This window comes from Lytechinus variegatus, chromosome 1 (genome assembly GCF_018143015.1).
Source record: "Lytechinus variegatus isolate NC3 chromosome 1, Lvar_3.0, whole genome shotgun sequence".
Taxonomy (NCBI): Eukaryota; Metazoa; Echinodermata; class Echinoidea; order Temnopleuroida; family Toxopneustidae; genus Lytechinus; species Lytechinus variegatus.
Window position 1 is genome coordinate 76,119,014 of NC_054740.1, and position 116,023 is coordinate 76,235,036.

At 35.3% G+C, this 116,023-nt stretch overlaps 4 protein-coding genes and 1 long non-coding RNA gene across 7 annotated transcripts; 3 read left to right on the forward strand and 2 right to left on the reverse strand.

The window, feature by feature from the left end:
• Positions 1-24,542: 24,542 nt before the first annotated feature.
• Positions 24,543-44,784, reverse strand: LOC121423356. Its single transcript, XR_005971277.1, has 3 exons — positions 44,629-44,784; positions 26,732-26,821; positions 24,543-25,205 (listed from the first exon to the last, which is right to left on the reverse strand). It is a non-coding gene; the product is annotated as an uncharacterized LOC121423356 (long non-coding RNA).
• Positions 44,785-50,850: 6,066 nt separating this feature from the next.
• Positions 50,851-62,252, forward strand: LOC121423362. Its single transcript, XM_041618723.1, has 5 exons — positions 50,851-50,968; positions 54,369-54,632; positions 55,285-55,560; positions 57,933-58,080; positions 58,584-62,252. Exons 1-5 carry the CDS (start codon positions 50,943-50,945, stop codon positions 58,692-58,694), a joined length of 825 nt encoding a protein of 274 aa, XP_041474657.1. The 5' UTR covers positions 50,851-50,942; the 3' UTR covers positions 58,695-62,252.
• A 2,575-nt stretch (positions 62,253-64,827) lies between these two features.
• Positions 64,828-80,804, reverse strand: LOC121423370 (mannose-1-phosphate guanyltransferase alpha-A-like). 3 transcript variants are annotated; one of them, XM_041618737.1, is made up of 12 exons: positions 80,556-80,803; positions 77,465-77,562; positions 76,782-76,885; positions 76,264-76,456; positions 75,813-75,872; positions 75,152-75,282; positions 74,228-74,356; positions 72,132-72,279; positions 70,872-70,964; positions 69,932-70,103; positions 67,492-67,605; positions 65,018-65,109 (listed from the first exon to the last, which is right to left on the reverse strand). In XM_041618737.1, the coding sequence occupies exons 1-11, from the start codon at positions 80,593-80,595 to the stop codon at positions 67,505-67,507; spliced, it is 1,269 nt and encodes a 422-aa protein (XP_041474671.1). In that variant the 5' UTR covers positions 80,596-80,803; the 3' UTR covers positions 65,018-65,109; positions 67,492-67,504. The 3 variants fall into 3 exon arrangements, with proteins under 3 accessions (XP_041474668.1, XP_041474671.1, XP_041474672.1); XM_041618738.1 differs by having other exon boundaries at positions 65,034-65,109; positions 67,488-67,605; positions 80,556-80,804; XM_041618734.1 differs by lacking the exon at positions 67,492-67,605 and having other exon boundaries at positions 64,828-65,109; positions 80,556-80,796.
• Positions 80,805-83,628: 2,824 nt separating this feature from the next.
• Positions 83,629-87,867, forward strand: LOC121423404. The gene is made up of 3 exons (XM_041618739.1): positions 83,629-84,097; positions 85,361-85,570; positions 86,434-87,867. The coding sequence occupies exons 1-3, from the start codon at positions 84,020-84,022 to the stop codon at positions 86,458-86,460; spliced, it is 315 nt and encodes a 104-aa protein (XP_041474673.1). The 5' UTR covers positions 83,629-84,019; the 3' UTR covers positions 86,461-87,867.
• Positions 87,868-93,944: 6,077 nt separating this feature from the next.
• LOC121431898 (mucin-17-like) lies at positions 93,945-103,715 on the forward strand. The gene is made up of 9 exons (XM_041629681.1): positions 93,945-94,059; positions 95,291-95,447; positions 95,857-96,050; positions 96,603-97,766; positions 98,169-98,325; positions 98,652-98,905; positions 99,493-99,649; positions 100,329-102,028; positions 103,172-103,715. The coding sequence occupies exons 1-9, from the start codon at positions 93,987-93,989 to the stop codon at positions 103,453-103,455; spliced, it is 4,140 nt and encodes a 1,379-aa protein (XP_041485615.1). The 5' UTR covers positions 93,945-93,986; the 3' UTR covers positions 103,456-103,715.
• The last annotated feature ends 12,308 nt before the right edge of the window (positions 103,716-116,023 follow it).

Below are 116,023 nucleotides of genomic sequence, written 5' to 3' on the forward strand. Positions count from 1 at the left end.
CTGACCTATATGCCACAACAGATATAGCCTGAATCTCCATCTATGCATTCAACTCTCGGGGGAGGCATGTACATGTACAACCTCATTTCATAAGTCTTGTCAATCCTCAAAGATTGTTGATGCAAGAGGAACTGAGGAATATTCCAGCACAAAAGCAAAACGGAATCAGCCTTTGAAATGTATCTGTATTCCCTGTGGAATGAATGCAAAATACTCACTAATTGTCAAGTGCAGCAATACTGGTATTAACTTAATCAGCATAGTTGAATTATCTTAAATTACAGGAACAGATATGAAACATATACTGAGGCAGTAGAACGTACAAATGGACTACGGTTAATTAGGAGAGCATCTTCTGTGGTGCAGAACATCTTGAATTAAAATTGAAAAGATGAGAATACCTTAATAAAACAAGCTGGAATTAAGAACGGAGACAAATTATACTAAACCAGGTTAGAATTAAAATGAAAATCTGCAATATGAAGGAAATATTCAGGAATTAATTAATAAAGTGATGTGTTGGAAATGTAGAAAATAACATTAGATGGTTCATTCAAATTGCTACCCTTAAAATGTGAGAAAAAAATGGTTGACATTGTTTTATAATTAAAATTTCATTTAAAACAGTTAATGTAAAAAATATATGTCCAAAAATTATTGCCAATCATAATGATAATAGTGTTAGATTTATTAAGTGCATAACAATACTTTATTCTCTATGTGCTTTAATGAATTCAATAAATATTGTATTTCATCAACAGCTATTAAGTTGCCTTTAAGTAATTTTTGTCAGATATAAAGATAAACATATTTCAAAAAAGTAAACATGAAATGCTAAACAAAGGACGGTGCTGAATGGCAATTAAGTAGAACAATTGGAATGGAACTAAGGTACTTGGAACAGACATTTCTATGTGATCCTATGGCATCACTGTGATCTGCTTCCCAAAAGGACGTCCATTGCATTCATAAAATTGACCTATAATTCCTCGGTCACACTGAGCTAGGCTAGAACAAGGAGAAATAACCCCCCCCCAAAAAAAAAAAAATGTTTCAATGTGTACCCTGTGCAAAGAAATATGTTTTGTATCTGCCATTTGATTTGTTATAAGTGTTTTATTTCTAGATCCTAATAGGTTTCATGGAAATTTGTCATTTTCTTAAAGATATCATGTTCACAGGCCCGTACACATGGGGAAAAGAACAACATACGAAAATGCGTATACAGCTTCCAGCAACCTTTGAAGGAGATACAGAAAAATGCATTGGATTTCAAAAAGTTGAAGAGATCAGATATGTGTCAGCTAATGGACGGAAACACTCAACACTCTAATGCCAAACATGATACCAAAATAATGAGGGTGGTGGGGGCATTATAGCCATGCACTTAATAGCGAGATCCTATTAACATTTAGTTAATGTTGTGTCGTGTTGGTGAAAATGGGGTTTATCTTTAGAAATGCATGGAGATTAGCAACTCCATTCCACTGGATAGGCACATTATCACTGGAGATTCTTGAAATGAAAATAATATTACAAGGGAATCATAAATGCCCATTGACTCAATTCAACTATTCAAACAGCTAGAAGGTATTGCTCATTCCATACAGACAATAATTGTCTGACTGAAAATTGTTATTATGCTGGGAATGAACACGAAAATAGTTCTCTTTTTAAAAGAGACTCCAAAAGAAAAAGAAAACTTTTTTTTTCTTTCCAAGCATGATCAAGCCTTTTTAGACCCTGTTTTTAGGAAGAAGTATTAAATTTTTTATGTTTATATAAGGGTAAAAATGAGGAGGGGATCATACCAAGTATTCAAATAATTTTCTTTTCAAAAGCCATACAATGTAGTCATATTGTTGCTGTAAATAGAAAATAATTGCAAACAATTTGTTTATAAAGACCACACAAAACATGTGATATTATTCCAAAGGTAAACTGGCGATTCCTGTACTGCAAACTTGTCCACTCATCACATGGTCTTCATTTTGTCTAACAGCCATTTGTTCCACTAACCGTTTGGTCACTCATCAGTCCGTCTATGACCATTTTGTCTCATAAACAGTCGGTCTAATACCTATTTTCTTCTTTTTCATTCATTTTGCACAATAAACAGTTAGTCCAATTAGACCAAATGGTATATGGACTAAATGGCTATTGGACCAACTGGTTATCAGACAAAATGGTGAGTGGATGAAATGGCAAGTAGAGAATGTGAATAGTGAACGAACTGAAAGTAGACCAAATGATAGTAGATGAGTTGGACGAATTGCCATAAGACCAATTGCAAATAAACCATTCCAAAGGATTGGTATCTAATTTTCCATGCCATTATGTGAATAAAATGTCAGAATTACTATCAAGTTAGCCTTTTCAGACATCAGCAACCATGATATATGACGGCTACACTTCGTAATTCCGAAACACGCAAATTGCCTATACCTCGATGTTCGTTAATCCGAAAACGTAAAAGGGTTTGTTAATCCGAACATCTGTGGCGTTATTCCGAAGGTTCGATAATCCGAAAACGAAATAAGGTTTGAAGTTCCGAAGATTCGTTATTCCGAAAACGAAATAAGGTTTGATGTTCCGAAGGTTCGTTAATCCGAAAATGAAATAAGGTTCGTTGTTCCGAAGTTTCGTTAGTCCGAAAACGATATAAGGATAGTTAATCATTTAGTTTTCGGACTAACGAACCTTCGGAATTACGAACCTCATTTCTTTTTCGGATTAAGGAACCTTTGGAATTACGAGCCTTCGGAATTACGAACCTTCGGAATAATGAAACCTTTGGAATATCCAAACCTTCGGAATAACGAAGCTTTGGAATTACGAATGTATGGGAAATATGACACGAATGTAATAAGCAGTCAAACCCTCTTGTCTCAATCTCTCTAGGATGAGGTGAAGAATAATTTCAATTCTTCTCACGTTTTATCGCAAAGTGTGAGGTAAGTAACCACTGGATGGCAGGGCTAGGTCTATATGGATAACGGTGAAACCAAGGTACTAGAAATGATAAATATCAGAAAGCCAGCCAGATCATGCTGAATCTAACCGTTTCCTGGTAGGACATGATATGCTATCATCTCCATATGGATTGTTACATGTGTTAGGCCTGAGAGATACCAAAGGCTTCTCCTCATCAAAATATGTGAAAAACAGTTGTGGCAAAGCCTGTCAAATTTTTTTTTTTTTCATAATAACAATAATAATACCAACATGCTTATATAGCGCATATCACTGCCAAATGCGTCCCTATGCGCTTCATTGGATATTATTACCCTAGCTTTAGCCCCGCAGCCTTTTACAGCGCAGTGGCATTTCAAGGAATAAATTCCTGCCAGGTACCCACTTACCTCACCTGGGTCGAGTGCAGCACAACGTGGACGAATTTCTTGCTGAAGGAAATTAAGCCATGGCTGGGATTCGAACCCACGACCTACTGTTTCAAAGTCCGAAGACTAATCCACTGGGCCACAACGCTCCATAAACATGGATTTTATTTACAAAAGTGAAGTATTTCATTTTACATTGATTGATCATTGATACTTTGTGACTTGACTGTTAATTGTATCCAGTACCTTTCTCTGAATTTCCAACCTCTGAACCTCTCAACCCCCCCCCCCCTCTGCTCATACAGATTTAGGTTTATAATCAGAAAGCTTTACCAACCAGTTTCACCCCATTCCAAACTTAAGAAGTCATACCATACCAAATAGGAAGAATGAACAAAAATGCATGGACATAAATTTCATAGATTTAATTCAAGAATTAACCTGTAGCCTTGGAGAATTGTATGTATAGAAGATGCCATATATATGTTTGTGCCTTCATTCAAATCAATTCAAGTACTTCTGTGAACTCGTTTAAGCCTTTGGGCTCATATTCTAAATCCACAGCAACAAATGAGAATTTAGCACCCTTTGACAAAAGTACTTGTTCTCTTTACGACCTTCCTCTATCTTCAGTTTAAGCACTCAATTATCTATACCTAAGCATACCAAGGGTTTGGAAATCGGTGATTTCAAAATGATAAGCCAATTCGTAGTTCCTTTCTGCGCATGATCAAAAGATTCTATCATGATCAGAGAAAGGTCATTTGTACTAAAGTGACATGGTGGTTTAAAATCTAATGAGATAAGCACCAACTTTGATGTCTTGATTATTCATATATTCTTTTGAATTGTGGTTTTCATTTACATCCACAAAAAACAACAATGCGTCCACAAACAACTGGTATTTCACAGTTTGCCAAGTACATTTTGCAACATGCTATGTATGATATGCATTCAAAGTAGGAATGCAACAAATACCTTCATAAAGTGTTCATTGGTGTGCTATTCTAGTCACCTGGTCTATTCAATTTCTTCATCCTGCTATGTAAGGCAAGCAATATCTTGCTTTGAAATCTGCCTATCATAATGAAATAAATGAAAGGTCATTTGACCAAAATTGTCCATGAAGTACCTACGAACTGGTCTATTGCACATGTACCTGATGTTTATTTCATAGAAGTACACCATGCTCGGGGGGGGTATTCCATTGAAAAGTCTCTAAGCAACTGTGTATGTGTTGTTAAGAGCCTGTTTAATTATTAAATCATCCTTTTGAGATACAATCCTAATAATGGATACAATACTGGTGTATGCACACCAGCTCATTCAAAAGAAAATGCCTACGAATTTATATACCAATTATTTTTAGCATCATAATATACCCCATGATTATTTGGAAATTTATTTCTCCTAAATAAACAAAGTTTATGCAATTCATGAGAAAGCATCATTCCTTCCACAAAATTCTAGCCTCACTTTTATCAGGATATGCTTCCACACTACAAATATTCCTGCACATTATAGAAATTTGTGCAATATTTATTGTCATTGTAATAAGTACCAGTTTATTTTGCAGCATTTCTTTCAGGTTTGTGGGAGTGCTTTGTTTTCGCACAGGCAAAATCCCTGGTATTTTTTTTATTTGGGAGGTGTGATAATGCCTCGTCTGAGCAAATGATGCTCAAGGGTGGCCCACAGTCTTGTCTCATAAGAGATTGATGGGAAGTATCAGACAAGTCTCCAAGTTCCTGTAGCATGAAGGTACTTTCATTGCTGTCAACACTTCTAATTAGGTTGGAAAGATGTGAGAGTGTACTTCCAAAGCTAGATTTATCTGATCACACAATGCACAAGACATTCTTCCTTCACAATTTCTTCACAAGTTGTAACTTAATGTCCTCTCATAATGTCAACAACAAAATATCACCAATAAATCAATTTATTATCATTTGTATTACATGAAGATTCAATAATCTGATTGGTAGGCAAACTGTGTTCACACTGAATTTTGAGCAAAGAGAACTCCCTAAGGCAGTGCCTCTGAGAGTTCTCCTCATATCTTCCAATCTAATATGCTTTTCACACTGCACTTTTCTTCCTTAACCCCAGGAAATTGGTGGGGCTTAGGGGGAGGGGTCTTAGCCCCACCAATTTCCCGGGGTTAAGCTTAGTCCACTTTGTTTTCACACTACCTTTTAGCAAAGTGGGCTAGCGCGGTAAATAGTACAGTACTATCTGGCCCTGCAAAAAAGCAGGGTTAGCCGGCTTATATGCTTTCCACATTGCATTTCCTTAACCCCATACTATCATTAACCCGGACTATCCTTTTTTGGATTCACACTGTCTTTCTTACCCCCATACTATTTGCTTAGCAGGGGTTAACGCCTTAACCCTGACTATCCTACAGCTCATGAATGTTGATGATGCAAGAGTAACGTGCAATTTCAACTTCTGTGATTGGCTATTGCTTAGCCCCACTTTTCCTTAGCCCAGGTTTGTTTCACACTGCATCTCTTAGCACCGCAATTGTGGTGCTAGCACCATAATAAGCCGGCTAACCCTGCTTTTTTGCAGGGCCAAATTGTACCGTACTATTTACCGTGCTCGCCTACTTTGCTAAAACGTAGTGTGAAAACGAAGTGGGGTAAGCTTAACCCAACCCCGGGAAATTGGTGGGGGTAAGGCCCCCCTTAGCCCCAACAATTTCCCGGGGTTAAGGAAAAAAGTGCAAAAAAAAAGTACAGTGTGAAGAGCATATCATTGTGGTGCTAGAATCACAATTCAGGAGCTAAGAGATGCAGTGTGAAACGAAACTGGGCTAAGCATTTAATAGCCAATCACAGAATTAAAAATTGCACGTTAGTCGCGCTCTGTATGGCAAAATCATGAATATTCAAGAGCTGTGTGATAGTCCAGGGTTAAGGCGTTAACCCTGGCTAAGCAAATAGTATGGGGTTAAGGAAATACAGTGTGAAAAGCATATACATGGTCGTGGAATAAGCCGCCCCCTAAAAAAATTTGGAGGGAACAGCGACCTTGGATATGAAGTTAATGGGCCACACCTATTTCACAAAATCATGCCAATGCATGAACTTGGTACAGGGAAGGCCTGCCATTCACTGCTGAAAAAGTGCGACTCACTTATTCAATTTCAATATTTTACCAATACTGTATCCAAGGTCTGGAGACAAGTGTGAATAGTCCGCATTGAAAATAAGCGATAAAATCTGGAGACTGTCTCTGCCCCTTAAATCCTATCCAGGGAAAATTAACAGTTGTATCTGAATATATCAATTATTAATTTTCTATAAACAGTACAGAATCATCTTGATAAAGATCTGACTGAAATGTAATCCCAATCTTATTGGACAAGGTGAATAAACTATCAATATTCAAGTTTAATAATATTCAGCAAAGATATGTTTTGGTTAACAGCAAATTAGTATTACTGCCTAAATCTGTAACAATGAATAAGCTTCAATATTGCAGTGAATTTTTTGGGGCTCTTTTTATTATTTCAGGAGCAAACTCCTGATCAGCATCATAACATTGAATTAAACTTAGGGTACATTTCAGAAAATAGTAGTCATATTATCAACATTCGGGTTGAAATCCTATTGTTCAAGACGATGAGGTTTTTTAACTGAATCAAGAACAATGCTGATTAGATCGAAACACCCGAAGTGCAAAGACCTTACTAACTCTTAAAAAGCAAAGTATCATCTCTCATGGTGGGAAAGCAGTAGAAACACGAGACTACGTCAACACAAAAAGACCACAGGCATGTCTACATCAGCCCAAGATTTCAAATCATCTTGCTTTTCCAAACCAGCCACTTGACCCATTAGAGCAAGCTCCAGACTGGATGGACAAAAATATGCAATTAGGAAGCTGTTTGTGGGTTTCAACCAGGGCCCTGGGAACGATTAATTTAGTGGGGGAGCTGCATTGAATTTGACAAGCAAAAAATAAAAACTAAATAAAGGTTTTCACTACAAAATGGAGGTGCTTTCGGTATCAAATAACACACGCAGCACCCCCGCTTCCCAGGGCCATGGATTCAACTTGAGATTACGACCTTGAATCAACTTATGTGTGAAATATCATGACGTTAGACTAATTATTATGCTAATTCATGAGGACCCACATCACCAATCCCCCCCCCCTCATACAATCCCCAATCATTACAGATAGCGCTATCAAAAGTATCATTCACTAATTAAAATTTACATGTATCACAACTAGCTTCCAGGACTTAGCTATGGAGAACATGGTTATACTGATCATGTTGTAACTGTATGTACAGTATATTTTAATTGGTTACACTTCGTAATTCCGAAGGTTCGTAATTCTGAAACATGTAAATTGCCTATACCTCGATGTTCGTTAATCCGAAAACGTAAAAGGGTTCGTTAATCCAAAAACAAAATAAGGTTCGATGTTCCGAAGGTTCGTTATTCTGAAAACGAAATAAGGTTCGTTGTTCCGAAGGTTCGTTAATCCGAAAACGAAATAAGGTTCGTTGTTCAGAAGGTTTGCTAGTCCGAAAACGAAATAAGGTTCGTTAATCATTTTGTTTTCGGACTAACAAACCTTCGGAATTACGAACCTCATTTCGTTTTCGGATTAACAAACCTTCGGAATTACGAACCTCATTTAGTTTTCGGACTAACGAACCTTCAGAATTACGAACCTTCGGAAATACGAACCTTCAGAATAACGAACCTTTGGAATAACCGAACCTTCGGAATAACGAAGCTTCAGATTACGAATGTATGCGATTTTAATCATGCCTCATAATGCAAAGTGTGAAATTATTTGCATCTTGATGTATTATATTATACATCATCATGGACCATGGTCAAATGATAATTCCCACTGGAGGTGGATGGGGTATTCTAATCTCTAGATTAATCACGACAATGGCTAATTGAGAATAGAATCTTTAGATTTTTCCCACTTTTGGATTAATGGAGACCACCCTGATGCGACTATGCATATATTGCCCAAAGGACCTGATTATAAGCAGTCCACCATGACCACATACACAGTGACAGCGACTTGTCTACACTCATTATTCAATGCCTGGCATTCAAGCGCACAAACAAGTTGACATTTTTTGTCTGTGTTTAGAGCAGGAATCATTGTATTCTATATTTTTAATCAACAAGCAAACTACATTTTGAAGGAAATTATAAATAAAAAATAAATATCAATTAATATTAAATTATATGAAGGATCCATGATGTACTAGCTCAGATCTCAGTGAACCTCTCCATTTCAATTTCCAGCTAAACATTGGTAATTAACTTCAGATTTTAATTTTTTTTTCATCCGTCGAAAAGTCAGCCAGAAACATTTCAACATCAGAAACAAAATACATTTTCTGAAATTCATAATCAAGATGCCAAACATGAAATATCCACATCTAGCTGCTGCACTGGCGACACTGTCATTCCTAATAAAGTTTATTGTTCAATAACAATACATCAATTTCCCATGACGGAGCAGACTGAAGTCAGCTCATCATCATCAGTGCTCCCAGACTAATTAATTTCTCGTTACAAATATCCATAAGACCAATTCCATGGTACACTAATGAAAAGTACAACTGGCCCTGTAACAATGAAAAGACATGCTAGGTACGATATTTGTGTCTGCTTAGAGCAAGAGGGATATATCTCCTACACATATAATAAAGTTAATTCCTTCTGATTTTGAGCTGAGTGATGTTATTTGCCCTGCAGATTTTAAATTCATGAATGTGCTCGACACAATACACATTGCTAGAATCACAAACACATGAATCACATATCAAATCACCTACCACAGGACGTATTCAAGCAATTTTTAATCATCACTGATTCTTCTTTAAGAGATGCACTGCAAGTCAACATAGGCAGTTTGAGTAAAAGTAAAAATCAAAGCTGGTCAATTTATCATGTAACAAAGAACAAATGAACAAGGGGGTATCATGATTTTGTCAATTAATCATGACTACGACCTCAATAATGTTCAATCAATTTCAAGTTACCATTGTTCTGCAGATAAACACAACTTTTTCAGTATCTAATGTTTGAACTTGAAAGACATCAATTTTCGCAACTAATGAGAAATGACTTGAACAAGTCTGTGCTTCTAAACTACATCTTTTGAAAATGTGATTCAGGCGTTAAAATGGCCGCTTGAAATTGAATGCAACCGTTTAGCTCAAGAAATGGTTCAAATTTCAATTGAAACCTTGAAGGGGATCCTTTCCTCTTCAGAGCACTAAAGGGATCCAGCTGCAAAAATCAACATGTTCCAATTTCCCATTTCCATGAACATTTAATTCCCTCTCTATCCTGCGGGGGCAGCAAGGGTGTCTGGAGAAGAAACTGAAAGTGAAAGTTAAAAAAATCCACACAGCAAAAACTGTGGTGTTAACCGGTGTACATAGAGGACCACACCAGTTATTTTACACCGGTGTTAAATTGGTGGTGTTAGTTTTATACCCATAGGTTTTATTACAATACCTTTGGTTGTTACATTTACACTCTTTGGTGTTATGTTCAATCTCTAGGGTGTAATTTTAACACCTCAGGGTGTGGTCCTCTATTAACACCAATTGGTGTCAGTTTTAACACCACAGTTTTTACAGTGCATGTTGCATTATAAAATGCATAAAATGAAACCCTACGGACTCTCAATATGAATACCGAATAGAGTACAATAATTGAAACCTAAAAGCTGAGAATAAAAAAAAATTGCCCGAATGCAAATCTAAATTACGATATATGCAGGGGTGCAAATTTGATTAGAGTTGATTTTGAAAAACAACCCACTATTGTTGGTAGTAACGATTTATAATATGTAGTACATACAGACTTTCGATTGACATAAATCATCAACACACATTTCTTTAACCTTGAGCCTTTCTTACAAATCAGTTGCATTAGAGGTAAAAGGGGTAACCCCATTTTAATTTAGAGTAGATGGGATGTCGCATACAAATTGGATTCTTGTAGGTATATGCAACATAAGCTCCCATAATAACGACACCCAAGGCTCTGTAACACCAATGTTTGCGATTTCTTCTCATTTATTTGCACATTCAATTAAAAACATAAATATATATATGTATCACATACAGGAAAAAAACATATACAAAATAGAAAGCAAGTGACAGAAGGCTATATTACATAGATGTAAAAGTTTTGGGGTAATTGTTATTATCAAGAATGGGGCCTACTATTAACTACTAACGACACGAAAATGTTTCTTCTTTCCTGCGCTAAATTATAAAACTTCTATCACCCCAAAACAATTTGAAATGAACAAATATAACCCCAATATATACTAATAACGCAGATTAGACTGAAGCTGATATAGGTCAATGAGGAAAATGGCAATGTATTTTTATGTACAACATCAAATATTTCAATACAATATCTAGAACCCTTAAATGAATAGGACACACGATCCCATATAATCTCATGTATTGTATCAACATCACATTGTCTGACATTCAGCGTTCCTTGTCTTGCGGGAGGAACATTCATGTTAATCAACCCTGATTAAGATCACCGTAGGGTAAGGACTGCTTTGATTGGGTGCTGTATGGACCCCATTATCTTGGAAAGCTTGAGGGATGATAACGAGGGGGAGAGAGGGGATGGGTAGCTAGGCCTAGGAGAAAGAGATGTTATCAATGGTACAGCCTCGTCCACATTCAGGGCACGTTAAGGACTCTGTTTGATTAAAACCCTTCAACCAAACAGACCTTTTAGTCTTGAGAGAGAGAGAGAAAGTAAATTTGGCGGGATACCTTCTCTGAGTTACATGAAAAATATTTTATCAGGTCTGTGAATGTATCATAAAAATTTTTACAAAATGTAATTTTTTATTTCATTTCAATTGATTGCAACTTTTGGTACATGGTTAGTTATGAGAGATTCAGTTACAGTTAAAGGAGAGGTTCATACTTACAATATTGAAGTTAAGTTTAGTAAAAGCAGAAATTAGAGAAAAATGTTGGTAAAGTTTTTATGAAATTTTAAAAATTTATAATTTGTGTGACATCATATGTGGACAGCTTCCCTTTAAAACATATAATATAAATTCCATATATTCTATTTTAATGGAATACATTTATGATGAATACAAATTTTTTTCTACTATAAGGGTGTATAAAATGACATGTCTAATGATATTTATAAAACACTGTAATATATCTACCATGCAAATAAATTCACCCTCTCTTTTATGAGCTACTCGTCTGTGACATCACAAAACAAAAACTATAAAATTTCATTATGCTCTTATTTTGGGGGGATTTTCATCAAACCTTCCATATTGTTTCACTCGTTTTTTCCGCTTTTGATAAAAACTAAATTTTCATCAGGTTGAACTTCTCCTTTAATCACTAAAATTCTCTTGGGTATAGGTTTAAAATGAATGTGGATAGATCACATTAACGAGTTCATCCACATTTACGCATGTATTATGATGATCTCATTTGAAGTTCATTTTATATCATCCCCTAACTTTTAATCATAAAGGGTGACATTCTTCATTCTTTGCATTATGACATGTTATGAATCTTGTTGGTTCATCTTTCACTCAATTTTCAGATCTGGTTTCTCATATTCACTACAGGGTACAAAAACCTATCAGTAGAGATTCAGTTATGAACTGAATTAATGTTCATCCAGGATTCACAGTATAAAGAAAATATATGTACAGGTGTGGGTGTACAAGGAAAAGTGTGAATGTAGTATGACAATGAATCTATATTATCATAGGGTAGTAATAAAAAAAATAACTTCTGAAATGTTAGGACATTCAATCGATGCACTTGTTGTACACTCCTGAGCAAACAGCAATTATCTTATTGTGTTTATAGTGAAATTACAGCAAAAATGTTCCAGGCACATACACGTATCTTGTGCACAATGCAATCAAATTATATTCCCTAGGAAACAATTATAAAAAAATATATGTAGGGTAGGAACAATTTTTAATGGAAGGGGGGTGTTGATAGCATGATAGAATTAACTTAATTAGTGAGAACAAATTGAAGAGTTTTGAAAAAGAAATTTGAATTTAATTGTCTTTGGGGAGCAAGAAATGAAATATCTCTCTATGCTAACGATGGAAAACCACCCTCAAGGCTCTATGTAGCTGGTAAAATAACAAACAAAAAAATGAGTGAGAAAGGGTTGGGAATGTGTACAAAATCAGGCATTTAGAAAAGGAAATGTCAGATATAAATTTATAATGATAAAAATATTATTGATGAAATGCATCAATAAAAGAGAGTGGAGGTGAGTGTTTAGAACAGGAGATGGACAGTGTGTTTTTGCCAGTTATCTTAATGAAAGAGAGACAATATCAATCATTTGTCATGCCAAGAAATTATGAGTAAGTCAAAAATTCAAATTGGAAATATTGGATTACAGTTGGCTAACATTTAGAAATCAATTTAATGGAAAGAGGAACGAAGAGGAGGCAGTGATGGTAACAGAAGCAGGGAATGGTTTGAGATTCTGGCAATGTTTATCAACATTAATCAATATTCTCCCTGAGGGTACTTGGATATATTGGACACATAATACTCTACAGGTGCTTTCACACTCACCCATCACAAAATTTCTTGTATTTTTCAATCAGTAATTCTAATCAGATGAAATATTACCACAAGTTTGCCTAATTTGAATGGAAGTGGACATGATATACTTCAAAGCAGATATCAACAACTAATTTGAAGTATACAAGTATAATTGTCTCTGGCTCGTACATCATTATCTAGCTTGGGCAGGTGTGAAAGCAGAAAAAAAAACATCATCATGGATATTGTGGGAGGGTATGAACATGCCTGATCTCACTCCTTTCAAGAACAGCCCAAGCATTGTTGATAAAGGAAAAACGTTACTCGTTTCTTATCTATGTTAGATGTGGACATGTTAGTGTTTTTACACGACAAAACAACCTTTACTACAATGATGAATTAAATGATAATGGGAAGGATACTGAAATTACATGTAATCAATTTAGTGCCCTTTAACCTTGAATAAATCTTACAATTGATGTCAATAGATAATAAATTGGAAAACCCATTATGGAGAATAATGATTGATCATGAAATTTCTTTCTTTCTTTATGCCATAGAATGTGCATCATCACATCAAATATATATCTAGTTCACAGAGTAAGGTGAGCCAATTAAAGGTGACAGAAGCTCACCCCCACTCCATCATTTTGGAAGGGTGTTCTCTATCAGTCCAAATAAGCTCAATCTCAAGTTTCTATCCCTTTTCAAGATTAATATTAAGATTTTTAAATAAATCCTGAATGTTAGGATTTTCACTAGAGCAAAATGTGACTATGAGCTGAAGAACATGTTTGTTGAAGACTTGAACTCAATGTTCAAATAATCATTATCCTGATTAAAAAAATACACAAGTGCTATAATAAATTGCACAAATCATTGAAATAATAATATAGGGTATTTATACTGCGCACATATCCACCTTGTTAGGTGCTCAAGGCGCTTCTATATTACCCGGCTAAGCTATAGGCATTCATAGTGCACGCAGCTTTTTAAGGAATTACTTCCTACCGGTCCCCATTTACCTCACCTGGGTTGAGTGCAGCACATTGTGGATCAGATTCTTGCTGAAGGAAATTACGCCATGGCTGGGATTCGAACCCATGACCCTCTGTTTCAAAGTCCGAAGACTAATCCACTGGGCCACAACGCTCCAAGTTGTGAAATCGTGATCATGAAATAATTATCCTGATTAAAAAAAAATACAAATTGTTGTCTGGAGATTAATCCCATGCATGATAAAGCCTGCTATTGACAGCTGCAGTGTGCAATGGATAATATTCTTTAGCTTGTTGATGGTTGCAATTTGCATGCACAAAGGTCAATTAACCACTGACCTTAATCATGGTCATTAAAATGATGAATGCTATTTAATTATTCTAGTGAGAAAACCTGCAGTGTCTACAAGCATTTTTAATGATCAAGTTCAATTGTTCTTTTCTGACCCCCCCCCCCATCCCCTTTGACATACCAAGTTCTGACACCTCCAAATGTCTGGCAAATATGCCACTGCAATACCAAAAGTGGTTTAGTTGTTTGGTGGTATACTAATAATAAAATTAATTTCATGCTTATCAGGTGATCAATTACATTATGGAGTATCACAATAATACCAGTAGCCTTCAAAAGATGAATGATTCTCTGGTGGGCATTTTATAAAGCTGTTCATAAGATAAGAGCGACTTTAAGTACGACTGGTGATCCTTTCTTTAGGTATCACCATTGGTGATTATTCAGGGTGTAAGAAAGGTTCACCAGCCATTCTTATAGTCGCTCTTAACTTACGAATAGCTTCATGAAACGGTCCCCAGATGTCATACACACTGCATATAGTGCAAATTACCTGCAAAATCATTTTCTATCTGCTTCACTGTATATAGCAGTAGGCAAGTACATGCAGTGCATTTATAACTAAGAATTTAATATTTCAGGTTTATTAATTAATTACCCATATATAAATGGCTTGGTTCTTCCCATTATCTCTCTCTATTATCAATTCTTCATAACGAACGATGGAGAGCAGCTGCCTATTTTTTTCTATCTCTCCCAAGCATGTATTCTGTCATCAGTGACCTGGTATTAGGTTGATAATTTCCTTTGATATCAATAACTTAAAGGATCATTTGTTTGAGGGATTAATAATGCATGTATTCCCTTTGGATTGAAAAAAAATGGATCGATCATTTATGGATATTGCATACATGTATCTGACATCTATTTCGTGCAAATAAGTAAAGAACAAAAATGGATTCAGCTCCTTTATTTAAAAAAAATCTTCATAATCAGAAATATTAAAGCTACTAGAGGGTTGTAGTGTTTTCAGGGCTAAAACATATTTTGGGTGATAAAAACAGTACTTTGGCATATCATGAATTCAGAATAAATGGGGGAAATCCGATGAAAACCTGATGTATTTTTTTATTTACAAATAATATTTTTATGATATTTAGATGATCAGGTGAGGTTGGTGTCTCTAAAATAACATCTCATCATGCATCAAGAGGAAAATAACAGCAACAAAAGTTTATGACTTAGGAATAATGATCTACATCAAAATGGATTGCTTCCATCTTTAAGAGAATGCCATGTCTAAGATTTGAGACTGAATACTTTCCTTCTATCTGAATGGGGCTCTGTTTCTTGTGGCATCTGTCAAAGATGATATGTTAGTTTCCATTAAGAAGAAGTACTTTAACTCACCATAAGCTGGAGGGTAAAGAAGAAACTAACGCACCATTTACTCATTTCACCCAAGTCTTGGCTTTCTATTTCTTTGGTTGGATGAAAGCCGGTAAGTAACTGGGAATCTTAATTGAAGCTGAGCCATTAGACATGACGCCTAACAAAAAATTTCAACCAAGTGTGGTGCAGGTAATTGGAACAGGAGCGAATTACATCCACAGTTTAAAAGGAGAAAAATTATCTTCTTTTATTAACAGAAAAAATACCATTGCAGCATGATAACATAATCTCATGCATCCATCACAAATGGTATGTACATTGTTGTTCAGCAACTGACAAGGCAATATGACATTATTGATTGCAAAAAGCAATACCGGATATTCTTATTACTGTATAAAGTAAATGAAAAAAGGAAATAAAAAGCAATATTTTTCGATAATATTGACCATATCGAATTACTTGAGGAACAATAACATACTTAAAGTTTTTTTTTCCATCACTTGAACAAAAAATAAATTCTGACTGCCTTTTAATGTGTGGGTATAATGCTTTCAACATGAGTCCCTTCAAGAAAATTAATAATCTGTTGATTGATATTCACCGTGAAGCATGTTTCAACAGAAATGTCATGAATGTCATTTCCAGGGTAGAAAAAACAAAAAAGTTAGAGTACTGAATTTCTTCCTTAATGTACATAAAATAATGGCATCCACAATATTAACAAAATTACAACAAATTAAACCCAACTGAAATGTGAAGAAGCAAATGAATGTAATCTAACAACACTACTTGATCTTTCATGAAATCACCATAAGCATCTGAAGTTATACAGGTACTTCAAAGATTGTCTGCCTTCTACAATATCAACCAAATAATCCCCAGTTAATCTATGCCAAAGTTGGCCAAAATCATTTGAAATGTGTCTAAACCTTTAATGTTAATCCACATTGTATCATTTAGCATTTATGTGTGGACAGCCAAAAGTGTTTCTCTCCATCCTTTCACATTAAATCAACAATTGTTTTACTATTTTCTTTCTGCTTTTGTTACAAATTACACACAAGACCTCCCCAACAGACTTCTTCTATAAATCAATATGTTATCTGTATCTGGGTTAATTTATGAAATGACAAGTTTTCCAGCCCTAATCCAGTGTTGAAGGACCGCAAAAGAGATGAGAACGAGAGGATTCTTTCAACATCATTTTGGTATCTTCAGGGATTCTTATCTCCTAAAATGGACAGAATTCTCAAGCCCTGTTGATTATTCTGTCAGGTTTGACATTTAGGGCACAGGGAACCTATTTTTTTTCTTTTTTTCAGTGGATACCATCTCATCCACCCATCTCCCAAGTCTGAGCTGGAATCAATGCTGATTAAAATAAGCCTCAGACAAAGAAGGGGGAGGGTGTAGCATTCAAAGACAGATAGAGAAACCCCCAGCTATGTGAACATAAAACAAGAGTTATGGATATTGAATGATATAAAAACAAAGGAAAATTGTGAGAAGTTCGGTATTTAGAGAACAGAACATCATGAGTTTGGAAAGAAAACAAAAACTCTCAAAAATAGCTGAAACTATTTCTATCTTTTAATTTACAGATCTACTTGTCAAAATACCTCTGCAGGTTTAGGCTAGGGCTGCAATCTTTTAAAAGAAATATTATATACATCTAAATTTTACAAGAAAAAGTTACATGAATCACCAATTTCCTTTTAAATAAATTTACAACCATTCCCCAACCGTGATGTCACAAAACCCATCAGTACAAGGAGGAATCCATATCTCAACATGAAGCACCGATGTACAACGGAATCTATCTTCATTACATCCCAATATCCTCCCTGTCTTACATGGACATGACAAGATTGATGACAGCCTTACACCCCATAGATAGCAATCTTACGTCTTCTCATTCCTGCAGATGTATACAACCAAGATTCCTCACATTATCTTCAAGGGAAAAAGGAGTAAATTATGTCACCACTGACATTCAAGTCAATGGATTTGAATTGCAGTAGAGGTGAATACATATATTCATAAAAATACTTGCTTGCATAGTAATTCTGGTTCACATTATTTTTCAACTCTTCAAAATTTTGAATCAAAACTGGTACTAAGAGAAGCTGACAGTTTTCACTCCTTAATAATTAATAAGGCAATATGAATATTCGAAGAGTAACAATACTCGTATAAACAGGCATTTATTACTCAATGTATCTAGGAATAATCTATTTGAGGTGCACAATATCATCATTACTGCTCCCCTGAGTATAACTCAAAATATGTTTTCCAGTACACATACCATTCAAGATGCAAATCATGCTAGGATTCGTTCTACCCCCCCCCCCATGCCTATGCCGCACTTATCACCCAATATGCTCATAGATTAGAATTTACACAAGCAACCTGATCAAATTTGGAATGCAAAAGTATAAAAAGAAAATGCAATACACACCTCTTTCTCTCCATTTCTCTATCTCCTTTTCCCAATCTCTTTCAAACTCCCAAAGATGTGTGATTGTCAAGAACTTGATTAAACTTCTCTCAAGGATGACCCAGAAACGATGAAGTGAGACAACATGAGAGTAATAATGAAAAATGTAAGCCAATCACTTTGCCCTTTCCAAAGCAAACTTTCATATTTACTACACATCGCTTTTGATCTTCAAATTCATATTCTCAGAAAAGGAAGCCATGTGAAGAGGCGGTTTAGATCATAGTCATTCCTTGTACATCACTGAGGTGATGACTGACCAAACATCACCATGGAAAGATTGGATAATCACTTTGATCTTCACAAAGTAAGCTTTCATCTTACCATGGATCCTTTATCAAGTGACTGTTCAAAAAAATGACACTCGCCATTCCATATACTTTAAGGTCAAAATGCATCCTAATTTCTCAACATGCTCTGCAAGGAATTCAAACTCCTAAATGAGGATTGTGACAAACATTACCAAGCTTACATACAAGGGAATCACTCTGTCCCTGATACCATATGATTTCTCATCTACCCCTGAAGATTAAAAACTTTTATCTTCATGAAAAAAATCTCTGTGACAATTATGAAACTTTACTGATGCTACAACCTTCTGATGGAGATTGTAACCAACATCAAAGAGCTAAAATACCAGCCAATCACTTTAAACTTCATGATTCCATATCTACCCCTATTAATGTCAGATACCACTCTGTAAAGTTCATGATTTGAATGAAATTGACTGTATGACAAGCTAGAGTTTTCAATAAATCAAAACCTCTAAATGGGAGATTGCAAAACAGATTTCTGAGCTCAAAATACAAGTCAAATAAACAATGAGGACCATTTATGAATGAACAGCAATTACTGTAGCCTGGGCCAAAACAAAATTTTATTTGACCAGATACAGTACATAACATACCCATATTTTTCTAGGGACAGGTAGGAATGAGAGCCAGTTTGGTATAACTGCCCTCTTTAAAATAAAAATTGAAATAAACAAATTAGATGGAGGCAAGTGCAATGCAAAAATATAAAAGATTTATGTACAAAAATTCCATGCATATATGCTTAAACTAAAGTCCTAAACAAAATTCATTTCATAAATCACACTTCTTTTACAATTTTGATTTGGCTATGGTCACAAAATCAACCCTTTCCAATATCTTCATGAAAATTCCTAAATTTTATCTTTAAGTTAGAACATTGCTGCATGCAAAACATAATGGTATTCAGCTAAGGGATAATCTAAAAGCTTTTATGAGAGCCTACTGGATGATGGTAATCTATAGGCCTACCAGTAGATCTCGGTAAATCTGAGGAGATCAAAGTGAATGTGCAGTATAGATGAAATATAGTGGATTCTACCATTTCAATGTAGGAAATGATCACATTTCTTGCTTTATTTCACGTGATTCGAGCATTGAGCGACCCGCTTGAGGCATTTGATCTCTAGCAGTATTTATAGGTTTATCATACAGATCAATGCACAATACATGGTATTGATGCTGAACAGTACTCTAAATTTTATGAGTAAGAAAATCACTGAAATATTCTTACAGAATGAATAATTGGATTTATGTACTACTTTTTGTCAGAGGATAAAAAGGGCATCTATTATTATTACTAAGGTTTAGTTGGGATGAGAAGTACATGATAAAAATTTCAAAACAGACAGGTATCATACTAGTACATTTAGATTGATGGAGATAATTTTGGTGATGATATGCTACCAAAATTCTCTAATTGTAAAATATTCATTTTTCTGATTTAATGCAGTGAAAATTATAAGAAATAATGGAGAGGAAAGAGAATGACAAGAAGGAAGGTATCAATATTGGGACTGTTTTATTAATCACAATTATAAGTAAAAGAAGAAGATTTGGTGGGAGTGAACAAAGACATACAGGAAGCAAGAAGATTTAGAAATTGAGATACAGAGATGAAAAATAGGAAGTGAGAGAATGACAGAGGGGGGGGGGTGGAAGCGTGAGAAAGACAACAAAAAAGAAAGAGATAAGGAGAAAGAGAAATGGGGAAACAGACCAAAAAAGGTAAAAAAGAAAGCTAACAGATAAGAGAAATCCGACAAAGCATGAGCAATGCGATCTGAGTGCCCTTTGCAGTTTAAACATTAGCAGTCAACAATACCCCACCTCCCATCTACTTTAGATGTTAACCTATCTGACGGACCATTGGATTTAGATGAGACGGCCATGCTGCATTAGGTGGTGAATACATGTTTGGGATGCATTGAATAATTGACCGCCATGTGGAGGAAATGTGCTCTTCTCATGCCATACATCATACACTAGCTTGGCTTCTATAATCTATCATTTTTGGGTGATTACGTTGTGCCATCCTCTATGAGTAATCAATTTCCATGGTATATTATATTTGATTGGATGAATGTGCACTATCTGATGTGTTTCAAAGTCACTGATAACTAGATATTTTTATAATAAACCCATTTTCTTTTGGTAATATTCAGTATGTGAATTAGATAACATTAATACATTGTTTTATGTAGAAGTGCTGTATAAAAGTGTAATGACTTTTATAATAATGTCAATGATTTCTGCTCATGACAATCTATGAGATTAATCAATCAATCCTGCATAATCAGTACAACACCTCAAAATACCTCATAAATCTGAAAATGCAAAGCTTTTCTATTCTGTTCAAGGATTACTTCAAGTACATGAAAGTACATTTTCATGTACTAATGATCCATTAATACTTCTAATGCAGTGCATCAATTAATGTTCATTCTCCCCAAATAACTTCATGAATAAAATTAAGCCAAAAAATCCCTTAATAGTTCTAAATCTATAAAGCACTTTGTAGAATTTAATTGCTAATAGTCCACATAACTGACAACATTAAAAGCTTCCCTTAATATATGTACAGTGTATACAAATTTCTATTATTGTACAATGAACATGCCTTTGATGCAGTCAATCAGAGAAGAAAAAACTATCAAAGCCACGCTTAATTGAATAATTACAATAATAAAGAATTGTAATGATAAATAATCAAGGATAATAATAAATGAACTTAAAGAAAAAAAATTATAAAAAAACATGGAAAGAATGACATTGTTGCAAGGACAGAGTGCATATGAACAGAATGAGATGAAAATTGTTGTGCATCCACTATGAATTTCTGTGGTAAGATTGGAAAATAAAATATTCAGTGCATTTTCCAAGCTCAGTTAAAAGAGGAGACCATTTGACATTCAAAATAAGCCCATCTACAGATGAGGAGAAAATGAGAATTTGACTTATTGCAAAGTTAATCTTTGAATTCTCATTATTTACAGGTAAATACAGATCCTATGCACTATTTATTCATTCAGAAATGATTATTTTTGTTAATATTGCAGTTAGTGCCAATAAATATTTATAACATAATACAAAGAATCAGGTAAGCCTCACTTGAGTCACAGGCAATTACTGTCACATCTAATACTAAGCATATAAAAGAAGCCAAACTTTTATCAAATTTGCTTGAAAAATAGTGAAAACAGTGAAAAATCAATATTTTCATTCTTCCCTTCTGATACATCTACTCTCTCTTTATACCATGGCAGCTATCCATAAAGAATATTGGAAATATTGCAGCAATTTTATTAAATGCCTGCATAAACGTCAATGTTTTTTTTCCTCCTTTATACACTCCCTTTGTTATTACCATGATATTATTATCAAATGATAAACAGAGCTCACAAATCTTAAAATGTTGCAACTTCAATGGATTTGTTCAAATACACCTTATCTCATTTTATTGTTATGAAAATATTTATTTTGATGAAGATGAACGATGTTCTGCTTTTGGGAAATGATGCATATTATTCTTGTGAACCACTATTCAAAATACCACAATTCTGTGGTATTCTGAGAGACCTAGGGCCCGAGAAATCTAGGATTTTATGTGCATAAGTAATATATATTACCATAATCTTTTGGTATTAGCATTCATAAATGAACATGCCACAGTGTATCTCTTTATTTCTATACATTTTACATGGTAGACCAAATTGAAGATTACAAGTTGAAGATTAGGCCTATGGAAATTGTAGATTGCAAATTGCTGATTACAAAATGAAGAAAGTGAATATAGAATGAAACAAATAAAACATGAACACATGTATTTGCTGTAGGACTAGAAATTTTTTTGGATTGATGGCCAAGAAACTTAAGATCTGTTTTTATTCCACACGTATAATTGGCCCAGGAGAAAATATTCACTCCAACCCAAGATGCTTATGACTATAATGAGTCATTCATTTTGATTGGTTTCCCTAGGGGTACATTTTTCTGAGCATTTCTCATGTCAATGCTAGCATTCAACAGCTCTATGCCTGCAGGAGTTCAATGAGGAGGTGAAATGCTTAATCATTACCATTATGTGATTGAACTACATTAAGAGAAAGAGAAAGGCCCGAATTCACAAAGGTGGTTTGAAAACCCACGGTGGAGTCCATGGTTTATGCAGATTTCCTGTATAAATTACACTTAATTTAGCGCGTGTATGTAAAAAATGTCCTATTCTGATGCGCGCTTTTGTCACAGTGCGCCGAATTGACGCCTGTTACCATGGTAAGATACGCAATTTTATTCATGAGTCCACTGTTTGAAGAGTGGACTCATGAATAAAAACAGTGGACTAATGAATAAAATAGCGTGGATAACCACGGCAACAGTGGTCAATTTGGCGCACTGAGAAAAAAGCACGCATCAGCATTGGACATTTTTTAATATACACGGTAAAATAAGCGTAATTTATACAGGAAATCTGCATAAACCATGGACTCAACCGTAACTCAAACTGGCACCAATCAGAAGTTCTCTTTCCAAGCTACTTAATAACCAAAAAGTACTACTATATTCATGAAATTGGCCAGAATTCTGTGCAGCTAATCAAAAGCTGGAATACAAAGGTCCACACTAAAACTTACATTATTTCAAGAAATATTTCAACTGGTTAGGTTCACTTTCAAAAACAGTTTGAAATAATCACAAAACCCTTGTCATTGTGCAATGATGTATTTCCCCATAGAATAAATAGGGCATTTTGGCTCAATAATAGGTGGTTTTCAAACAAAATTGGCAAGAATTCTAAGAAACAATCAGCCATAGTTTCATGATGTTCAGCAGACTGAGCAGAGCCTTTGGTTTTTCTACTCTCAGTTTCTTTTTTTATTAATCTGAATTAAACCATTCTAAACTACAAGATAGAGGTTTAGAATTATAGGGTTTTGTGATTAATGTCCATCGTCCTATGGTGGAGGATGGAGCACGCACATGGACAGTTGGTATGAATCGGTCAAGGAATAACAAAGTTATGACATTTTAAAGATTCACATTACTTCGGTTTAAAACAGTTCTAAGCACGTATCTTGATGAATATTCGTAACTGCAAAAATAAATAGAAAATGATTTAATTCATGCCTGATTTTATTCCCAAGATAAAAAAGATGGCTACTACCATCATCCTGGGGTCCATTGCAGAAAGAGTTGCGTTTAAACGCAAGTAAAAAAATCAATCGCAAGTCCCAAATGCGAGCCATTGATTGGTTGAAAATCAAGTTGCGCATGATTTTTAGAGTTGCAATTGATTGCAACTCTTTCTGCAACGGACCCCAGTTCAAACATAATTTGATTCTGTAAGGACCATTCATTTTCGCTTGCCACAGAGGAGCCAACTATACATCAATCTCTAGGACGTATGATTAATGTGATACCAGACTAGATACTGATATCAGCTTACAAATCCATCTATAATTCATAAGCTTTTAAAAGAAAGCCAGGGGATTAATTGTGCCATATCCCCATTACTCCCATGAATATTAATGCTTTGGAAACAACATATACTTGTTACGTATATTCTTAAAACTATTTCGCTCAATATTTTCTTGTGTGGGTGAGAAAGAGTTGAATAAAATTACTTCGTTATTAGAATTTATTTAAAATGATTATCTGTATAGCCCTCCACACACCTTGGGTCTGGTCTACGACCCAATTTTGAAATAAAACGCAGTAGGATTTGCTGAAAAAAATTGACACATTGAATATCTACTGTGTAATGTTCTGAATCATCAAACAAAACTATATTCAAACCTGTGACTATGATATCATCCTTTTTTAAAGGGAATTTGAAATCTAGTCGTAATGAAGTCATAGCAGTCGAATGATTGGCTATGATTTGAAACCAATTTGTGATTTACTCCAAAATAAAGGCCTGTAATAAATTCAAAACTGTTAGATTAGTGTTCTTTTAATTAATTTGGAATCTGTAACAAACGAAATTTCATTCACATTTTCAGAAAATGCGTAAAATCCGATTTGCTCCATATTGGATCGAGGACCGGTCATAATGTGTGCAGTGGCCATATTTTTATGGACTTGAGCACATATAAGCAAAAAAAATTACCCACACTGTGCTGCACTCAACCCAGGTTTATAGGTAGGAAGAAATCCCTTGAATGCTTGAGCACCTACGGCACAGCTCAAGCGAGGGTAATAATAGCAGCACTTTGTATCCTCAGGCAAAAAGTGCCCTATAAATCCAGCTATTATTATCATCATTTTATAATCATAAAAGCAACAATATGAAATGAATTAGAAACTGCTCATCTCTTCAGGCTCTTGTGTACAAGATACATGTATGCACAGATTAGAATTAAAACATATTTTGATAATTCATTTATATTAACTCATGATATGAATTCTGAAAAGTATCTTCCTGTGTCTTTTAAATGTCAAAATCATGTGGAAAGATGTAGACATGATACCACCGAAAGTCAAAGTTGATTAACTCATTATTGGGTGTGAGGGAAGTACCAGCAAGAAACATAAGCCCGCATTGTGCATGGCAAAGGTCAGAACAGCATACGCTCTCTCTCTTTTCTCTTGAAAGATTCCAACCAATTTCTTATCTCCTTCTCAACTTACCTGCACAGTACATCAGGTTAATAGGAAAGAAATCCCTTCAACCCTGAGTAGCAGATATTAGATCACGAGAGAGCCAATCTCAAAATCAAGATCGATAAAGGGAGTCATGCATTGCATTGGCCAACAGCGCTTCCCACCTCCCACCTGCCAGCCACCTTTAATACAAAATAAAAGCTATTTCCCTTCAAATTGTTAATGCTAAATCAGGAATGCCTCAAACTCAAAGATAGGTTTGTCACCTTGCACAACTGAAGGAGTAAGATGTCACACCACTAATAAATAAAAATATCATGCAATAAGACAGGAAGTAGCATGAAACCACAAATAAAATCTAAGGAAAAGTTGAAAGTAAATGATGTTTAATATTACAAACTTTACAGTTGTTTGACTATTTAAACAACCATGGTCAAATTATAAAGATCAATTTAAAAAAAATATATCTTTGTTCAAGATTTTAAACACTTGTTTTAAACGACTAAACAACTACTGTAATAAGGTTCATAAAGTGGACAGTGTTGTATAAAAAAATCTTATACAGCCCTTTAACTGTGTAAAGCAGCGAAGCACATAATAAATTCCAGGCTTATCAATTTACTTCTTTCCTCAGCAATACTTTACACAATATTATTATTATCTATTAATTTGGCAAAATGGAAATTACATAAACAATACATATGATTCAAATATCAAAGAATGAATAATAGAAATAGAGATTAACCAATGGAATGCCAGGGGGAGAAAGAGTTAACTAAATAACTGTGACAATACGCCTTCTGCTCCACTTCCAGTAGTTATAAACATTCCGTGGTATACATACATGAATTCAAAATATCAAAATGATACATACCGTGTTAGGATCTGTTTAACTTTGGAAAAATATAATATTTTGGAATAGTATCTTTGGAAATAATATAACAAAGGATTTGGTAAATTTATTCAGAAGAGAATTAAATTCAAGTCTTTAAAGTTGAACCAACATTATCACAGAGAAAACATGTATGAAGAAACATAGACCACAGTGGATGGTTCCTATTATCTTCAATGAGTTTAATATAGCAGAGATCTAGAGAAGATGTTAAAGTAGACCTTGTCAACAAATAACCACATGACACAGATGAGACAGGCTGAGGGCAATGATATGAGGAAAAAAGGTCAGTGGGTAATTCTTGGTGGTTGACTGGTCGCTGAACGATATAGGAAATTTACATTTTGTAAGAGTCTAATTTCAAGCGCTGGACAGGCTAATGTTGCTATGGTTTCCCAAACCAATGGAACACACAGCATTAGAAGGTCAGCAGGAAAGTGAGAGATATAAAGACAGGTTGATGCCTTGCAAAGAAAGAAAAAAAAATAAGAGAAAGAGAGGGGGGAGGTAGAAAAGCAAAAAGGGAGACAAAGAGGAAATGGAATAAAAATAAATGATGGTAAAAGTGACACAAGAGTTGCAAGCCAAATAGTAAGATTAAAGAAACGTAGAAGAGAACAATTAAAGAGTACAGATCATGGAGAAAATAAAAATTTGAGGGAAATTGAAGAATAATGTGCATTTTTGTATTCAATCAAAAATGCATTTAACAACAAAAATGTTTTCTTCCTAATTCTCTTTGTGTTCTCATCATTGAACTCATAGACTTTGTCTATTGTTATAAAGAAGCTACAATTACAGCTTGTAGAAACTTACATCTCTTGAAGTTCTTGAGAGAGAGCCTCTTGCGGAGCTGCCGCACTCGGTTCACTGATCCATCCATTCCGTTCACGTTTGCTTCTCCATCTAGAAAGAATAAAACAGACAAAGGGGGCTAGGTGATAGAGAAAGTAATGTAAGTACAAACAACCAAATCATTTTAAGTTCTCACACTACATACACAGTCAGATTTTCATCACATGATGTGCATAAGATATGTTAAAGTAGACATTTTGCAACATATTAGTAACACAAGGTAGGATAGTGTGAACGTATGAGGCTGTTCTCAATATGCTCCTAAAACTAGTTTACTGGAAACTAGTTTAGTGAAAACTAGTTTAACGTGTAGTGAGAACGGTCGAAGATGTTTCCATAGCAACAAGAGCGCTTTACGTGAAGTAATTTTGAAAACCACTTTCGTGTGATCAAGTGGGAACGATAGCAAAGCGATCTTCCAAACTGGTTTCCTGAATCGGCTTCCAGTAAACTAGTTTTAGAAAGCGTAATGAGAACGGCCTCTATGATCATCTTTCCACTTAAATTGGTAAAGCAGGAAATGATTTGGGGTGATTTTTTGTTGAAAATATCACACGTTTCCGTGAAAATTGATAAGATTATCTGCGTGCATACAAATATCAAGCCCCTCTATTTTTTTAAAACAATTTTTTATCACATTAGGATGACCTTTTTTTTTCTTTGATAGAACAACCTACCGGTATACTTAAGCTCAGTATACTGCTTAAGCTGTGACAGAAACAACAGGTCACATGACTTTACCATTTACCGCACGATTTCATTTCTTTTTCCGATTAGAGTATCTGGTTTTGTCAAGAGGATGCTTGTTTGTTATGATAAAAATAATAATGATTGTGATATCTTCTTGAGTGCACACACCATCCAGAGAATCTCATGGCTCTAGCCAAGCAACAGTTCGTTTGGATATATTTACAAGTAACAACAAATATGCATGTAAACAAAGTAAAAAAAGAGATCTTCACAAATAAAACCGGGTACACGATTTTAAAAGAACACTTTTGCATCACCCACTTGAATTCCTAGCTACATCCGGGTGGGGGCTGGTGCCCTCCTATTTGCTGCTCTGTTCACTGACAATTGAAGGGGCAAGCTCGGTCAGCTCAGTACTCACAGGAGCTCTAGCATATAAGGGCACCAGCCCCCATAGGAAGCCAGTCAGACCAGTGAGTGATAACAAAACAAGATTAAGAGTGTACTGTGTATTAAGTTATCGATCAAATGCTTTAAAGGTTGAAGAAATAGGTCTTCAGATGCACTTTAAAAGTGTCATGGGGAGTTATCTCCCCAGGGAGGAGAAAGTGTTTTAAAATATCATATGGGGGCATGTAAAAATCTGATGACACTGTTAATAATCTGTAAAGCACTAAGAAACATTGTTATAATTTAAAATATCTATTTACATCCATAAAATAACACATGTTGCTAATATGTAACACTACTGGATTTAACTAGTCCTCTAACAACCAAACTAAGTAGGCCTATTATTCCAACTTCATTCATGATAACTTCAGTGTTAGTTTTACACCTCAAATTTGCAGTCATGAACAAACATGCACTACAACTGAAAGAGAAAATAAACTTGTGAATATTATGGAGATTACATGTAAATACATAAGCCAGTCAAAATTCACGTTGGAACAAAAATGATTACCCACGTCTTCATTCCAATTTTAAATGTTTCTCATGGGTCCTGTATTCTACTATTAGATTCAATTACCTACTTGTATTTGCAACAATGATTTATTGATATTATATTACTCCACTTATGGTGGAAATTGCTCCTTGAACGAATCCAGGGAAGTAGATTTCCCTGTTGAAAATGAAGATGAAATTGTAATTATAATTATGGACCCATGTTGTAATGCCTAGGACACTTACAATGTGCAGGTATCAGGCAGTAATGTACAGTTGATATGTTTTGCTGTTCTCCTCATTTATGAATGCAGACTTAGTTTCTAAAGTTTGGTATAAAAACATGCAAAAATGCCCCCCCCCAAAAAAAAAAGCAAAATGGAATGAAAATTTACCCTCACAAACAGAAAAACAAACAAACATGAAACCAAAGAAAAATTAAGGAGCCAGTGTGACTAGTGACCATACTTTATTTCACTGTGTAATGGATTCTATATCAATTCGTTTTACTATTCACATTTAACAATTTTGTGCAAGGCCAAGCGATAAAGAACAGCAATGCTTTGAACTTTTCAAGCATATGTAATGTACCCTCATATTTAACACAATGACTTTATGCTACAAGTACAAAAAAATGTTCAAGCCCTATCAACTATCATCCATATCAACATTAAAACATGTTGTTTAGAGATACCTGTTAATGTACGCAATAGACCCTTAAGGCGGTGCTGCACCATCTCGAGTTTGCTCAATCTCGAGCGCGATCGGCCATCTTCGCGATTAATCTCGAGATTCAAGAATCCCCGTCTCCACCATCGCAAGAAGAGCGATTCCTGCTTGAGGCATCGATGCATTATGGTCTGACGCCGTGATAAATAATCCCCAGTGCGTCTGCACCTACGAATTAGCACGATAATTCGTAAAATAGTGCGCTATTTTGCAAATAATCCTAAGTTGACTTGGGATTGCAATCTCAAGATTAATCCTACGAACTAGCGCGATAATTGCGTCTCCATTGCAAACAATCTCGAGATTGTTCAGATCGGGATAATTTGCCGAATCAGAAGTAGCGCGATAATTTGAAAACTTGGGATGGTGCAGATGGCCCTATTGTAAGCTACAGTCATATCATTAATGATCAAGTCAAGTTTTGGTATTAGATCCAAATCAATTTGGTGATTAAAATAGTGCTTCTTCTTTACATAGCAGAAAATGACACTGATTATATGACCGTAATTCATTTGCTAATTTAGTATTGTGGCCCGCATATACATGTAAATGCATTCTGTGTATAAAATAATACCTCATTCCTCAGTCACATTTTGCTATACGGCAAGTTGAATACAGCCATTTTATTCATTTTTATTCAAACCATCTATAGGTAGCTGGTACAATAATGTTAATTTTACAGCTGTTTTTGACTCGCCGTATGGCCGTCGTAGAGCAAATGTGACTGAGGTGTAAGTATCTCAAATTGAATATGAGGCCATTACGGAAGGACGTATCATACTTGTTATTCCTTTTTAAGGGTTCTCGTGTTTCAGTTAAAGGGGTACCCAAAGCTTAAAATGATATGATTTGAAGAGATAAAGTAATATCAGACAAAACCAAACACTGAAAATTGTCACCAAATTTGGACAAGGAATAACAAAGACATTTGAAAATTTTTGCATTATTTCATCTCCCTCTCACGTCCCTGATTTCATTGAAACAGTTCTAAAGCATGTCTTGTTTGACATTATTCAAGGATTGAGCAATGTCAGATAGATAACTGAATAAATGCATTTTGCTGCAATGTATTTTGTTACAAGGGAGACATGTAAAAAAATAAAGAAACTATTATTTGTTATAAAATGAGAAAAAATTGTAGAAATTACATAATTAGTCCACCAACTGCATTATACATATCATTCATTATGGCATCCATATAACTATTTTCACAAAATATAGCTTACAGTAACTTTCAAATTCAATATTAACCTTTCTTATTTGTTTTCAGATGTTGATAAAATTTTCAGCTCAGTGATGTTTATTTTATTTCACAAGGAGTACCCTTTTAGCATTAAGTGTCAACTTATTTCAACTATTTCCATTTAACTTTCTCTTGTTGTTGTTGTCGCTGTTTGATATTATGCATTCATTTCTAGTGAGAACTAGAGATGCTCGGCGGTTCGCGCAGCCGAGCACATGTATCCCCTGTTTGGTTGGAAATTAACTTACGGTTGCGGAGTTAAGTGTCATAAGAGAGTCTTGCATGTAAACTTTAATGTTGACCTGAAATTGACCTTTGACCTTACCATGTGATCTCTGCCCCCACCAAAATCAATAGGCTTCTTTATATACTCAACCTTCATGCTAAATTTGAAGACAATCGGAGAAGAAATGCAGCTGATAGAGCGTTCACAGGGAAATCTCTGTGGCTGACGCGGCGGCGCGACAAGGCCAAATCCATAGTAGGGGAGACTGGGGTTAGTTGGAACATGGGGTAAGTTGAAACATTGAAATTTTCTTTAAAGCCTGTAAAATAAATTTATGCAATACTGCCCTCAATTCATTGCAATTAATAATATAACAGTGTTGAATTCTTATTGCAATAAATTGAGGGCAGTATTGCATAAATCTATTTTACAGGAGTTAAAGAAAATTACAATGTTTCAACTTACCCCATGTTCCAACTAACCCCGGTCTCTCCTATCCTCCAAACTCTGTTCGGGGATACAATAATTCAGCCATAGAATTTATGATTACCAGTATTATCATTCTGGCTCTTTATGAACAAAAATTTATGAATAAAATTGCATACAATTCTTGTTTATAATACATGTATATAAAAAAGTATTTTAAAAAATCAACCAATGACATGTGTATAAAGTGTCAGATAATTTGTTAATTTCTTGACTGAAAAAAATATAGACACCTTTGAAAAATGAACAAGGCTGAAATGAAATGTCAATAATCATTTCCCAAAAAAGTATGGACAGCACCAGAAGTATGTTGGAATTAATGTTCATTTATATTAATCTTGTGAGCCATTGATTGTATAGTATACTTTCAGCCTTTTTATGTTGAATGGGGACCCAACAAAAAAACAACAACAAATGTTGCATCAAACTTTGGGCAAGACTTCCAGTCTTCATATATTTGTGGTTCCAGTCTCTAATCCTGTTAATCATTACTTATTACTAAAACAGAACTATAGATTCACATGAAATAGAAAGAGTGTACACTGAACAAACATCAACCATAAAATACTTTCTTTTTAAGTCAAAATCAACTCTTTATAAGCACAACTCATTATAAAAACCAAGGGCATTCCACATTCAATTTCATCTAAACACCAACTCCCTAAATAACTGTTGCTAAACTGTCTGCAGCCATGGCTATTTTGATTTTTATCAAATAACTGCAAGCACTTTCGTTTAAAGGCATTAAAAGGTAATCAATCAGTCATAATTTCCTTTTCAATCCAGCAAAGAGGAAGTTTCTCATGTTAAGAAAGGCGGAAAGGAGGCGAAAGTGATCTAATCCACTTAGAAGCTAATTTGAGACATTTATAAAAAGGAAATAGAAGGATGCTAGATCCATGTTAAACCAAAAGACCATAATAGTGTTGCATTCAGAAAATTTTGCAGGTTACAATAAAATGGCCTAATTGTGGAAAAAAATCAGTGATACTAGAAAACTAGATATTACATGTACAGTGTACTTTCACTGAGGGACCAGCCACAGCTGTTTTTTTTTGGGGGGGGGTGCTACTAGTCCTCTTGTCTCATTTTATTCTATTTTTCCCTATCTGCTCTTTCTTCTACTGAAGCTTTACATGTACATCTGAATATCAAGGGGAATAATGGGGGTGTAGAAAATGAAAAATGCAGGGGAACAAGAACAAAAGGGGGAGAAATTAAAGGAATATTAAACCTAGATAGTTAAATCTAATGAACGACCAAAGGCATAGAAGGTTTCAAGGGGTAATATTTTATAGGTGACACGACATTTGCTCCTGTGATAATTCTCCAGTCTTAATATATCACATGGCATAGGGTTAGAGTTAGGATTGTAAGAAAGTTTATGATTCAGAATAATGTAAAGACAAGGATTAAACTTTATTTTGTTTTGGACGTTAGGTTTCTTGTTTGGCTTAATGTGGAGATTGTCCATTGCAGCTTTTGTTGCAGGAGCAAATGACATGGAACCATTATTTAGTCCTTGCCCTGGAGAAAAATGATCCTAGATACGCCACTGGCTATGAGAATAACGATCAATGTCCATTCCAGGGCCTTAACTTCCTTTGAAATTCAATGACTGATTTGTAATTCTTACTATGCTATCAGGAAGGAAGATAGCAGGAAATTTAAAAGTGAAAAATACAGTTTACAACATTTCTTCTAGCATATCTGTCATTGCTTGGAATTATTTTTGATAAATTGGTTATTTTAATAAATCAGACAAGCATAGCATTGGTGCAGAAACACCCTTACACAATGCCCTCATTTATGCTATTATCAAAGTGTGGTGTTAAGGGCACAGTTGCACTGATGCGACAATATATCTTTCACACAGATTGCTTTCCTGCATTATATTGCATCTCTAAAATCACAATATACAAGTATATCAAGGAGGACCCTCCCACTTTATGGGTGTTTCAGAAACTAAAAGTAAAACTAATGTCAAACCCAATTTCATAGATCAATTAATTAATAATAATAATGTTCTGAAAGCAAGCTTAAATGCAATATATCAATGATAAGTCTTATTAATGATTGAAGCAGGGTTTTTATATTACAGGGAATTACATGTCAGAATAGCCTATACATGTACATAGAGCTATTTCAGCTCCATGGCCTATACACATGATATTTAATCATCATAAAAACAACAATCTGAAATCTACTATATGCATACACCACAACCACCATGTGATTCAATTGCGTATCTGTTCAATGTGTCCTTTGCAGCATATAAACTTTTACTCTTATTCATAATTTTCGGGGATATCTATGCTGAATAATTAAAGCCAATTAAGCAAACTGGAACAAATCAACACTCAATAGTAATATCAAACCATCTCTACTTTCTATACTTGCAAGTTGTAAATGGATAAATGCCAAATGAAAAGGTGATTTAAGGATGTTGCACAGTTAAAGTGAAATCCATGTCATTTTCACCAAACTTTGCACATAAATACTTTAGAACCTTAATATTCGAAATATGCAAAAATTAACATAAGTCCATGTGCTTGATTTTTGCTATAGAGCTTCAAAGTTCACCCAAATTGATGTTCTTAAGAATTGCACATTCAAAAGAATTTGGCATTATTAGACCGCCCAAGATTACTGCAATGAGTTTAAACCTCTATTACTCAGTCAAAATACATGAAAAAGTCATCAAATTTCGCAAGAGAGTTAATAATTGTATCATTAGAATGGAGAATTTATTTATAGTGGTATTTGTTTGCAATTTTATGTTTAACAGCACTGTCAGTTCTCAAAAATGTCGTAAAAGATAACAAAATCCCCATCTAAAAATGTAAAATTTCAGTAACAAACTACAAACTACAACTATAAATAAATGCTGCACTTTATTCAAAATCCATGTCATTTTCAATAAAATTTGCAGAGTTGTAGAGGAAGGTATACCTAAGAGGTACAAACATTAAAAAATAGGGGTTCATGTGCTTGTTTTTTAACTATCAGCATTTTTATTAGAGCAAATGTGCTTTTTAAAACAACAAAAATGCGACGAATGCTTTGTGTCTATGTGAAGAAAAAATCAAAACCACTCTACCATTTATTCTAACATAATTATTTATTTATATAAATAACCATTTAGAATAAATAACCATTTATTCTAAAATAATTATTTAGAAGGGTCCACACAATACAAACACTGCTTTTTGGTGGATCCCTCCATTTTCTCAGAATTTTATTTTGATAATGGTTATGATATTTTGCTTATATAATACTGTTTTTGTTTTACTTCTACTTATAGATAAATATCATATACTGTACATGCCTGAATTTATTTTGTCTGTATTACATGTATTTCATTGTAACTATTTTGACCTCATTACTTTGTTCTTCTGTTGAAAATGAAATAAAATAAATTGAAATTCAAACTCGGGATAATATTCATGATTCTTGGCATCACTGCAGAGTAAAGTATTTTGAAATTGTAGAATTTTTTTTTTTGAATGGTCCATGGAATAATTCCATTTTTTAGCTTCATGATATAATGCATCGGATCTGCAGTCAAAGTGCAGAAGATGAGAAAAATCAGCTCATACCCGCAGCTAATTAATCACCTGTTCGTCCATTCTGACGTCAGCGCGCAGAGTGTAAACTACATGTATGCGCACAAAATTAACTGATTAAAATATGCAGGATCAGTCAAAATCTTGACTTTTTTTTTACATCCCACAAGAGTCAAACACTTGTACATTATGGCAGGTTCATTAAAAATTTATTCACATTTCCCGATATTTTTATCCAAAATTACCTTAACTAGTGACACTAATCACTAACTTTCAAGTATTCAGGTATTGTAGTTAAATCAGATTTTCAATAGTTAAAAAATGTTTAGTTTTTTAAAGAAAGAGAGAAATTTTTAATAATCCTGTTAAATTACGAAATCTTTTCAGGCTAGAAAATATCCGTTAATTAATCCCACATTCACACCGCCCCACAACACACCCTTCAGGAATGCGCAGTGTGGTCTGATAAGCAAGCAAGGCGCAAGATTCAAGATCGCTAGCTCAGCATCCATCCCTGACGGTCGCATGCACCACACTGCATGTAAAAGATGGGCGAAAAGTTCTAGTCATTTGCTTTTACACTGCCAAAATTACCTGGTATTTTCTGATCGGGGTAAATTTACCGATAAGTAAATACCTGGAACTGCCAAACTTTGAGGCAGTCTGAAACCACACGGTTTATTTTTATGTGATTGAATATAGATAGCTCAACCTAATCACTATGATAGCAGACTTTATATTATTTCCTTTTGAGGTAACAATTTCCTGATTGAAATTTGAATGGTTCCGGGCTATCTCCTTCCTTCCCTACATGTAGCTCTACCCTCTAGGCTACATTTGGAATACCTTTTCCCCTTTACGAAAACACTATCCATCATGATTCACCAAGAACGTGTGACAAATCTTATATTCCCTTCAGAATTCCCACATCCTACAAATTCAGCGTTCAAATCATCCTCCAAAGGAGAAGGGTAAGAGATCCACTTTAATAGTCTACTACAGCAATTTAGCAAATGGTCCAATTGAATACTATCATGGCTAAATCCACTTGGTCTATCATCGATATATTCTAAACTTGTAAAATTGGGTACAATCATCACTTGGTCTAACTGTAATTTAATCTAATGCCCAGATAGTCTTAATTCCACTTCACCGCTCTAATGTTTCAAGATCAGTCACTGAAAAAGGAAAGGAATCTTTTTAAATGAGAATGAGTAAACCATGGAATAGTCTCAGTAATGAATTAGTTGCCCCTACTGTCTACAGCTTCGAGATTGGACTGGACAAGTATTGGAGATGTGAACAAGTGAAGTTCAAGTGTGACGCTGACCCACCAGCTACTGTAGGACATGATCCAGCCAACCTAAAGACGAGAAGGAATTCAAAACTGAATTTGTTCAGTTTATTTCCTGAGTATGGCTATCAATATTTTGCACTAAGTCAAATAAAAATTGGTTCGTATGGTATCTTATATCAAAGTGGTGGTACATCAAGTGGATATGAGAAAATTAGAGCTTCAAACAGACAAATTCTGTTTGAATCTCCTTGGTATCAAATTTAATAGGCAAAATGGTGAATGGGCGTAGTGGCACTAGACCAAATGGATAGTAGATTATTTTTTTGCAGTAAAACCAGGATTAGACCATAAAGAAAGTAGATAATATGGGTGTAGACCAAGTGAACGTCCACGGTTGCTACTGATCTCTGGAGTCAATCCTCTGAGATTTTTGTACTAGGTAGTTCATGCTTGCGCATTCGGTGAAAAAGCTGAGTGTCACCAGTTACGAACCCGACATCACTTTCCCTCAAAATGTTGTCTCGCAAAGACTTGCTCGACCAAGGCAGCTTGAGAATAGATGATGCGGATGGGACGGAATATTCTCCTCTCCTTGGAGAAGTAGTCTGAATGGTTCATCTTTAACTATTACTGAAGAGATTTGGGTAACTTGATAATGGCTGAAACCATGACATTTCAGAAACATCTTTTACATTACAATAAAAACACAAATGTAATGTGTTAGCATGATACCAATTACAAAAGTATGCTTTTAAAAAATTACCAGTAGACAAGTGTTTGTACATGTATGCCATTGAATTATAATATTTCACATCAAAAGGCCCCTACACAGGGAGGTAAGATAGACCCTAATGTAAACATATCAAACTACCAGATCATATCGCACACAGGTGCACTCTCAAAATTACCCTAAGGGGAACATGAAAAGCAAGTTTGATGCCTATAGTAAAAGAATTCAGGGAGAACAAAATGTTGCTTAATACAGTACATCTCTACCGTGTGTATGAGTCACAAGTTAACAATTTTACAGAAGTATGTACATTCATCTATAGATGTTTTGCCTGCATCATGATTTTTCCTGTTTAAATCTGATTAAGCATGTGTAAGTACATTCGACAGAAACAATTTTATCAAATGACAAGACAAATTGTATTTTCCAAACCATCCATCTATTAATGATCTCATTGTAAAGCTGATTCTACAAAGATAGCTACATTCTTCCCATTTAAATTATTATTTTTCATTCAAGCATGAAGGTAAAGTAAACTGTTTTCTATAGTAGATTTCAGTCTCACCTTCCTGCCTATTCTGAAACAATGACTTCATGATTTTGAATTATCAGCTGAAATGTCTAATTGCATGTGCACACCTACTCATAATACTGTCTTTTGATCAATCAAGATGATAATAACCATGTCAATTGACAATCTTATTTCCACATCACTAGTGACCTTTAGAAATCTCTATCATAAGAAAGATCAGCTCTGCAAATGGAATTCATTGTCAGGTGATTGACATAGTTGTGATGAAAAAATTACATTTTATGTGCATTAAAGACAGTCAAAACCTTCTGCATAATGTCTATATAAAATCAGACATCCGGCAGCACAATGAATTTTGAAAGTGTCATAAAGAATAATAAGAATTAAAGCTGGTGAAGTGTGAGGCATTTTATCTAATTATAGCAAAAAGTTTTTTATTTGTAATTCTTTAAAGTAAATACAGTAATATACGGGGGGATGACAGATACATCTCCCTGGTACTAAATGGTATTAACATGTAGCTGCAAGGATCTTCTTTAAATTGCGAATGATTTTGACTCCCTTTCAAATTGGTTATGGTGACTTTAAAGCCGGCAAGGGAATTTCCCCTACCCTTAACTATACAATTCTCACTGCAGTTTAACTTTTAACATGCTGCTGCAAATAATTTCACCAAATAATAATAGGGCCTGCACGTAAATATCATGGAGTGGCAGTATACCTGGCATGTAAGGAGTTAATACCTTTGTTATGTGTCAAAATATCTTTCATCCAGATATAAAGTGAATATCTTCTGCCCCAATTCTGCCAGCTGCAGGTGTTCGGGAGTTGTTCATATTTAAAAAGATTATCAAATTGTGCTCAGTGAGAAGTGTACACATCAGATAATTTAATTTGATGAGCCTGATTTTCCTTGTCCTTTCATAAAACTGTCTCTTAAAATAATTTGATTTTAATTGGATTATTTCATGCAAATGGAAAGACTGACTGGTTATTTTACATAACCACTTTAATAGAACCTAATAGAACCAGATTTTTTATATCATAATCTATAATGATTAGGCCTTTACAGGTATATTCAAACACAATGTTGATGAACAATGGCAAAAATGTTTTACTTTCCAAAGTTGACCAATTGTAATAACTACTTGACTATTTATTAAACATGTACAAAAATAATAAAGGAATAAGGAGAAGTGGGAGTTTGAAGTTGACGTTAACTCAAACATGAAATGTGCATGCCCAAAACTTATGGAAGATCTGTGGAAACTCTGAAAAGGATGTTTGACTGAAAATTAAAAAAGAATGTTTTTTGTATCTTGCTTCTGATTGAATATATGACTTTATAACGATAGGAAGTAGAATAAGAAAGCTAACCATTTTCATATTTAAAAAGTCATTCTTCAAAACAAAATATAAAGCTAGTTAAAGTCCAATTGACTGTTTTGAACTGCCACAGACTTCAAGTAATATCTTTTCTTGTGACTTAAAGATAAATATCAGTTGTGATATCGTTCTCAAAATGAGTTCGAACAGAATCCAATGAAATTAAAAGTGTTTGTATTATAAATAAAAAAAAATATGTGCCAAACAGCTCTGGAAGAAGATGCGTAATTGCTGAAAAACTAGCAAAATAAGCACGAAATTCCATCAAATTTCAGGTATTTTCGAAGCAATTTCAATACACTGTTCCACACATGCTTTTATGTGCTAGTGAACATCAGAATGAGCTAAGATTTCATGATTTTACAAAGATAAGGGTACATTAATATACCGGAACTAGATGTATACATGTATAATATTTTGACATAACCTGGCTTGATTTCAAAGACTTACTCATGGAAAAAATTGTTTGCTGGCACTACTGTCTTTTACCTAATGTGGAAGTTGAGCTTGGCAGACACTAAAGGATAGGCCTACACATGTACCAAGCAGCACAAGGCATTGTGGACCTTCATACAACGGTGTCAGACATACTTAAAGATAAATTCCAGTTTTGGTAACGATCTCAAAATGACTTTTTACAGAATCTAATATAATGACCACCCAAGTGTCTGTTTGTATTCATGAATAAAAAATATGTGCCAAAGGATTCTGGAAGAAATTGTGTAATTGCTGAGAAATCAGCAAAATAAGCGCGGATTGGGTCACTTCCGTCTGGTCTTTATTCCAGCAATAATGTCCCACGTGTGCCTATCTGTGTTGGTGATCTTCAGTGTGAACATTTTTCAACGTAGCTTTCAAGATTTCACTAAGTTCAGTTTATGTATGTAACTGTACCAGATCTAGATCCTCGATGATATACTGACAATTAAGCCTGGTTTTACAGACTTTCTCATGAATTCAGTGTTTACTGCAACTACTGGCATTTCTCTTTAAAGAAAAGGAAGGTCTTAATAAAAATAAATCTTGGTCTGTGATACTACATACTGGGCATTGAGATCATGGTTCAATCTCTGTTGATTATCTTTGAGTTTCTGTACCACTGTAGCACAGTCACAGGTCATGGACAGCCTACATGTACATGTATGTGGTTTGCCTGACAGAGGAGGTAATTCATGTTGCATGACACATTCTTCTGGTAGTGCCCTCCTCCAGAGGGTCATTGGAATAGACTCAAAATACAGACCTTAATATAGCCTAAAATTCATGTTGCCAAGTAGCACTTGCCAATGTCCCAATTAGGAGCTACAACTGTTACTCAGGTGAAGGGAAGGCGAGACATATACAAGGTAGCAGGTCAAATTTAATTTGGTCACTATAATATACCTTCCCCATCAAGACAGGCTCACCAAAATCACCAATATCTACATGTATGTACGTGTACAACTCACAAAACCGGGACTGGATTAAGTGCACACCTTTGCTCTGAAAACATTTGACAAGGGGTCAGAAAACAGTTTTTACTTCTGTGAATACAATATTCTCACAAAACTCCATTTAAAGTCTGCAACTCTGTATCATGCAGATCTTTCAATTTAATCTAGATACAACAACAAAATTTCCTTGTGACTAGCTCGATTACTTTGTTCACTCACTTTGATGTTTTTAATGTTCTAAATGTAAATATGCTTGCTTCAAAAAAAATTATGGAAACGAATATGTTCACTACAATTATGCACTTGGTTTAACATGGACAACCAGTGTACCTTAATTTTTGGTGAGAAATGTATTTCACACCTAGTCATTTAAAATCATGAAAAGGTCTGCTATAGAGGCTAATCTACAGGTGTATGAGTCACTTATCACTCACATTGCAAAGTATTGATTCCACAGCACACTCATTCATGCAAAATAGGACAAAAAAGGGTTTTGAGTAAACACCAGTATAATCTCAATTTGCCTTTTCTTTAAATTACAAAAGAAATAATGTACATCGATATGCATTTGCCATTATTTCTCACTTAAATAAGAACGTTGTTGTCTAGTTTGGGGTACATGTACTTTCAGGATATCTCCTTCTTCTTCTTCTTCTTCGTCTTCTCCCCCTCCTTCTTCTTCTTCGTCTTCTCCCCTCCTCCTCCTTCTTCTTCTTCTCCTCCTCCTCCTCCTTTTGTTTCTTCTTCTCCTCCTCCATCTACTTCTCATCCTCCTCCCCCTCCTTCTTCTTCTCCTTTTGTTTCTTCTTCTTCTTCTTCTTCTCCTCCTTCTACTTCTTCTTCTCCTCCATCTACTTCTCATCCTCCTCCCCCTCCTCCTCCTTCTTCTTCTTCTCCTTCTTCTTCTCCTCTCTCTTCTACTTCTTCCTCTCCTCCTCCTCCATCTACTTCTCATCTTCCTCCTCCTTAATGTCTTTCTTTATAAATTTTCCCCACATCTTACTATTTTTTTATATGTTAAATCCCTCCCTCCCTTTCTCTCTCTACAGGCCTATATCTCTATCTCTCCTTTCTTCCGTATTCATTCAGTCACTGGAAAATAGGTTGAATGAAATCCATTCAGCACCCAAACCAAATTCAATTGAACTTTCACAATAGCTGTGCCCTTTTCTTTGAGTGTAAGGTGAGCTGATGCCTAACATTAACAAGAAAAACCTCAGTAACCATGCTTGCATTCACAGCAGGAGGCCATTGACGTACTGCCATCAAAAGCCAGACAATGATCAGCTTCCTAATCAATTTAAGTTAATATGATTGTATGAATAGACATACTGAAGGAATAAACAAAATCTGTCTAACTGAAGTTATCAGCTGTGAAAATAGGAAAAATGTATTATTTTTGTATTAATTATGTGTACATTGTGCAGCAGTACCATTTTTGCATTGTATGAAAAAAACATAAAATTTTTCAAAACATTTACCAAAGGGGAGAGGATAGTAGCGGGGGGGGGGGGGGGCTGAGAGGGGCACTCAAATTCAGATTTATTGACAGATGGTGTTGGTGTGCCTCACAAGACCTCAAATCGGGGGTCGAAGAAACTGTCTTATAGGTTTAAAATACTGGGTCTTGGGAACGACATATCGGCCTATTGATCAGCAGAGAGAAAAACTATGGGGATCTGGTTCTCATCGACTGTCACAAAACACCTTGCAATCAAGTTTTTAGAAAGATAAGATCTAAAACACATCAGAACTAATTAATTACTCTACAGCCACGATGAGGTTCTGTCAAACATCATGTGCTTTAATTTGGTCACCCTCAGACCGGAGAGCTCTATTCCTGTACACATTGCCATTTGCTCTCTGCACTATGGGAAAAGGCAGGCAGCTGTGTATTAAAAAGAGAGTTACACATGGAAGGCCTACATACTGTACCTATCAAGAAGTGAGGGACAATCTTATTTATGCCACTTTGTAAGATATTTAACTGCCCAACTGCTACATAATTTTTTTTTAATATACATTTTCTGACATTTCAGCTTTATGAAGCATCCTCAATAAAAATCTAACACAGCAATTGTAGGATCGAGATCTCCCCCACAGCATTTTAATCACCCCCCCACACACACACACACTATCAAAGTCATACCAGTTACCACTATTAGCATCAACAGGCTTTAATGTTTCCGGACAAACATTCTAGGTTCTACTACCAATGGTTGAGGGATTTCAAATGTGGTAATGTGAGAACTCCTATGACTTTGACACATGTAAAAAGCCCGTATGAGTGTGATGACAAGTTTATGACAGGTGTAAAATGGATTCATCAATGATCACTGAGCCTGAAGGAAACCCCCTTAGCTGATTTGTCTAAAATTAATCTTATACCCCTTTCATAAACCCAATTATGCGGCTAATAGCAGCATAATTTGGTCGTAAAATCGGAGGAGGACCAGAGTTATCCGCATTATTTTGATGCTGCTATTAGCAGCATTTTGAGTTTATGAACGCATTTCCAAATAATGCGGATAATTGCCATGGTGAGGTCACAAGGTTACCCTTTTCCAACACAACCGCATCGGAGGGGGCGTGTCCAGTTGTCATGATGATTATCCGCCTTTTTCAGTACTGGCACTCGTAAATATAATGCGGCTTATTTTCGGAGTTTGTGAACGCAATTTTTATTGAATTATCCACATTACTCTTAAGCGGCTAATTGGAGGATAGGTTTATGAAAAGGGTATTATATGCCAGGTTAAAGTTGGTCCATGAATCCAGGATTGAAGGGGGTTGCACAGTGTTGGTGGTTGGTGAGTTCTGTACCCCCCCAAAAAAAAAATCTAAAAAGCCCCCCCCCAAAAAAAAAGGTCAAATGTTACCATCAGAGGTAGGGCTAATCCAGAGGCAAAAAACTGCCAGGGAAAAAAATGGGAGGGGGCTTAATATGTAATATGTCCCTAGCATATACGTTCAGTGGCTATCAAGCAAAAGTAATAAAATGAGAGGATTATTGTCTGAATTTTTCTTCATCATCCCTTTTTATTCAGTATTCAATATCAAACAAAGGAACATAGGTGTACAAGTATAATAGAAAGGAAATAGTCCACGTCATGAACTAATTAATTACATGTAGGGCAACAAAGGTAAATTAAAGGGAAAACAAATCCCAAAACAATTAAGACAAAATATAAAAAATATCAAGTTTTGAGTATGAAAGACAAGAGTTGGCATAAATTTCAAAGAAGTGCTGGTGGGGGGGGGCCACTTACATTGACGAGTGGATACCAAGCACGATCAAAAAAAGGATGTCTTTTTCAAGATAAGGCACATTACATACATAACGTGATAAGTCAAAAACACTAAAATAATGAAAAAGGGTATCTATTTTCGCTAGGAAAGCTATGTGTCTAGGGTCAAATTTGCGAGGGTGTAAAAAATTAAGACTAAAATGTTTTATAAAGGATTTACTTTTGCCCCAAGAGTCAACACTACATGTATGTGTTTAGAGTACGATTTGGGCGAGATGTGGGAGGTGGGGCTGTACTATTTAAACCCAATGATTTGGGTGAAGTTAGGCCGATGACCGACGTCCGTGACATAACAATAAAAATATTGATGTACTTGTTTAGGGGGTCAATTCAGAAAACTTGCCCAGAGTATCGTTTTGTTTCCAATACTTGTTAAGGGTATGGTTTCACAAGCCAACACTTGTTAAGGAGTGCATTTTCAGAAAATGGAAAATACGTGTCTAGAGTGTTTTTCGAGACCCCATCGTTGCGCATGGTATCCACTCGTCAATGGAAGTGCCCCCCCCCCCCGGAGAAGTGCATTTGACCCAACCAAGAGAACCGAGCAGTGAGCATCCAAACCAATTTGAAACAAGATAATACAAATTATTAATACATGTAGGAAAATTAGTTGCATCTTTAATGGCATACCTTGCACAAAAATTGGCATGTGTATTATTGGACCAAAAGCTTTATTTTCTCCACATTGGTAATTTCGCTGAGCTTCATTGGCTCTGATAGTAAAATGTCAGAAATTGTTAATTAAATCCCCAGAAACGATTATTCCTGTCTAGTTATTCCTTTGACTCCTGTCTAGTCTATATATGGTCACTTTTGTTTGACCTTCACTTCATCATATTCTCCATTCATATCCATGAGGGTTACAATGTCTGAAACTCTGAACCAAATATGAAGGCTCTAAAAAGTTATCTATTATGCTCATTCAAATCAATGCACTCACAATCTTTGGTATTTGAAATCCTGTCTCTTGTTCTATTTTTTTTAAAAACCACTTTATATCTCGATCTAATTGTTCTTAAAAAATGGTATTAGATAGAAAATCAAGTCTAACACTTAATAATATCAATGCCTAAATGAAAAATCGGCCAGTTTGCTTCAATTATGAAACCAATGGCAATGCTGCACTGACCGCTGAATTGCCCGGAGAACAGGGCGTGTTGCGAAAGAAGATACCGGTAATGATTCCAAGCCAAGGTACCGTACGGTATATGGAACAATTTCTCTACAAACCAAGCGCAAAGCTGCTTATAAACATGATAAATAGTATTAAAATAAGAATGAGCTACTTACTTGTCAATCTCTTTGGTTTGGCATCCATTGGTTTTCTTGCTTAAGTTCCAAACTGGTTAACAGCCATGGACGACACCCTAGAACTCTCTTCGGGCTCAGCTCAGCAGACGATGTTGTGAATCTTATGGTTAAGATTCGGTCTGCTCATTTATGGTCTGCTGTATTGTACCAAACGTGTATCACATGCGTTCGTCGACTCGACTTCTCCTTGACTTGACGCACGACGTCGACGCGGTTGAAGTTTCGGGGGAACCCCCGAATGACAGTCATCCAATCGGCCCCGTAGTGTCGGGGTGGGAGGGGGGGGGGGGGAGGAAGGTGCAAGACGGGGTGCAAGTGGGGTGCAAGGTTAACACTGGGCTAATGACCCCCGTAATGGTTCCAATTCGAATTTTAAGTAATGATATAAATCAACATCAATAACAGCAATGGATGAGGAATTCCGGGGAGGAGTAAGCCATAGGCCTCACCTGCCCTTTCCCCTGTAAGAGTTTTAGGAATTTCAAATTGCGAAAATATGATCCCCCAAACCATACTCCTCATTCGCAGTTGCCCCAGTGGCGTACCTAGGATTTTTTCCACAGGTCAGGGGGGGGGGGGGCAGAAAACGTCTGCCAAAAAATTGACAAGCAAGCAAAAAAAAAAAGGTCTTCAAGCTCGTCAGGGGGGCAATAAAGGTCTTCAAGCTCGTCAGGGGGGCAAAAAAGTCTTTCAAGCTTGTCAGGGGGGGGGGGGCAGGGATACGTCATTTGCATGGATTGTGCCTCGTCTGCCCCCCCCCCTGTAGCCGGTACGCTAGTGAGTTGCCTCCTCCCACAATCTCGACGATACTTGTGACTTCCTTCCCAAAGTTACACAGGCCTTACCGTACGCAATCTTAGTTTAATATTGGGCAATCACAATATCCTGCATTAGTTCAGGGTGAACATAATCCAGGAGCTAAATTTGCACACACACGCGCAGAAATAACAATGAACGAATCGAAATATTTTTTAAAAAAATTAAAGAGGACAGAAATGGCGTATGGGATGTCAAAAAAAAAATTGTAAGCGAGCTTGAAAGCGCAATATTTTTACCTTTAAATAAAGTCTAGTTTGTGATTGGCATAGGCCTATTATATACAAATTGTAATCATTTTTCTCTCCCTTTCCTTTCCTTTCTTTTCTACCCTTTTCTTCCTTTTTTTAAATCGTGAAAATTTAAAATTTATGGATGGTCCCTGGCCCCCAAGCCCCACGTCTGTAGCCCGGCCGCGGGGTCTGCTCGCCCCCGGTGTACGCCACAATTTGCATAGAATATTCATGTTGGCCGATAACATTTAGAAAGAGATCACACACGTCGTGAGTAATGAAAATAGTAAAAGTTCTTTAAAATATAGGCTTCCATAGTGATTTAAATTGGTTCACGGATTTCAGCTGTATTCGGGAATGCTGGTAGCGAAAGCAATATTTTATTCAAGCTTTGAAAGTACCTTCGGATATGTACTTTTTTCCGTGGTGCATCTACCTTTTCTGCGATTTTTTAAAAATGATGTTATTTATCATTTCTTAAGACTTTTGTCAAAAGATCTTGCGTATGTATCTTGCGAATCTAATAACCTTATCACCTCTAATACAATTGACTTGCTGTGATTAAAAAAAAACTTTCTTTTAAAAGATGTTATAATATGAGCTCAACACATTAGAAAAGATTGAGGAATTTGAAATAATCCCTCTTCACGCGCGAAGTTCGTAAGCTAAAATGTTTTATAAACAGTTTGAGAAGAGAAAAGGGCATTCATTTAGTGGTATTAAAGGTCACGTCCACCTCAGAAAACTGTTGATTTGAGTCAATAGAGAAAAATCAGACAAGCACAATGCTGAAAATTTCATCAAAATCGGATGTAAAATAAGAAAGTTATGACATTTCAAAGTTTCGATTATTTCTAACAAAAATGTCATAACTTTCTTATTTTACATCCGATTTTGATGAAATTTTCAGTGTTATGCTTGTTGAATTTTTCTCTTTTTATTCAAATCAAGTTTTTGTTGGGGTGGATCTGTCCTTTAAATGCTCACCTTTGTATCAAATGCCTAGTTAGATCAGATTTAGCCACATTTAATTACCCATTACTCACAAAACAGAGAAGAAAGACGGGTAAGCATGCAGGGAGAGGATATTCCTTCCCGCGGATAGAGTTGAAGCTCTGGAATTTCGAAATTTCTCTAAAATCTTAGGCTGCTTTAATTCACTTGATATTTCTTAGATTATTCAATTCAATTTATTAAACCATAAAAATATGTATAAACAAAACATACAGTAATTATGCAATAAATAGTACAAAATATGGCTAGAACCATCATAAATAAAAAAGCAAACTGCTTGGAGAGAATGCCCCCCCAAAAAAGCATTGACCAAATTTACAATTAGAAACAGTAAACTAACAAAACATAAACTTTATCAGCAGACATAAATGCAAACTTATAAACATACATTCACTCACACAAACACACACACACAAACCCTGGTAATTTTTAAGATTTTCCATTAAGTATAGGCCCTAAATATTTTTTAAAACGGGATACAGTTGAGCAATATCTTAAGAAAGTTGGGGTTGATTCCATTTTTTGTATACCGACTAAAGCTAGTGAATTAAAAGAAGAAGAAAGTCTCCCTTTTGAAACATGAAAATGACCTTTTTGTCAAATAGCATATGAATGAACATTTGAGTTGAGTGAAAACATATTACAATATTTCAATGGAAAATCTGATTTGTAACTGAGTACATGAAGAGTATTTCAAGGAATTAATCCATGTACAGGTAAAATATTCTTCTTTTTGAAAAGGGTTTTATAGCACTTTGCATATGGGACTTTGTAGTTAATCGGATGATTTTTTTAGAACATGTATAGGATGTATGGTTTTAGAAGGCGTGATTTGTATGTATTACTCCCAAATAAAGAGTCTAGTTGCAAAGGGGGTTAGGTCCACTTTGGGCCATTCCGAGAAAAAACATGTTTTTTATTCTCACTTATTGCAATATTCTTATGAGAAACTAAATTGCCATGATGTACTACCCTATCATGTGAACATAAAATTGGGTATAAAAGAAATCTACCTGTCTCCAATTTTTTTCTATATACTTTACAAAAATATCATTGTGGACCTAACTCCTTTTGGAATCAAACTGAAATGAATCCAATCTCTTTTGATTAAAAAAGTGATTTTCCTTTGCCACTTTCATTCATTTTTTTTTCATTTGAATTTCAAATTTTCTTTGGTATCATCAGAGTGACTAAAATTTTGAGGTTTAGAGACAGAAATCAATTGAATTTATGAAAAATGGACCTAACCCCTTTGACAAATGAGTTCTTCAGCAGAGTTTAGTTGCAAAAGGCGTTAGGTCTACTCGAAGAAAATCATTTTTTTTATTGTCCCATATTGCAATATTCTTATGCGAAACTGAATTTTCATGATACCCTATCATAGAACATATTATGTAAGAAACCTACCTGTCTTCATATTTTTTAAGATATTCTTTTCCCAAAAAAAATCTGTGTGGACATAACCCCTTTTGCAACTAAAGTAAAATGGACCTAACCCCTTTTGAAAAAAAGGTGATTTTTCTTTGCCATTTTAGTTCACTTTTTGATAAGAATTTCAACTTTTCTTTGGAATCATCTTACAGCTACTAAAAATCTATACATTGAGACATAAAAGTCAAATTTGATGTAAAATTGACCTAACCCCTTTTGCAAGTGAGCTCTTCAAATATATTTTCAATAATTCAGATGTGGCAGGATAAGGCTACTATAAAAGATATTTAAAACTTTAGAAGATAATGTGAATTTCAGTGTAGATACCAACATATTTAGATAAAGATTTATAATTTTTTATATGTGTATGATCCAATCCATGATCCCATTAAAAGTAACTTCAAGAAATTTTATATTCTTCAATTTAGAAATTACAAGATTATCAATTATGATATGTGGTATGTCATTGGGCACTCTCTTGTTCCTTGATATAAATATAATATAGTTTTTTTTGGCTATATTCAGAGATAATTTATTTCCTTTGAACCAGGTAGAGACTTTTGCTGTATAGTTCTCTGTTTACCGACAAGACAAGTGTTTTAATGTTACTGTTATTAGGCATGAGCATTGATAATATCATTGACATATATAAGGAACAAGAGAGGGCCCAAGACAGATCCCTGAGGGACACCCCATGCAGTTAAGATGATGTATTGATGATTTGACACACCATTGACCATCACTATTGACTTATGTTAGATAGATAATCGTCAAATCATTTAAGGGCAAGACGTCTGACACCACAAGAGTCATTTTTTAGCAGTATGTGATGGTCAATGATGTCAAATGCCTTTGACAAGTCCATAAAAAGTCCAATGCAAAAATTATCTTTTTAAAGTTAATTTTGAATATAAGAAACCGCTAAAGAAGTCGATAAATTTTTCCTGAAATAAAATTGAGCATCAGTTTAAAAAATTATTCATCCGTAAAAATGTATATAAACGTTCATGAATTTTTTTAAAAAGAATCTTTGCATATAGAGAAAGGATAGAAAATGGTCTATAATGAGTTAAATCTTTTGCATTTCAAGCATTTTGTGATTATGAATAAAATGCAGGAGTTAAAATACATTTTTTTAACTACTAATGCAAGCGCAAATCGCGTGCCGAAAATTTTGATGAACTGTCATGAAAAGGGAGATGTTAAGTAGTTTGTTCTAGAATAATTTGTATAAAAAAATCATCGAACAAAATGCGAGCGTGCAGCTCTAGCTAATAAGCTTGACAATCAGACCTGAAAAGGGATATTTTCTTACAGCCTATGTAATAAACGAAAACAAATGCTAGTACTTGACAAATCAAATTCTACGAGCGCGCCGCGCGAACAGAAAATGTTTATTTTCAGACCATGAGACGGACATTTTTACAAAGCACTTTTTTTAATATCAATTTATAAATCAACTTATGAAAGTTCGATATCCGAGCTGAAAGATGTTTTGTATATTGACTTTAAAACTTCATATCAGCCTATTGAGCAATATATGTATCTTGCTTTGCCAATAGGGGGGGGGGGGGCATCAGCCCCCTGGATCCGCCTATGTTAAGGCGCTTACTATGGGCGTTACTATATGTATATATAAGCGCCCTGTATTCTGTTTAAGGTTTATACTTTGGGAAAAAAAATCAAGGTGCACCCCCAATATGCAAATTTTTTTCCCCAATATGATTTTTTTTGTAGATATTTGAAATGAAGCGCATGTATGCAGTTAGGCTGATTAATTTTATGAAAAACAGGAAGGGGCCTTTACCGGTCCTGAAGGCAAAATGTGCAAAATGAGCTATGCGAATAAAATGCAGTAGAATAAAAATGAAAATCAATTAAGGGACATCGGGGACGACTATGGTCTACCGCCATCTATGACTAAAGATAATGGATCACTTTGCTTCGGTCGTTAATTTGCCGCTGCAAAAAAAAAGAAAAATAAGAGAAGGGTGCATTCGATTACACATATTTGTGAAGAGAATGGAATAAAGGCATTTGTATTCTTAATATGACTTTGTGTACCATATTCAAATCGAGCATCACGCTCCAAATAGAATAAAATTGTGTTGCCAAATTATAATAATGCAAATATAAATTAAGATTGATAATAAATAATAATAATAATAAGAATATCGTGAGGAGGAGAACGACGAGGTATATACAAAAAAATTAAGAAGAAACTCAAAAAGGAACAGAAGAAAATGCTTGGAACCGGAAGAATGTAAAGGGTGCATGGAGAGGGTACGACTTGAATAAGATAAAAGAAAAAGAAGTTAGGCGATAATGAGAAAAAAAAACACACACAAAAACAAAGAAGGGGAAAGAAGACGATATCTCCGGGCCGGCTCGGGGCACAATCTTGAACAAAAGGAAATGAGGTTTTTGCGATTACACCAAAATCAATAACTTTAGATATCTATGTCCTCGCTTGGTTGATGATAATTCAAAATAATTATGATTCCAAGCTGAGCGCCAAGTAAAGGTTGTTTTTAAAACGAATATGCACGCTCTTGCGCGTTCAATGACTTAATGATCAATACTAATCAATAAGAAGGCTCAATCTGCGCGTGATCTGTGGGAGCTGGAGCGAACAGGGCCTGGGCTGATGGGGTACCGTTATCTTATTTGCATAATTGATTGGGTCACGTGGTTACCATTGACAACAAAGTATGGCGACGAGACTGAGATTAGGGAACGCTTTTCTCATTTACCGGTCCTTTTCTTCGTGCTAAAACATGTGACTTTTAATCTGGAGGTATGCAGCCGAATTTATCAGGAGGAAGGTGAGTTCAGCGTATGATAAAGACTTAGTTAAAGTTAAAGATTTATTTTTGTCAAACGCTTTGATCTTTTCCAACTTTTTTTCCCGTTGTGAATTGTGGTACGGTACCCCCTTCTTCCTCTCCGGTTTCGCGTTGATCAGGCCCCCTGGCGGGGCCGCCTAAGTTCTGTTGGGACTCCGTCTGGACATACCGTGCGGGCGGTGACGTACGTGAGCCCGAACTTCAAGTTTTAAATAAAGTTTACTTTAGTTAGACTCTAGATTATACTTGAACTTCAGTTGTTAATTCTATAGGCGTTACGTTAATTTCACGGGAATGATCTCTCAACAAAGCAAAGTGGTCACTAGGCTTAGCTACTGATTGAAATTTATGATAATTTTTTTTATGACATCGTCATCGGAAAGTTCTTACTCACCCTGACAACTCCAAAATAAAAAGCCTAAATGGCCTAGCTTAGGCTATATGAATTTATAAAGAATACCAGAAAAATAATTAATAGGCCTAAGTTAGTTAGTATTTGTTAGGCCTAGGCCTAGTTAACGTAAGTAGCATTAAAAAATATTGAAGGTTTGAGGAAAATGCAATGAAGATTTAGGCCTATAACTAAGAAAATCATTAGTTTAGAATTTCTACTTCATGATAAAGAATTTTTTCTTTCAGAAGTGGCAGTGAAACTTGTTTGTTGATATACTGAAGCTTGAAGGTACAATGTAAATCATCAAATTTTTTAGACAATGACATTTCATTGATCTTTAAATTCACGATACATCACATGTCACAAATAAAAAAAAATGAAATTCAAATAGATCTAGAGTCAACATGCTTAACTTTTTTTTTTAATCTTTGATGGATTCCCTCAATTTCACCAATAATATTTTAAAATATTTTTAGTGAACTTCTTTTTTTTTGATGACTTTAAAAATTGTTAATGAGTTTAAAATTGATTCAATTCAGTCTCCTTCTCTAGTTTAGATATCAAATAAAAGTAAAAAGATAGAACTTATATTTCCTAACATCTTATTGTGATTGAATATCAACTTTATGGTAATTTATAAGTGTGCACAAATTATGGTCACCCTGTCACTTTTGAATTTATATATCTGCCAAAGGCATGCTGTATCCAGTCCAACTAATTGTCCACTTTTGTCCTGTTTTTCTGATGTGCAATTCTGATACATGTATGATCTGGCAGGTTAGAGATGCAAAACCATATTTATTCAATATGAAAACAAAGGGAAGTAGATCTACATGCAATGGAAATAAGTCCAGGGCTATGTATCACAAAGATCAGCGATTAATTGTATGCTTGATGGGAGAGTAGTTTAGTACTCAATATTGTTTATTGTTTAATAAATTTGCATGCAAAGGATAGAGTTTTGGAGTTTTCTATTTATTTTTTATCCCTCTTTCTTTTTTTTGGGGGGAGGAGGACGTTTCATGAAAGTTGTCACTTTTCAGCACTGCCAAGCTGTCAACCTGTAGGAAATTACAGAAAGCTATAGTATCTCAATATCAATTCCTTCCCATCACAGTTAGATCTACCTTAGAAGTAGATTAAGTATGTATCGTTTTGTAGTAGTTACTGAAGTTTTTGAGGAGAAAATGAACTTTTGTAGATCATTTGCTGTTGCTTGTTTTTACAAGTGAGTGGCAATAATTGATTTAAACAATTTAAACATTTTCTTATGAGCAAGAAGTCCATTTGAATCCCATCCTGTCATAGTCCCTTCATTTTTTCCTAACTGCATATTGTACAATATTTAGTTGGTATCCAGGGAGTTCGGATGGTCCATTTTTGTCTCACCTGCGAAGCAAAGTGAGACTATAGGCGCCGCTTTTCCGACGGCGGCGGTGGCGGCGGCGGCGGCGTCAACATCAAATCTTAACCTGAGGTTAAGTTTTTGAAATGACATCATAACTTAGAAAGTATATGGACCTAGTTAATAAAACTTGGCCATAAGGTTAATCAAGTATTACTGAACATCCTATTAGAGTTTCATGTCACATGACCAAGGTCAAAGGTCATTTAGGGTCAATGAACTTAGACCATGTTGGAGGAATCAACATCGAAATCTTAACCTGAGGTTAAGTTTTTGAAATGTCATCATAACTTAGAAAATATATGGACCTAGTTCATGAAACTTGGACATAAGGTTAATCAAGTATCACTGAACATCCTGCATGAGTTTCACGTCACATGACCAAGGTCAAAGGTCATTTAGGGTCAATGAACTTTGGCCGAATTGGGGATATCTGTTGAATTCCCATCATAACTTTGAAAGTTTATGGATCTGATTCATGAAACTTGGACATGATAGTAATCAAGCATCACTGAACATTTTGTGCAAGTTTCAGGTCACATGATCAAGGTCAAAGGTCATTTAGGGTCAATGAACTTTGGCCGAATCGGGGGTATCTGTTGAATTACCATCATAACTTTGAAAGTTTATGGGTCTAGTTCATTAAACTTGGACATTAGAGTAATCAAGTATCACTGAACATCCTGTGCGTGTTTCAGGTCAAATGTCCAAGGTCAAAGGTCAATGAACTTTAGCCGAATTGGGTGTATCTGTTGAATTACCATCATAACTTTGAAAGTTTATGGATCTGATTCATGAAACTTGTACATAAGAGTAATCAAGTATCACTGAACATCCTGTTCGAGTTTCAGGTCACATGATCAAGGTCAAAGGTCATGTAAGGTCAATGAACTTTGGCCATGTTGGGGTTTTTTGTTGAATAACCATCATATCTCTGTAAGTTTATTGGTCTAGTTCATAAAAAGAGGACATAAGAGTAACCATGTATCACTGAAACATCTTGTGCGAGTTAGAGTAGTATGCAAAGTCAGCACTGCTGCTATATTGAACCGCGTGATGCAGGTGAGACGGCCAGAGGCATTCCACTTGTCTTTTCAAGTTACATCCAATAAATTTAGAATCAGGCCTGATCTGTTGCATGATATTCAGCTGCCCCAGACTTTCCAAACTGCCTACATTGTACAGGTCAATCTTGCTAAAATGCATTGATATTATACAACTTATATTGTTCTTGATACAATGTTTTTAAGCACTGCATACTTTTACCCTGGCTTTTGATAGCACGGCTGCACTACTTGGACCCTTGAGCATTCAATTAATTACTTCGTACCAGGTACACATTTAAAGCACCTGGGTGGAGAGTGACAAATGTAGATAAACCTGTATACCAAATGAAGCAAATGCTGTAGTGAAATTTAAACCCCCACCTTGTGGGTCAGAGTTTGGAGGGATATCCACTGAGCCACAACACCTCTACTAATTGATTTCTGCAATTGTAAAAGTATGATCCTATTCATGGATTCTAGAATTCTATAAATGCGTATTATGAAATTTACTGTTTCTCTATGTATCATCCATAGAAGCGACGATCCACTTGAACGTTCATTCCCACACATCAAGCTTGCCTCTCCTGAAGATGAACTGTTGAACAAATCTCTGTTGGAATCCCTGACCCCAGCTTCTCCTAGCTCTAGTGCTCCATACCGTCTTCCTAAGCTTAGTTCTACAGGGTCGGTATCTTCAACATGTACATCAGGTAGCGATCCGTTAGAGGGTACCCTACGCAATGGACAGTCATCGACTGATGGTCTCAGCCCACGCAGTCAACAGAGCATTAAATCCAAGTAAGTACTCACCAGGATATGCCAAGTTTACCAATGAAAGCTGTATATCAGTCAAGGCATAAAGTACAGTATTATACATATATCCACTCTGTTATAATTCAGTTTTTTAAACACTGTTAATATACAGAAATAAGAATGATTGTAGTGCAAAAAAATTGTATATTTTAAACCATGAAAATATTACATAATACATAGAACAACAAATAAAATGTATTTTTCAGCATTAAAACTGACAATCATTTGTTTGCTTCAATCGCCTGCATATTGTCATGTAGGCCTATGCTTGTTTAAATCATATGTAGAAGAGCATCCTATGGATTAGATTTAATCTTTCACGAAACATTAGACTTCAGATATTGCATTATATTCATTAACTTTGTACATGCTTCAGATAAGAATTTTCATTGGGAATCTATATCAGGCTATCAATACCACCTTCTGTTTGTTGGGCAAATCTATGATTTATCTACAGACTACAGATTTTCTTGTACTTGAAAATCATTTTAAGCATGTGTACTATAATTCTTTGAATTGTGGTACAATGAAGATATGATTGCCTTTTCATTTGCTGGATATTTTTTTTCTATCATACTTCTTTTGCGGAGGATGGATTGTATCCCGACACACCTTTTTGTATTGTTATTATTCACAGCCTGTCCAAGATGTCCAGTAGGAGTACTCGATCTAGCAATCGCCTTCCCATCCCTCCCTACACCATAGCACAACTCCGACGGGCGCAAAACATCCATGTGCCGTCCTTTAAGAAGGCACAGTTTGCCCCTCTTGTCTCTAGTCCTGCTCGGAAAGCAGTCATAGAAGAAGATGGTAAGATCGAGAGGACTGAAGTGGATGATAGGACCAGAGTGGAACAGGAGATACATGTCCGGGCAGAGCCAGAAACAACAAGAGCAACTACTAGATATTCACAGTAAGTCATGCAGAAAGAAAATGATACATGAAATGGGAGTGAAGATAGGAAATCAAAGGAGCATATTTTTGGAAGAAAAATATAAAAGATGAAGATAAAAAGTACAAAACATGGAAATATTTCAGAGTGCAGCAAGTGAATTACAAAGTTGATGGAATTGGAAGGCATGTGATAGATTTAGATATTTCATGTAAATAAATTGGATTAGATGTTGGAATAAAAACAATTCTTCCTTATTTGAGACCACAAATGTCTCTCCAACTCTTCAAAGTTCAATCACAGGGTGCTACATACGCACTTGCCCGATTGCCCGGGGCAAGTAAAAGTTAGAGTCGGGCAAGTGTTTTGAAGTAAAGACCAAAACTACTTGCCCAAATTCGGCAAACAAAATTCTCACAGTAGAATTACCAGAATTAGGGTCGATATGATATTGACCCTAATTTTGGTCATGGCAGGCAAGATAAAATCACTTTGGAAAAAGAAATGCAATAACAAGGTAGATCAGTTCGTGTCAAAAGAGAGAAAAATGTCAATGGTTTTTATTAATACCGCAAAACTTTCTTTTCAAGAGGTAAAACTTTTTTTTCAAGGATTTTTCCGGGCAAGTATATTCCAACTATTTGAAAATTTACTTGCCCAACTGAGCAAGTGCTTCCAAACAGTTATGTAGCACCCTGAATCATGTAGAGTTTCATCAGTGATTTTTCATCAGCCAATCAGATGCAAGCTTTTCCAGCAGCTGTAGTACATCAATATCTCTAATATTCTTTATGAAATTCTCCCCTGATGTGAACATTTTGACAAAGTGATTTTTTTTACTTGTAGCAAGTCATCTAAAATAACAGGTGTGCAAATGTCTGCTGAAAATATGGATTCCATGTTATATTGATGTCCCCCCTCTCTGTGTGCGTGTAATAATGTTTTTGGTTGTGTACAAGAACCTCATGTTAGCAGTTGCCAAGTGTTATTCTAGCAAAGTCCCTGACAGATATACTTATTTGTTTCCTTTATGTCAACTGCCAGAGGCGTGGAGAGATCTAACCGCCTTTCAAATGTTTTATAAGGCATTTCTACCATTGTAAGAGCAAGAGTGAGTTGCATAGTCTTTTTGTAGCACAAAAGCTTTTCTACTTCAGAAAATCAATATGTAATGAAATAGTATTGATTTATACTCCTTGGTCAATGTGTCCTCAGGCTATATGCACAAAAGAAATCTTGTTGTGTAAGAAAGTGATCACAGATGATGTCCTAAATGAAGTCAAGACTTTGACAGAGTGTTGTTTTTTCACTTGTACACACATTCATGTATGGGGATCAATAGCTAGACTTGCGATGGAGTTTTTGAAGTAATTGGTAGTATTTATTAAGAATGTTAACAAAATGTACAGTTGAAATTGATGAACAATTATGAATGAAATAAATACTGAAAATTGAATCTGAAGGATGCATTCATAAGTATGCTTGTTTGATACACTGTCCATCACATACTGTATGGCACAACTCCTGTGTGGTGTTAAATGGACTCACATTCAGTTTGTGCTTGGATTTGTGAAATTGCTGTCTTTAAAAGTTCAGATTGGAAATTACAATCCCTCTCCCCCAGTTCAAAGTTTATTTAATTGATGAAAAGAGGCCCAACTCTAATGTTTGCCAACAAATAAACTAATTGTTGAGTCTTCCTTGAGATGCATAGTGTTGTGTATCTGTAAAAAGCATTTCTTGCTTATGATTTTGATTGTAGTGTTGAGGCACTTCTCTGTATTGATTAGGAAACACCTGCAAGGTCTTCTTTCAAACAGGCTTGCTTAATTTCTGGTTTTTAATGTTGGTCTTTTGGTCTTATTGTTTTGTTGTAATTTTCTGTGTCCTTTTTATTGCTACATGTACATACATGTATGTAAATGTACAGCTTGCTAATGTTCATTTCGTCTCACAAGAATTTACATTTTGTCAATGAATTTGTCCATAATTAACATTGACAATATTCATGAAAATACAACAGTAGCCTAATGATATCAGAAACAATTCTTCTTGTTTTGTTTATGGGAACAATACAATTTCATTTTGAGCCACAGTCATAATCTTTTTCTTTTTGCACAGTTTGTCCCTTTAAGGCTTTTAGCATTCTAGTTTGAGAGTTGAAGTAAAAGAGAAGAAGTAAAATACATGCAAATTGATAGATACTGTATATGAATTATTATAAAGAATTTATTTGTCATACACATGATGTATGCAGTCAAGGTTATGGGGGGGGGGTGGAAAGTGATGAAATTATTTTGACCACCTTGTTTTGACAGAACATTTAATGCAGACTTGATGTGACATGTAAATTATGAATTCTATTTAAAATGACTTTCTCTCTCATTCAACAGTGCAAGTAGAACTACGTATGGACCTCGAAGTGCTGCTGTTTCTATGACCATTCCCATGGCCAGTGGTACTGATTACTCCCATCCACCTCCAGACCAAAAGGCTGAATGGAGACTATCACCTTACAGACATAAAAACTATGACAATCAGGTACGTTTTAAGTTAATCAAAACTGATATTCTTTGAGAGTTATACCCATTAGCCTTTAACATTATAATCTGACAAAGAATATTTTTGTTACTCAGATTTATTGATTTTTTTTTAATTGTGAAATTATTATTATTATTGTATACTTTTGAGAATTTGATTCATTTTAAACAGTGAATATGACAAGCAAAGATTACAAAAGGATGGGAATGCCACAAAGTACCACATTATACATGTACCTTTTTTATTTTCATGTTTATAATCTTAAATTTGAAATTAATAGAAATTGTAATTGCATTTTCTAACTCATAAATCATATAATTTTTTTTAGAATGTATTTATTATCATTATGCATATTTTTACATTTAACTATTTTAGTATTTATATTTTTGCTAATTTATTTTCATTTTTTGTTTTACTTTTTTTTTATTTCTTCTTAGAATTATTTAATTGATAATGCCAATAAGTGATTGTTCTGGTATCTACATATTATATTTATACAACAGGCTGTGACATCCAACTCTGGGCCTTACTCCCGTAAGTTTGTCATACACTGTTCTGCACCCAAGTCCTGGCTCCACATGAAGTTAAGACGCACCAAGACCACTCTGACGTGACAATCAGAAACGCAGAGAGACAGTTGCACCGACACTATGCAATCTTGTTATCCATCAAGCGAATTTCTTTCTTTTCAATGTGATTTAGATGATTGGGGTGAATCTTTATCAGTTAGAGTTGGACAAATGGCCTGACTATGTTAGGGCCCTGTTTCATAAAAGCTATTATGGATGAAAAGTCAATAACAGGTACAATAGAAAGTGTGTTTCTCAGTGAATCAATATCAAGAATTTCTCTCTTGTTGCCATTCACAGCCACTTATCTTTGATAATATCCTTCATGCATTAGGGAATTAGTCTGAATGGTGATAGTGATCTAATTCCTGAAATAGGTGTTGTATTTCGTGAAAACTAAGACACCCCAGACTTATTTGATGAAAAGCTTGCTGATATGCAAAGTCGCAAGGTTGTTTTTACATGTCCTTGATCTGCAGTGACTGGTTTATTGTGTTTCGAGGCAGGCAAATTGTAGTTTAAACTGTATTTACAGAACTCTAGCTGCTGGAAGTAGTATTGCTTCACCAGAGTTTAGGCTGATTGAACGAAGCCATAAGCTTTGTATGCTGGGAAAACCCCTTCAGAAGGTAGAAAATACTCTAATTTGATGCAAAGAAGTGTGTTCACAGAAGTTCTTCAGACAATAATCCTGTCAATAAGGTGCTTTAGACAGTGTTAACACACTGACATACATGTATTATTACAATGATTACCCCTTTATCAGATTCGATTGATCTTGCAAGAGTACAATCTTCACTCCCTAGGGAGTATTCCATACCGGCATTGTGTTAGCAGAAAGGCCCAAATAAACAAAGGTGGTTTTGCAAACCATCGGTTGAACCCATTGTTTTTGCAGATTTCCTGAATAGATTATGCTTATATACTCCGTTTAATAAAAAAATGTCCAATGCAAATGCGCGCTTCTGTCACAGTGTGCCAAATTGATGCTTGTTGCCATGGTGAGTTCACGTTTTTATTCACGAGTCCACTGTTTGAACGGTGGATAAAAATAGCGTGGATAACCACAGCAACAGATTTCAATTTGGCGCGCTGTGAGAAAAGCGTGTATCAGTATTGATCATTTTTTAGATACGCTGCAAATTAAGTGTAATACAGGAAATCTGCATAAACATCAATCATCAATGTCTTGCCAAAAGATGATGCCTTAATGTAATAAGAACACACAAATAGATCAAATATACACATATTCTGTGGAATGTTTTTGTACTTTTAAACATCAAATCTGATTTAAGGTTGGTTGAAAGTATATTATAGTCTTTCATATCTAAATCATTTCAGATCTGTTTCAGAGCTGGTTTTAGCCTTTTTATGTAATAGAAATGTGTCTATTAATTTAATGAGACCTAGATATGTGTACATTGAGTTGTTGCCATAAGAAAATATACCTTTCATGAATGTGCATGAAATACAAAGTAAAAATGCCCACTATTGCCTAGAGTAAGCAGGGTATTTGCTATTTTATATATTTTAAGAAGTATTTTTATAAACAATATTTACCTCATGCCATACATGTATGTGTAGTATGTCTTGCAAAATAAAGGTTGAGATTTAATGATGAATATGTGACCCTATAATTTAGGTTTAAATTATATTGACTTCTTTCTCAGGACACTCATGATATTTATTATCATCATACATTATCTAGAGTCCTTTGAAAATACTTCCAAATAGTAGGCCTTCTTGTTACGTTCTTTTTTTTTTAAAGAGGAGCATGAATGTATTGCATGTTGCAGTCTGTAATGTAAAAATAATCTGTCAAATCTTCTGACATGCAATCGTTTAATACCAGTTATTTGGACTATAAGGTGAAGTTTAATGAACATAAATATTTGTGTACCTCAGCGTTGGTGCCGTAACATTATGATCAAAGTGATGACCCATTGTTAATCGCTTGTCCTTGCAATCTTTGGTGAGATTATTGGAACATTTTGATGCCACTAGTTGTGCACCCCTTGAAAGTGTAAATGAAACTGTAAGTCAAATGTTCTGTGCGACATTAGTATATACCTGTCCTCCATATGAAACTTAAATTTAGTCTCTACAGGTATCCATATTTACCTTAATTATGTTTATTTAGTTTAACATGGTTACATGAAGACTCATTTGTGAGTTTCATATGAAGGATAGGTATTATTCACACAAAGATCTCTCTGATAAATTATATATTGGAACATGTGTAGCTTTTTATTCAAATTTTATTGAGAGACTTAATTTTCTTTGTCCTTTATTATGTCTGGTATACTCCGATTTATTTTCATCCTTAAACATTGCCCTCTGTAAATTGAAATCTGCATGCTCCTTTATTTCTTTTGATTGCCCATGTATTCTGACCCAGAAATTATCAGACCATTAAAAGATGTTTTTAAATATTTTATGTCATGTGACAATTTTGAAATGATAATCAGACAATTGTATAATCATTTGAAGATAAATTATACTTGTTAAAAGTATTCTTGCCAAAACATGCCATAATTGTTTATTCTATTAGTATAATCCTTCTCACTCTTAATTCTTATGCACAATACATTTTTGACACCTGCTAAATTATTCTTTGGTAAATCATTCTTTGCTAAATCAATCTGCACCATCTGGAATATTACTCTGACATTTCATTTCACTTCATTCTTTTGTCAATATTATTAGCGAATTAATCTCATGTATATGTATATAAGTCCTATATCAAGGTCTTTGTATAATTTGTAAGAATTTTTGTTTTTTATTTTTTTAATTGTAACAGTTTAGTAAGCTTTTTATGCATTGCAATTTATTATTTAATGAACAATCTGAATGATATTGACAATCATAACAACCAACCTGCTCATAACATTCTGAGTGGTGATTTTTGCACCCGTGCTTAGATCATCCTCAAGTATTCAGTATAGGCTACAGAAAATATTAAATGTACATGTAGATGAAAAAGTTGTACATCAAATGAAATGATGTATGCAATGGTACTTAAACATTATTGTCATGTTTATGCATTGTTTTCTGAAGATGATCTAGAATTTTATTTAAAACATTTAAAAGTCAAGACCATTTTCTGACCATACATGTGGTTGTATTCCTGTCACTGCACAATATATATTCTGTTGTATAAAAAAAATCATTGATTTTTTTACTGCCTGAACATAAACATCAATTGGTACATGTATATCTTAACTTTTATTGAAATGACGTATATAATCTATAATACATCTTATTTTCCATATTCTATTCATTTTCATGGGTTAATCAGCATTACAAAACACACTTGTAAGCTACATTTGACAATCATGGTTGTATTTATGTTAAAAGGCTTGTTCAGACATGGCTCTACAGACCGCTGTATCAAAGCTCAACAACATTACAAGTCAGTTTATACTCTCAAAGGAAATCAAAATACAAGGAGATAATTATTTGAAAGAATAAAATGAGAGGAGCAATTTATAACTTGTTTCATCAAAATCAGTTATAGAATGAGAGAGTTATAGAAGTTTGAAAGGTCTTTTTTTGTATTTTCTTTTGGGATCCTCAAATTGACAAATATGCTTAAAAATCGCTGATTTTGTGAAAAACTCCATTTTTTGTGGACACAAATTGTCAGATTTCCCTTTTACTTTGCATATATCACATTATCTCCTCCTGACCTTGACATCTGTTTGATATGAATTATATTTTCCCATGACATATGTTATGCTCATCAGGAGGCAAGATGCAATTACTAAGATAATGGGGAAAATTTGAAAATTTGTAGGAGTTATCCACAAAATCAGCAATTTGAAGCAAGTTTGCCAATTTGAGGATCTCAATAGAAAATACAAACTAAGAAAACTTTTCAAACGTCCAATTTTGATGAAACTTGTTTTAAATTGTTGTTCTCATTTTACTCTTTCAATAAGATTGCTTCTCTTCTTGGGTTTTGGTTTTCTTTTGCATGGTATGAAGTTGACCGAGGCAGAAAAAGCCATTGATCAAACCCAGTGTAATAAATATAGCATGGCATCTTCAGACAAATCTCTTGTCTTTCTTCTATAATCTGTGTTCATTATATTGCGGTCAATTTCACTCTGAATACCAATTGTGTTGTTGAGCTTTGTTCCCGAGTTCTAAATACATGTATTTGTATATACATACATGTAAATTAGCTCTGAACATGCCATTATAATATTTTGTGCTGGTTTATTGTTTTGAAATAGGGTTAGAATGAGTGTATGAAGTGATTGCACATTGTACAAAGAAAAGTTCCTATAACATGTGATGTCATGTATATCATATTGTATAATACACTGAATTTTACAAATAAATTTTGTAATGAAATGAATATAAATTTTCAAAAGTTTTTTTTTATATTTTGTTGTGTGATAGAATGGGAGATGAAATTATGCATACAAAATCATGAAAATCGGATTAAAGGGACACTAAATCTTGTTTTTGACTTTCAGTCAGACTGGACTCTTTGTCATACCCAATCCTCAGACCAGTCTTCTCCTGTTCAACTTAAACTTTCTCTCCTCAAATGTAATTTTCAACCTCCCTACATACACAATTAAACTCCCCAAAGTTGTAACTATACACTTTCATTCTCTGATTCCCAAAATTATTCTCTCACTCTTTATTCTCTTCCTCAATGAACATAAAGTCTGTGTTGGTGCAAGAATGCGCTTTTAGCACATTTTGTGTGCGATGCGCAAAAAAGCAGTGTTAAGGGCGTTCTTGCACCGACGCAGTGAAATGTACCTTGCTCCATTCTGGGGCCTGTTGCAGAAGAGTTGAATTCAACTAAACAGTGGAACACAAGTCCTACAGATGTGCTTCTGATTGGTTGAAATCACGATGTGATCGATACTTTGGAATTGTGTTTGATTGCATCTATTTATGCGAAAGGCCCTGACATGAAGTCATTGCTGAAAAAGATGTTGTTCAACATAGAACTTGGAAAAATTATAATTGTATAAAGTAATCATTTTATTATGCACATTATTACCCATGTATGATCTTTTTACATACCCTTCAATAAATACAAAATAGATCAGTCCTATTTCAGACCAATATTCATGCCTTCATTCATAATATACAATAATATACAGATATATTACTCAAGACTTATCCAAACTATTCAAACCTAATATGAAATAAAACAACTATTTCCTGCATGTAACCAATATTGATGATATCATTCTACATCTTATGATCCCTACATGTACTTCAAAGTATGATTGACTTTTATATGATTGAACATATACTCATTCACTTTTGAAAATATCATTAGCTCTACAAATTTATAAATACACGAAATAATTAAAAATGGTGCAATTTACACCATGAAATGTATCTGTGTGCTTTTCTTGACTTCAATATCGAGAATTCTTGAATAATCCGAGATCTAATAAAAAAGTTAACCGGACATGGTGGATACAAAATCCAGGCAATGGTAGAGCACCTGCCGCATGAACACGACGCGGGTTTGATCCACAGCTGAGTGATATCAGACAAAAAGGACCTTCTGCCTTCATATCAGGTGCTCAATATGTATAGAATGGAGAAGTAATATTAACGTTATGTTATGCAGGGCCCGCTGGGAGAACATTAAGAGATTAAATTACAATTACGTCGGTAGTAGGAAATACATTGGACATTTGATCTTTTACATTTCATTTTAACAGATATAATCTCAAACTATGGTCTACATGCAAGTTCTGAATACAATATGATTAGACTGATTATGACTGTTTTGTTTTTAAAGTCCCTAATTTATACAAATAAATGACAAATGCCATACTTAGTTTGCATTCTCTTCTTCAAATCACTTACCGGTATTCATGTCAATCTATTATGCCCAGCTATCAACAAGTTAAAAAAGGAGGATAAACGCGAGTTCTAAAGACAGTTAATGCTTTGAACGTAGAATTGATTTTGAAGGTAAATAAATGTATAGGTTTATTTGATATCTTTTTTTAATTAAATAGGTACATGCACATGTTTATATGGCATTCAATACATTAGAATAATGTCTCTAAACATATTGGATACACCTTATTATCCAAAGAGAGGTGGTTGTAAGTAATCAAATACATATAAACACTGTATCATACCCCCTAAACCTCATACATACCATTCCCAATAAGAAAACATTTTTCAACGGTTGTAAATTCTGAAAACATTTACTTTGTGTATCTTGACAAAATAAATTCATCTATATTATCCTCACTATAATTAATGCACTTATCTATTGAATATTTCACCTTTTTACCTTATTTGATCACTCCATTTACATTATGTATGCAAAATTTCCACTATGGGAGTACTAAATCTGTACTTTAGAGCAATATCTGGTTCTTGAAGCTGGATGAGAGTTGTTTATCTGGTAGCAAAATTGCATTCAGCACCACTACTTCTGGGGGAATACTCACATTGGTACCTAGTCATAGAAAAAAAAAGGTTATAAAGTATATTAGCTCTGGTATACACAGAGAATAAATGATATAATTCTACATTTTCACATGGCAAATCATAAAACAGCAAAGAAGAAGCTTATTCTTTTTTCTTTTCTGGAGAAAACAATGGAATATTGGACAAGATTATTTGTATTTTTTGGATCGACTATGAAAAGAAACAAAAAAAAAATGAAATAAGGTAACTTTTGCTCAGGTGGCAAAAAAGAGAAATTCAGATTGCATGCAAAATTTCATGACATCAAAGAAAACATAACATCATCATCATATATCATCTAATGTTCATACACATTCAAGATCCTTCAAAAAAATTGTTTGAAACTGATGAAGCAATATTAACAGTGTACACCTCCACATTAAAAAGAAAAAAAAATCACCGTACATATCTATGCAAGCTGATAGATATACCTGATATCTTATAAAAAAGAAATTTATCCAACAATAATTTTAATTGGCTTATAAAGCTTTGCAAGTGCCTAGTTAAGAATTTGGAGGTGTTTCAATGTAGTGTATGGGAATGTAGGCCTGGCATTCTTGTGTAACATAGAAAATTTACTTCTAAGGCAGAATGAACTGTACATACATGTATGGAAATTTGCATTGGGTTAAACTGTTTCTTTTTTGAGTACTAGTATACATGTAGAGTATATCAGGTTACAGCTGATTGTAATGAATCATGCAAATAGCGAAAGCTGGTTTATGTGTGCATGTGATAATGGGACATGTCAAACGAGGTTAACATCAAATATTAAAAAAAAATACACTATGTTACAATACATAAACACAGGAAAGAATTACTAGAACATGTCAGTTGTGTAAGTAGAGTGGCTCAGAACAAAAAATAAAATGTACAATAATGTACATAGTGTATTATATTAAAATACAAATGTTAAGGCAAGCAATGATGTATGGGATTTACTACAAAGACAAGAAGGGACCAATGCACCTGTGGGAGATGTAAAGATGCATAACATTGCCAATTATAAAAAGACCTTATGAAAAGGTACATACACAGAAGAAATTAACAATTTTTGCAAAAAATAACTTTAACACAATGAACAATTCATTCAATTGACATCAACACCCCCTCTCCCCCCGCAGGAGGGGGATGGGGTGGGGCGTGTTAGGATTTTGACAAAAGATTTTCTGCGTGTCGTCGTGGTAATTGTGGTTTTTTCAAAACCGTGTACGAAAATTATGATTGTGATTTTTTGTATGGTCATTCCCCCCCCCATTTGAAAACTGTTTTGCGGAACCTGAAAAGACCAGGTGGATGACAATGTTTAACCCTGATGCTGTTCACAGAATAGTAAACTACAGTCATACCAATATATCAATCTGATATTACAAAGGCTGATTTCATAACAATGTTCATAAAGTTACCCTTGACTGAATTATGAAGTTCTGAAATGTAAGCACAATTTTTTCCGACATGTGAACAGAATCAGTAAAGTTAAAGTAGTCTTGATAAAGATTTATAAAAAAACACACACTTTCCTCTTGTAATTTAGTGTTTAGTTTAATAATGTTAAGCACCTTAGTCGGTATCTTATTCCTTTGAGAGTGATTTAAGATAAGGATTTTAAAAATTGGACAATATTAAAGCTCTTCTGCTGTTACACATAACTGAAAACTGAAAAACAAAAACTAAGAACAAAAAAGTAATTCCCTCATTTTATTAATACAAACTCTCAATGATGCATGCTTTGCCACATAATACAAATTTCAAGAAAAGAAAAGCACAACACATTAAAAAAAAACAATAAAAAAATATGCAAAATTAGCATTTTCCAACTAAAGCAAGCAAAGCAAGTCTTCATTTTTACTTGAAGAATTCTGATTACGAATATAGCATTACTATTAAAGTGATTTAATAGTATGATTTTGGTGTATAATTAGATGGAATTTATATGCCATTGAAACTTATTTAAAAATACAAAAGAAAACAAAGAAAGTTATTATGTCATCAGATTTTCTAAAAGGTTTACATTCCATCATGCTGCATCACAATGTGCATTCTCTATCCTAGTCAGATAAGATAACCACACACTGCTCTTCAAAGATGACTTTTTGAGCATTGTGAATAGAGTTTGAAAATTTTAGTAGCATTTCCGGACATGATAATTTTATTCCCGACGCTTTGACTCTTCAGGTAAGCTCTTCAACGCAGCTAAAAATCTAATTGCACATTCAATATCAGATAACAAGTACATTCATGCTGCATCATGAAATAAAACAATAACTAAACAATGAAAACCTGGTGATATACCACCTAAACACCATAATAAACACTATAATAACCGATACATCCAGATTGTTATAGTGTAGAGCTTTGACAGCATACCTACATGTAAACGTATGCTAGAGAAGGATCTGGTTTTTGATGCTGTATCCTAGCTCTTTATGAGGCAAGACTATGGAGTTGAGGATGATAACCTCTGGTGGGATCACAACCTTTCCACCTAGATAATATTGGTAGTAGAGTGAGGTAGGTAAAAATGGCTACAAAGTATTATCATATCTTCTGAATGTATGAAGTCATTCAAGCATTGAGAGGAGTGGTAATAATCACGATTTTTATATCCCTTCTATGAATATCCATGAGTATTTTGAATAACTAAGTGGATAGTTGGTATTTTTGTGATTAAAGATAAGTTTAATATATTCCAGAGCATGCTCAGCTTTGTCCGAGAAAAAATATTGAGAACTATTTGGTGCTCTTGCCGAGCCTGGTGCACATCAAACAGCGGGTTGTTTCATGGACAGCCCTCGCGACGTAACTGCGCAAACACTGATAAGATTTTGCTTAGGACAAAATTACCAAGATTTATCATTTAAACTTAAAGAAGGGATATAAACAAAATTATTACCTGTATCAGACATCTGAGCTGTTCATTTACAAAACCTTATTGCCCTAGATTTTTCTATATTACCAGGGGTATTTGTATTTTGCTCGGTCTCTGTGCGCGTATTGACTTTGCATGCAGAGACGATGAAAAATATACCATTGTATCTTCCCTGGTCTAACATCCGGGTATCTGAGGACATGCAGAACGAGATCTATATGCGTCATATTGATCTGTGCAGCACAATATACGTCATAAGGTCAATCAAGATTAACAAAAACTGGATACTGCCATACAGTTTTATTTCTCAAATACATCACACTGGTAAGGCTTAGAGGGCTAGTCTAGAGGCACAGCCTGCTGAACATGAAAAAATAGAATCACATTCTTCATGGGTAAAATATCTAAATTTTCATGATTCTGCTCTAGATGTCTGATTTGGCTTACAATAAAAATATTGACTGGCTCTTCTTTCAAGGAAACATCAAACATATTGCCCTCAAAAAGAGCCATATTTCCCTCGTCTAAAGACTCAGGCCAAAATGATTCTATTGCGGGCAATATGTTTGGTGTTCTCCAACTTCTCCTCAAGGCCAGTGAATATTATATAATTATACATTTGATAGTATTAGTACTTGCAAATCTAAGCACAGATGAATAATTCCTTACTGTATTTTCTCAAAGCCTAATATATTAACATAGCACTGTTTTTCTAAAAATATATTATTTTGCGGCACACAAGTAAAAAGAAAAAATAAGAGAATGTGGAGTGGTGCACAAGACTGAAATGAATACAAGAATTTAGTTTAGATATTGACATCTCTTATAACGCCATACTAATTCACTGGTAAATTACTTCAAATAAAGGTACTACATCTTAAATACATCTTTGTCATGGAGAGGCAATATGTTCTACCCAAGGACCCAAGTAGCAGCATTTTAAAGGACATTTGACAGTATAATGATTTAGTCCCTTCCTAATCATAAATTCTTAGCTACAGCATTAAGCAGATTGTCAAGAATAAATAAACAATTATGAAACAGGAGTGGCTGTACTGTAGAAAAAAGAATTAATCAAAAGAAAAATTAGATAGAAAATTTTATTATATGAGAAAGAGAAAAGATTTTAGTATGTATTATGTCAGCTTGTTAAAACCTTCAGTGAAAAATATGAGGATTCTAATAGGCATACACAATCAAAATGTACATATTGGTTGAGCTTTGAAACCAATGTGAGTATGAAGTGAATTATTAATCACACACAATGTGATAAAAACATACAGGAAAAATATTCTAATTACCATAAATAATCATAAATAATAGGTATTCATTTTTTAAGGATTAAGATTTCATGAAAAATTGGCATGATTTTTAGAATATGATAAGTCGAAGCTTATAGGACGAATGAGCAGTCATTTACATTGTAGCCCCCCCCCCCAAAAAAAAAAATACATAATGCAATGACTTGTATGACCCTATGAGATTATCAATAATAAGCCCAATAATGTGTGTGCATTCTATTACTTGCTAGGAACAGGATAAGAATGATGATCATAATATATGCAGGGTAAAATGAGCCATTTTCTTCATGAAAGTAAGCTGCATTAGCAAAATGGATTGACCTCTTGAAATGATTATCACCTTTCATGCATTTACAATGGAATGAAGTAGGAAAAACAGGTAATGTTTAATAATCAAATAGAGTTCATTATTTGAACTAATTTGAACTTCCATGCATTTACAGTACAAAGATTTTTTTTTAATCCAATGCTTGCAATTGTGATTTAAACCCACAATTTGATGAAACCTTGATAAATGAAACACAAAAATGCTAATGAAAATAATTTACATGTAGATGATTTCCAATCTTACCATGTGTTTATAGCAATTAAATGTATTATGGATGTTGTAGCATTAAAACATACAGACACTTAAATCTTACCCAAGATAGTAATAGATGGGTTGAGTTTTCCTTCTCCATTGAAGAGTGTACCACTATCAATCTTGGCATGGTCTAAGTTGGGGTTAGGGTCATTGGGCGTACCTTCAACTCTTGACCACGCCCCCACCATGCTGTTCCATCCAATGATACTATGCAGGATGCAGCAGTGATCCTAATATATAACAAATAAAGATACACATGATGATCTCATATATCTTAAATTAAGTCCACTTAATGAATTCAAACTTTCCTTGTATCGCATAGAAATCACGTCTAATGGTTTAGTGGTTTCATAAGTAAGCCTCCAGAATTGGACAGGGCCATTTTTACAACTAAAAAGTGACAAAGGGAGGGGGGTTGAGTGACTCAGTCCAACCTGTGATTCAATTTACCCAGAACTTGGTGATTTAATTCCTGAAATCAATGATGTCGGTACACACACAGCCTATCTACAATGTACAAGAATACCTTGACAGAGCTACATTTTAAAAAATGTTTCATTTATACATTTATGAAAATTTCAAGGAAATTCATTGCTTCTCATTTTCTTTCTTATTCCCTACAATGTTTAATAGATATTTGACACCATGATCGATAGATTGCTTTATCAAATTTGTAATTAAATTGTGGACCCAAGCCAATTTCGGATCATGGGCCTATTTTCTCCTTCATCAATTCCGATGCACTTCTTCATTTTGTAATCTTACATTTGTTTCATTGTTTTCGAATATCAATTTAATCACACTGTTATGATGGATGTTCTTGAATACTAACCGCTCATTAGATTTCGAGCAAAGTTGAAAATCATAAAATTTGTAAAGTGGTGTCTGAGAATATGAAAATAATAAGAAGAATTTAACAATAAACATACTGATTCAGCGTGTGTAGTAGATTCATACCAAATATCGGTTTTGATCTGAATTGTTTTGATTTGACTCACCTGTAGTGTAGCACCTTCTAGAACAATAGATTCTCTGACTCTGACCCCAGCTCCAATTGTTGCATTGGCTCCTATTGTCACATTTGGACCAAGCTAAAAAATACACATGAACAGAAAAATATGAAATAATAATTCATTAATTCCAATCATATTACCATATATCATTGACCATATTAGAGTACATGTAAGTTATGTTCTATTCCCACTTATTTATGAATTTACATACATGTATAAAGAAGAACAAAACAATAACAAAGAGAAGAAAAGAGAAGATAAATCAAAGAGCACCAAGAAGAAACAAGTGGAATGACTCTGGCCGTCTCACCTGCATCACGCGGTTCAATATAGCAGCAGTGCTGACTTTGAATACTACTCTAACTCGCACAAGATGTTCAGTGATACATGGTTACTCTTATGTCCACTTTTTATGAACTAGACCAATAAACTTACAGAGATATGATGGTTATTTAACAGATACACCCAATTCGGCCAAAGTTCATTGACCTTTGACCTTGGTCATGTGACCTGAAACGTGCACAGGATGTTCAGTGATACTTGATTACTCTAATGTCCAAGTTTAACGAACTAGACCAATAAACTTTCAAAGTTATGATGGTAATTCAACAGATACCCCGATTCGGCCAAAGTTCATTGACCCTAAATGACCTTTGACCTTGATCATGTGACCTGAAACTCAAACAGGATATTCAGTGATACTTGATTACTCTTATGTACAAGTTTCATGAATCAGATCCATAAACTTTCAAAGTTATGATGGTAATTCAACAGATACACCCAATTCGGCCAAAGTTCATTGACCCTAAATGACCTTTGACCTTGGTCATGTGACGTGAAACTCATGCAGGATGTTCAGTGATACTTGATTAACCTTATGGCCAAGTTTTATTAACTAGGTCCATATACTTTCTAAGTTATGACGTCATTTCAAAAACTTAACCTCAGGTTAAGATTTGATGTTGACGCCGCCGCCGTCGGAAAAGCGGCGCCTATAGTCTCACTTTGCTTCGCAGGTGAGACAAAAAGGAGGAGGAGAAAGAGGAAAAGGACGGACATGAAGAAAAAAAGAGGAACAACAATAACCCCGACCCTGGTGCCACAGAAATGTTAATATAATCAATAGCATATTCACAATTGTTGATTATAATTTCTATTGAGGAGAACATAGAAGATGATAGTATTAGAATAAAATATACCCCACAATAGAAGAAAATCTAAACAGAAGAAGAGAAATAACCTTACTGTAGCTGTTGGATCAACGGTAGCAGTAGGATGTATGTAGACATCTCCTCTTATCGATGGCCCTGTTTCTGATTTAGGATTGGATAATCTGTCTGGATGTGTTTCATGGTACAGACTAAGATATAACCTGTTAGCATAGATTGCTGACCTATAACATAAAAGATAAATAATACAAGGGTACATAGGTGCGACGAGTTAGACGACCGTCAAAACCAGTGATCTAGCTGTGGCAAGCCGATGTCAAATAATCTGTAACAGCGCATATGGAATTTATCAGCATTTTTAGTACTGTATATGTGTTTAAACATGAGTTCAATAATAATACCTAATTTAATTTTGACTTGCCTATTAAAGTGATACTAGTAAAACTCCTAAACTTTGCATTGTGTGATTTTTCATTTGAAAAATGATTCAAGTGGTATTGGTCAGAATTAGTTAGTCAGAATGGCCTATTTTATACTTCTGAATACACTAAAGTGCGTATCAAAAAAAGTTTACACTTTGAAAAAACCCTGTAAAATTATAAATTTGTAATATCCTGAAGATTTTTCCACATTTAAACATTGGTACAGATGCATTTAAGCAAATGACGATATAACTATCGAAAAATATTTCCGCTTGAGTGAGCACCACTTACTTTTGAAAAGTTAGTGAAAAATGATTTGCGCAGAACTTTAAAATAGCTACGGTATGCGAATAAAAGTAAACCTTTTTCATGAAGAACACGTAGAATTTAGCAAGTAAAATTGATTTTAAGATATCTTTGACCTTTTTTAACTTCGAAGAGTGCATTGCACCCCGCCCCACTCCCCCACACACCAAGGCCATCAAGACGATATTTGATTTACACTGAGCTGTGATTTACATAAAATGAATTAGGCTTGATTTTCATTTTTTTAATCATTGTCAAGCTTGGGAAAAGTGTGGAGAAACAAGTATTAAATGAAAAATTAAATGTCAACCCACTTTAAATAACAGAAACTTAGTGAAAAAGTGCTGGAGATGTCTGATGTAAACTTTTGTTTAGATTCAGTTATGTCCTCAGATCCAGCTGGCACAAAAAGGGTAAAAGTTGTGCTTACTAAGTGTTGAAATTTCAATTTGGGTGGCAAATTTGTTTAAAAATGCTTGAATGTGTCTGTTTTATCTTAATTGACTAAAAGTGCAAGGGAAATGTAGGAAAAATGTGTCGCAGGGTAAGTTTGATTTCTCCCTTTCCCCTTGACACTGCGTGAAAACGAGCATTTCTGCGCAGATTTCTGCGAGCTTTACAAAAATAGACAGTGCTCACTCAAGTGTAACATTCTGTCAAAACTTTTACTTTCATCAGATAGATGAGACCCAAACCAAAGATTATATGTGAAAAAATTACCCACATGTTGTATATTTTTTAATTCCCAGAGCTTTTTCAAAGTGTAAACTTTTTTTGATACGCACTGTATAAAAATAGCTGTACATAAAAATGGATGTACCAACAAAAGAAAATGTTTTGATAGTGTAAATTCATCCTATTTTTTCTTTATTACATTGAAATGTGTTCTTCCTGAAAACCAAAATATTCCCCTTATTTTGAATTCAGATCAATTAAAAACTGGATAAACTCTTGTGTTAATACTTGATATTCTATATTCATGAACAGGATATGCCTACATAGTGTGTTCAACTTTGGAGCTAATTTGATTATCCCTTCTAGGATAGCTTTAAAGAGTTTTAATCCTCTTTTTTTTTCACCTTCAAACAATAGTAGGAGGGTAAATAAAGGTGCTTCAATGGACTGGTAAACTCCAATCTCTCATTTCTAAAAAGCAGGATTTTACGGTGGAAAAGAAATTATTACTACCCATTTAATATGGGTTAGGATTTTCCAATATAAATTTTAAAGCTGAGATCTCCTCTTTCATTAAAAACATTGAAATCAAAATTAATTTCTGGTGACTTTATGTGGATTTGCCATGCCTGGTTACATATTTGACTTCAGGTTCAGTAAACTATGATGCATCACATCATTTTCAAAATATCATTGCAGTAGTCTCCCTGGCCATAACAAAAAAAAATCCATGTATCATATAGAGATCTCAATTAAATTTGTTTCTTACCCTGCAGATTTAATTTGGCTCCAGAAGTTATTTGTCTTGAATGTGAAGAGTTTTCCTGTGCTTGCTAGCGGTGCTAGGATGTCTTGCTCAAGGCGTATTGTGTCCTTTGATGGGAATAAGGGGTCTCCACTGTAAATGAAAGACAAGGAAATTAAAGTTCCATTACCAAAGCAGGTATGACATATTCTCTCAACCATACTTAAATTTGGGTAACACATTTTCTAAGAAATATTCTTTAAGGCATTGGGAGCCATAGTATGACAAATATTGCTGAAAGTGAAATATATTTATGCTTGGTACAAATATACATAATTCTTGTGTGAAAGATATCTTTTTACAAAATTCATTCACAAATCAGAATAAAAATATTTTCATGACATCAAAGAAAAACATAAAAAGAATAACTTGAGAATGGCAGCTGGAGTAAGAACAATCTCAAGATGAATACCACCCAAACATGAGATGAAGTCCACTCAAAAGATCAAACAAGTGACTCATCATATATGTCATCAAAACTTAGAAATCAGGTTTTTACTCATACACTTTATAAATTGATTAATTTGAAATATAGAAATTACCATTCAAATAAGTTTCTAAATTTGTGTATCATGTCATGAATCAAAGAGCCAAGAAATTGATTCTAGACTCTAGGTTGGATGTATATTTTGTATAGAATTTGCACTTAAAATTAAACTTGTGAACGTTCATTCACCTGACATGCAAGCATAACATGATGCCTTACTTTGGAACAAAGAACCTGGATGTCAAAGTTGCATACCAATTATTCTTAAAATTGTCTTTACACTAGTCTAGACAACCATGCCGAGATGTATGTCTGTTTTCTATTTCCCCAAAACTATTTCTCTTTGAATTGGTACACACGGTAGGTATGGCATTTCATTTATGGAACCAAGATGGACCTACTTGAGTACTTCATCCTGGTTTTGCTGGAAAGCTTTTCCAATATGCTGAAAGATCTCTGGAGGAAAGACGTATAGTCCACAATTGATCACAGTGCTAACAAATGTCTGTGGCTTCTCTACATAATGCATGACCTAGAAAAACAAGGAAAGGAATATGTGATCCTTCGAATTAGAATCATTCACCTAAAATGTATTACTTTATAAAACTTAGTACAGATCCACTATAATTGATATTTTATTCATTATTAGACTTGGGCAATAACGCCGTAATGGGATAATCACATACTGGTAAATAAATTTCAAACACACAAGAGATTACTGTTTATTCCACATTCACTGGTGCCTCTCGCATGTCTCTTAGACATAGAGCAGATTAGAAACTTAAGGAATGCAAGTCGAATCATATACCCTTTTCACAGCTTACATTGAAATCAAACTCTATACATGTAGCTCACAAGACCACACAAACCATAAAGGAAAGAAAATAAATAATTTTGAGGGCTGTCTTAATTAAAACAATAAGATTTATAATGTAATCTGACCGAGGGTCTAAGAAACATTATTGAATCTTACAGAATATTATCACTAAAATCTATTATGAATCTAAGATCTAGTCTACAATTGTGAAGTAAATGTTGGATAATGGAAATACTTTCACTAACCTCATGTGTATTCTCATTCTCCACCAAACATCCATAAGAAAGACTTTGGTCCCTTGTTGCCTATGGAGAAAAAAAAGAAAGAAAAAAAAATCCATCGAATTAAACTTCGAACACTGAAATGGCTTTCAAACAGACAATGATCGAATACATATCTAGACCTGTCAACCATGAAAGATATGAAATTGGGGAAAAACATGCCAATATGTATTTTTTGCAAGGGTTTGGGGAGGGCATGTGAGAGAATGCCCTTGTAAAAATATACTCATTTTTCATTGCACCCCCTTCCAACCTTACGCCATCACCTCTTGGAATAATCTTGTCCCAATACTAGCAGTTGGCAGGTACAGCATGCTTACATCCGAAAGGGGGAGATTATCCAACTGGTTGAATATTTTCAAATAGGGTACATTTGACATACAAATTCGAGCATCTATCGTCTTCATAAACTTACCTCGGTTGAAAGCATTGTATAGTGAACATCCTGTGACACCTTCTCATGGAAGTCCCACAGGTCAGCCAGAGGGAACTTGCAGCACACGTCACCATTGAAGACTAAGAACCCTTTGGGCTGTCCACTCAGTATCTGGTCTCTGAAATGGTAGAGCCCTCCTGCAGTTCCTAGAGCTGTATACTCCTGAAGGTACCTGGTGATCAAGAATGTCCATACTGTAATATGGTACTCGTAATCTACTCCGATTAATCATGCCTAAATTGTAAGGTTGTATTCTCTTTGGATTGTTATGATAGGGAGGATAACAGAATGATATTTGCAAATTTTTGGCATTCAATACTTGCTGGTTACCCACGATCATGGATTATATCCATAATGATAAAAAGATTACTGTTATAATACGTTGGTTTAAGGTCGGAACTAATTCTTCGTGAATCACAAAGAAGTAAAGATTATATTCATTCCTTTATAACAATTAACTTTTCTGAACATGGACTTAAGAACAAGCGTAGTATTACCTGATGTTAAACTTGAACTCTCTCTGTGTTGATGTGATAAATCTATTGAGAGAGTCACTAGGCTGGTATGTTCCAATCAACAGAACATCTTGGATATCTGGAAGCTGAAAAAAGAGCAAAAATGGAAAGAGATCACAGAACTGTTTATTCAACTTTAAGAAAGATGTATACATCTCTATACATATTGTAGATTAATCATCAATCGTGGCTTTGCATAAATTAACAGCATGGCATTAAAAATGTTGATTGGATGAGCAATATTGACATGATGAAAATAATTGATTCCTTTTTACTACTGTACAGTAAGTTCCATATCAGAAAGGAAATTTACTGAGCAATTCAAATTTTGATGAAATAGTGCACGTGAACAAAAAGGAAAATTTAAAGATGCTAAAAATGAATTATTTGGAGGGTCTCAATACGTCAATCATTTTCTAAATTACATGTGTGCATGGCTGGGTATTCAACATGTTGAGATCAAATGCAACTACCCAAATAAACACAATCTTTTTTTTTTTCACTTTCAATTTCCAAATACACCTTTTGACAGAGGCATGTATTTCATACTTGCACATGATTGTTACATTTGTTGAAAATCACTTAATTCACAAAACTGGTCTAGATCATGTATTGACAGAATATTGCTAGATGTCTTTAGAATAACAGACACAAAAGTATTTTACCTTGCTGCACGCTTCTATGTGATGATAGATGATGGGGAATCCAGCAACTGGAAACAAAGGTTTTGGAAGCTCTAGGGACAGAGGTCGAAAGCGAGTACCTGAAATTGAAGTTGATTTCATGAACAGAATCTTTTCTACTTTCAAAACCTACATGTACAAAATCAAAGTGTGATATTACATAATTCAGGCCATTATTAAGGTCAATAAAGTTCACTCATTAGCTTTATGTCAGAATCTATTACAAAATTTGATGTTTTAACAAAAAAATCAAATTTTTGCTTAATACTTGCTCACTCACTGGCAAAATTTCTGATAAATTTTGCCCGATACGCCGTACTATCTAGCCCCCTCAAATTTTTTAGTTAGTTACGCCACCTGACTACCCTTAGTGCTAACACTTTAGCATGAGAAAGGGAAATTATAAGATACTGAAATGGCAAAAAACGGCAGGAAGATTAAAAAGTGCTAAAAGTAAATGTCCCGCTTCAACCACTGAACTGAAAATACGTATTTCTAGTTCAGTGGTTGAAGCGGGACATTTTAGCACTTTTAATCTAGAACCGCTCATGATTTTGCCGCCCTCTATACGCATCACGTAACTAGGTTGCATTAACAAAGGATCAAAGATGGCGATGTCAACAAATGTGAGTAAACTCTCTTCTACTTTTATTTTTTCATCGCCTTTTGGTGATATTTTGTAACCATAACTATCCATTTTTTGCCAACCAATATTTTTACCCATGCCATGTACAGAAGTGTTAACCTCAGATTCTAAACATAACTAGCAGTTTGGCGCATTTTTATAGTTGCCTTTTCCTTTGGTGCGTGGGAGCCTATATATTCGAGCGCCAGGCATTAGGGGAGTAACCATACGTAGAGTATTTAACTTTACTCCCCAGGCGCCTCCAGGCTAAGAAGGAGAGAACTTTTAAGTATTCGTTTTTTGACCGAGGTTCCAGTCTGTGCCTCGATGTCAGGAAACTGCCACTCGTTAGACCTTCATCAATATAATCGTGGTAAGTGCATGATTTCTGTTTTCACAATTCATTTGGAGAAATATTTAGACCATAAATCACGCTAGTCCCGTGAGTATGGTCAAATACACGGTAAGCCCCTGGCCTGGGCTAGAACTTAAGCTCCCTAACCTACACTAGACCAAAAGCTTCGGTCTCTGTTTTTTTGTTGTTCAGCTGAACTTCGCTGGCTTCACTCACCAAATACAGAGACCGAAGTTCTAGCGCGATCTGTACAGGGGACTCAATGGCCATATGTTTATGTACTTAAGATCGGATAAAACGGGGAAGTGAATTTGCGCGACAGCCGAGGCAAGTCACTGTTTTTGTTCCTTTTAACTTCATTTTTCTCCGTTTTTTGGCAATTAATCATGCCAAGAGGGCCGAGGGAATATAAATTTGCATTTTTTTTGGTCACGTTAATTTTCAAAATTTTTATTAAAATATTAGGCCTAATTAAAGACAAAAATTGAAAAGCCCCGACAGGGGGATTTTGCACTGCAAGTCCCCTAATGGTGGCTGCACGATAGCGAGCCGTCTGTGTACGAGGAGTAAATAAACAAAGGCAGTGTATACAGCCACACGCGTGTGTCTTTACCATCCAGCCACACGCGTGTGGTTATATCCAGAACACCTATCTGTGGATACCGCCACACGCCGCCAGTAATAACAGTAAAACACGTATGTAGGTCTGACCGTCTATATCACGATCAAAATAACCTCATTTCTTCATTAAATTCTTACATTCTAAACCCCTTTGATATCCTTAGATCGTTTCAATTTCATTCTCACCGTCTTCTCTCCTTGCTTTTCTTGTCTTGTTACAAACGGTCGTCTGTTTAACAGCAAATTCTCTTTTTCTACTTGTGTCGATTCTGGCTTCCTTCGCGGTGGCAGACCCATACAGCGTTAGCGCAGCGCAGTAGTAGACATACACAGTTTGGACCAAGTGTTTAGCATGCACGAATCCCGAGTTTCGTACGTACGCACGTACGCGCACATAGCCTAGAGTCAGTAGAGAATCGACACAAGTAGAAAAAGTGTGGAAATTTGCTATTTAACAGGCGGCCTTTTGTAACAAGACAAGAAAAGCAAGGAAAGAAGACAGTGAGAATGAAATTGAAACGATTTAAAGAAATCAGAGTGGTTTAGAATGTAAGAATTTAATGAAGAAATGAGGTTATTTTGATCGTGATATAGACGGTCAGACCTACATACCGTAAGGGCACTAGTATTCAACCCGGCATAATTCAAAGATTTTGAGATATTTCCAAAAATATTTAGAAATATGGAAACTACCTTAATTTCATACCTTTGTAATTTCCAGGGTAATCTGTTGTTGGTATTTTCTTTATCAATCTGTCGACTGTATGCGCGTAGGATCGAATTATGCGCCGATGGCCTTTTGCACTGAATTGCACTAGTATTCAACCTAGTGAGGATAGATAGCAAATCTCAAAAGGGTTTATATTGGTAAATTAGATCTAGATCTATGTAAGTCTCTGGTTTGATTAATTCCCCGTTTGGTCTCATCTCAAATGGTCTAGTCCATAGTCGGATGGGACAAGGGCAGATTGAGAGACAGGACCATCTTTCATCGCTAGGTTGAATACTAGTGCAGACGGGTTGAATACTAGTGCAAAAAACCGTCGCCGTATAATTCGATCGCCCGCGCACACAGTCGACTGGTTGAAGAAAAAAATAACGGAAAAAGAATAACCAGCATTTGCTCTTAGAAATAAGACGGGTCTGAAATTCAGGTAAATTCTATGTTTCTATATATTTGAGGAAACTCTCCAAACGGGTTGAATACTAGTGCCCTTACGGTACGCGTTTTACTGTTATTACTGGCGGCGTGTGGCGGTATCCACAGATAGGTGTTCTGGATATAACCACACGCGTGTGGCTGGATGGTAAAGACACACGCGTGTGGCTGTATACACTGCCATAAAAAAAATGTTAAAAAAACTCCTCGAAACAGACGGCTGCTAGCTGTCTAAGCCTACACCAAGAAAAACATGTGGGACCGAACAAAAACTACGCTAGAGACCGGCTTCATTGAAACAGTCTATGATTACCTTTTTGAGGCCCTCCAATTAATATCACAGCCTTCAGCATCTCGAATACCTTTCCTTTCAACGAATCAAAATAAAATTTCTTCTAATGTAGTTAACTTTAGTCTCTTAACTTAAAGACCAAAATATGGTCTTTTCTTCCCGTATCTGTTGACGTGGATTGTCAACAATTTGAAGTGAGAGACTTGACTAGACTTGTAAAAATAGCACTAAGGTGTCGTCAAACAGACATTTTGGTGATCAAATCGGTTCACAAATTCATATTGTAAGGTCTGCCTATCGATTACTCTGTGCACCCCCGCCTGCCTGTGACACAGTGGCATAGGCGTCAGCGCAAAGAATTATCCCCGGGGACTATCCTTTATTCAGCTCAGGGGGGGGGGCATGGGGACATCTGCGCTGATGCTCATTCACCGGGGGCAAGTCTTATTTTCACCATTGACTACTCCTCAGGCCCCCCCCCCAAAAAAATCCATCCAAATTCCAAAAAGAAGAACAGTAACATTATATATTAAAGGTCGAGCCCACCCCACAAAAAAGGTTGATTTGAATAAATAGAGAAAATCAAATCAGTATAACGCTAAATATTTCATCGAAATCGGATATAAATTAAGAAAGTTATAACATTATAGACTTTCGCTTATTTTTCACAAAACAGTAATATGCACAACCCCGTGCACAACTCAGTGACATGCAAATGAGACAGTCGATGGCCCTCACTCACTATTTCTTTTGTTTTTTATTGTTTGAATTATACAATATTTCATTTTTTCAATACAGATTTGACAATAAAGACCAACTTGACTGAACCACAATGCTTCACAGTATTAAACAAAGTTCCACATGTGGAAAGAACTAATCATTGTTCCACTTGATAATGAGGAGAATACTAGAATATTTCCTATTTCATACTATGAAATAAAAAAGAAAAAATGAGTGGATGAAGTCATCAGTCTCTTCATTTGCTTACCGACCAGGATTGTTATGTGGATGAAGCAAAATTTTGAAAAATAATTTTTTTATTTTACATCCGATTTTGACAAAATTTTCAGTGATAATTACGCTTGTTGGAATTACTTTTTATTCCAATCAACTCTTTGTCGGGTTAATCATAGATCTAAACGATAAAAAGTGAAAAAATGTCAATAGTAATTCCTTTTCGTGAAAAAGTAGGCCTACTTTTGATAGGAAATGATCTATTTATTGCATCTGGAATAGCATACCCACATGTCATTGTGAAGTAGGCTGACAATTATTCTCTAATGTAATGGGGTAACTCATTGATCTTTTTTTATGTCATGCCCGCCCCATGGCAATTGCTTTGTTTTTGTTGGAAATGATGGATATAAGTTTTTGCGACGGCGCACAGTGGTGAAACAGCCATCTGAAAAAAGGAAAAATGGGTGGAAACAGTGCATCAGCACCGTCGGGCTTCTATATATTCACTGTATATTATTATTCACGTGACTGCATGCTTGTCAAGTTCAATGACTTTGTAAATTAAAAGTGCAGCAAAACGATGAAAAGCAATTTCTAAGATAAAGTCGAAAATGTTGATTTTATTTTTATTTCTATTTTGCATATACATTTTATTAATATGATTTATTTATTTATTTATTATCTATTTATTTGTTATTCATTAGTTCATTTATTTAACAATTTTGATTAATTGATTATTGATTAATAATCTATTAATTGATTTATTTATTCATCTATTTATTTCTTTTATCTTTACCAATTTTCTTCATTTAATTCTTTGTTTATTAATTATTTAATTCATATACTTTTTCTTTCTTTCTTTCTTTATTATCACTATCATCATTATTATTATCATTTATTTCATTATGGATTTACGGCGGCTGGGGGTGGGGTGGTTAGGGGTTTGAACCTCCCCCGTCCTGCCACGTAAAAAAATGTAATGACCTACATTTTTGAGCCAACCCCAAATTACCTTCATTATTATTGACCCCGTTTTTTGCTTGCCCAAAAAAATTATCGGTACCAAAATGACCTCCATTTAGTATAGTGTAAGTCTTTTTTTGCTTGTCAAATTTCTCGGTCAAATAAACAGACCCCCTCCTGTTAGATCGGCCCCACAAAGGCCTACTTTTGATTATGCGTCTTTTGGGGAACCATAATTCCAGTCATACGCTATACTACCCCCTACCCACTCATTCAGTGAACAAGGTTATGATATGCCCCTACCAAATTAAACAGAACAACCAACATTTTTTGGCTATAGTAATGTATTAATTGTAAAAATTAAGTAAAAAATAATTGCATTTGTTCGGTGTCTGTAGTGCTTGTATCCTACCTATAGGACGCAATGATGGAGTGGCACCTGAATTCAACTATGTTCATGTTGGTAACCCGCCAAGAGCCTCTACTAATTTACGTTACAAAAAAAAGAGCTTGTCATTAAAAAGACCGAAATATTGCACCTACAATTCATTCAATTCTAAGTCAATAACATGGATTATATTAATCTCCGACCAAACTGAATGAAAGAAATATCTTTGAAACTTATTCTTAGGAAAAATACCCCTATTAATTCATTCCTTGTTTTCATACGTCTCGACAATTTTATTTTTATTGTGAGTGCGTACACTCACTTCACTTTACCATGTGACGTTTTATTCTAGAGTAGTTATGTTCGAAAAATTCAGCATTGCATTTTTGTGTGAATAGTCTAGTGTTTCAGACATATTAAATTATAGAAATCAACCCTCCAGAATAAAATAGAAATATGTACGTGTTTCTCATTTCTTGCATGCAATTTTTCAGTTTAGACAGTAAAAATATCCAATGTAAACCCGTCTCTTCCCCCATTTGTTTTATACGCAGGTGATTATTTTGTAATACTAAGTGCAACATTCCGGGGGGGCGTTTCATCAACATTTTTGTCCGACAAGTTGTCAGATCTGACAACTTTTCTGGATTTTGATTGGCTGAGAAGCACTGTTACTATGGTAACTGTCGGATAAAATGGGACTTGTCGGTTAAAATGTCTGACAAGTCCTTTCATGAAACGCTCCCCAGGCCTACTACATGTAACAACACATTACCGTGTACCGTACCGTAGACTATTTAGATTGCGAATTGAATCAACATTCCCAGCGCGGCTGCTGCAGAACTTCTTACTGTTAAACTCTGACTAAGTTCTAACTTTAATCTACATTGTATTTCTGATATTTTGACACAAGGAGTTTGGTTGGAATCATTTAACGGCCTTCATCTATTTTGTATCTGACTGACCTGAGCAGTAGACGCAATTTTCAAGGCGTAAGATAAGCCTTCTCGTCTGACGTGGATAGCGGTTGCTACGTGAGGAGAAAGCCTGAACTTTGGGGGTGGGCCTGTGCGAGCTTCCGTGCAATCTTCAGTACCGGATCGTCCGCGGACAGTCGACAGTCTACCCGGTAAACAACGAACTAGGCCTACTAGTAGTTTCCGACGCTATTTTCATCATGTCTTCACTTCATTGGGAGGCTGTTCGAAGACAACGTGTCTTTGATAAAAAGCAAGAGGCATTAAGAAGAACAGAGGTGAGTGGAATGACTTGAGTCTTGAGTCTTGAGACAAACCAAGAAAAAGTCTAACAAAATTCTTGGATGGACGAATACTGGGCGAGTGTCACCACATGGCAAGGATAACGTGTGACACCCTGAATTTCCTAAGTGAAGGCACCTTTCCTTTTCAGCTGCCATAAAGTGAACATCTAAGAAGTAGGACACATATATCAAATTCATTCTACCAGCAGACACAGTTAACAATTGCATGTGCCTAAATCATGGCTTTAGGATGGGGGGTCGGGTGTCCGGACACTTAATATTTTTGAAGCCATCTTTTTTGTCTTTGGATTACAATAAAAATACAAATTCAATAATTGTAATCATCTTCTATTTTGTTCTCTATAATATTTCCTAACATTTGTACCAAACATTTATGAAACTTCGCTTATAAATTTTTCCAAATGACTTTCTAAAACTGATCGTCCGGACACACAACCTGTCCGGACACACCACAACTGGGTATACATACATGAATATTTCTTTGCACAAATGCTAAGAAAACCAAGAAGTAAATAACTGATGACACTGACCACTAAGTCAATTTGACCAATTTTCAAAAGTGAACATTTATCAAGGTGGTGATACATGTTTAGATCTCTGAAATAAAAGAAGTTTGGTGGCTTTTAGATTATATCTGTGTTTGTAACAGCCATCATATTTAAATAAAAACTGACCAAATACTGGGCATGTTTGTTTAATACCCAACTCAGAACCATGTCCCCCCCAAAAGGAGGCCAAGGGCAGGCCCAAGCCAAGGCATAAATAACGTTCAACATAAGCTCAACAATTAGAATTTTAAGTAGTTGGCTTATTTGTTTTTAGAGTTTTGCATAGTTTTAGGTTTAGCAGCCAATCAATGGTAAGACAATTGGGTCCACACTTTATAAGGAGAAACATGCATCAGTGATTTGTTTTGGAAGAACATCCTCCAGATGTGCTTTGATCATTTGAGCTTACCAAGGAATTCAATTATTGATCACTGGGTTATTGTGTGAAATTGTCTGCATTGTGTACTTACAAAGTCCTTTTTGTACAATGATACCTATTGTCATGAGGCAAAGGAATACAGGAGAGACTACCTTAATGCGTTTTTGTGAATGCAGAGTAGAGAGACTAAAGATGAATATAGATTACGATGACAATTTCCTAACCTCTTAATCTAGAACTAATATGTACTTTATTGTGAGGTTAAATCATTTAAAAAGTTCTTTTTACTTTTTGAAATTTCTATTCTAGGAACAGAAAAAAGAACTTGCGGAAAAGAATCGCAAGCAGCAGGAGGAACTTGCAAAAGGCAGTCAGTCAGAATCATACCACCGTCAATTGCTTGCCACTAGAGGGCAGACTGCAGAGACATGTAATCACTTGACATTGGATGAACAGAGAAGACTAGAGCATCAAGAGATTGTTAAAGAGCACTTTCTTAGGTCAAGATTACGCTACAATGTAAGTCAAATAGTGAATACTTGTTTTTTTCATGTGGTTAAAGTTGGAATAAATTTCTTATAGGAAGCCTAGTAATAAATTTAAAGAAAGTCGCTGAGTGTATGAAAAAAACCCTGTAGTATAATGCTATTTGTTTATGCATGTTCAAAAGGAACAACAGCACTTGTTATATAATACAAGCAAAATAATAGATCACAGACCAGACATTGTGACAGTCTTTTAATCTCTATTGGAAAGTAAAGCATTTTAAGCTCTTTTGACAATCACATTATCCATGCTTGCTCAGAAAAAAAAAACAACAGTGGAAAATTATAATTATGCTCGTTATTCAGGGCAAGGGGCATAGTTTGTATAAATTGACAAATCCACTTGACTTTCGGCAATTGGATTGAGAACAACATGTAGATTATTCAACTTTCTTATAAAGAAGGATCACTTGAACCTCTGATATTTCACACATGTACATGTTGGTGCACATTATTACCATATTAAATAAACTTTTTTCTCTCTAGAAATGTGGTATGGTTTACAGTCAAATAAAATATGGTCAATAATAGTGAATCTGCTATTTGCAAAACTTTTATCGGATAAATTACAGTATTCTAGATTTTTATATTTTGAAGGAATATCGGTATGACAAACAACGAATGGATCTTTACTTCAGCCTATGGTGGTTATGCTTCTTTGCATTTATGTTGTTTTTTCTTGGGTTTTGCCATGTTCAGGTTGCCATATATTAACATTTATTTTAAGACTTGTGCTGGACACTGTTATTAATGGAAAATATTTCATTTTCCCATGCCATTTGCCTTGAATTTCAGGAGTTGCATTTCATTGATGATTTCTTTTCTTTATTATTTCAGGATATTGACTGTGCTCAGCAGTGGTAGACAAGAATTTCAACAACAAAACTAAAACTTTACAAACAACCTTTGATGTGGTGCAAGTGATGAAAAAGATGGGGAAGAATATGTTGCAACAGTGAAAGTAAATCAGTGCATGTCATTGACTAAACCAGTGTAATAGTTTTATTACAGCATTTCATTTGCAGAATCTGAAATTATGCAGTGCCATTACCTACATGTATATTGAGTCTAACTTTTCTGGACTAAATTTAGTCATTCCCGGTACTAAAATATCCCAAAGTGAACCTTACTACTACATGATATGAACAGTAAGGGTTCTAAACAATTTTGAATACAAAATTCAGAAAAAGTTATGGAATACGGAAACGTTCTCATGGTTGCCAGTGCTTGATAATTTTGGGGATATTTTCAATAAATGGTTTCAACCATTTTGATTTAATCTCTTCTCAAGAGAAGCAAATAAATAGATTTTAAACAGATATATAATTTTGAACTTGTAAATCATCTTGGAAATTGCATTTTATGCTAAAGAAATATTTAGAATGTCCTATTGAAATTATTGTTGACTGATATTTTACAATAATGTTGCATATTGATTATGAAAATTATTTTCATTGTTTCATCTGTATTCACCTACTAATGCATTGTAATGTGGGATGTCATTTACATGCATGTATTGTAAAATGCACCTCTTTACTGTCTAGTATTGTATGTATTGTATTTGGGTTTTTTTCAAAACAAAGGGGCCATTAAAATAATACATGTGCATGTGTGTGTGTGTGTGTGTGTGTGTGGGGGGGGGGTGGTACTTCTGCCGGTGAATCTGTCAAGTGTTTGTGGTACAATGCATTTAGTATTGTGGAATGATTTGGAGTAACTTTGATTCGTTTCTTATGTATCATATGATGTTTGGCCTGTTGGTAGTCAGGTATTGTGTTTATACATGTATACAATTCATAAGAGCTTTAATTTAAGACTGAAGTAGACTTTTCAATCAATAATTTTACAGTAACATTTATTTTATACTTATTGAATTATAATCTTGAGGATTTATGTTTTCAATGTCTAAATCATGCAATTCGTGCCATGTAGCTAGAACCCCAAGCATTAACATAGTCATTAAATATGTGTATCAAAGTTTTTTCAAACAAGATAAGAATGAAAAAAATATTAAGAACGTGTTAATTTGAATGGTGATTGCAATGGCAACATATAAATTTCTCAATTACCTTGCGAATCTTAGGCCTCATAAATAATTTACATATTATCAAGATGCTGTAGGGGTTTTTATCATAAAAATAGTAATGGATTACTCAACTACTAATTAATTAACACTAATTATTCCTAAAAGCAACAGTACAATATAATTACAACTAAAATTTTGCTTCGTAATGTTGATGAATTTTTACCATCTCAAAATGAGATTAAAAATAAATTGATGTTTGTATATGGAGCTGTAAAATTATATTTTTTTAAATTGTCCAATTGCCATTTGTTCCGTCCATACCTGTATTAGTGCATTATTTGTCTTGTGGTTACTTTCTTTTCCTTGTGATCATTTACATTTGGCATTATATCTTTTTATTCTCTAAATAATACAAAGTTGATGTCAAGCCTATTGCTGAATTGTTCAAGACATCACAATTTGGTCTTTTTGTTATGTAGGCTGATTTCTTTACTTTATACAAGTTAACTCAATTTATTTGCACTCCATAAAGGCCCCTTTCCTATTTGTAGCGATCCATCTATTCATCCGTCCATCCATAGATGTTCAGTAAAATGTCACATTAATCTCATTTGTGTGTGTGCACGGGGAGGGGTTTTATCATTTGCTTTAGTACATCATGTACATGTTCAAAGAGCTTATTACTTTCTTGGTGCTTGCAAGGAAATGGTGATAATCAAATTTCTGTCCTTTTTTATTGTTGAAACTATTAATTACTATTTTTATTGTCGATGCACAAACTATCATGTATGTTTGTTTTCGAATTCTCTGTAACTTTTAATTCATGATCTATGCAGTATAATAAATATATTTGTGTAAGTAAAAAATGCAATATTATATGTTATTAATGTCGTCATATTCATTATTTTAGTTAAGACTTTGATTGAGGTGGGTGGGTCACCGTGGCAGTGCGCCTCGCCTGCGGAGATTTCGAATTATTTGAAGGTAAAGGAGACAAGATATGAAATCGATATGCACGTTCGGTCCTATTTCCGCAAAATTATGGACGCACAATTGAAGATCAGTTTTCTGAATCCATAGTTATCATGTCATCTCGTGTTTAATAATGGAAGCTCCTTGATATACACATGTATTACCATTCAGGGGCGGATCCAGCTTTCGCCAATAGGAGGGGGGGGGGGCCGAAAAATATTTTCAGCAACATTTTTCTCGATTGGCCGCAATAATTCTATTTTTGTTGTTTTTTCAGGGGGTCCTAACTAAAGACTGAAGTTTTAAATATGTTAGTTTTTCTTGTTATAAACAAGATAAGGTATCTCATGTGGTCATTATATATAATGCGAGCGCGAAGCGCGAACAAAAAAATTCTTTGATATTTTATTTCCTTAGAACTGAAGATTCTGAGCAGTTTTATAATCATGAACAAAGATAAGTATCCAACTAAACAATGCGAGCGCGAAGCGCGAGCCGAAACGTGAAAATTAAGGGACTCAATCAGGACTGTTTTTAGTGATTAATGAAGAGGATACAAGTATCACCAATTAAATAATGAGAGTGATATTCCGACCTGAAAACTGGACGGTCTAAGCGCGTTTTTATTTAAAATTAAAGAACAAACTTGTGTGTCTCAGCAATTAAATGCAAGCGCGAAGCACGAGCTTAATTTTTTGATATACTGACATGATACAGGAGCATTTTGACAGGATAGGTATGAAAATTTTGATATAACAATTTGTGTAAATCAAACAAAATAATGAAAGCTTGATGTGTGAGCTAAAATATTGTGTGCAAATTGATTTCAGAACTGGATATATAAAGTGCCATTTAATCCTCTTAAATGGGATTCATTACACAGGCAATGCGAGCGCGATGCGCGAGCGAAAATTCTTTAAAGTCTATTTTCCAATTCTTCCCCTCATCTTTTTCTTGTTTCCTTTCGGGGTCGGGCCGGCCGTTACGAGGCTATAAATTACACATCATTGGTATAATAGCTCTTTCTTACTTTTCTTCCTGCTTTTCGTAGTTTCTATCAAGATAAAGAGTACACTTTTTCTGCAGGTTGTCAAAAAATAGGGGGGCCGGGGCCGGCTCGGCCCCCTCCTGGATCCGCGCCTGCCATTGCCAATGTTTGAATCATTCTAGCAAATGTAATCAAATTGACATTCCGTTTTATTGTCTCACCTGCATAGCAGAGTGAGACTATAGGCGCCGCTTTTCTGGCGGCGGCGTCAACATCGAATCTTAACCTGAGGTTAAGTTTTTGAAATGACATCATAACTTAGAAAATATGTGGACCTTGTTCATGAAGTATTACTTAACATCCCATCAGAGTTTCATGTCACATGACCAAGGTCAAAGGTCATTTAGGGTCAATGAACTTTGGCCGATTTAGGGGTATCTGTTGAATTACAATAAAAACTTTAAAAGTTTTTGGATCTGATTCATGAAACTAGGACATATAAATAGTAATCAAGTATCATGGAACATCCTGTGCAAGTTTCAGGTCACATGTTCAAGGTCAAAGGTCATTTAGGGTCAATGAACTTTGGCCATAATGGGGGTATCTGTTGAATTACCATCACAACTTTGCAAGTTTATTGATCTGACTTTGAAACTTTGACATAAGAGTAATCAAGTATCACTGAATATCATGTGCAAGTTTCAGGTCACATGATCAAGGTCAAAGGTCATGTGAGGTCAATGAATTTTGGCCATATTGGGATTATTTGTTGAATTACCATCCTATCCCTGTAAGTGTATTGGTCTAGTTCATAAAACGTGGAAATAAGAGCAACCAAGTATCACTGAACATCTTGTGCGAGTTACAGTAGTTTTCTAAGTCAGCAATGCTGCTATGTTGAATCGCGTGATGCAGGTGAGACGGCCAGAGGCATTCCACTTGTTATAATAATAATAAAATGAGTGTACATTTACTTTAGTAACGTTTACGACATAAAAGTTAGCAAATTATCATGGCAGATTTTCGGTTTTTTTTTTTTTTTTTTTTTTTTGGGGGGGGGGGGGTAGGGTCTAAAAGGAAAAAAAAACCAAAGCAGTAACTTTAATTATAAAATATCGTGGGATACCTTACCAGAGACAAAGAGTGAGAGAGAGAAAGGGGAGGAAGAAAGAGGGAAGTTGGAGAAAGGCGGGGTAAAAACGGGATGATAGCGAGACAATGGGGGATGGAATGGGTTCCATGACATTTGCTTTGGCGACAATTGCTCCGATGAAATATCTGCACATTAAGCAAAACAAAAAAATCGAACCTTTAAACGAAATAATCCTAATCTTAACATTATTCTGAACCAAAAACTCTATTACAATCCTAACTCTAACCCTAATGCCCTCTGAGATATTAAGACCGGAGCAAATGTCGCAGGAACATTTGTCGTGTCGCCATGGAATGGGCATTTATATTCATTTGAAATAACAGTTTATGTTCATTATTCCCTACCAACACAAAGGGGGGGGGGGGGTAGGTGTGTTATGGAATTAGACCGGAAAGTCGAAAACGTGTTTATCTTTGACACATTATTTTCTCTTTTTTTTCACGTCAGAAAATTTTTGAATAAAACAGTGGTCTCGTTATCGAACACCTCGGCTGGTAAATCCTTGACCCGGGGCAACTGCGTTTCCATGGAATTAGGCCTAAATGAGGGAAAACAAATCTCGATAAGGGGAAGCTACTACTATTTTCACCCAGTGGCTATAAGACTTGGCACCACTGGCATATGGATTTATGGGGGGGGGGGCTTGTGGAAACTGGACCCTTTCCCCAAAAAATCCATGACTACGTAGAAAGAAAAAAAAAAGAAAGTGTTTAAAGACAGAGAAAAGGGTAAAATTTAGTATTTTTTTATACTACATTTTTTTTCCAATAGTAGGCCACTATCAAATAAAAAATTGTATAAAAAGACTGTTCTTTTATATATCATCTATGTATATATGTATGTATGTATGTATGCATGTATGTATGTATGTATCTATCTATCTATTTTTCTATCTATCTAATTTTCTATCCATCTATTTGTCTATCTATCTATCTATGCCCTTATATCAATCTATGATATACATGTAATTTAAACCATCATAATAAGTTGCGAGAAATAGAATCGAAGAAGCCCATTTTGATTCGTCAATAAACATGGTGGGGGATGCAATTTTATTGCTTTCTTCCATCCCATCGTTATCTTCACTCACAAAGAGGTAAACATCGTCTCGTGGTGGGGATGACGGATTGATCAGTTGAAGCTGATTAAACAAATCAACTCTCTATACGATACGATAAAGAATACCATGTGATTGAGCGATCGAGAAATCGTGTTTGGAAGCTTTTGTCTTGTGTGTATCGAATAAAAGGGTGACTATGGTTTCGGTGAGATGATTTTATTGATTTTCATGTTAATGCAAAAAAATAATGTTGACTTTTTCTACAGCTGTTCTACCATCATGTTAGTTTAGGTATCCCCATTAACGTCCTTACAATTGAGTGGGGTGCATTGTTTGATGCCTGGAGTGTAGGAGAATGAGGGCAACGGCAAAGTTGATAATGGGTTAGGTCGTATGTCAAATAACTGAAAAAACACTATTTGTGAGACAGTTCGATCCATTCGATGCTTATATATAAAGGCAGCAATGCATTCTCTCCGGCTGCTGTAACTTACTATAAAATTAGACTTTACAAGAAAATCATCTCATATGGATTTTTATCTCAGGTAAGTTTGTTATTTTGTGCATTTTTCATTTGTATAGTCAGATATCGAAAGTAAACTTGTAAAATACTTCGTATATATATATATATATATATATATATATATATATATATATATATATATATATATACACACGCATTATAAATATATATATATATATGTGTGTGTGTGTGTGTATAAATAATAATAATGATAATATATATATATATATATACAAACATATTCACTATGTCATGTAAATTGTTAAATGGTGTCCTTGGTGACATTTGGGATGTATCTTAATTGTAGATTAATCACTTCTTTGAAAATCATAATAGATTTCAGAAGCATTTCAAGCATTACTGATACATTTTGGACTTTAATGATATAAAACGCGTATTTTACGATACACTCGGAGTATCGAACGTCTGAAGATGTAACTGCGACGTAATTAATGAGAAGCTTTCCAAGCCGTCCTAAATTGTTATTTTCACAGAAATTTGATTTTATATTACCAATGAATTTAAGAATCTTAGCCATGAATATAATATCCCATTAGTATTATATTATACTTAAAGGCATATAATTCAAGACAACTAAAGGGCAATTTGTGACATTTATTTGGGGAAACAGCACACGCTTGTGACTTGCCAAGTTGAAATTACACAAATTCATAAGTCATTCATCCAGACATTCAAAATTCATTGTCATGCACAGGGAACAAACGAATATTAAAAATCATATTCTGGCTATTGGTATACAAACTCGGATGGATTTGGCCAAACGTTACTTGATATGTTTTGTAATTTCCTGCTTTCATTGAAACCACCCTCAAATCACGATGTTATACCCCCTTTACTATTTTTTTTTGTTATAAATCCCACAAGAAAGAAAGAAAGTGATTAACCTAATTGTAAAAACATGAATTGAAAACAAATAAAGTAGTAATTTGTTAAAATGTTTTATATTTAAGATTTTACTCTGTGATTTAAAAGGATTTGAACTGAACATAGACTACCCCTTTACAAGTACTTTTGATTGATGAAAGATTTGTCCCTCCGAGCTTCTGAAACTTAACATCGAAAATATGCGATATTTTCTTTCAACTTGATGCAAAATTGATAGACGACGTGGATCATTATTTTAAAGCAAATGATGGATATTGGTATGTGATTATCCGTTTATTGGCATACAAAAGAACAGGAAGTGCATTCACAATCCTATGACCGAATGCACTTTTTCCTAGTTTGGGAAATACGCGTATGATAGTGTTGTGTTGAACGATAGTGTTTTGTTTTCTCAAACGAAAAAAGGTGATTATTTTATCAATATATAAATTAAGAGCAAAATCACGATAAATAATTATGAATATTTTTACCTGATACTAAAATGAATGCAAAATGAAAACAATGATGGAGAATTAGACTTATAGCATGAAGAAATAGCAGGAAAAAACAATCTATATATTGTAGCAGTGAAAAGAGAACATAATAATATTGGCCTATTGACATAATCAAAGAAATTGGAAAATAATGACATATAATGGAAAAAGATGAAAACAAAAGAGAACAAATTTGAATCCATAACCCATGAAATATCATACAAAACACATACGTACTTTTTTATAGATCACATTTGAAGCAGTGAACGTGTCTCTTCAAGTTGGTGAAATGGAAAACATGGCAGTCTTAATCAGTGTACTCACTTTAGTAGTGGTATCCTCGGTGGATTCAACACCTATATGTAAGTATAGGCCCCTATAGTGTTTTAACTATGACATGTTTATCGACAGGTAAGAAGGCTTTTAATAATTAGATAATGATACCTAAAAATGTTTTCAGTCTGTGCAACTATATTTGTCCTTTTGTTCAGGAACTTTAAAAGTTCTGTGTGCCGAACCCATATCTTAAGTATTTTTTGTGTTTAATAAATCCATCGATTTAAGTTTTGATTCTGCCAATTTTTTTACGATCGCAATAGTGGTTGGGTGACGTACAAATGAGTGTTAAGAATATTATAATGATCTTCAAAAGGATGAAAGAAGACTAAAATAATGATTGGCCGTGGTTATCAACTGAATGTTAATACAGCTATGTCCTAAAACGTAATAACAGGTATTCTATCATGATCATGTTATGTGTTTTTTTTTTGTCAAGAGGGATGCTATATAGGGGAGGGGATGCACCGGTCCAGTACAAGCTTAACCGGACTTTTCACATTTACTACCGAGACCCTCTCTACAACGCACCAATTCCTTAAAAAAATAAGTCTAATCACAATGGAGAATGGAGGGGCTCTTGTCTTCAGTTGGTGGACCGAGACAGCATCGGAATTTATTGACTCTGGACAACGACAAACTTGCAATTGTTCGTCCGATGCAAATCTTCGGGTGATCCGGATGATTTAAATTGCATTTTCAAAGGAATCGATGCGTTGTAGAAAGTTTCCCCGTAGTATATGCGAAAACTCTCTATTAGATCAAGTAAAGACGGAGTGTTACACACTAAGAAATAAAGGTTCAAAATTGAATCCCGAAAGGTTGATGCAAAATCAGCACCCTATGGGCTCAAAAATTGAACCCTGCGGTTGGGGTTCATTTTTGCACCCTGTGGGTTCAAAACTGCACCCTAAATTTTAAATTGAACCCCTAGGGGTGCACTTTTGAACCCGCAGGGTGCAAAAACAAATTTTTTAACCCCAAATCAGGGGTTCAATTTTTGAACCCATAGGGTGTTGATTTTGCATCAACCTTTCGGGATTCAATTCTGAACCTGGTGGTGATGGTTACATTACTGAATAATAATGACGAATACTTATTAGTAAGCTACAAGTGTACCGACGATTTAAGAATCTCCTCAATACACCATATTTCATTGAATGCAAGAAAAAAATTCTTCTGAATACTCCGCCGTATGACCTTGGTCTGCAACGTTTTCTTTTAAAAGGACATTTTCTGATGTATTTATCTCTTCAGTGGTGAACATAAACTTAGCATCAGGGAGTACAAAACTCATCCAGTCATTGAATTACCCATCTAACTACACTAATTATCTGGATTATACTTGGAAAGTCAGTGCTCCTGATGACCATTCAGTTGAGGTCATATTCAGAGACTTTGCACTGGAAGAAGGGTAAGTTATCCGAGAGACCAAACTAAGCTCTTATTTGTAACACTATCCATAGACTTTGAACCGGATAAAGAAGAAGTTATCGAGGAGAAAGACAAGATCTCATTCATAGTTCTACTATTCCGCAAAAAAATGTAAATGTGAAAATCCGTCGGAGAAATAGTAATGTACTTACAGAAAATTGAAATCTTTCCTATAATCATTATTCGACAAACCTCGGGATCGTGCAGAATAGTATTTAGTACCAGGGAGCAACGTAAAAAGAAGTTAATATGGAATAACCAAATAAATCGTCTGTACAGCCTCTTTTCAAAGATTGCGAGTTGTGTCAAAATACACAAAGAATTGTTAACAACGCGTGTTTGCTAAATAATGCTTTCATGAACCTCTTTTTCCCCCTCAAATGTAATAGTTACGACTTTCTTTCGGTTGAGTATAATCATTCAGAAAGCAGTGGACAAGGCATCCTCCTGGCGAACCTGACAGGCTCAACGTATCCTACACATCTTACCTCTCCTGTTAACAATCTATGGGTTCGATTCACATCGGACTACAGCATAACAGCCCCTGGGTTTTCTATCAAAGTTAAGGCAGTTCCATTGACAGGTGATGTCACTCACTTTTCAAAAAGCGAGAAAGTTTTGTTTGAATATTGAGGCCTCATGTCTAACTGATATTCAACCTTATAGCATTCACGATGATAAATATAAGATTAGTGAAATAGAATGTTAAAACTTCTTTAATTTGTTTAACAATGTCACGTTTGACTACGCTCTATTACACTATTATTGTCAAAAAATTTCGGTTGCCTAAAACCGATTAGTTGTATGAACAACGAAATAGATCACTAAAAGAAGACTTCACAGTTAAACTTCCCTTAGAAAGCTAAGAATGTGTATATGAAATGACACGATAGGTTATTCATGTCGTAGATCTTAATGAAATAAATTGTACTTAATGGTCAATTGACACATTTTATGTTATCTCTTTAAGTGGGTTATTAAATATATTCTTATAGAATCAGGGAAGAGTCTCTTGTACAGGATGATGGCGATCTTTTCAAAAATGAAATTAAATGTCTGTGTTTATCACAATATAGTAGCAATAGCCTATCAGTAAAATTTCTAAAATAGATTTTGTGTGTGATTACTCTTTCAGATGCAGTTACAACCGAAAGCATCGCAACATCTTTAGAAACAGTTTCCCAGTCAACAACATCCCCAAGTCTGTCCACATCACATCATACAGACCCAACCGTTTTGTATTTATCTGAGGACCAAACCCTCTTGACAACAATGGAAACAGCATCCACTGGAGGTGTGTCAGGGGATCAAGAAATGGTCGAACATTCTACAGGGTCAGCTCAAGAAAGGACCGCTTCATCTGCATCAGATATGTTGTTTTCAACTGATACAATAGGCTTAACAACGATGGAAACAGCTCCCACATCAATGCAGCTGATGGACGATGAACTGGTAACCACTGACACTATCCCTGCAACTTCACCCGTTGTTTCAAAGATTTCCGCGCACTTGACATCTACGGACACCACTTTTGAGATGATTGGCACAGTAACTCCTGAAGATTCATCTCAATATTCTACACAGTCAAACCTACAAACGACTATTACTCCTTCATCAGGGTCCACTATTCCAATGACATCAAGTGACACAACCTCCCTACCATTGCAGACATTAACAATGATGACAGAGTCAGACTCAAATAGACAGTCTGAGTCAACTCTAGAAACCAGCACAGAGTCCACTGTTTCATTGAACCCAAGTGATACCAAGCAGACAACGGAAGAAACAAATGTTGTTTCAACAGAAGTGAAAGATGAGTTCACCTTTGGAACGATCAAGAGCACACACATGTACATGCAGACGTCGGGTATCCCAACACAGGCCTCCTATGAAGACACAACCCTACCATACGATAGTTTTACTTCTAGATTATATTCAGACATATTTCATTTGACAAACAATCCTTCAGACGCACCTGATGCACAAACCTCGCAAGAATGGGAAGAACCAACGACATTTATTGCACAATCCCTACCAGAGGTATCAGAGGACCCTGAAACGCCACCTTTATCAACATCGGCGATAGGTGCATCCATCCAATCGCAAACTCACGATGCCTCCACCACCCAAGGAATGATGAAGTCAGTCTCTATTACCGCAACATCTTCGGATTCGAATACAGCACTAATCTCAGCTTCCGAAGCAACAATTAGAAGCACATCATCCTCAACAATAGAACCAAACGTTGAAACCACAGAGTCCGAATCTACCCAGTTACCCGGCACAACCAACCCTGCAGGTAATTTCTTTTCTTCAACATGTTTAATCCAGTTCATACTTTAACCATGTTAACAGTACACAACCGCAACAACACTCGACCTATAGATGGAAACATAATTATGTTAATAATTCAATACGTTCGCCATGATATGTGTTTCGGAAAATAATGATTCTTATACATGTTCTATGAATATATCAAACGAAATATTTCTAGTCGTAATTAAAGGAAAACCCAGAAGATACACGTACGACACAATTCTGATGAATGTATGTGTTCTTGTCATAAAATGTTACACGTTGCCCTTCCTGACATGCCTGACGAAGTTTCCCAGGTACACCACTCGCCACAAATACTACAACATTATGATATATTTTTCTTATTATATTCCCTTTTCCCTATTTATTTTGCATGCTTCTCCAGATGTGGATATTAATCTGGAATCTGGAGATTCTAAGACGGTGCAATCTCCGAATTATCCATCTAACTACGATAATAATCTTGACTATTCATGGTACATCACCGCCCCACCTGACCATACAATAAACATTGAATTCCAGGACTTCTATTTGGAAACAGGGTAAGATAATTAACCCTAAACTGAATCATTCGATATTGTCAAAAATATTATTTTGATGGGGACCTTTAGGATTGCTACTCCAGGTTAAATGTAATAAATACTTCTCTCTCACTCCCTTTAAAGTACAAATGCACACTTATTTTTTAGTAGGTACATGTAAGGACTTGATATTAAAGGCATATGAATGTGACATTTTTAAAGTATTATTTTCTCTAATAAGATTTACTCTGTAAGATTAATAACGAAAGTTTCTCTAACAAAGTATTTTTCCATATTGCTTAGAGTTCACATTTTCATATTCGCATAACATTTTTTCCTTTACACAGATATGACTTTCTTAGGTTTAAGTACGATTCCTCTGATGGTTATAGTAGTCGTACATCAATAGCTGATATCACTGGAACATCCTATCCGTCTGCTCTTGTAAGCCCTGTCAACAACTTATGGATTCAATTCACGACAGATAGCTCCATAACTAAAATGGGGTTTTCAATAGTTGTTAATGCTGTTGCCACAACTGCAGCGCCAACCTCAACTACTGCTGGATCGTTACAACCATCATTTTCGACAACGGTTGCAGGTAGGTACCTCTATGAATTTGAACAACTGCATGCCCTGTCTATTTAACTCTAGTCACATCTAATTAAATGGCATAAAAAACTATCAAAATTATTTTGCTAGTAATGGAAAAAGATTACCCTGTTCAGCAATGTGCTCGATAATATTCGGGTAAAAAACATGTACAATATTAGGCATCTTTGCACCCTTTTTCTTGTAGGGTGCAGAATTGCACTCCAAAATTGCTGTCATTCTTGCAATTTTATGTGGATGCAAAAATACACCTTTATTTTAGATATTTTAAGAATAAATAAATAGTGAAAACAGTGAGACGAGAACAATAAAATTTCGTAAACTTGATCTTTTATATTAGTACTCAAAGTAGAAGACGACTTTCACATTTATTGCTACAATATCTTTCGTTGAACTGCAAGCAGTTTAAATACAAAGTCTTCGGCCAACCTAAAACCTTTATCAGTGTATTTAGTGACCAAAACAGCAGATTTTTTTTTTAAATAATTTATTTTCTATTTTATCACTTGTAAACTATGTAGTAGATGATCAAACTGGAGTAATCCACATCCTTTTGAGGAATTGTTTTATTCACAGAAACATACGTTCACCTAACATCGGGAAATTCCCAGACGATCCAGTCACGAAATTACCCATCAAACTACGATAATGACATTGATTCTATCTGGTACATTACTGCTCCATTGAACTATACGATAAGGGTAGACTTTGGAGATTTCAACCTTGAAACAAAGTAAGATGATTTTTTTTATTCACACAATATTACCTTTACAGACCATCAGTGTTGGTGTAACGCTCCTTGTCATATAATCAAACAGACAAAAGACAATATAGCATTTGAATATCAATTACGTAAAGACTTACTTGGACGTAATGAAGATAAATGAAATTTACTAGATTGTTAATACATTCATAAATTAATGTCGATTTTTAAAAACCTCTCTCTCTATCATTCCTACGATGCCTATTGCTATTCAGAATTTATACGTTGGATAAGTCATAGTTAATAGTTAGATAACATATACATGACATAAGGTATAAAATTAGTTGATTTAGAGTCAGAACACAGTACATGTATAGCTTGCCCTATGGGAAATAACACAGTGTGGAACAAAATGTGAAATTACCTTCACTCTTTTAGAATTTGAGCATTTCAACAATGTGAACCACATATTCACATTGTCTACCACGTGCACACACTGTGAACAGTCACACTGTCAAGTTGTCCACAGTATGGAAATATCTTCATACTGTTTAATTTAAGCATTTTAACAGTGTGAATATTATTTTCACATAATCCACACTGTAAACACACTGTGATCACACTGTGTGACACTCTAGTATTTCCAGCAGGGTGAATTAGTTCCTCATTTTAATATCAATCCCTTATTCCTGTATTTTTTTTCTTTCAGCTATGACTTTCTTGTGTTCGAGTATGAACCATTCCCTGGTTCTAGTAGCTATATCACACTAGCAAATCTTACTGGAACTTCTTATCCGTCGTACTTGGAATCTCCTTCAAATAATTTAAGGATAAACTTTATCACAGACTATAGCATCACAAAAACAGGGTTTTCGATTGGAGTCACCGCAGTATCAGCGGCTGGTATGATATTATCAACTGGTGCTACATCAACATCAAAGACAGCTTCTCTCACATCCATTGTAAACACATCGCCCGTCGAAGATACCTCATATATTTTTACCTCTACTGATGGTGCATTAAGTTCTGAAGTGATGACCATGTCAACACCAGAACATTCTACTACGTCATCCAATGCAATGGTATCGCTTAACTCTGGTAGTTCTGCAGACATGGATAGAACGACCAGTCCTGAATACTTATCAGACTTTCATTTAACTGAGCCGAGATCAGATGTCACTACATCTGATGATTTAGCTGTTGCCACTACCTCAACATCCTTCACAGCAAACATGGCAAATGAAATTACGTCTGGCACAACTCAGCAAATAGACGTAGTTTTGAGCGAAGAGTCGACTCAAACACCGGAACAGTTTGGTTCATCACCATCACATTCATTCATGTCAGTAATTTCAGAGTTTCTTACTACGACGGAACCTACAACCACCTCGTCACAGGCTATCGATGTACAGACGACTCCACTTGTTTCGCAAATGACAACACCAAACACCGCTATCACGTCACTGCCATCTCAATCACATTCTCCTGCAATGCCTATGTCTACATTTACAGAGCAAACCTCGGATACTCCACAAACAACAGAAGAAATTTTGACTTCGTTGACTCCGACAACTTCTGACTCTATATATTCATTTTCTTCAATAATAATAACGACGCCCATAAATTTTCAGACATCTGTTTTACAGACTGATGAAGCTTTGATCGAATCAACCTCGAATATCATCACCAAACGATCTGAGACAGTTGCGCCGGTGAGCCAAGAGTACGCTTCCACGGAATTATCGTCTATCTCATCTCAAACGAGACCAAACGTAGGGACTACTACTGGCTCCGAAGATGGGATCGGGTCAACCTCGAATATCATCACCGAACGATCTGAGACAGTTGCGCCGGTGAGTCAAGAATACATTTCCACGGAATTATCATCTATCTCGTCTCAAACGGCACCAAACGCAGGGACTACTACTGGCTCCGAAGATGGGATCGGGTCAACCTCGAATATCATCACCGAACGATCTGAGACACTTAATCCAGTGAGTGAAGAGTACGTTTCAACGGAATTATCATCTATCTCATCTCAAACGACGCCAAACGCAGGGACAACTACTGGCTCCGAACATGGGATCGGGTCAGTCTCGAATATCATCATCGGACGATCTGAGACAGTTAATCCAGCGAGTCAAGAGTTTGTAACCACTGTAACTTCATCCATGTTATCGCGATCAACATCTGCAGGGAATCCCGAAGTTTCGATGGAGTCAATCTCGAAGATCACTTACACAAATTCTGAATTACCATTAAGCCTATTAGTTAACTCAGAATTTGCAACCGGAAGCACGCCATTGACATCTAAGACAACTGATATACCGAATCCGGGAGAAGTAACCTCTTTGAGCTCGAGAGTCCCTACTAGACGACCAACATTGAACACAGATTCTGCTCTGTACGGTTAGTTTTTAAATAAATTCATTGAGATAATGAGTTTGCATGGCCTTTTAGGTCTATTTCTGATATTGATATGTTGTACATCTTAGAAAATATTGTTTTCATTTAGTGCCCGAATTATCTTTCGATACGTGTCATCGATTCTACTGACAGTGTATCCACCTCTAGGAAAGTGTTCACTTGATTCGCAAGATCACTCTCATTTTTAATAACGCCACCAACGGTTTTAGAAACGATTCCTAATACTGCAACGGAGAACATTTGAAACAATTAATCTGCCTAAGTCTTATCAATGATGACCCGTATTATCAGAATGTGAATTCTGATTAAACTTAATTAATCTGCGGTTTAACTACAGGAGGTCAAATGTGAAAGTCTAAAAGTAGATCGATTTATCAGCGTATCGTTTGGCACTCAAGCTATTACCATGGTTATTCCTTCAGTTCATCGGTTTCAGAAACGTTTCCTAATACTGCAACGGAGAATATTTGAAACAATTAATCTGCCCAAGTCTTATCAATGATGACCCGTATTATCAGAATGTGAATTCTGATTAAACTTAATTAATCTGCGGTTTAACTACAGGAGGTCAAATGTGAAAGTCTAAAAGTAGATCGATTTATCAGCGTATCGTTTGGCACTCAAGCTATTACCATGGTTATTCCTTCAGTTCATCTGTAATTGAAAATAAATTTCGTCACCAAAACAATATTGAAAAAAGTAGTACAGTAATGAGAAAATGAAATGTTTCAACATAATTTAACACAGTTTTATATACCATTGCTTTATTTATTCCTGAGTTAAAATCAGCGCCTTACGAGTAAGAAAAATGTATGAACTGATGTTGCAAACATAGCTAATATGATTGTTTACCAACTTGAAATTTCGTTGCATATACGTTGGTACAAGTGAGTGCTGAATCAGAAATGATAAAAAAGGAAAGGGACAAGGAAAGTTTATAACGTTCGTAACGAAAACCAGATTGATAAATATATGTATACATATATTAACAATCATACTAAAATGGTGTAAAACGTACGTTCAATTAGATAACTATAATTAGTATAATTCTAAAAATACTGTTAAGATTGAAGAATCATTATTGAAGTTGTAATTCATACATTTATGTAATATTCAATTCAACAGATGATACACCGTTTACCAGTACACCTTTGAATTCGATGAGGACTTCGATGTTCACACTTCAGTACACAAACCGAAGCATGATGAAGGAGTACAGCTTATCAACTTACCAAAACGCCACGACTGTAAAATGTGGCAAGGAATGTTTAACACATCCAATGTGCGACTCGTTTGCCATCAACAAGCAAATGAATAAGTGCATCCTCGGGCTACATACCGCTGTCGTTGGACATATTTATGAAGAAATTAATTCATTCATATACGTAGCAACCATCAAGTATTCATGAGAATCTAATGTTTTTGTTTTGATGAGATATTTCAGTCTGGAGCGTCATGGTGTTATTTATTTCAGGAATTTATACGATAGTTTGTCTGAGGTTAATAGATTGGGCCTGTGGGGAGGGACATGCGTGAAGGGGAGGGGTAGCTTGAGATGATGAGAATTATGAAATGCACATCGCATTATTTTCTAAGAAACAGAGGAATATAAGCAAGCGAAATTATACATTAATATAATTGTTGAAACTATATATACAGTAAGTGCATATATAATATATATATATAATATATGAAGGTGTGTGGGCGTGCGTGAGTGTGTTTGACTGTTTGAGGGTGTGTGGGTGTACATGTGTGGGTGAATCAAAGAAAAGAGATACACCCAAGCCTAATACCTTGGTCACATTTGTTCTACGGCGGCCGTACGGCGAGTCAGCAACAGCCGTTTTATTAATTTTAATTCAAACCACCTGTATGAAGTTGGTACAAAATATGTTGAAACGGCTGATTTCGACTCGCCGTACGGCCGCCGTAGAGCAAATGTGACCATGGTATCAGTGATATATACAATAACAGGGATTTTCAGAGGATGAATACAGAGTCATATTAAATGACTTCGTTCAGTAATATTCCCTAAGTAAGTAAAAAATCTGAACAACGGGAGCTCATTGCGGATCACTTTTCAGCACAAATAGATGCCTAAAGCCATTAATATTAATGTCATTTATTACTTAGTGATTAGTAAGTAGTCATTAAAGTGAATTTCGATCATTATGTTTAAACTGATGTATGTTTTGATTCATCCAGGAAAAGTCAAATTACGATGGAAAAAATAAATCTATTCATCTGGACTTACTTTGATTGAAGCAAAGGACAGTTTCACGTCCGATCCGGGACGCTTCGTCAGCTCCAAGACAGTGCTTCGGCGCCAAACGGCAACGACGATTTCCCGCCAGTTCAGAAGAGCCGAAGAAGCGTCCCTAATCGGACGTGAAACTGTCCTCTGCTTCAATCAAAGTAAGTCCAGATGAATAGATTCATTTTGATCATTATGTTTATTTTTCATTACTGCTATAGAACCATTTCCGCGGCTTTGAATTCAGACTTTATCCCCCATGTTCCACTCGATAGCAAATGTTATTTGTGCGATAAAAGGCCTCGTTATTTACTTGTTTTTTTTAGCAATCACTGCGCAGACACATTCTATAAAAACGCTGATATTTTTTGTCCCTTTAAAACGAAGCATCCTTTTTCAACAATCGGTGAACCAAAATAGCTGTGTTCACTGGACTCTAAACAAACATCATATTTAAGACGATTTGTTGTTCAAGTCCACCAACTTTTTCTAATCTGTCATTGTGATTTGACGGGCATTTTTAATAGATTCACAACGTTTCAAAAAGCGTCTGCAAAGTGGATGCTAAAATAAGTTAATGACTTCAACTGACGCATTGTACATGTTGTAATGGCCAGCGAGTAGGAGCAGCCCTGAGGCGACCCCCTCCCTGAAAACATGATAGACTACCATTACTGCTAGAAGGAGCGATATGTCTTTCTAGCCTTTTGACTCATATTCTATATATTCTCATGAAATAAGACATAGAACATGTTGCAGGTACCCCAACTCCAACTATTGTGTTAGCCAGGGTTATATGACACTGTCACTGCTATCGTATTGCTCATGTCCAGACTGGGATGCGCCTTCCTCGAAATGTGGTGCAACCCCTGACAACTAAAAAAATCGCGTTCATGATTTTGCTTGCCTTGAGCAAATACTCGATCTCTCTGTTTCAATAAAATCAGTGACAGTGGGGCAAACAAAATCAAAGGCATGTTTCAGCTTCAATCGACACACGTTACATGCCTCAACCCTCCAGCTAAATTAACCAGCTTCATATCAAACAACTTTCAGAAAATAAATTGTGCTGTAAACTTATTTTCTATGTCAAAATTATGTTAATATTGGTATGTCGAGTTCTTCTGAGCGGGATATTCGTTCTTGAAGTATACAATTTAATTTGTCGTGCAGCAAGTTTGCAAATGAATATATTATGAATAATGCGGATTTCCGTGCACATACAAGTAACCTTTTCTTCAAAAATAAAATTCTGAAAATTATTATTGCATACTTTTCGACTTGGACAATTAATGATCAAGCTTAATACTAAACAATTGCCTTTGCATTTAACTGATATGTTTTTGAAAAAAAAATATTTGATTCGTAGTCGCTTCACTCGCAGGGCAATCTCTTCTCATTTACCACGGAATAAGACATCATTTGCTCAAGACGTTTGTTTTTTATGTGTCAAAAACTATGGAAATTTTTTTACAAGAGATACAAAAGTATATGTTATTCTATTCACATTTAAAAGGCATTTTTTTCTTAATGATTACTAAATTATTTTATTCATCATTATTAAAGAACTGTATATGCTAACTGGGAAAACATTTATCTATTTGTAAACACTATGATTTTTGCATATATTATTTATCATCATTTCAAATCAATTCAGATACGATACAAACACCTAAATGACCTACTTCCAGAGGGCCTATACATTAAACAAGCTCTGCTTTCAGTTAGCCCTTCCTCCCTTCCAATTTATATTTTGTTATGATAATTGACTATTGTAATATTACACTAATCTTGTACATGTACTTAAAATGTAATTACCTGCTACGATGTAAACTGTATACTAATTTGGCGATTCCACAGTGTGTCGTACGGGACATTTCGACACCAATTTCTAGTCTCTTAGCTGAATAATCAATGATAAAGTGAGGTGAAAATTTTGCGTGTCGTATACGGGACGCAGAAAGTACGACACGCAACATTTTCCCCTGTAATTTACCCAAGAACAACATATGTGTTTGTTGTCATTTTTTCACATGGCTACCCAGTAGTACTTTATTATTACAAAATTCAATTGAAGTTCCTCATTTTGTTTGGACTGCAAATTGAAAAAAATGTGAAAATTGCTGTTTTTTCTAAGCATGGAATCGCCCAATTGTGGGAAATGAAACAATTGAATTGAATGAATTTGGTTATATATGTTCTTACTTAATCGAATTCGAAAGCAAAACTTATAAGCAAACACTTCCGTTCACAAGATCTCAATTTAAAAAATGTCGTTAGAAAACTTCTAAACTTCGATCTTTGAGGATTTCTTTCTGTAAGGTATATGGGAAAATAGTTGGTTATGTTGAATGAAGCAAGAGCTTGCTTTAGATTGTTTTTTTATGTTCTGTATAAGGCTCATGAATTTAGCATTTCAATACACTCCTAACATGCCAGCCAAAAGCTCTCTCTCACTCTCTTTACACACTAAGAAATGTTTGAACCCTAATGAAGCACTTGTACCAACCTTTAGGGTTGTAATCTTGCACCCTAAGTTGCAAAAGGTGAAAAAAATCCACCTTTTTATCATTAAATGCACCAAGAAATGCTCGCTCGCACCATAATAGGTGCACAAATATGAACCTGTTAAGGTGCATAGTACTTGACATTAAATGGGGTTCAAACTTGAACCTTTATTACATCGTTCAATTTCGCACCCTATAGGGTACTTAACATAGCTAAATGCACCCTCAAATGAGCATAAGTACACTCATTAGCACCCGTTTGGGAGCAGCTATTGTACCAACCCGGAGGGTTGAAATTTGATCTCCTATTTCTAAGTGTGTAATATATACATATATATACAGTATCGACTAATGATATTGACTTTAAGTTGTCTAGTATCTATACCACTTAATCGATGATATTGGATTAGATTATTATCCCTCCATTATTTTGATGAGTAATACCTTCATAATTGCATTCACTGTGAGAGTATGCAGGATGCGTCAAAATGAGTCGTTATATGATTCCATTAAGGACACTTTTGTAGTGGAATGGAATCTCTAAAAGCGGAAAAAAATTGATGTTAGAATGGTTACAACTCGTTCTTGTATTATCATTATCTGTTTTTATCTTACTCGGATGTGATTCGGTCAGAATCTTCAAATAATCCATCCTTTAATCAACTCATAAAATGCCTAACACATTACATAAATTACAATTCATATGTACATGCATACTAGGTAAAGAGAAGAGGCCTTGAAATTTTAGTATTCTTTAGAAATTGAAATGAGAATTGTTCTTCAGTAAGTTCACACACACACACCCCACACTAATCCTTGCACATACACGAACCCCTCTCTCTTACACACACCCTATACACTTTTAAGCCCCTTTCACAATGGACGTACGACCTGTTTACGACCGCCTGCTACAGTTTTTTCCTGTTGTTGCACGATCGATCTCTTGGGGTCTTGCGAGCACTCGCAGTCGTTGTAGACGGTCGCACGAACTCGAGGTGGTCGTGACTGGTCACATCTGAACTTTGAACATGTTCAAAATCCGAACGCGATCAAATACGATCGATTGACTCGCATCAGGTCGTACCCGGGGTCGTACCATCGGTCGGGCGATCATCGTGCGAGTGTTGTTCAACGTTGTACTACTTGGTGCGAGAGGTGGCGCAACTTAGTATAGTCGGATTTACTCAACTGGAGGTCGTACAACGCTTGCAAATTTGCTAGCGGCCTACATGTACAGAGACCTGTCTTGCGACTGGGTGCGATAACATATGGGTCATATGACTGTTGCAAGACCGATCGCAACGGCTTACAAGATTGCACTACCGTGTCATTCGCATGTATGCGACCGTTCCCCTCGCAATCCCTCATGCAACACTCGCATGTGATCGCACGAGCACAATAGGATCATAAGCGACTTACTCATGCAACGGGTTTTACTGGTTGTTCTTGTTGTACGACAGCTGTTGCAACTGTGAAAGCGTCTGCGCGATCTTATGAGATGACTGGCGATTGATGCCTGTTGCAGCCTGTCGCACGACCAAAAGGTCGCAAATGGTCATACGTCAATTGTGAAAGGGGTTTTACATAAACACACACGCACACACGCGTGCACAAGTGAGGACGCTTAACTTAAATCGTCTGCAACATTTCTTTTCCTTTTCTACACATATACTGAATTCTTTTAAGTCTTTTTTGAGATAACGATCCAATCGATGACATCAATCTCAGCTAAAAACTTGTTTTATAATTTTTTTTAATCAATGATTTGAGTATATCAAATATTTCGTGGTTTAATGTAGTAGGTTTCACGGTACACCATGTATCTTTCTTGGGCAACTGTTGGTCCTGAAGAGAACCACCCAATCTCTGTATTTCTGTGTTTATCTAATATCTTTTTTGTGTGCCTTTGAGCAACTCTAACGAGGTGGATATGGCGCCTTATACATTGCATTTATCATTTTATTATTGTCACCAAATATATTCCAACACAAAAAAGATATTACGAACTTTATCTAGCAGAAGTATCATCAGGAGTAAAAACATAAAAAAAACTAGGCTTTCCAGAAAAGGTCACAGTGAAATTGAGTGAATGTGGTTATATTGTTTGCATAAAAGAGCGCAAATTTAATCAAGTGAATGTTTATTGCAATCAATAATTTTCAGAGATGCGAGATGAGAGTCGCAATCCAGTGATCAATAAAGTGACCAGACGTGGGGCAAATTTGTTTTCCCATCACCACATATACACAGCAGGGAGTGTATTTGTCTTGCCAAAAATCGCTAAAATTTTTTATTAAAGGAAGGCTCACCTAATGTTTGTATAATTTACAAAATCACACATAATTATATACATGTATATATTTTTGCATTTATAGGAGAATATACATGTAATTATCATCTGCGAACATGCCTATCAGATATATGAAGGCCTGGTTCCACCCCCTGGCCGACAGACACAGAACGTATTCATAACGGATACAGTAAAATTTCGGGGTGGCTCCATCGTTTTAATCCGCTCCCAGACAATGGACAAAATGGGCGAACAATGAAATCACAGTGGACGGATGCTCGATGGACATAGAGCGTATGGAACATGCACAACGAATACATAACTTTTCCAACGGATGGCAAGATTTTTTTTCCGTTATACATCCTTTCTGCATCCGCAAGTGTAGTGGGACCAAGCCTTAATGAGTGAGACATCAGGTTATCACTTCTATTATCTGAAATACTTTACCACCCCCCCAAAAATGCGTATGTATATATCCTTTTGTTTGAATGAGCTAATAAATTAAACGTGCACCATTACAGATTTATGTAACAATTATCCAAAATTAAACCACAACCTTAGAAGAGTTGAATTTAAACCCGAATTCAGTATACGGGCCTATTTGTTGAGGGAGGAATGCCCTCTACCCTACTTTCTCTAGGTTTTATTTCGGAAAAGTTTGATTTGTGTTTTAAAAGACAAAAATATAAACTTATCTTGCCCTTTTAATTTCTTGCAGTTTGTATTACAATTTTTCTTATATTTTCTGCCCTCTCGTTTATTTAGTCTTAACTCCTATTTTGTAACACCGAGGAACGGGCGAATGCAACGAAAGTGCAATGTTGTAAGCCGTGTTGCGATCGGTCTTGCAACAGTCTTATGGCCTATATATTATCACATCAAGTCGTAAGACCGGTCTATGTAGGTCGCTAACACAATGTGCAAGTGTTGTACGACCTCCAGTCGGCAAAATGCGACTACTTAGTTGTGCCACCTCTCGCATCAAGTCGTAAAACCTTGAACACACTCACACGATGATCAACCGACCGATGGTACGATCTGATGCGAGTGAATCGATCGTATTTGATCGCGTTTGGATTTTGAACATGTTCAAAGTTCAGATGCGACTAGTCACGACTCACGACCACCTCGGGTTCGTGCGATCGTCTGCAACGACTGCTAGTGCTCGCAAGACACCAAGAGATCGATCGTGCAACAACAAGAAAAAACTGTTGCATGCGGTCGTAAACTGGTCGTACGTCAATTGTTTTAAGCCCCTTTCCCAAATGACGTACGACCTGTTTACGACCGCCTGCAACAGTTTTTTTTCTTCTTGTTGCACGATCGATCTCTTGGTGTCTTGCGAGCACTCTCAGTCGTTGTAGACGATCGCACGAACTCGAGGTGGTCGCATCTGAACTTTGAACATGCTCAAAATCCAAACGCGATCAAATACGATTGATTCACTCGCATCAGGTCGTACCATCGGTCGGGCGATCATCGTGTGAGTGTTGTTCAACGTTGTACGACTTGGTGCGAGAGGTGGCACAACTAAGTATAGTCGCATTTAGTCGACTGGAGGTCGTACAACACTTGCACATGTGCTAGAGACCTACAGAGACCAGTCTTGCGACTGGGTGCGATAATATAAGACTGTTGCAAGACCGATCGAAATTACGGCTTACAACATTCCACTATCGTTGCATTCACATGTATGCGACCGTTCAGCCCCTTTCACAATTGACGTCCGACCAGTTTACGACCGCCTGCAACAGTTTTTTCTTGTTGTTGCACGATCGATCTCTTGGTGTCTTGCGAGCATTCGCAGTCGTTGTAGACGGTCGCACGAACTCGAGGTGGTCGTGACTGGTCACATCTGAACTTTGAACATGTTCAAAATCCGAACGCGATCAAATACGATCGATTCACATCAGGCCGTTCCCGGGGTAGTACCATCGGTCGGGCGATCATCGTGCGAGTGTTTTTCAACGTTGTACGACTTGTTGCGAGAGGTTGCACAGCTAAGTAGTCGCATTTACTTGACTGGAGGTCGTACAACACTTGCACATGTGCTAGCGACCTACATGTACAGAGACCTGTCTTGCGACTGGGTGCGATAATATATGGGCCATAAGACTGTTGCAAGAGCGATCGCAACGGCTTACAACATTGCACTACCGTTTCATTCACATGTATGCGACCGTTCCACTCGCAATCCCTCGTGCAACACTCGCATGTGATCGCACGAGCACAATAAGAGCATATGCGACTTACTCGTGCAACGGGGTTTACTGGTTGTTTTTGTTGTACGACAGCTGTTGCAACTGTGAAAGCCTCTGTGCGATCTTATGAGATGACTAGCGATTGATGCCTGTTGCAGCCTGTCGCACGACCAAAAGGTCGCAAATGGTCGTACGTCAATTGTGAAAGGGGCTTAAGGGGCTTACAAGACGTTTTATCCGACTAGTCCTGTTTTATCCAACATTTACCACAGTAACTGTGCTTCTCCCCCAATCAAAGTCAAGGAAAGCTGTCAGATCTAACAACTTGTCGGACAAAAATGTTGATGAAACGCTCTCCTGACTTCCATTATGTAAGTGAGATGCGTGTATATTCATTTTCGAAATACCACATGCATAAAAAAAAATCATTAAAGGGATGGTCCGGGCTGAAAATACTTATATACCTATATAAATAGAGTCAAATTCACAGAGCAAAATGCTGAAAATATCATCAAAATCGGATCACAAATAACAAAGTTATTGAATTTTATAGTTATCAATATTTTAACAGTTATATAGACATCGTCATGAATATATTTCCAGCCTGGACCATCCCTTTAACAATGACGTAAGCATTTCGAAGCGTTCTCACGTTAATCCATTCGTTAAGTGCAAAATGAAAAATAATGGAATTTTTCAACTATAATCTTTGGTGTAGGATTGCAATTTATTTTGAAATTAATCAATATCACCTCTCATGTTGATATGGTCGACACCCAATTATGTTTTCAATAATTTTAATTACAAACATCATGTCATTCGTTAACCTCTTTTCGTTCAAATATGATTACGGATTCGTGTTCACTTGCTAACCACCGACCTTGCCATTGGTTGGTCGTATTTTCAGTAGGCATTTTTTTCTGAACTGTTCTGAAAAATAGGATAAAATGAATAAATAAATTTCAATATTGCAACCAGGGAGTGTCTTACACAATTGCGAAATGAATAAAATGTACATGATACATGATGTAAATATTATTATCAACAAGTGGAATGCCTCTGGCCGTCTCACCTGCATCGCGCAGTTCAATATAGCAGCAGTGCTGACTTTGAAAACTACTCTAACTCGCACAAGATGTTCAGTGATACATGGTTACTCTTATGTCCACTTTTTATGAACTAGACCAATAAACTTACAGAGATATGCTGGTTATTCAACAAAAAACCCCAACATGGCCAAAGTTAATTGACCTTACATGACCTTGATCATGTGACCTGAAACTCGCACAGGATGTTCAGTGGTACTTGATTACTCTTATGTACAAGTTTCATGAATCAGATCCATAAACTTTCAAAGTTATGATGGTAATTCAACAGATACACCTAATTCGGCCAAAGTTCATTGACCTTTGACCTTGGTCATGTGGCCTGAAATGTGCACAGGATGTTCAGTGATACTTGATTACTCTAATGTCCAAGTTTAACGAAATAGACCAATAAACTTTCAAAGTTATAATGGTAATTCAACAGATACCCCCGATTCGGCCAAAGTTCATTGACCCTAAATGACCTTTGACCTTAATCATGAGACCTGAAACTTGCACAAAATGTTCAGTGATGCTTGATTACTATTATGTCTAAGTTTCATGAATCAGATCCATAAACTTTCAAAGTTATGATGGGAATTCAACAGATACCCCCAATTCGGCCAAAGTTCATTGACCCTAAATGACCTTTGACCTTGGTCATGTGACGTGAAACTCATGCAGGATGTTCAGTGATACTTGATTAACCTTATGTCCAAGTTTCATGAACTAGGTCCATACATTTTCTAAGTTATGATGACATTTCAAAAACTTAACCTCAGGTTCAGATTTTGATGTTGATTCCTCCAACATGGTCTAAGTTCATTGACCCTAAATTACCTTTGACCTTGATCATGTGACATGAAATTCTAATAGGATGTTTAGTAATACTTGATTAACCTTATGGCCAAGTTTCATGAACTAGGTCCATATACTTTCTAAGTTATGATGTCATTTCAAAAACTTAACCTCAGGTTAAGATTTGATGTTGACGCCGCCGCCGCCGCCGGAAAAGCGGCGCCTATAGTCTCACCTGCGAAGCAGGTGAGACAAAAATTATCGAGAGTTGTCGTTAGCAACAAATGTAACAAGGTGAAATGACTCTTGGAAAGTACTAAAATCCGTCATAGGCAAAAACAACTCGTCTAATATCACTTTTCCCAAATTAATGTCAGATGAAGTGGCTAATGGTTATAATAATCACTTTGATAATGTGACGTTAGAAATTGCAAATGATGAGTCAACAAAATGTACACCATGATCATGAAGTGTTACCTCTGCATGAAAACTTTCAATTATCGCCTGTCTCTGAAAGCAATATGTTGAAAGAGGTCGTTAATTTGAAAAACGCAAAGTCTGTTGGATTACATGGTATCTCAGTATAAATATTCAAAGAATCAATTTATATCTTAATTGAACCAATTACTTCCTTCATAGCTAAATCTATATGTGATGGTTTTGTTCCTGAGAAATGGAAAGTAGCAAAAATTGTTCATATACCCAAGAAAGGTGATATCTTTATATTCAAAACTATAGACCGATATCGATTCTACCCTGTGTGTCTAAATTAATGGGGGAAAATGTGCAGAAGCAATTGCTTCGTTACATTCAAAATAATTCTTTGCTTTCTGCATTTCAATCGGGATTCCGTCTGGAGCACTCTACTTAATGCTCTTGCTAAGGTAACGGATGACTGGTTTCATTTAATGGACAATGGGCAGTATACATGGACTTTTATTTTATAGGCCTTTAGAACGCTTTCGACCTGATCATGCAATTCTCCCATCCAAACTCAAGAATTGCATCGGATTAAAAGTTTTTACTAACAGAAGAATACGTACATCCATTAATGTAATTTTATCAAAAGAAAGGGTCATTTCGAAAGGAGTCCCCCAGGGATCTCTCCTTGGGCCCTTACTGTTTATTTTATCTATTGATGATATAACTTCTGTATTTAAAGAGTGCACCGTGCTTCTTTGTGCTGATGACACAGTCATATATTTCTCACATAAAGATATTAGAGTTATTGAACTCGTCCTTAATAGGGAACTGTAAAATGCTTAAAATTTTAAAATCAATTGTCATATTTTTCCTCAAGGGAATCTTTAAGTACCTGCTCATGTCAAAAACTGGGGAGAATTATTGGTTATATTGCACGGCTGAAGCATTTTGTAAATAAGTCAGGATTGAAGGTATATAACTCAATAATGTTACCTCATTATGATCATGGTGACATTATTTACCAATCTTCAAACAAATCTCTGCTTGACAAACTTTAAAAAAAATCAAAATAAAGCTGGAAGAATACTCTTGAAAATTGAACCCTATTTTTACACTTTTCTACCTCTCAAATTCATTCTATTCTGGGTTGGGACACTATTCAAAAGAGACAGCATACTCACTTGATATTATTCATGTAAAGATAAGTAACAACATGACAACTGAATATATGATAAATGTGTTTCATCTACTCACTACCCTCTTAGAAATGAAAATAATGTCTTCCCAGAACCAATATTTGTAAAAGATTATTTCCCTTGCAGAGCTACCTCTAAATTTAACATAATCCCTTTTTACAAACGTAGTGTCACCACTTTCAATAATTTTAAGAGTACCTTTTTGAAACATATCTGTGCCAATTGAAATTAAATCACTAATTTGTACGGGGAGGGTGTGGTTGTGTGGATTTTAGATTTTTTCTTTTTATTTTTTTTAATCATGTTTGATGGTCAATTTCCTATTCATTATGATAATCATAGCCATTATTCAGGTAAAATGGCTCCATGGAAGGCCAGCAGCAATATGAAATTATAGCAGGTGTAATATTTGAGCAAGAAAAGTAATTTTGTAATCCAGTTACCAGGATTCAATACAAGATGTTTGACATGTGTATCCTTATTACTCGGTTCCTGAAGAAGATCCTATTCCTGTTGATCCTCTGGTGTCTTATATTCGCATTTGCAATCCATTACGTTTTCTTATCAAACAGGTTAAATGAACCACCATTAACCAAAAGTATTCGCAAATGTGAAAATATCGCTCAAGCGAATAACACTCTTGTCATTGACGCAAAGAATTATACCATGACATTGCCACGTAAAAAAAAACCCCCAAAGGACATCGATGCAGATATTGGTATAAAATGTATAATTAAACTACACTTTTGTGAAAAGTAGGTCTATATTTTGTCATGAGCGGAAGAAACTGGCTAACCTGGAGCCTACTCTTTTACGGAATGTTTACGTGACACACAGTGAATAAAATATAGATATATTACACTTGTCATGCTTGTTATGCATTTAGGTCACTTTAATTAGCTTCCAGTCCAAAATTTGAATCAATTTTATCAAGCACTTTTCGCGATACACGTATAATAGGCCTTTCACGAAATGGAGGCAAATCAATGATAATAATAATTCCCTAAATAGGAATCAAACCTTTGATGCTTGCTGTTTGTTCTATGGATTTGCAGAAACATGTTCATTAAATTCACGTTAAGCGTCTAATTATGTAAATTGCGAAATTGGCTCGCGAAACTGTACCCCTTTCTCAGCAGCCACTGTATGAATGTAAGCCAATAAGCAATTTAAAGGCAAATTAGAAAAAAATAAATGCATTCACAGGTATCAAGCTGTCGATT

What these genes read in the sequence shown, in the direction of transcription:
- LOC121423362 (XM_041618723.1), top strand. Translation starts at nt 50,943, where the DNA reads ATGCAGCCGAATTTATCAGGAGGAAG. An exon ending in CCGAATTTATCAGGAGGAAG is followed by an intron (nt 50,969 to 54,368) that starts GTGAGTTCAGCG and finishes TATCATCCATAG; the next exon opens with AAGCGACGATCCACTTGAAC. An exon ending in CAACAGAGCATTAAATCCAA is followed by an intron (nt 54,633 to 55,284) that starts GTAAGTACTCAC and finishes TATTATTCACAG; the next exon opens with CCTGTCCAAGATGTCCAGTA.
- LOC121423370 (XM_041618734.1), bottom strand. Translation starts at nt 80,595, where the DNA reads ATGCTGAAGGCTGTGATATTAATTGGAGGGCCTCAAAAAG. An exon ending in ATACAATGCTTTCAACCGAG is followed by an intron (nt 75,873 to 76,263) that starts GTAAGTTTATGA and finishes TTTTCTCCATAG; the next exon opens with GCAACAAGGGACCAAAGTCT. An exon ending in CCCATCTATTACTATCTTGG is followed by an intron (nt 65,110 to 69,931) that starts GTAAGATTTAAG and finishes TTCTATGACTAG; the next exon opens with GTACCAATGTGAGTATTCCC.
- LOC121423404 (XM_041618739.1), top strand. Translation starts at nt 84,020, where the DNA reads ATGTCTTCACTTCATTGGGAGGCTGTTCGAAGACAACGTGTCTTTGAT. An exon ending in AGGCATTAAGAAGAACAGAG is followed by an intron (nt 84,098 to 85,360) that starts GTGAGTGGAATG and finishes TTTCTATTCTAG; the next exon opens with GAACAGAAAAAAGAACTTGC. An exon ending in GGTCAAGATTACGCTACAAT is followed by an intron (nt 85,571 to 86,433) that starts GTAAGTCAAATA and finishes TTATTATTTCAG; the next exon opens with GATATTGACTGTGCTCAGCA.
- LOC121431898 (XM_041629681.1), top strand. Translation starts at nt 93,987, where the DNA reads ATGGAAAACATGGCAGTCTTAATCAGTGTACTCACTTTAGTAGTGGTA. An exon ending in CGGCACAACCAACCCTGCAG is followed by an intron (nt 97,767 to 98,168) that starts GTAATTTCTTTT and finishes ATGCTTCTCCAG; the next exon opens with ATGTGGATATTAATCTGGAA. An exon ending in GATTTCAACCTTGAAACAAA is followed by an intron (nt 99,650 to 100,328) that starts GTAAGATGATTT and finishes TTTTTCTTTCAG; the next exon opens with CTATGACTTTCTTGTGTTCG.